This window comes from Sus scrofa, chromosome 11, assembly GCF_000003025.6.
Source record: "Sus scrofa isolate TJ Tabasco breed Duroc chromosome 11, Sscrofa11.1, whole genome shotgun sequence".
Classification (NCBI taxonomy): Eukaryota; Metazoa; Chordata; class Mammalia; order Artiodactyla; family Suidae; genus Sus; species Sus scrofa.
In genome coordinates this window covers 18,415,518-18,533,069 of record NC_010453.5, presented here as the reverse complement: position 1 = coordinate 18,533,069, position 117,552 = coordinate 18,415,518, and the positions used below count along the sequence as shown (strand labels likewise).

General features: G+C 41.8%; 2 protein-coding genes and 2 long non-coding RNA genes across 7 annotated transcripts; 2 read left to right on the top strand and 2 right to left on the bottom strand.

Moving 5' to 3' along the window:
• On the bottom strand, window positions 2,643–6,548 carry LOC110255758. The gene is made up of 2 exons (XR_002336551.1): window positions 3,112–6,548; window positions 2,643–2,947 (listed from the first exon to the last, which is right to left on the bottom strand). It is a non-coding gene; the product is annotated as an uncharacterized LOC110255758 (long non-coding RNA).
• Window positions 14,933–65,562, top strand: CDADC1 (cytidine and dCMP deaminase domain containing 1). The gene is made up of 10 exons (XM_003357836.4): window positions 14,933–15,146; window positions 15,880–15,977; window positions 27,286–27,360; window positions 30,337–30,514; window positions 36,257–36,826; window positions 42,175–42,224; window positions 45,970–46,139; window positions 48,449–48,638; window positions 53,954–54,014; window positions 61,122–65,562. Exons 1-10 carry the CDS (start codon window positions 15,065–15,067, stop codon window positions 61,217–61,219), a joined length of 1,572 nt encoding a protein of 523 aa, XP_003357884.2. The 5' UTR covers window positions 14,933–15,064; the 3' UTR covers window positions 61,220–65,562.
• LOC110255757 lies at window positions 71,379–107,287 on the top strand. The gene is made up of 3 exons (XR_002336550.1): window positions 71,379–71,752; window positions 73,626–73,746; window positions 106,968–107,287. It is a non-coding gene; the product is annotated as an uncharacterized LOC110255757 (long non-coding RNA).
• On the bottom strand, window positions 84,943–117,301 carry LOC106505288. Of its 4 annotated transcripts, none has more exons than XR_002336549.1 (3): window positions 114,477–114,806; window positions 113,078–113,161; window positions 84,943–85,411 (listed from the first exon to the last, which is right to left on the bottom strand). XR_002336549.1 is itself a non-coding variant. In XM_021065322.1 (3 exons), the coding sequence occupies exons 1-3, from the start codon at window positions 116,682–116,684 to the stop codon at window positions 85,400–85,402; spliced, it is 300 nt and encodes a 99-aa protein (XP_020920981.1). In that variant the 5' UTR covers window positions 116,685–117,301; the 3' UTR covers window positions 84,943–85,399. The 4 variants fall into 4 exon arrangements, 3 of the variants coding, with proteins under 3 accessions (XP_020920981.1, XP_020920980.1, XP_020920982.1); XM_021065322.1 differs by lacking the exon at window positions 114,477–114,806 and adding an exon at window positions 116,481–117,301; XM_021065321.1 differs by lacking the exons at window positions 84,943–85,411; window positions 114,477–114,806 and adding exons at window positions 111,417–111,770; window positions 116,481–117,301.

The window sequence follows — 117,552 nt, the reverse complement described above, 5'->3', positions numbered from 1 at the left end:
GAACTTGGAGAGCCTTTCAGTGGAGTGTTGGGGGCAGGAGCCAGAAGCTGATAAGCTACAGAGGAAACAGCCGTGGAACAGGGCTATGGTGGTCCTGCCTTGGGGCCTCCATGTACAGGGAGCCCAGCAGCTAAGTAGGGGGCTTCGCTGCTGGTCCTGCCCTGACTTGGATCCCAGCCCTAAAGCTAGCCCTTCTTGCTGTGGCTTATGCCCAAGCTCCCTACATGGGAACACTTGGCACCTGGGTGCTTGAGTATCTATCTGCGAAACACACTTATATTCTTAGGTCACAAAACTGAAGACGTGTCTGTTCAGAACCTCCTGAAACAGAGTATGTAATAAAAGTGCATTGAACTGAAAGCATTTAATTTATACACAACACATTCCTGGATGTTTACAGAGACTTAGGCCACTTTTAACGGCTTGTGTATTTTTCTTTCTGCAAAAGGTGTGGAATAGAGTAAACCTTTTAAGTGATCAATTAGTTCCAAGGTTTTCATTCTGGAAAAATGTATCTCTGTGTAACAATTGAGACCTGAGATAATGAAGTAATATTTCACTGTATATAAAGCATCTGGCACCATGCCTGGCACATAGTAGAGACTTAATAACAGTAATTATACATGCATGTGGAGGATACTACACATTTTGGGCAGGGAGAAAGATTTCTTAAAAACTATCACACTGCAATATTTTAACTGAATGTTGTTATATAATTAGTGCAATGTACCTATTCTAATAGTACAATGTACCTGTCACACTGTTTGGCACATAGTAATCCAGTAAATGCGAGCTAGCACTATTGCCCTCGATTCACATGCTATTAACTGTCTCCTGTTAGAATCAGCCTTGGAGTTCCCCTTGTGGCTCAGGAGTTAACAAACCTGACTAGTAAACATGAAGACTCCCTGGCCTTGTGCACTGGGTTAAGGATCCAGCATTGCTGTGAGCTGTGGCGTAGGTCACAGACGTGGCTCTGACACAGGCTAGGGACTGCAGCTCCGACTGAACCTAGCTTGGAAACCTCCATATGGTGTGGCCCTAAAGGACAAAAAATGAAAAAAATTAAAAATTAAAAAAAACAATCAGCCTTTCTCCCTGTCCAGAAGGCATGGTTCCTGCTATACACACACACACACACACACACACTCACACTGGAGGCTGATCGTGGAGCAGTGAGGTGGTCAGGTATAGACTGCGTCCAGTGAACTGCAAGTACACACACACACACACACACACACACACACACACAGGAGGCTGATCGTGGAGCAGTGAGGTGGTCAGGTATAGACTGCGTCCAGTGAACTGCAAGTACACACACACACACACACACAGGAGGCTGATCGTGGAGCAGTGAGGTGGTCAGGTATAGACTGCGTCCAGTGAACTGCAAGTACACACACACACACACACACACACACACACACACACACACACACACACACGAGGCTGATCGTGGAGCAGTGAGGTGGTCAGGTATAGACTGCGTCCAGTGAACTGCCTTCCAAAATGAAACTCATGTCCACCTGGCTTAGAGAAATAGTCCCAGCCATCACCACACTCTGCCCTTTGTGGAAGGTCAGGGCTTATTATGGGGTGTCTATTGCATTGAGAATACCTGAGGAAGACTGTTCTTTTTTTCCAACAGTGACGGCAACTGCTTATAGCATTTGACAGTGTAATATCTGCCCTTTTTCAGAGCATGGAAAGAGGTGTACTGATGGAAGGAAGAGGGCCTTCTTCAATAGGCAGGTGTCGGCACATGCCGGAGGGAAGAGCTTTATTGCTGGTCAGGCATCTGTGCCCTGTAGCATGTTAACAGATTTCTATTTCACTGATTTCATTTTTCCTTCTTAAAAACATCCCAGCTTAACAAGAGCCTTTGAGGGAAAAAGTCCAGCAACAAACTTCTGGCATCTCCTTGGCAACCAGCCACTCGAGCTACTAGTGTCATATTCACAAATGAAAGTGATGGAAAATAGGGAGTTTTATTACTATTTTTGGTTTGAGGAAGCCACAGTTTTGAACACTAAATGCGATATTCAAATGAAACGTTCTGGGAAGTTCTGCAGGGCTGGCCAAGGTAACCTACAATCTCAACTCACCTTTGAGGTCACTATAAACACTCCCAGTGTTCTAACAGTGGATGGCTTTACTCAGTAACTTGGGGAGAATCCCAGACCAGCACCTCAAAGCCCTGACTTTCAGACATGGATCATCGCCAGCTCAACATGTCCTAGGAGCACTGTGCCAACAAGTACAGTGACTTACCAGTCCTGACACTCTGTGGAGATTCACTGTCAGAGGCTCCAGTGGAAACAGAGGGAAAGATAAAGAGCTTCTGTCCAGAATTTATGATGCTCTACAGCTACCTGATCTTTATGTATTTTTTTCTAAGGTTTCCAAATTGCTTTAGGTCCTGTGGATTCTTCCCAGGATGAAGATGGAGAGGAAGCAAGGATGCAAACATCATAAAACACACCCCCAAACACCGCCCCAAAAGAGGTTACATCCCATAGCTTTGGGAACATAACTCTTAATGCAAAACCTGATCTGGACTTCATGAGAGACACACAGAGCAAACTCTACACAATGTGTCAGAGTTCCTAAAGTAATTCAAAAATCATTGAAAATATCTGAGAAAAGTTTAAAAGACATCTTTTATTGGTTTATTAGGAGGCAAAGCTATAAGGTGCATGCAGGCCTCTTAGTCACTGAAAGTAAATTTGCCAAAGGTCACACACCAAATCTGCCACCACTGCCCACTTACCAGCTGAACGGCCACAATCTGAACTTGCAGACTTTGGAGACTGCTGTGTTCTCTAAGAAGATGGTCTTGAAAGTGCTGCTCTGTGACTGGTTCCTGCCTATGGCGTGAGGGTCGCACTGAAGGCATTCGGGGCATGATGTTTACTATCACCGATCTAATGGTCAGGATTTATCGGTTCTTTGAAGAAATGTTAAGGAAGTAGGGAGTGAAAGGGGAAGAAAACACATTTATAAAGTACAGTGAAGCTTCTGACCTAAGTACACTGTGTCTGAAGTACGCTGTTAAAAATCTGTGATGGCGGGTTATGGAAATTACCAGAATGTGACAGAAACTGTGCTCACCTGCGGAGTTGACTTTTTCATCAAGAGAATGTAAGGGAGTTACCCTTACTGTTAAATGGCCACTGTCGCCCCACAGGCGTGGCTGCTGCTTGCACCCCTGTTTCATCTGCACCCCGACCAGGCTCAGTTTTTCAGCAGATGGACCATGAAAACCATGGTTGAGACAGAACCTGAAGCCGCAGACTCTGACAACTGATTTGTGTGGTTTTGCCCATTTTCCTCTAAGTTTTTGAAGACCATAGCTACTCCCTCATCTTGATTTATATGCATAACCGGGAAAACCCGTTTTCTTATCAAGAGTTTTGTGGTTCACCTAGGAAAAATACAGAAAACAGTGTCTTTTATTTTATTTTTATTTTTTTTGTCTTTTGAGGGCCACACATATGGAGGTTCCCAGGCTAGGGATCTAACTGGAGCTACAGCTGCCAGCCTATGCCAGAGCTACAGCAACACCAGATCCTCGCCGCGTCTGCCACCGACACCACAGCTCATGGCAACGCCAGATCCTTAACCCACTGAGCGAGGCCAGGGATCAAACCTGCAATCTCATGGTTCCTAGTTGGATTGCTTCCACTGCACCATGACAGGAACTCCGAAAACAGTATCTTTTAATTGGTGAGGACAAGCAATTTTGTGTCGTTTATTTTCATCTAATAAAACGTGAATTCTGTTTAAAAAACAAAACAAAAAAGCAGAACTGCAGGGTAACTGTCTACAGTACTCAGGTCCCTCCGAGTGAGCTGGGCAGGACGCACGCGCCAACCAAGAACGTTCAACTTCAGCCACACAAGTGATGATGTAAATCTGAGTACATTACACCTGAGTTGGTGTGTCTATCTGCTACTTCCTAAGTCTGAAGATAGCAGCATCACTTCCCCTTTGTCCTCAAAGCACAATGAACTAAAGACCCTCAAATTGAACATCCTCACCCTTGTTTTGTTTTTTGCTTTTTAGGGCCGCACCTGGGTGTGGCATATGCAGGCACCCAGGCTAGGGGTCGAATCGGAGCTGTAGTCTCTGGCCTACGCCACAGCCATAGCAACACAGGATCTGAGCTATGTCTGCGACCTATACCACAGCTCACGGCAACACCAGATCCTTAACCCACTGAGTGAGGCCAGGGATCAAACCTGCATCCTCTTGGGTACTAGTTGGGTTCTTAACCTGCTGAGCCACAACAGGAACTCCTGAACATTCTTTTTGACTTAAATAAATCTGTACTCCAGAGGAGCTCCCTAGTGGCTCAGAGGGTTAAAGATCTAGCAGTTGTCACTGCCGATCTATGGGTTCAATCCCTGGCCCAGGAGCGTCCTCATGCCATGGGCATGGCCAAAAAATAAAAAATAAATGAAATTTTAAAATTTTGTATTCCATAAAGGACAGAAAGCAATTTTTTAATAAAAATGCCCAAAATAAGATAAACATTAAAGAAATGGAGAGAGTCGAAACTAAGAAAAACCAGTGTAGGTAAAATAAGATCATACCAGAGAGAAAGTGAGGAGAAGACTCATGTCCTGGTGTTTGGTTAGGGAGGTCACATGGCTTACAGGAGATGGGAGAATTTATCCTGTGGGGACTCCAAGATGACATCCGATAAGCTAGAAAACTATGTCTTCAACAATAATCAGCACTGAGGGTTATAGGGCTTTTTCTCATAAGGCCAAGGAGAAAAGTTATCCCACACTCAGAAAATGATAAAAGGTGATTACTTGATTATTTTTTGCAATGTATTTTCTATTATTAGAAAATAATATGGCTGCTTGAGTAAAAGCAAGACCTTGTCAAATAAGATTCTTACACGATACTTGGGGTATATAAGTTTGTTGGCACAGTGTTTTTTTCTTAATTAATAACACAACTGATAAAAAGTAGTGACAATAGCCTATGAGGTGAGAAGTTACCTTACAAAAACTGAAAGTATTAGGATTTCATAGCCTGGTAGAAAAGTTATCCCAAGGTGTTACAGTGTAATCAGCCTGAAGGGAGTTAATCCTGGCATATGGTGTGGAGGGGTTCAGAACAGGCTTTTCCCGAATGTGCCACTTTGACCTATTATTTTGAACTGAAGGCTATCAAGACCCAGCAGACTCAGCTTTGAAAAGCTTTTTAACTCCTTCTTTACTGCCTAAAAAAAAAATTAGAAAGGAGGCCTGTACCAGGAAGAGCCATTAGCTGAGATCACTTTTTCTTCTGAGGCTCCTTTGCATGGTGGGCAAACATTGTTCACCAAACACCCGCTCTTCTCACCTTCCTGTGAAAGGCCTTCGGCCCGGTGAAGGCCCAGACCCCAGTCCCTTTCCTCAGCTCAGGATGGTACGTGAGCCTCAGGTGTCTGGCTGCCTTTGGAGTCTCCTTTCTTTGCGGGCTCCCCTTATGTAGTAATTACAATGGTGTGTTTTTGTCTCGTTAATCTGTTTTTTGTTGCAGAGGGGGTCTCAGCCACAAACTTAGGAGGGTCGAGGGAAAACTGCTTTTCCTCGCCTACAGTACGAGCAATGGACTCAGACAGTCCTTTCTTCCTCTCTCCGCTGAACGCCAAGAGCCCCATTCCTTAGACACACTCTGCACTGGGAGCATTGCCATCATTGGAGGTTCCCTGATTCTAAGTTAAATGAGAGGAGTTGACTGAGTTGTACTGGAAAACAGACACCCTTGTTCATTTACATATTGTCTGCTTTTGCGACATATGACAGAGGCCTAATGGCTCGCAAAGCCTAAAATATTTACTAGCTGGGCCTTTACAGAAAAAGTGTGTCAACCCCTGAAAATAAAACTCTGATTTCTGCTCTTTGAAAATGTTGGGGTTTTTTGGCTACGCCTATAGCACACGGAGGTTCCAGGCCAGGGATCAAACCTGTGCCGCAGTGGTGACCAAGCTGCTGCAGTTACAATGCTGGATCCTTAACCCGCTGCACTGTAAGAGAACTTCCAAAATGCTGCTTTTCACTATCAGCTAATGTTGGTAGATGATGTGATACCAAAAAGAACCTGAGGGATGCAACTCCACAGAGCGCCTAAGTATTGCTGCTAAATAAATACCAGGGACTTGTATTTGGGACAAGGGGTGGGACCCAGGGATGTGGGTTCTAACACAGCTTCTAGCGAACCCTCATGCATACATGAGTTTAAGACCCACAGGGCCCTCTGGTCTAGCCTGGTGGTTCTGTACAGATTCTGCCCCAGTAGGTCGGAAATGGGGCCCAAGATTTTGCATTTCTAACAAGCTCCTGAATGATGCTGATGGTGCCAGTCTAAGGGCCTTAGTTTCCTCACCTATAAAAGGGAGATCATAAAAAATCTGTATCATAGGGCTGCTGTATTAAATGAGGTAATAGGAGTTCCTGTTGTGGCGCAGTGGTTAACAAATCCGACTAGGAACCATGAGGTTGCAGGTTTGGTCCCTGTCCTTGCTCAGTGGGTTAACCATCCGGCGTTGCCGTGAGCTGTGGTGTAGGTTGCAGACGCGGCTCAGATCCTGCGTTGCTGTGGCTCTGGCATAGGCTGGTGGCTACAGCTCCGATTGGACCCCTAGCCTGGGAACCTCCATATGCCGTGGGAGCGGCCCAAGAAATACCAAAAAGACCAAAAAAAAAAAAAAATGAGGTAATAAACATTTATATTCTGCTCCTACGCCCTCAATTTGGGTCTGTTTGAGCAAGGTACTCAGTGTCTTGATTCCCATAAGTAGGCGTAATAATAAAAACATCCACAAGGTTTCTAGAAGGACGAAGTGAGATAACATATGTAAAGTAGCTAGAATGGAGCCAGAGACTTAGTAAATGCTCAACGCTGGAACATTATTATTATTGCCATTTTCACTATTACGTAAGCTGACTGATCCAAGCAGTTATGCCATCAGCATCAGTGCCGTCTCTATCTCCCTCTTACCTGTCCTCTCGTCCTCATCCCTCCCTCCAGCCCCTCGCATGTTAATTAGAGAACCTCTTCAGGATGCTGATTCAGAAATGCCCAAACCCGGTCCAGAAGGTGAACACAAACGGGGACCCAGAAGGAGCTTGGACATGGACCAAAATCACAACTAACTGCAGATCAACCATTGCTAAAAAAGACTTGGCGTTCCCACCATGGTGCAGTGGGTTAAGAATCTGAATGCAACAGTTCAGGTTGCTGCAGAGGCATGTTTTGATCCCTGGCCCAGTGCAGTGGGTTAAAGGATCCAGTGTTGCTGCAGCTGCAGCTTAGATTCAATCCCTGGCCTGGGAGCTTCCATATGCCACGGATGTGGCCATTAAAAAGGGGGGGGGAGTTTCCCTTGTGGCCTAGTGGTAACGAACACAACTAGTATCCATGAGGATGTGGGTTCAATCCCTGGTCCCGCTCAGTGGGTTAAGGATCTGGCACTGCCATGAGCAACAGTTTAGGTCACAGATGAGGCTTGGATTTGCTGTGGCTGTGGCATAGGCGGGCAGCTACAGCTCCACTTTGACCTCTAGCCTGGGAACTTCCATATGCTGCAGGTGTGGCCCTTTAAAAAAAAAAAAAAAAAAAAAAAGACTAGAAACTTATCAAAAAATATATTCTACACCCAAAAACATAAAGAAAAAACCCAATGAGATGCAAATAATCACTTGCAATATAATCAAAGCCCATACCATGTGGGTGGATGACCGACAAACAGGAGGATGATGTTATCACAGAAGTCCTCCCACAGGAGGAAGAGCTCTGAGCCCCACGTCAGGCTCCCCAGCCTGAGGGTCTGGCATTGGGAGGAGCCCCCAGAGCATTCAGCTTTGAAGGCCAGTGGGGCTTGACTGCAGAAGCTCCAGAGGACTAGGGAAAAGAGAGACTGCCCTCTTGGAGGGCACACACAAGGTCTCATGCACACCAGGGCCCAGGGCAAAAGCAGTGATTTCATAGGAATCTGGGCCAGACCTACCTGCTAATCTGGGAAGGTCTCCTATGGAGGCAGGAGGGCAGCTGTGGCTCTGGGGTCATAAAAGCTGGTGGTGGAAATATGTGGGAGTGTTCATCTACTTGAACTCTTGTTGGAGGCAAACACCTTACTGGCATAATTAGCACCAAGTCCTGGCTGCACCCAACAGCCTATAGGCTCCATGGGACGCCTCAGGCCAAACAACCAACAGGACAGGAACACAACCGCAGCCACCTGCAGACAGGCGCCTACAGGAACCTCTAGACATGGCCTTGCCCAGCAGAGGGCTGGAGACCCAGCTGCACCTACCCGTGGGGGGTGCTGGCCCTCCCACAAGGAAGCCTGCACAAGTCTCTATACCAGCCTCACCCACCAGGAGGCAGATGTCAGAAGCAATAAAGCTATGATCTAGAAGCCTGCAGAAATACAAACACAGGTCAGAACCTATCCTGGGAGTAGCTGGCCCACCGCCCCTGGGTGATGAGAGGGGAGTGTACTGCTGAGACACACAGGACATCCCCACAGGGGGCCACTTCTTCAAGGTCAAGAAACATAAACTTACACATACCTAATAATACAAATGCAAATTGAGACAAAATGGGATGGCAAATATGTTTCAGATGAAGAAACAAGATAAAAACCTGGAAGAACAACTAAGTGAAGTGGAAAAAGGCAATCCACCTGTTCAAAGCAACAGTCACAAAGATCTTAGGAAAAGAATGGATGCACAGAGAGAGAAGTTACAGGAAAGTTTTTTGTTTTTGTTTTTGGCGTGCCAGTGGCATGCAGTTCTCAGGCCAGGAGTCAAACCCCAGCCCCAGTGATGAAAATGCCAAGCCTTGAACAACTATATGCCAACAAATTTGAAAATCTGGAAGAAATGGACAATTTTCTAGAATCTTACAGCCTGCCAAAACTGAATCAAGAAGAAACAGACCAACTGAACAGACTCATCACTAGAAATGAAATTGAAGAGGTCATAAAAACACTCCCTACAAATAAAAGTCCAGGACCAGATGGTTTCACAGGTGAATTCTATCAACATATAAAGAGGAACTGATGCCCATCCTCCTTAAACTCTTTCAAAAGGTTGAAGAAGAAGGAATACTCCCAAAGACATTCTATGATGCCACCATCCCCCTAATTCCAAAACCAGACAGAGATAACACCAAAAAGAAAACTATCGGCCAATATCGTTGATGAATACAGATGCAAAAATTCTCAACAAAAGCTTAGCCAACCGAATCCAACAACATATCAAAAAAAATCACACACCATGACCAGGTAGGGTTCATCCCAGGTTCACAAGGATGGTTCAACATACAGCAAATCAATCAGCATCATACACCACATTAACAAAAAAAAAGTCAAAAATCATATATGATCATTTCAATAGATGCAGAAAAATCATTTGACAAAGTCCAACATCCATTCATGATCAAGACCCTCGCCAAAGTGGGTATAGAGGGAACATTCCTGAATATAATCAAAGCCATTTATGATAAACCCACAGCAAATATAATACTCAATGGGGAAAAACTGAAAGCCTTCTCACTCAAATCTGGAACAAGACAGGGATGCCCACTCTCACCACTGCTCTTCAACATAGTTGTGGAAGTCCTAGCCACAGCAATTAGACAAACAAAAGAAATAAAAGGTATCCATATAGGAAGAGAAGAGATCAAACTGTCACTGTATGCAGATGACATGATACCATACATAGAAAATCCTAAGGACTCAACCCCAAAACTACTTGAACTGATGAATAAATTCAGCAAAGAGCAGGCTATAAGATTAACATTCAGAAGTCAGTTGCATTTCTGTATACCAGCAATGAAATATTAGAAAAGGAATACAAAAATACGATACCTTTTAAAATTGCACCTCACAAAATCAAATACCTCGGAACACACCTGATAAAAGAGGTAAAGAACTTATATGCCGAGAACTATAAAACTTTAATCGAAGAAATCAAAGAAGATGTAAAGAAATGGAAAGATATTCCATGTTCCTGGATTGGGAAAATCAATATTGTAAAAATGGCCATACGACCCAAAGCAATCTACAGATTCAATGCAATCCCTATCAAATGACCCATGACATTTTTCACAGAACTGGAACAAACAATCCAAAAATTTATATGGAACAACAAAAGACCCAGAATCACCAAAGCAATCCTGAGAAACAAAAACCAAGCAGGAGGCATAACTCTCCCAGACTTCAAGAAACATTACAAAGCCACAGTCATCAAAAGAGTGTGGTACTGGTATCAAAACAGAGAGACAGACAGACAGACCAATGGAACAGAATAGAGAACCCGGAAATTAACCCTGACACCTATGGTCAATTAGTCTTTGACAAGGGAGGCAAGAACATAAAATGGGAAAAAGAAGGTCTATTCAGCAAACATTGCTGGGAAACCTGGACAGCTGCATACAAAGCAATGAAATTAGAACACGCCCTCACACCGTGCACAAAAATAAACTCCAAATGGCTGAAAGACTTAAATATAAGACAGGACACCATCAAACTCCTGGAAGAGAACATAGGCAAAACACTCTCTGACATCAACATCATGAATATTTTCTCAGGTCAGTCTCCCAAAGCAATAGAAATTAGAGCAAAAATAAACCAATGGGACCTAATCAAACTGAAAAGCTTTTGCACAGCAAAGGAAACCAAAAAGAAAACAAAAAGGCAGCTTACAGAATGGGAGAAAATAGTTTCAAATGATGCAACTGACAAGGGCTTAATCTCTAGAATATATAAGCAACTTATACAACTCAACAGCAAAAAAGCCAATCAACTAATGGAAAAATGGGCAGAAGACCTGAATAGACATTTCTCCAAAGAAGATATACAGATGGCCAGCAAACACATGAGAAAATGCTCAACATCGCTGATCATAAGAGAAATGCAAATCAAAACAACCATGAGATACCACCTCACACCAGTCAGAATGGCCTTCATTAATAAGTCCGCAAATAACAAGTGCTGGAGGGGTTGTGGAGAAAAAGGAACCCTCCTGCACTGTTGGTGGGAATGTAAACTGGTACAGCCACTATGGAGAACAGTTTGGAGATACCTTAGAAATCTATACATAGAACTTCCATATGACCCTGCAATCCCACTCTTGGGCATATATCCAGACAAAACTCTACTTAAAAGAGATACATGTACCCACATGTTCATTGCAGCCCTATTCACAATAGCCAGGACATGGAAACAACCCAAATGTCCATCAACAGATGATTGGATTCGGAAGATGTGGTGTATATACACAATGGAATACTACTCAGCCATAAAAAAGAATGGCATAATGCCATTTGCAGCAACATGGATGGAACTAGAGACTTTCATATTGAGTGAAATGAGTCAGAAAGACAAAGACAAATACCATATGATATCACTTATGACTGGAATCTAATATCCAGCACAAATGAACATCTCCACAGAAAAGAAAATCATGGACTTGGAGACTTGTGTCTGCCTGATGGGAGAGGGAGGGAGTGGGAGGGATCGGGAGCTTGGGCTTATCAGACACAACTTAGAATGGATTTACAAGGAGATCCTGCTGAGTAGCATTGAGAACTATGTCTAGATACTCATGTTGCAACAGAACAAAGGGTGGGGGGAAAAATGTAATGTATACATGTAAGGATAACTTGATCCCCTTGCTGTACAGTGGGAAAATAAAAAAAAAATAAAATAAAATAAAAAAAGAAAGAAAATGCCAAGCCTTTAACTGCTAGGCCACCAGGGAACTCCAGAATGACATAAAATTGTCATTATTTGTAGATAATACAGTCTCAGTCTAGAAAAAAAATAAACTAAAAATAGTATTAAAATTAGTAAGAAATTCTCTTGTGGTGCAGCAGGTTAAGAATCCAGTGTTGTCACTGCTGTGGCTCAGGTCACTGCTGTGGTGCAGGTTTAATCCCTGCCCTGGGAACTTCCACATGCCATGGGTGTGGCAAAAAAAAAAAAAATTAAGAAAATTTACAGAACTGCTCAATATAAAATTAATATATAAAAATCATTTGCATTTGTATATGTTAGCCACAATACTTACAAATGCAATTTTTTTTTTTTTTTTTTGCTTTTTAGGGCCACACTAGAGGCATATGGAAGTTCCCAGACTAGGGGTCTAATCGGAGGGGCAGCTGCCAGCCTATGCCACAGCCACAGCAATGCAGGATCCAAGCTGAGTCTGTGACCTACACCACAGCTCACAGCAACGCTGGATCCTTAACCACTGAGCAAGACTAGGGACCAAACCTGCAACCTCATGGTTCCTAGTTGGATTCGTTAACCACTGAGCCACGACGGGAACCTCCCCCAAATGTAATTTTTATTTTTATTTATCTATTTTTTGTCTTTTTGCCATTACTTGGGCCGCTCCCGCTAGGGGTCGAATCGGAGCTGAAGCCATTGTTCAGTCAACACTCCAGAGGATTTTGCGGGGGGGGGCTACCTGGGGCACGTGGAAGTCCCCAGCCAGGGATAAAATCTGTGCCCCAGCAGTGGGCTGCTGTAGTGACAACACTGGATACTTAATCTGCTACACCACAAGGAAACTCCTCCAGAGGAATTTTTTGATGAATATAACACTACAATTCTAAAATTTACATGGAAAATTAAAGGGTCAAGAATAACCAAGAGGAGTTCCTGTCGTGGCCCAGCAGAAATGAATCTGACTAGTATCCATGAAGATGCAGATTCAGTCCCTGGCCTCACTCAATGGGTTAAGCATATTGTGTTGCCGTGAGCTGTGGGGGAGGTCGCAGATGCGGCTTGGATCTGGCGCTGCTGTGGTTGTGGCTGTGACCAGCAGCTACACCTAATTTGATCCCTGGGAACCTCCATGTACCGTGGGTGCAGCCCTAAAAAGACAAAAAAAAAAAAAAGAATAACCAAGCTATTTCTGAGGAAAATAAAGTGGCTTTTTTGGGGGTAAAAAAAGGTGTTTATTACAGAGGTATAATAAAGCAATGATACACAGTATACAGCCCATAAACAGTCTCATGTGTATATGGAAATTTGATACATGACAGAGGTGACATTGCAGATCAATGAGGAAATAGTGCTGGACAACTAATTATGCAAGTGGAAAAAAAAATCAGATTCCTACCTCACATCATACACAAAAATAAGTTCTAGATGAATGAGGGTATAAATATAAAAGGAAAAATTTGTGGCTTTTAGAGGAAATAGAAAAGATATCTTTTTTTTTTTTTTTTTAACTTTTTAGGGCCACACCTGCAGCATATAAGAGTTCCCAGGCTGGGGGTCAAATCAGAGCTACAGCTGCCAGTCTACAGCTCTGATCTGACCCCTAGTCTGGGAACCTCCATGTGCCTCCTTGGCCCTAAAAAAGCCAAGGAAAAAAAGTGAAAAAGCAAGTGACAAATGGGGAGAAGATATTAACTACATACATACCCAACCAAGAAGGACTACCCAGGATGTATAAAGAATGCTTATGGGAGTTCCCGCTGTGATGAAATAGGGTGGGCGGTGTCTCTGTAGAGCTAGGACACAGGTTCGATATCCAATGGGTGCAGTGGGTTAAAGGTCCCAGCGCTGCCACCATGTAGGTCACAACTGTGGCTTGGATCTGGTCCCTGGCCCTGGGACAACCGAAAAAAAAAAAAAAAAAAAAAAGAAAGAAAGAAAGAAATGCTTACAAAATGAGTAAGAAATAGAACTACCAAAATAGAGAAATGGTTAATGGGTATTTCATAGAGAGGAAACAATCAACCCAAGAAGAAATCAGGGGACATTATAGCCATGAGAAACCATTTTATGCCAGCCAGGTAGGCAAACAATCTCTCTGGAAAACTTTTCAGCTTTAGCTGGGAAACCTGACAACCCAAGAATCCTATTCCTTAGTCCCTAAAGAAACTCTTCTACATGAACATAAGGAGACATAACAAAAATGTTTTTGGTTTTTTTGTTTTTTTGGGTTTTTTTTTTTTGTCTTTTTGCTATTTCTTGGGCCGCTCCCACGACAACAAAAATGTTTTAATCAGCATTGTCTGTAACAGCAAAAAGATGGAGAGAGTGCAAATGTCTTCTGACTCAAATATGGATAAGTAAATGGTGATCTATAGCTACAATGAATACTATTATAGTGAAAATTAATGAACCATAATCATACTCATCAACACTTTAGATTCTCTCTTGAGTCTACCACAAGATGATGTACTTTTTAACGTTGGCTTTTGCTTTCATAGTCTTTGAGCAGTTTTTCTGTCTTGCTATATTTAAGTATACCAAGTTGTGATAACAGCACAAGTTGGTGATGGAAACCAGGCTCTGAGTCACTAGGGGAAGGAAGGGCTTCATTTTGAGTCCCGTCTAGGACAATTACAAAATAATAAAAAGAAATTGCACTGGACACAAATCCACAATGCCACGTTCTTCTCAGATTTTCCAGGGGCCACTTCCTCCTACCCCCGTATTGTGCAATTCCCCACAATTACGGTTCCAACTCTCAGTTCCTCATGTGTTTAATAAGAAGCACAGCGTCCCTATGGTGGTCCCCGGCACTAAATTCCCTAGGACAGGTCGCTCTCAGAGGATAGCAATCTGGACCGCCCAGCTCACCCCTCTTCGCCCTCAAATTCTCTCAGACCACAGATGGGGCAGGTTCCCATTTCAATTCTCCTTCGCTCTCTGACCCAAACTCTCAGGCGCGCGCTGCCCTCATCAGCCTGTCAGAGCCTGCGCAACCTGGGACTTCGAGCCAAGACATCCTCAAGCAACCATACTTCAGCAAAACAACAGAGTCAAATACAAGCCTGCAACGACTTACTGCACAGCGTCTCCTATCTACCCGGTCGCCGGGAAAGGAGCGGCGCGGCGCCACGGCGGCCACGCTTCCTCGTGACGTCACACAAGGCGCCCGGAAATGGCGGCCGGGCTCCTACGTCATTGGGCTGCGCCGGGGTGGCGGTTGCTGTACAGTTGCTGGGAGGGGACGAGAGGTGGAGTAGCTGGGGCAAAGATCATGCCGAATAGCGAGAGGTTTCCTGGACAGCAGAGACAGCTAGGCTGGGGATGAAAGAAGCAGGGCAGATGCAAAATCTGGAGAGCGCGGAGGCTGGGCGGTCAGTCAGCACCCAGACTGGCAGCATGACCGGTGAGTGCCTCGAACCTTGTTCCCGCCCCCCAGCCTTTCGCTCTCCTCTGTGCGTCTCCCGCGGTTTCACTTCCAGTCCCCGCTTGCCCTTCTATTCCAGTGTGTCCTATCTCCGCCCTGGGCGCGTCTCTCTCTCAGTCACCGGGATTCCTTGGCCCCGCTGCACAGGATTTTGAAGTTGCGCTCACTGCCCCCCTTTACTCTTCCTCCAGGATCTGGAGGTGGGATCTACGGGGATCGACGAGCCTGAAAATTCCCCCAACCTTGTTTTTGACTTGGTATCAAAATTAACCGCACGGGACACTTTCCTGTATTTCAACTGCTTTACCTTCAAAGGTCACCGTATTTTTAGTTCTGTGTTCTAACTGCGGCCCTTGTTGCAACGTCTCATCACAATCCAAAGTAAAACTTGCTCCACGATGACATCAGATGCTAGGAATTTTCATAACTTCTTTTGGATTGTTTCCATAGCTACCTTGATGAGTTATACTATTTTTTTTTTTCTGCCGGGTGACAGGGTCCAACTTTTGAAAGCGCCACAGGAGATTGCTGGCAAGGCGGTTGATACCAGTCTCCTGCTAAGAAAGCACTTTGATTTTCCAGTACACAAATCCTTTTTCTCTGCCTCCTGTTAAAACAGCTGAACTAGGACTTCAGCACCCAAGTAGCATTGAGCTTAGTTCTTATTTTCATCGTTGGTAAATCTTTAAGATGTTTGCCCTTTCTTTTGTAGGTGAAATACCAAGGCTTTCTAAAGTCAACCTTTTCACTCTGCTCAGTCTCTGGATGGAGCTCTTCCCAGTAGTCGAAACCCAAAGACAAAAATCTCAGGTACAATTTGTTTCCTTAGGTAATTTTTTCTTCTTAGAAAAGCAACGGTCTAGAATTTGATTTTATTGCTCCAGTTTCTGTTATACTTAAAAACAAACTCAACAAGCCTTCAAATTTGCAAAATACCTCTGTGGTTTAGTATGATACCTGTGGTTCATAGCTGTGATAGCTTCTGTTTCCAGTCTAAAAATGGAATAATTACCCTCTCAGACTGCCCTGTTCATCAGATATTGATAGCATTTTTATGTTGGTTTGGCTAAATAGATTGCTGTCTATACCACATAATTTATCACTCAATTGAATATGGTTGGTGTTTCATCTTGGTGGTTTTTTACCCTCTTCCACCAAACTAAATTGATGAAGAGAGAGACCATGTCTCATTTCACTTGGTATACCTCTTAGCATCTACTCTTATATCCATGAATGTTAATTGGTTTTGCTTCATGTAAGGAGTCTCTTTTTTGGATCTCAAAAAAGATGATCAAAACAGATTTGGAATGTAAAATAAGGCTCATCATAAAAGCCAGTGTATTGGAAGTATGTACATTGTACATCTTTTCTTTCTTCTGTTCTTGGAGCAGCAAGGTGCTCCACTCTCATCATTTTCCTACATGCTTGGAGTTAGGTTTCTTTTATACATGGAGCTTGTTTCTCACCGTTTTGGTTTAGTAGATTTCAAAGTTTGGAAAATATTATTAGGCTAAGGTAAGTATTTCAGACATTTTTAAAAATGGGAAAAAGAGGGAAAAATTATCTGTAGCTTCTCACCATTCTGACACTACGCTTTTGACATTTGGATACTTTCCTTCAATCTTTTGTTTTAAGCACAAGATTTTTTTCTTCCACTTACAAAGTAGTAATTATATTCTGCATAGGCTTGTTGAAGTTTCCAGTTTGCCAGTAATTCTGCTAAAAGGTTGCTTTAGATTTTCCACAGACACACTTTTTGTAAATCTTTAAATTCCCCCAGTGCTCTTATGAGGTCATTCATAATAATCTTTTGTTTATTTATTTATTTATTTGCATGGAAGTTCCTGGGCCAGGGATCAAACCCACACCACAGCAGCGACTCATGCTGCTGCCGTGAAAACGCAGCTGTGCCACAAGAAAACTCTCCTTTTTTTTTTTTTTGCTATTTCTTGGGCCGCTCCCACGGCATATGGAGGTTCCCAGGGGTTGAATCGGAGCTGTAGCCACCGGCCTACGCCAGAGCCACAGCAACGTGGGATCCGAGCCGCGTCTGCAACCTACACCACAGCTCACGGAAACGCCGGATCATTAACCCACTGAGCAAGGGCAGGGACCGAACCTGCAACCTCATGGTTCCTAGTCGGATTTGTTAACCACTGCGCCACGACAGGAACTCCCTTTTTTTCTTTTTAATTTTTGATGTCTTTTTTTTTTAACTGTGGGTGAGTGAGGTTGTGTATTTGACACTGGAGATACAAAAAGAAGGATGTGGTCCTTATTTTCTAATGGGGAAAAAACTAGGCATGTAAACAATTACGATATAATAGATGATGGAGTCAAGCAGAAAGTGGAAGTAGAGATGCTACCAAGACTGAAGGCTGAGGACCAGGCTTTCCACGGGGAAGTAAGGGAGGGAGTCACAGGGGAAGTTGCATTTGCACTGAGACATGAGGAATGAGTAGGTATCTGCCAAGCCGAGACACTCCACACAAGCTTGAAGAGAGACTTTGTAGTCCTCATGTTGGAGGGTAAAATTGGGTAGAGGGAAGAGACTGGATATGCGCTTAGAAAGGGAGGCAAAAGTCAGATCAGAAAAAACCTGTGCCTTGCAAGGGATTTAGATTTTGTCCTTTTAAGTATGGGAATTGCATTGAAGAATTTTAATAGGGGATTAGGGAATTCACTTTTTTTTCATTAAGACTCTACTATTTTAGGAGTTCCCCTTGTGGCTCAACAGTAAAGAACCCGACTAGTATCCATGAGGATGTGGATTCCATCCCTGGCCCTGCTCAGTGGGTTAACGTAAGTGGCTTACATTGCCGTAAGCTGTGCTGTAGGTCTCCAGTGCAGCTCAGATCTGGCATTGCTGTGGCTGTGGCTAGGCTGGCAGCTGCAGCTCAGATTCGCCCCCTAGCCTTGGGAACCTCCATATGCCGTGGGTGTGGCCCTAAATAAACAACTTCCATATGCTGTAGATGCGGCCCTAAAAAGACAAAACAAACAACTACTATTTTAAAGCGCTTTTAGTTTCATAGCAAAATTGAGGGGAAAGAGAGTTCCTGTCATGGCTCAGTGGTTAATGAATCCAACTAGCGTCCATGGTCTTGCTCAATGGATTAAGGATCCGGCGTTGCCGTGAGCCATGGTGTAGGTCTCCAGTGAAGCTCAGATGCAGCTCGATTCCCTTGTTGCTGTAGCTGTGGTATAGGCCAGCAGCTACAGCTCTGATTCAATCCCTAGCCTTGGAAACCTCCATACGCCATGGGTGCAGCCCTAAATGGACAAAAGACAAAAAAAAAAAAAAAAAAAAATTGAGGGGAAAGAACAGAGACTTCCCATATACCCCTGCACTCATGAATAGCCTCCCCATTATCCACATCTTCCCCAAGCAGTACATTGATTCATCGTTATCACCCAAAGTCTACACTATGGTTCAGTCTTGCTGTTGTACACTCTATGGATTTGGACAAAATATGATGATATATATGCATCATCATGATATGATACAGAGTATTTTCCTTGCCCTGAAAATTTCCTGGGCTCCACTTATACGTTCCTCCCTCACCCCACCCACAGGCAACCACTCATCTTTTACTGTCTCCAGTTTTGCCTTTTCCAGAATGTTATATAGTTGGAATCATATGGTATATAGCTTTTTCAGTTAGGCTTCTTTCATTTAGTAATATGCTTTTAAGTTTCCTTCAGGTCTTTTCATGACTTGATAGTCCATTTTTAACACTAAATCAGATTGCCTTGTCTGGATATACCACAATTTATTTAATCCATTCACCTTCCAAAGAACATCTTGGTTGCTTCCAAGTTATAGCAATTATGAATAAAGCTGCTGTAAACATCTGTGTACAGATTTTTGTGTGGTGATAAGTTTTTAGCTTCTTTAGGCAAATACTAAGGAGCACAATTGTGCAAAGAGTATAGTAAGGATATGTTTAGAAATTGCCAGACTGTCTTCCAAAGTGGCTGTACCATTTTGGATTCCCACCAGCAGTGAATTCCTGTTGTTGGAGTTCCTCCTGTGGCACAGTGGGATCATTGGCATTTTGGGAGCACTGGGACTCAGGTTTGATCCCCAGCCTGGCACAGTGGGTTAAGGATCCAGCGTTGCCACAGCTGTGGTTTAGGTCACAACTTCAGCTCAGATCTGATCCTTGGCCCGAGAACTCCATATGCCCCCGATGGCTCCCCTCCCCCCCCCAAAAAAGGAAAAAACAAAAGAATTGCTGTTCTACATCCTCACCAGCATTTGGTGTTGTCAGTATTCTAAATTTTGGCCATTCTAATAGGAGCAGAGTAGTATGTCGTTGTTGTTTTACTTTGCAATTCCTTGATGACATCTGATGTGGTACGTCTTTTGTATGCTTATTTCTGTCTGTACCTTCTTTAGTCAGTTGTCTGTTAGGGTCTTTGGCCCATTTTTTAATCATGTTGTTTGTTTTCTTACTGTTGAGTTTTAAGACTTCTTTATTTATTTATTTATTTATTTTGTCTTTTTGTATTTACTAAGGCCGCACCCATGGCATATGAAGTTTCCCAGGCTAGAGGTCTAATCGGAGCTGTAGCTGCCGGGCTTCACCAGAGCCACAACAACGCCAGATCCGAGCCGAGCCGCGTCTGCAACTTACACCACAGCTTACAGCAACGCTGGATCCCAAACCCACTGAGCAAGGCCAGGGATCAAACCTGCAACCCCATGGTTCCTAGTCAGATTCGTTAACCACTGAGCCACGATGGGAACTCCTTGTTTTTGTTTTTTGTCTTTTTGTATTTTTGAGATCAATCTTTTATCAGATGTGTCTTTTACAAATATTTTCTCCTAGTCTGTGACTTGTTTTCTCGTTCTCTTGACGTTAACTTTTGCTGAGTAGTTTTTGATTTTAATAAAGTCCGGCTTATCATTGATTTCTTTCATGCATCATGCTTTTGGTGTTATACTTAAAAAATCCATCACCATACTCAAGAGCATTTAGGATTTCTCATATGTTATCTTCTGGGAGTGTTGTAGTTTTGTATTTTACATGTAGGCCTATGATTCCTTTTGAGTTAATTTTTGTGAAGGATGTAAAGTCTGTGTGTGGATAGGGAATTTACTTTTCATGATCATTTAAAGTCTTTTGGAGTGGTTTTCTCTCAATTACTGTGAGAATGTCTTATAACTAGAAAACATTATTTAAAATGTTATGCATTCGTATTCTCTATTTTTCAGCCATTCCCCTATGCGCCACCCTTGCTCCACATATTAGGGACTTTGAGAAAGCTCTTCATTTTCTTTGTGGAATTTTTACTTATTTATTTATTTTTTGGGGTCTTTTTAGGGCTGCACTTTCGTCATATGGAAGTTCCCAGGCTAGGGGTCAAATCGGAGCTGTAGCCACTGGCCTACACCACAGCCCCAGCAACACCAGATCTGAGCCATGTTTGTGACCACAGCTCACAGCCACGCCGGATCCTTAACTCTCTGAGCAGGGCCAGGGGGTCAAACCTTCATCCTCCTGGGTACTAGTCAGATTCGTTTCTGCTGAGCTACAACATAAACTCCTCTTCATGGATTTTGAAGTCTTTTATTCTTTCAACTTGTTCCTAGCTTAGTATTATTTTATGAAAGTAGAAGATTTCTAAACTGTTGGGTTTTTTGTTTGTCTTGAAGAAAGATTAGAAGCAAATGTTTAGGGATTGAAGCCTTTTAAAAGTGCATTTAAGAGTTCTCTTGTGGTTCAGCAGATTGAGGATCCAGTGTTGTCACTACTGTGGCTTAGGTTGCCGCTGTGGCATGGGTTTAGTCCCTGGCCTGGGAACTTCCATATGCCATAGGTGCAGCCAAAAAAAAGAGTGCCTTTAAAAAGCTGGGCTTAAAAAAAAATGCTGGGCTTGGAGTTCCCATTGTGGCCCAGCGGTAATAAACCCAACTAGTATACATGAGGTTGTAGGTCTGATCCCTGGCCTTGCTCAGTGTGTCGGGAATCTGGCATTGCTGTGGCTGTGGTGTAGGCCAGCAACTGTCGCTCTGATTCAACCCCTAGTCTGGGAACTTCCATGTGCTGCAAGTGCGGCCCTAATAAGCAAAAAAAATAGGACTTTCCAAAGCAATGTTATTCAACCATGAGGTGGGAGGACATCCTGCCATTCGCAACACCATAAATAGACTTTGACCACATTATGCTGAATGAGATAAGTCAGACAGAGAAAGACAAATACTGTGTGATCTCATTTTTAAGTGGAATTTGGGAAAGCCAGACTCAGAGAGAGTAAAAAGGTGTTTACCATGGGCTAGGGTACAGGGGACAGGACAGATGTTGTTTAGGGGTATAAACATGAGTAGTAAATAAGCCCTGGAGATATGCTTAGTGCCTTTGAATGTCGATAACAATATTGTATTATAATCATCACATGTGCTAAGAGACCAGGACTTAGTTATTCCAACTACTAAAAAGCAGTGAGTAGTTAAGTAACCTGTGATAGAGGTGCAAATTATTGCCACAATGGCAATCATATTAGAATATATGAATAAATTAATATGTTATACACCTTAATTTTACACAGCATTAATGTCAAATATATTTCCATTAAAAATAAATACATTAATTAAAAACTGGGCTTTTTAACAGATTGAGTAATAATTTTGAAGAACCTTTTTTAATTTTAATTTTTAATTAAAAATAATTTTTTTGGAGTTCCTGTCATGGCACAGTGGAAACAAATCCAACTAGGAACCATGAGGTTGCAGGTTTGATCCGTGGCCTCGCTCAGTGGGTTAAGGATCCAGTGTTGCCGTGGCTCTGGTGTAGGCCGGCAGCTGTAGCTCTGATTGGACCCCTAGCCTGGGAACCTCCATATGCTGCAGGTACGGCCCTGAAAAGATAAAAGACAGAAAATAAATAAATAAAATTTTTGGGGCTGCACCTGCAGCATCTGAACATTCCAGAGCCAGGGATGGCACCTGTGCCACAGCGGCAACTCAAGCTGCTGCAGCGACAATACCAGATCCTTAACCTGCTACACTACAAGAGAGCTCCTGAAGAATCATTTTTTAGTAATCAAGATTTGGTCTCATTTTAATCCATTCACACATACCACACACTCACGCACGCGCACATGCACACGCACACGCACATACATTAGAATGCATCCTGTGTTAAAATTGAATTATTTTTCAACAGATGGGTATTAAATAAATAATTCCACTACAAATTGCACATGATGCTCTTAGGGTTAAGTAAGATCTTTTTCCTATTAAGAGAAGAAAATATTCTTTAAGCTAAAGTAATAAATTTGTTTCACTTAAATTGTTTATTCTGCTTTTGCTCTACCAAGTAAGTCAGAGAAACTGTAAGGTGCAGGTTGACATGTACTTGTGTTGGGAACATTGCTCTTGACAAACCTTTGTTTTTTTAAAAGTAAAATATTTTTGGGAGTTCCCGTCGTGGCTCAGTGGTGAACGAATCTGACTAGGAACCATTGAGGTTGCGGGTTTGATTCCTGGCCTTGCTCAGTGGGTTAAGGATCCAGCATTGCCATGAGCTGTGGTGTAGGTCACAGATGCAGCTTGGATCCCGCGTTGCTATGGCTCTGGCGTAGGCTGGTGGCTACAACTTCAATTCGACCCCTAGCCTGGGAACCTCCACATGCTATGGGAGCAGCCCTAGAAAAGGCAAAAAGACAAACAAACAACAACAAAAAAGTAAAATATTTTTGTGTTTTAAGAAAGTAATATATGTTTATTATTTATGAAATATACAGAAGAAAAAAAAAATCCATTGTAATTTCACCACGTAGAGACGGCTAATGTTTTTGTGTTGTTTCTCAATCTTTTTTTCACTATTTCCTTTACTCATTTGATACCAATTAATTCTGGATCCTGCCCTTTTCACTTAAAGTAGGAAAGTGCTCATGGTGTAATACTGTTATAAACTGGGTGGCAACGTAGTCTAGTGGTTTGGGAGTAGCCAGTGGTTTTGCAGTTAGTGCCTGGGTTCCGATCTTGGCTCCACCCCTTACTAGTTGTGTAACCTTGGGTGAGTTTACTTTACCTCTGTGTCAACTTCCTCATCTGTAGAATGGAATGTTACTGGTACTTACTACATGGAGCTTTTCTGGAAAATGACAATATTTGTAAAGGTCTTATATAATGCCTCGCTTATGCTATGTACTATATGTGCTTGTTACTTTTATTTTAAAAATTCAGTTTATTTAAACATTTTTGGCGGTTGACCAGTTTCTTCCACCCCTACCCCTACCTTTGTCAGCTATAAGTTTGTTCTCTGTGTATAAGCTTGGGAGATTTGTTTGTTTGTTTGTTTTTAGACCCCACATATAAGAGAAATTGTATAGTATTTATCTTTGTCTGACTTATTTCACTTAGCATAAAGCCCTTGAGATCCCTCTGTGTTCTTGCGGATAGCAAGATTTCATTATGTTTTATGACTAAATAATATTCTGGGGGGGTGTGTGTGTGTGTACCACAGTTTCTTTATCTGTTCATCTGTTGATGGATACTTAGATTGTTTCTATGTTTTGGCTATTGTAAATAATGCTGCAGTGAACATCAGGGATGCATATAGCTCTTCAGGTTGGTTTTTTCATCTTCTTTGGATAAATGTCCAGAAGTGAAACTGCTGGATCATATTGTAGTTCTAGTTATAACTTCTAGAGGAACATCTACACTGTTTTCCATTACGCCTAAGCCCTTTTACACTCCCACCAACAGTGCACAAGGGTTCCCTTTTCGCCACATCCTCACCAACACTTGATAACTTCTGGTCTTCTTGATAATAGCCATTATAACAGGTGTGAAGTGAGACCTTATTGTGGTTTTGATTTTCATTTCTCTGATGATTAGTGATGTAGAGCATCTTTTCGGGTACCTGTGGCCCTTGTGTATATCTTCTTTGGAATATGTCCATTCAGATCTTCTGCCCATTTTTTAATTGTATTTGTTGGGTTTTTGCTATTGATCTGTGTGAGTTCTTTATGTATTTTATTTTATTTTAAAAAATTTTTGTTTTTTATTTCTTGGCTTTTTAGGGCCACACCTGCAGCATATGGAGGTTCCTAGGCAAGGGGTCAAATCAGAGCTGGAGCCACTGGCCTATGCCAAGCTGTAGTAGCACCAGATCCAAGCCGCATCTGTGACCTACACCACAGCTCATGGCAACACCAGATCCTTAACCCACTAAGCCAGGCTAGGGATCGAACCTGTGTCCTCCTGGATGCTAGTCAAATTAGTTTCCACTGAGCCTCAGTGGGAACTCCTATACATTTTAGATATTAGTCTTTTGTCAGATAGGTGATTTGCATATATTTTCTACCATTCAATAGATTGCCTTTTTTCATTTTCTTATAGTTTCTTTTGCTGTGCAAAAGCTTTTTCATTTGTTATATTCTCACTTGTTTATAAACTTTTGCTTTTGTGGCTTTTACTTTTGGTGTCAGATTAAAAAAATTGCCAAAACCTATGTCAAGGAACTTACCATCTGTTTTCTTCTGGGAGTTTTATGGTTTTTATTATCATTTTACTGTCATCTTAATGATTATATAACAGTGCATTGTATCAATGTAACACGTCCCCTTATTATTGTACATTTAGATGGTCTATAATATTTTTACCAGCCTTAGGGTATTATTAACTACAACTGCTTCTGACTATGACTGCTGTTTAGGGTTTTCTGTGTTAAATATTTACACTATATGGGTGTGCCTTGAAGATTGTTCAGGAAGGTATATACTGAGTATACGGAGTAAGAATTTTTAATAATCCAGCCTAAAACTAGATAAATGAGTGGGAGAGAAACTAATTATTAATGAGACTTCCAAGGGAAAAAACCTGCAATTAAAAGTTTTAGAAGTTGAGTACTATTGAACGTGGCTGTCATTTAAAAATAATTATCTCTCCTGTTGGCTCATAGTTTTACATTTTAGTTAAGTAAGACTTATTCAAGTTGCCCGAATATTACGTTAGTAAGATTATAATAACTGCATTGTTCCCTCATATTTCTCTATACATCATATACTCCCAGCTCTTCCCATTGTGTCTTTTGGTACCTTGTTTTTATGCTAAAAGACCTCACATGCTTTTCTAGAGCAGAATTCCTATAGCATAATGGCGAGGACAGTGGATTTGGGGCTCAGATCCATGCTTACCCCCTTATGAGCTATGTGACCATGGTTGAGCTATTTAATCTCTCTCCACAATTTCTTCATTTGGAAAAAGGGAATAACCATAGCTACTTCATAAAGGTGTGAGTATTAAATGAGCTAATTTAGGGCCTAATACGTGGTAAACACTCGGTAAAAGTGAGGTGTTACTGCTGTCACACGGGCATTCATCATCATCATCACCACTGTTACCACGGCACCCCTCACTTCACTGCCAGCATCGTTGCTTCCTCCCCTTCCTCTTCTGCCTGAACATTCCCAGAACATGGCTTTTCTTGTAAACGTCTCAAAAGTTACCCCTTTTCTAGTGTCCAGCACTTGTTTCAGAAGACTAAGAGGTCAACCTTCACCGAGTTTGCCATTCCTACTTTGAAACTTTCTCCAGTAAGGAGTTCCTGTTGTGACGCAGCAGAAACGAATCCGACTAGGTTGATTCATGAGGTTGCGGGTTCGATCCCTGGCCTCGCTCAGTGGGTTAAGGATCCAGCGTTGCCGTGGGCTGTAGTGTAGGTCGCGGACACGGTTCCGATCTGGCGTTGCTGTGGCTCTGGTGTAGGCCAGAGGCAACAGCTCCAATTAGACCCCTAGCCTGGGAACCTCCACATGCCATGGGTGTGGCCTTTTCCAAAAGAGAAGGAAAAGAGACTTTCTCCAATGTATTACATATCCCGCCTGTGGTGAGGCTCACAGAATCCTGATGTTTCACCCTGTCATCTACTTACCTTATAGTCACGTTACTGTGTTCATAAATCTTACACTCTGTAATACTTACATCCTAAGCAACGATGTTTATGGCTGGAGCATAGCAAGGGTTCAATAATTATTTATTGAATTAATAAATGAAGAATAAATCTGCTGTGAACATTGTGTTTAAAAGCTGGTTGAATGGATGGATGGATGAATGAATTTATCCTTTGTCTCAAAACTTTCTACTTCAAGTTTTACCCTGCCCCCCTTCTTTGGCTGCCCTGTGGCATATGGAGTTCCAGGCCAGAGATCAGACCCACGCTGCAGTTGTGGCCTACACTGCAGCTGCAGCAACACCAGATCCTTAACCCACTGTGCCAGGCCAGGAATTGAACCTGTGTCCCAGTGCTCCAGAAAGGACACAGTTTAAAAAAAAGTTTTACTTTTAGAGTAGACTTACGGACATTCCTGTGTTAGCGTTGACAAAGTTCATGGCTTCAAATGACACAGATTTATATTCTTAGAGTTCTGTAGGTCACAGATCCAAAATAGATCTCACAAGGCTAAAGTCAAAGTGTTGGCAGGACTGCATTCCTTCTAGGGAACAATCAGTTTCCTTAGCTTTTCCAGCTTCTAGAGGCTGCCTACATTCCTTGGCTCCCATCTTCAGTGCCAGCAATGGTGGAATAAGTCTTTGTCATGTTGCATCACTCTGACCCTCACTCTCCTGCCTCCCTCTTTTACTTATAAGGACCCTTGTGATTTACTTTGGGCCCACCCAGATCATCCAGGTCAAGCTATTCATCTCAAGATGATGAGCAGCCTTAATTCCATATGCAGCCCTGCAAGTAATAGCCACAGGCTCCAGGGGGTCTTTGGGCAGCCGTTATTCTGCCTACCACAATCCATATCTCATACCCTTGCTACAGATTTCCTTACCTTCCCAATACCAGATAATTTACCTCTGCTCCCCTTTCGTTCTTCTTACCCATAGCCACACTCAGATTTTTCCATTGCTCAAAACGGCCCCATCTCTGAAAACTTAAACTACAGAATTTTATTTTTAGTTCTGTGTTTTGGAAAAGTATGTTGGGGCCAGGTTAAGTAGTCTGAACTTGAACCTGAACAAAGCAGGAAGTCATTGCAGAGTTTCATCAAGAAAAAAAAATGAATGGCTACAGCCAAAAAAACCTTTAAATATAGGAAATATTGAATTAATCATATGTCTTGCTAATCTTTTTTTTTTCCTTAATCTTTTTATTAGGAAAAAGAGGAGGGAAAGCATGGACCCTTAGGAGATAATGAAGAGATGGCCAGAGTATCTACTGATAAAAAACAGGTAAATTTTTATGATTTTTTAAAAAGACATAAGTGCTCGTAATAACACAGCAAAAGGAATGGTATAAAGTACAATAAAAGTCCCTTTTATGCTCAAGTTCTCTGTTCCTACTTCCAAGAGAGTTTTTGTATATTCTTCTAAAAATTATGCATTTCCAAGACTGTACATGTCTCTCCAAAGGTGGGTCTGGAGGAGAGAATAGAGTATTAAGTATTGTACAATACATTCCTACAACTTGCTCTTTTTAAAAAAAATTTCAAATCTCACACTTGTCACCTTCCCCTCTAAGTTCATATAGATGTTGAGAAACACTCTTGCATGTTCTCTCAGACTCCAGCACATCCTGCTGGTCTTGCCAAGAATGCAAGGCCCTAAGTGTTCTTTGCCTAGGCCATTTCTCAGAATTGTGTTTGCCGCAAGCAACCTTGAGGGTTGAGGTACTATCTTCCCCTGAAACGGAGAACGGATTTGCTGACCCTTTGAGATAAAACACAGCCGAATTCCTCTCCTATAACACAACCCACTTCACATCCAGGAATCCGTATGAGCCCATCTGCACGACCCCTGTGGGGCTTGTAGGCGGGGAGCCGTCCCACACAGGACGCTCACATGGCTTGCTGTGCTGCGAACCACAGACCCAGGAGGTTCCTGTCTTCTGCTAGCATCCAAGAAACAATAGCAGGCTAACTACTGGCTTGGAAGTAGAGTAGATCAAAGCCCAGACCTGACAAGATGAACCTTGTTCTTTTTCATATTGCATAGTGTATCCTTGCTATTTTAATCCTTTGAGTTTTCCAGAGAGATTCTGATTCATTGGGTATGAAGTGGAGCCAAAACATGTATATTTTGATGATTCTGGTGTACATTCCTGGAGATTTTCTGATTGTTTCTGAGAACGAGTCTCTAAAATGCCCAGCAAGAATATAGAAATAATTTATTTTAAAATATTTAGATGTTTTTAATTACTAAGAAAGGCAAAAGGGAAAAAGTAGTGACTCGCCAGTTAAGTAAACGTGCTAGTGTTCACATGCCAAACACACTGTCCTCTTTTGCCTGTGTTTTCATGTAAAACTGTGACTAGGAGTACATAGCCGACTTGCCAAGATATGAGTAAAATGAAGCAAAGTCAGGATCTAGAACAGTGCTTCTCTGCAAATATTCCGTCTTCTGGGAGTTGTAGTAAGTGGAAGTACTGAAATGGAACGCAACTTAGACTTTTATTGGTTTGGTTTTATTTTAGGTTTGGGATGAATAAACCCTGGTCTCAAACTGGATATTTTGGACTTAGCCAGAAACAAAATGGGAAAAAAAAAACAAAAAAAACATGTTTTCTGAAATGAAAAGGGCTCTAGACAAAGAAAGTGATAAATTTAGCCTAAAAGATTGTTCAGTTAAAAAAATGAATTGATAGTATGCCTCCCATTCTTTAGAAATTACTTTTTAAAAAGTCTTTTGTAGCCAGGGTTTCTAGCTTTATTTCTGTCTACTTAACTACTTAGAAAATCTAAGGCTAAAATCATTTAATTGCAGCCATTTCTATTGGCCACAATTGATTCAGCTTAATAATATAAGCTCAAGTCTGCTGATTTTTTTTTTTTTTTTTTTTTGGACACCCCCATGGCATATGGAAGTTCCCAGACTAGAGGCTGAATTGGAACTACAGCTGCTGGCCTACACCACAGCCACAGCAGCTTGGATCTGAGCCTCGTCAGTGACCTGCACCACAGCTCCAGCAATGCTGGATCCCTGACCCACTGAGCGAGGCCAGGGATCCAACCCGAATCCTCATGGATATTAGTCAGATTTGTTTCCGCTGAGCCACTACAGGAACTCCCTGCTGAGATTTTTTTTTTTTTCTTTGGCTAGGCCCATGGCATGTGAAAGTTCCTGGGCCTGGGACTGAACTCAAGCCACAGCAGTGATAATGCCAAAACCTTAAGCACTAGGCCACCAGGAAACTCATGAGATCTTTTGATAAGACTGCATCATTGATAGTTTTTTTTTTTTTATTTATTGAAACTTGCTGGAGTTATTTAGAAGTAGATACTAACATACACTTTGTGTTTAAGGAACGTTAAAAATCTTAAGAAACTTTGGGGTGGGAGGTAAAAGTGTTCAAGGTAAATTTAAAGCTTATTTACGTTAAATTAATTTGATTATGTATTTATTATGTTTTGGCCACACCCCCAGCATATAGAGTTCTGGGCCAGGGACTGTATCGAAGCCGCAGCTCCGATGCGGGATGACCTCTGCTGTAGTTCTCTGCCTTGTACTGCTTCTGGGTCTTTCAGAAAATCATGCAAACTCTCTGGGGTTCGCTTACCCATGTGTAAAAATCACAGGGTTTTTCCTTTTATTTAGAAGCTTAATATTAAATAGTCTGAGACTTGGAGTTCCCATCGTGGCGCAGTGGTTAGCGAATCCGACTAGGAACCATGAGGTTGCGGGTTCGATCCCTGCCCTTGCTCAGTGGGTTAACGATCCGGCGTTGCCGTGAGCTGTGGTGTAGGTTGCAGACACGGCTCAGATCCAGCGTTGCTGTGGCCCTGGTGTAGGCCAGCGGCTTCAGCTCCGATTAGACCCCTGGCCTGGGAATCTCCATATGCCGCGGGAGCGGCCCAAGAAATGGCAAATAGACAAAAACAAAAAAATAAAATAAAATAAAATAAATAGTCTGAGACTTAATGCTAGAAGAAACAAGTCAAATTGACTTGGTTATTGCTCTTTACTAGGTTAAAATATATTATTTTTTACTGGGATAAATGTATGATAATTGAATGTTTAATTGTTTGGTTTAGAAAGCCTAGATTTTGAAAATTTCTGGTATAACATCAACAGTAAACTTTAAGAAAAATTTTGAACATTTTGAGAAATGTGTTTTGATCATTTTAGTAATAAGTATAATCCATGATATGCTCATTAAATGTTAAAACTAATCACATAAATTATAAATTATTATTTTGTATCTTAACGTAGGTGAAGAGAACTGGTCTCGTGGTCGTGAAAAACATGAAAATTGTTGGTCTCCACTGTTCTAGTGAAGATTTACATGCTGGGAAAATTGCTCTGATAAAACATGGGTCAAGGCTGAAAAACTGTGATCTTTATTTTTCCAGAAAACCATGTTCTGCTTGTTTGAAAATGATTGTAAATGGTAAGTGCAAACAAGGCCTTTGTTGGGGATTAATAGCATTTATCTTAGAACAAAGTAAGTGGGAACAAATTGCCTAAACTCCACTGAGATAATTTAGAAATGTAAATATATATCTGAAGACAGTTTGATATCCATAAGAAGGAAAGTCAGAAAATAGGGATTTTGGTCTCAGCTCTGTCACTAACTAGCTAGGTGACCATTCTTGAATTGGTAGACTAACACTAGCTGCTGTAGCAGAAAACACCGAAATTTCGGTGGCTTAAACTAGATGCTCATCACCCGTGTAATAGTCCAGTGCAGGTGTTGGTGAACAGCAGACAGCTCTTCTCCATGTGGTTGATTCATGGGCCTAGGCATTGTCTGTCTTATTGCTACTGTCATCTCTTCGAGCCTTGAGTCTTCTGCATCTAGAGATAGAAAGAGTAGAGAAGCATACCTGCTTCCTAAAAATCCTGGCCTGAAAGTCAAGCTATCATTTGTGTTCGTATCCACCGTGGAAACTGTATTTCCTGGCGGGGCAGCTATCTCCCAGTGACTTCTCTCCCCTTTGGAAGGAGGAGCACAAATTATTAATGTGCAGATCTCCATCCCTGCCACACCAGACCACTCACTAAACCTCTGTGCTTATGATTCTACTTTGTACACAGGTAAGCATTCAGACCATTCTCCGATTTAAAAAATACCGTATCTTTTCGGAACTTCCTGGTGATGCACTGCATTGAAGACCCAGCATTGTCACTGCTCTGGGGTCACTGCTGTGGTGTGAGTTTGATCCCTGACCCAGGAACTTCCACATGTGATGGACACAGCCAAAAAAACCAAAAAAAAAACCATATATATATATGATCTTTTTTACTTAGGCACTTATGAATTATATATTTGGTCTTTATTCCATTCTGAGCACAAAGCAACTAAAATCCTTTTAATTTCCTGAATGATCAGCATGATAAAGGTGTCTTTTGTTATTCATATCAAGTCCATTTCAACCACTACTGAGTTTATATCAATGAGGTAACTTTTGGGAATCCCAGAATGGTCTGGTTGCCAAGGAAACCACCCAGGTGATTAGAAGTGCCACGAATAAACTTTCAACTTTATCCCCCTAGACCTCTGAGGAGGAGGCCAAACCCAATTTAGTGTAACACATCATCTGGTAGCAAATGAGTAATACAGGCTGAAAGTGGTATATGAGCTCAGCGGAGAAATAGTGATCCCTGCAGGTTGGCGTGTCATGAAAAGCTGGGGCTTAAGCTGGATCTTCATGGATCAGATGTAGAGGAGGAAGAACATATTTCTGGTCAGGGGGACAACACATGTGGGGTCGTCAGGTTATGAGAAGCAAGGTTCTAGAGGTCAGCGTTTGAAGTGGAAATTATTCTTGCAGAGAATAGTGGCAGATAGATTATAATGATAGGTTGGGGCTTTAGTGGAGAACTTTGAAAGTCTGCCTGGCCTTTGGGCTTTATCTTATAGACCTCTTTCCTAAACTTGTTTTGAGGAAGAACTGTTTTTGTTTATATCAAAGTCTTAAGAGGAGGAGTTCCCTTGTGACTCAGGGCATTAAGGATCCAGCATCGTCTCTGCAGCAGCTCAGGACGCTGCTGTGGTGCTGGTTCATTCCCTGACCTGGGAACCTCCAGATGCCATGGGTGTGGCCAAAAAAAAGTTAAGAGTAATGATCTGATCAGTGATGAGAGCTGCCCTGAGCTACAAGTGGAAGCGATAGAGGAAACAAACGGTCACGTGGCCAGAGCCTCCTGGCCTGCAACAAGTATTTCAAGCAGGTAGGTAGCTGTCTATGATAAGTTATTAGATTCTGTAGTCTTTTCCCTGAAGAGAGAAGATAAGCGTGATAGTGGGGGGGTGCAGTTTTTTCTCCTTTTCCCAGTAAACTGAGCAGACTGGATATTCATTTTATCATTTGTGTTAATTGACTTATAATTCCTGTTACAGATAATGTGGAGCCATTGAAGGCTTTTGAACGGGATGTAACATGATTAAGACAATTGTTTTTTGTTGTTAATGAATTAGAACATGGGAAGATAAGTTAAGAGCTTGATTAATAGCCTGTTGCATTAGGTAAGGTGTAAAATAGGTCGGGAAGTTCCTGTTGTGATTCACTGGGTTAAGAACCTGACCAGCATCTGTGAGGATGTGGGTTTGATCTCTAGCCTTGCTCAGTGGGTTAAGGATGTGGCATTGCTGCAAGCTGAAGCATAGGTCACAGATGCAGCTTGGATTTAGTGTTGCTGTGGCTGTGACAAGGACCGATGGCTGTGGCTCTGATTTGACCCCCAGCCTGGGAACTTCCATATGCAGAGAGTGTGGTCCTAAAAAGAAAAAAAAAAAAAAAATAGGGTTCAGGTGGTGGCATTGATCTAGAAAGGATAAGAATGTGAAAGAACCAAACATTTTTTGACTGATCTCTTCTAGAATCAAGAGAAAAGAATGAATGAAAGTTGTGTCTTGCTCTGAGTCGCCTATGCTTGAAGTACTCTTAGTAGCCTAAGAACCAAGAATTTAAAAATAGGGGAGTGCAGATCTTTCAGCACTGCTCGATGTCTTTGAGTTCACATGTTTAAAACTGACAAGAGAGATGATGAAGTGTGGAAAATCAGAAAGGACGTGCAATGGAAATGCTTTTATGGTATTAGAACCATATATAAATAAAATTGCTATGTTTGATTAGGCTTATATATTTTCTAGTTATCTTGGAAAGGGGCATGGTTTAACCCCATGCTATAGCTAACATACTTTAGTTATGTTATGATTATAGTTACTGTTACCTCAGCTACCAAGCAAACATTTTTTTTTTCCTTAGGGCCACAGTTATGGCATATGGAAGTTCCCAGGCTAGGTGTTGATTTGGAGTTTCAGCTGCTGGCCTGTGCCACAGCCACAGCAACACCGTATCCAAGCCACATCTGCGACCTACGGCACAGATTTTGGCAGTGTGAAATCCTTAACCCACTGAGTGATGCCAAGGATCAAACCCGCATCCTCATGGATACTGGTCAGGTTCTTAACCCACTGAGCCACAATGGGAACTCCATGCCCTTTAATATAGCAGTACAAAAAGTTTGTTGATGTGTTTTTAGATTCTACATTTTAATTCACATCTGTCCCTTCTCAAAATTTTATGTAATGTGAAAGAAGAATATTCGTAATTATCTGAAATGGCTGTTAAAATACTCCTTTTTATTTTTTGTCTTTGTCTTTTTATGGCCACACCCAAGGCATATGGAGGTTCCAAGGCTAGGGGTCCATTCGGAGCTGCAGCCAGTGGCCTACACCACAGCCACAGCAACGCGGGATCCAAGCCACATCTGTGACCTACACCACAGTCCATGGAAACACCGGATCACTGACCCACTGAGCGAGGCCAGGGATCAAACCAATGTCCTCATGGATGCTAGTCAGGTTCGTTAACCACCGAGCCACGACAGGACTCCTAAAATACTCCTTTTTAAATTGCGTATAGTGTTTGGCTGGACACTTTTCAAATACTTCAGTGAAAACTTATGGTAGCAAATTGAAAGCAGCAGATTTGAGAATCCCACTGTCTTATCTTCAGCCAGAAAATAAAGAGATTTGTATAAACTTACTGTCATTCTTCTCAGCTAGTTTTTGTTATTTTGGAAAACATAGTTATTTTTTTATTGAACCCTGTTGTTTATATTAATTTATAAGTTCCTTATTGCTCTTTTTAAATGAATTAATATTTTAAAGTTTTGTTTTAATTTTATAAAACAGTATAATCCACATAAACCAAAACTCTTTGGGGTCCTCATTGATTTTTTTTTTGCTTTTTTTGCTTTTTAGGGCCACACTCTAGGCACATGGAAGTTCCCAGGATAGGGGTCAAATCAGAGCTACAGCTGCTGGCCTACACTACAACCATAGCAACACTAGATCTGAGCCATGTCTGTGACCTACACCACGGCTCACAGCAACTCCAGATCCCTGACCCACTGAGTGAGGCCAGGAATTTAACTTGAATCCTCATGGATACTAGTCGGGTTCATTTCTGCTGAGCCACAATGGGAACTCCCCCTCATTGATTTTTAAGAGTGTAACGTGGTCTGAGACCAAAACCTTTGAGAATCTTTGCTGTAGCATTTGCTACTGGTCCATGAAACGTTATTCAAACATTAGTCATCCCCTCTTCACCCTTGAATCAAGATTGCTAGAAATAACCAGAATGCTGAGATGAAGTGCTGACCATCACACTGGTTAGGAAATGGATTATGAGAACTGCATAGAGGGAACGTGAAACAGGCAGAGGAAGTATTCTGATAATAGCTTTGAGGTCTTCAAAATTACTTTACATCCCAAGCCACAGCAAGAGTCAGTAGTAGCAGGGAGTAGCTAGAAATGTGCATTTGTTTATCTTGAATTTTCTAGTTCATCTCTTACTTTGAATGCAGAAAGCCAGTGAGCTATCTGTCTATGCACTTCTGGGTACAATCATCAAAAACATAAACTCCTCTCCTGGTGGGAATTACCTGCGATACTAGCAAAGGAATTTCTTTGTTGAAAAATGCTAATTAATTGATGAACATTTGCATGCTTAATTCTGTATAAGGCATCTCATTGTTTCATCTCAAACACAAAAAACTTTTTTCATGTTATCCAGCTTTGCTTTCTCTTTTGTAAATTGTCTCTTCGTATCTTTTGTCTCTCTTGAGGCCTTATTGTTCTTGTTAATTCATATGTGCTCTTAATTAAATCTGTATATTAAAGATTACTGACATTTTCTCTGTCTTGAAAAATGTTCCTTCTGGTTTATTGCTTTGTCTTTGACTTTGTGGACTTAAAGATCATTAATACTGTCTTTTTCTCCCTCTGCTTCCCTGCTGCCCTCACATTGTAAATTCAATGTGGATGTTTTTAGATCAATGTATTTTATTATGAGGAGGACTATACTGTGTTAAACCACTCCCCTCTTTTGGCCATTTAAAATTTTCTGGTTTTTTTTACAGTTTTAAACAATGCTACACTAATATATGCATGCATGAATTTTCTTTTGTCTTTATTTCACATGTTTTCTTAGAAGAGCTTCCCAGAGAAAGAATTTAGACTACAGGTACATTTGTAATGCATGGATGAATTGTTTATTTCAGATACAAAACTCTAGCCAATATCAGTTATTTCTAAAAGCAGCCATTTGATTACTTAGAGGACTCTGGTATATAGCCCCAGCTCTGGGCTTTGGGACCACACTTAGCAAAGCCAGTGATTCCCAAATACCTTCCAAGGGCTTTACGGTTGGCAGCTTTTCCTGTATACGGCCAGATAGTAAATGTTCTAGGCTCGGCAGGCCATGTGGTATCTATACAGCTGTTCCGCTCTCAACTCAGCATCTCCATGATCGTGTGAAAGCCGTAGCCAGAGACCGTGTCAGTGATTAGGTGTGTCTGGTTCCACCAAAACTTTATGGGCACTGAAATTTGGATTTTATATACTTTTCATGTGTTGCACAGTATTTTTCCTTTTCTTTTTCCCAGTTACTTAAAACTATGAAATCCATTCTTGATCTGCTAACTGTAAGAAATAGGCAGCAGGACAGATTTGGCCTGTGGCCATAGTTTGTCAACACTTGGGCTGTGTTGTTGGTGACTTGGTAAGAGCCATTTATTGTATGGGGACCTTTCGATCTACTGCAGTGATATGGTGGGTTTGTCAAGACAACCCTTAATTTCACATGCCTCTGGTAACTACCTTTCATATTTTCTGTTGCAGCTGGAGTTAACCGAATTTCCTACTGGCCTGCTGATCCAGAAATAAGTTTGCTTACTGGGGCTTCTAGTTATGAAGATGCAAAATTAGATGCCAAAGCAGTGGAAAGATTGAAGTCAAACAGTCGGGCCCATGTGTGCGTCTTACTTCAGCCTTTGGTGTGTTATATGGTGCAGTTTGTAGAAGAGACCTCTTACAAATGTGACTTTATCCAAAAAATTTCAAGAACATTGCCGGACACTAACATTGACTTTTACTCTGAATGTAAACAAGAAAGAATAAAAGAATATGAAACGATATTTTTGGTTTCCAATGAAGAACTGCATAAGCAAATACTAATGACTATAGGTTTGGAGAACCTCTGTGAAAATCCATACTTTAGCAATCTAAGGCAAAACATGAAAGACCTTATCCTACTTTTGGCCGCAGTAGCTTCCAGTGTGCCCAACTTTAAACACTATGGATTTTATTGTGGCAGTACCGAGCAGATTAATGAAATTCACAATCAAAGTTTGCCACAAGAAATTGCAAGGCACTGCATGATTCAGGCCAGGTTATTGGCGTATCGGACTGGTGAGTTATATGCTTAGTTCATAAATTGGGGCTGATTGGGTCGTATTTGTCTCAGAGGTACAATGGTGTTCATCTCACTCTGGTAGCACTCACTGACTCTTAAAGTTTTGCTGATCATGCAGTACAGAGAAGTTAGTGAGAGTCCTGAGTAGTCAGCTCTTTCTTTGAGCTGTTTTAGGATTTCTTGTGGCCTATTGGTGCAACATTTATAAAATCAGGGTCTAACTGGGCAATTTCTTTTTTTTTTTTTTTTTTTTTTTTTATGTCTTTTTGCCATTTTTTGGTTCCCAGGCTATGGGTCCAATCAGAGCTGTAGCCACCAGCCTACGCCAGAGCCACAGCAACTCGGGATCCGAGCCGCGTCTGTGACCAATACCACAGCTCACGGCTCCCCACTGAACAAGGGCAGGGATCGAACCCGCAACCTCATGGTTCCTAGTCGGATTTGTTAACCACCGCGCTGCGATGGGAACTCCCAAATTGGGCCATTTCTGCTTCTTGCTTTAACCATTTTGCAACTCAGTGAGCCCTCTACTAGAGATAGGACAAAGAGAGAGAAGAAAGAAAACCAAAATGATTTTTTAAAACTCTTCAGTAGTCTGTATGTATTCAGTATTTAGTGAAAAAAAAAAAAACCTTTATTAAAGTATAGTTGATTTACAATGTTGAGGATAAAAACTTTAAAAATCTTTTTAGTAAATATGAATTCAAAATCACCAGTAGAATCAAAGTAATTTTGACAGATTCTTCCAGTGTCTGGTATGTCTTCAGTCAGCAAGAGGAGAAATCAGACATTTTTGCTTAAGTTGTATGTAAGCTATGTGTGAAAAAGGAAAATATTATTTGGGAATTTTCTCTATCATGATAAAAGATGGTATCTATTTCCAATTATAGGACAGTATTTTTACATCTTACCAGACATAACGTTTTTCATAGTGAATCATGATCACTTTTTAATATGCAGCTAGAAATAAGGAAAAGAAAATGCAGGTTGGAGTAGCGGTAGAGTAAAATCTGATGAGTGGCTATAGTGGAGTTTTTAAAACCTATCCCAAGAAAGAAGGAGAAGAGAGAAAATCTTCAGAAGAGGTCCACTTCAAATGCTGCTGGTCTGCAATATATGCTAAACAAATACCAAAGGTTGAAGTAATTTCAGTAAAATGGAGGTTTTCAAATGGCAGCATGTTAGAATCACCATAGACACTTTTATTAAAAGTATGAATGCTCAAATTCCAATCCAGACCTACTAAACCTAGTCCCTTAGGATGTGTCTAGGCTTATGAATCTAAGTTAAAGTTCTGCATGTGGTTCCAACTTTCATCAGGATAAAAGAAACCCCTCAGCTCTTATTAAAGAATTTGATTCTACTACAGGCGCAAATTATATGATGCCAAACAACTGTATTTTGCAAAGGTTTGACCTAATGTAATTGTCTTGTGTCCTGGCCTATACGTTAGTCTCTGCCAACACCTGTTTTATAAAGAAGTTTCCTCCAAACCATTCTGGAAGGATGGAAACATAAATAGGAACAGCTCTTATAGCTGTATTACACTGTTCACCTTGTGCTGATTAGAATTCAGCAGATTCCAGAGTGAGTGTAGGTGGGAGGTGGGAGTGTTCTGTGCCTTCACCTGATCTTAGGAACTCTTCACAGTACCTCATCATACTCTGTGTGGCTCCAGTGTTTCAAGATGCAGTGATGTAGAGATATATATTTGCATATATATTCTTTATTAGAGACTCTAGTAGTATAGTTGTATTGTAAATGTATCTTCTGTTACTGTGCACAGGTTTGTGCTTATGCACTTGATGAGCAATTTAAAAGGTTTTTCAAGGTTAATTTTTTGTCCATGTATGACTCTCTTGCCTGGAGCCCACGTCCAGGGGAGAATGTGGCTCTTTGTCACGTCTTCCTCTCCACTGTGAGCTCTTCCCAGGAAGAGACCATGTTCTCATCATCGTTTTTTCCTTATCACTGAGCACAGTGTGATAAATCTTTTCATGTCCAAAGATAAATGGTCCACAGTCCGTTATCCAAAGCCCTTGGAGCCAAATGAAAAGGAATTCAGATTTTTTTCAGATTCTAGAAAAATAATGTGTATTGTATGTATGGGCAGCAAGCTTTTTTTAAAAGCTTGATGTAAGGGGATTTTAGGTAAGGAATTCTGGACCAATATTCTTCACCGATGACAAATAAGCATCTACTGTATGTCAAGCACAAAGCTAGGTGACTTGTATATGTGCCTCATTTAACACCGAGGACAATCCAGCAAGGTCGGTATCCCGTGACTTAGTGTGTTCATAATAACTCAGAGTTTACACTTTACACTATTCCGCTTATTTAACAGCTTTATTTCACTCTACATAAGAGGTGAAGAAATCATTCTGTTAAACCATTTCATTTAACAATATACGTATGATTAAAATGAATTCTAAAACTTTTAACAACAGAGTTCTAAAACGAATTGAACGTAGGTGCTTACTAACTCATTTTTGAATGATGAGTAAATAGGATCCACAGAGATGTTGTTAAAAGTGTGTTTCTAGGATACTTTGAGGTAGCGAGAAAGTGACAAAACTTGTTAGACTCCAGGAGAAGAAACAGAGCGAGGACGGTATCACATCTTACCTACCTGGCTTAAGTGTGAGTTTCGCTGTCTTCTTCTGTCCTGTTTTCCCGTAGACTAGGTGTTTTCCAAAGCTGATGATGATGGCTTCCTCCTAAACCACATGGTTGATGATGAAAGTAGGTTGGAGTAGCCAAGAAAGTTAACTATTTCAAACCATAATACAGCTGTTCTCATCTTGCCTAGTTGCCTAGGACTCAGAGGGGTTGCTCATGAGACATACAGGTTCCTGAGTCGACCACCTCTGTTGGGGAGGTTGATTCAGGGAATTTCCATGGGAGCCAGGAACCTGCCTTTTTAACAAGCATCCGGTGATGATTCTAATGCAATTGGTCTGTGGACCACACTTGGACAAACCCTCACGTGATCACCATATGGGGAGCCAAAATAACCACGCCTGTGTTCCAGAACCATAGGATAGAGTCCTCTGACTTTCAGTGGTCAAAAAGTCTCAGGAATTTGGCTCATGATTATAAGTTGACCTCCCTTCAGAGATGTACAAAGAAAATCTTGTGGATGACCGGATCCTGAGAACAATTTATAGACATGAAAGGTTTTTTGGGAGAAATTTTACATAAAAATTAGAAATGTGAAAAGATTTTTGAGAAATTACTTCATCAGTCATCCAACCCTATGGCTGGATGAAATCTGTTCCATCGTATATGGATGCAATTTATTCTGATTTCAAAAGACACCGAATAAAAATTATTCTCTTGGTGAAACTAACTTTAGCTAAGCAGTAGAGGTTAGTTTAAAAATCACATTGTTTTTCCTCCTAACAAGATTTACTTTGTCCCTCGACTGGAAGAGAAAAAGTGGCTCCAGGACTAAAAATTAATAACATGAAAAATACCTAAAGTCAATGGTTAGAAAAGACTCTTGATATGAAGAATTTCTATTTGAGTTTTTCATTTTTTTTGTTTCAGATTTATGCATGTATTAAGTAAAATTTTACTTAAAGGTTTTGGTTTTGCAGGCAAATAGAATCTTAGGTTTATAACTTCTGCTCCTTGCCTTAGAAATGAGCATAAAGCCATCATTTTATTCTTTTCCCCTCATGTTATATTCTGAAGGTCTTGGAAGGTACAAAATTTTGTTGACCCCAAAATCTCTTTCCTGACAGTCTCCACTCTATAAAGTACATTCCTCCCAATATATATGCCCCTTGGTGTCGTGCTCCTTTCCTCCAAAGCCCAGCCTAGTGGCTGGGAACACAAATGTCTTCTTGTCACCTTCCCCACCAGACCATAAGCTTCATGAGTGCAGGGACTCAGGCGTTCATTACAGGGAGATCTTTGTTAGGAAGTTTTTCACATCTGAGAGAGGCAAGCAGGTTGGGAGTGGAGGGCTAAATTTTAGTCACTTAATTTCTTTGCCTGTTTTCTCATCTAGAAAAGGCAATGTGTTGCTTTACCTTTAGATAAAAATGAGACACTAGATAACAGGTGCTTAAAATAAATTATAAAAAGGCTTTGTAGTATAATTTTGGAAACCCAACTTGCTTAACCTGAAGATGGGTGATTTCATTATAGCATCAATAACATTAAAAAAAAATTAACTTTATCAGGCATCCCAGTTTGTCATGCATAGATGCAATAATATTTCTTTTTATTTTTATTAGAAAAGTAAGTATTTAAATAGGTTGTTATTGGAAAGATTAACTTTTAGGAAGTTCTATGAAGTCACAGTTTCATTTAATCCTCATCAGTATGAAGCTATCTCAGGGCCAGCTCAGATAGCTGTCACTTTCTCTGTGTAAATGCACCTACCTAACTACATTGGTCTCCTATTAAGATTTTGATAAGTACTATGGATTTTATAATTTGTGTATAATTGTCTTAGAAATTTTAAACTTACCCTCGTCTTAATAGAAGGAAAAGTCAATACTTATGTAGAATTTCTGTTTTGGTTTTTTCCATTTAAAGTTAATAATTTTAAGAAGTATAGCCTTGTTGCAAAGTAAATAAGTAGGTTCTGCAGAGAAATTATAACCTTATATTTCTAACTTCTAGCACTTGATTTAGAAACAAGCATCCTGTCTTTAACTTGGCATTCTTTTCCCCTCAAGGCAAACTGTGAAGGTCGAGAAAAGGCCTACATTTTGTTTAAATCACAATTCCTTTCATGTACCTTCTAGTGAAAAAAAAAATTTCAAATACATGTAATATGACAGCCCCATGAAGATTTGTTTATGTTTGTATTATGAGTTTGAACTTTTTTCATAGCAAGAATACGTCCATGAAATGTATTTTCCATGATTAGAGTACAAAAATGCTAGAAGACAGATTTGATTGTCGTGAATGGTTATTACACTAAATCCTTTAGTTCAGAAGCTTCTTCCTTAATTAGTTTCATCATCTATTAGAAATGGTCATTTAAAAACAGACGTGGCAGAAATGCCATAAAGTCACACTCAGTTCTGGTTATAGCTTTAAGGTGCCCTGAGTGTGGGCACTGTCATTGTAATGATCTCTGCATGTAGATCAGGAACCACTGGGTTGGTAGTGACACTGTCTATAGTTAGTACCTAGCTCCCCTAGTCTATGCTTGAGAGTATTTTATTTTCATATTTTTCTGTAAGTAGTGAGATTGTTGAGGATTGCTGCTACATTTATGAAGTATGTATTTCAATAAATACGTGTTTATTATTCTGAGAAAAATGTATTTCTGAAACTAACAAATCATTGATATTTACTGAGTCACATGCCATGTATCTTTCAGAGGATCATAAAACAGGAGTTGGAGCAGTCATCTGGGCAGAAGGAAAATCTGTAAGTATGAAAATAATTCTTTATTAACATTTAATCTTGATCTTGTTTAAGCATATTTCAGTCTTAAGTATCTGACATTTTGTTGACCCATTGGGATTAATATTTCTTATTGATGTATGTATTAAGTTCTATAAACATTTGTGCATTTCATCAACAGTTTTCTAGATAGATTCATTCATTTAGCAAACAGTTAGTAAACACCTTCTACAGTGTAGGCTCTGTGCCACAGTGAACAGTGAACAGAACAAAGACACATGTGCTGCCCTTCATGGCCTTATATAGTCTAGTGACGGAGACAGGTGAAAAAGACTGGCATATAACTGTACTTCTAACGTGAGACCCTGAGAACATACATAGAGGAGGCACCTTTACTCTGCTTGGAGAAATGAGTAAAATATTCTTGGAGGAAGTTAAATGCTATAAGTCTTTTTTAAATTTTTTATTAATTTTTTGTGTGTGTGGCTGCACCTGCAGCGTATGGAAATTTCCAGGCCAGGCATTGAATCTGAGCCACAGCTGTGACCTATGCCACAACTGCAGCAACACCAGATCCTTAAACCCACTGCACTGGGCTGAGGATAGAACCCGTGCCTCCGCAGTGACCTGAGCCCCTGCAGTTGGGTTCTTAACCCAGTGCTCTACAGCTGGAGCTCCACACATGCTATTAGTCTTAAAGAATGAATGGTCGGAGTTCCCGTCGTGGCGCAGTGGTTAACGAATCCGACTAGGAACCATGAGGTTGCAGGTTCGGTCCCTGCCCTTGCTTAGTGGGTTAACGATCCGGCGTTGCCCTGAGCTGTGGTGTAGGTTGCAGACGCGGCTCGGATCCCGCGTTGCTGTGGCTCTGGTGTAGGCCGGTAGCTACAGCTCCGATTCAACCCCTAGCCTGGAACCTCCATATGCCGCGGGAGCGGCCCAAGAAATAGCAACAACAACAACAAAAAGACAAAAAGACAAAAAAAAAAAAAAAAAAGAATGAATGGTCGTTTACTAGGCAGGGCAAATTAGTGGGACAGGGAGGGTAACATGCAGAGGCAGGGCATGCGAGAGAATGTCGGGAAGTGCAGACTTGGTATAGTGGAGTCCAGAGTCATAGGTAGAGTAGCGAAAAATTGGGTTGCACCATGAAGAACTTTGTATACCACATAGAGAGTTTAGACTTGATTCTTCAGACAGTGGGCTTCCCTAGCACAGCACTAACTAGCAGAAATAAAAGGCAAGCCACATACATAACTAAAAAATTTGTAGGAGCCATGTTAAAAAAATAAAAATAATATTGACAAAGCAGAAACAGATTCACAGACATGGAGAACAGACCTGTGGTTGACAAGGGTAAGGGAAGCGAGTGGGATGGGCTGGGAGTTTGGGGTTTGTAGGTGCAAGCTGTTACATTTACAGTGGATAAGCAATGAGGTCCTGCTGTCTAGCACAATCTCTTGTGATGGAACATGGTGGAAGATAATATGAGAAAAAGAATGTATGTATGTATATGTATGATTGGGTCACCTTGCTGTACAACAGAAATTGACACTGTAAATCAACTGTAATTTTAAAAAATTAAAAATTAATAAAAGAAACAAGTGAATTAATTTTAAGAATATATTTTACCTAATCTTGGAGGAAGATTAAGCACACAGCCACAGCAACGCAGGATCCAAGCCGCCTCTGCGAGCTACACCACAGCTCACGGCAACGCCAGATCCTTTAACCCACTGAGTGAGGCCAGGGATTGAACCTACATCCTAATGGATACTGGGCAGGTTTGTTACCACTGAACCATGACAGGAACTCTTGGGGGGGGCGAGTATTGAGTCTTTATAATCCTGTGTGTATTTTATACTTACAGTACCTCTCAATTTGCACTGATCACATACGCCTAGTGGACAGTGCAATCCAAGAATGTTTCAAATAGGAAAATGATTTGATCAGATTTGCATTTAAAAAATGATGTGGGGCTAGACAGGAAATAGGGAGATCCAATAAAAAGAGATGATGAGGCTTGGAATTCTGGGGATGGGTTGGGATGGCATGGAAACAAGAGATACTTAGTTAACTGTGGGACTGACTAAAAGGTGAGTAGGGGGCCTCAGTTTCCGTCAATAGACTTTACAGCAAGTAATTTGACTATTTGGCTGGATATGTCATAGGTCCCTCAAGTTCAACCTAGCCAGTTCATACAGCATCTTCCTGCTAACCTATTGCTTCTTGAGTGGTCACCCTCCCATTCCCCATTATCACCAAATGTATGATTTCCACCTTCAAATTGTCCCTCGACTCTGCTTATTCCTATGCTAATTGTGAACACCTACAAGAATAGGTTCCTCTGCTTAAAAACTCCCATAGAATTCTGTCCAACTCACCGGTGACACTCATCCCAGTTCAATTTACATGACCAGCTTCTTACCATCTCCCGATTAGAAGGCTCCTGAAAGCTGGGATTCTCTGTCTTGTTTACCACTGTATTCCTAGCACCTCGTGCACTGCCCGGCCTTTGGTTGGAACTCTCCCTCAGGTTTATATAAATGCTCAGCAGCCTTTTGGCTGAACATTAGGTTCTCAACTACTCTGTGGAGAATTTAGGTTTCCAGTGACATTATCTAGAGTGTGGACAGGATAGTAAAGTGGAAAGACATGAGTTTAGAGTCAGGCAACCCAGGCTTGAATTCTGGCTATTACCAGCTTTGAAACCCTGGACAAGTTATTTAATTTCTCTTGGCCTCAGTTTCCTTATCTGTAAGATAGAAGTAGTAACAGTATGGCGGTCTCGGATGTTGTGAGGATTAATTAAATGAAATAACACATTTAAAACTCAGCATGATGTTTGACATTTAGTAAATACTCAAAGATGATTTTTATTAATGTGATAATTTATTTGTAAGCTTTTGTTGGTTTACCGTAAGAGTGATTTTGATCAAGCTGCTGTAGTAATGAGTCTGTTGATTCTTTCACATGAGTAACTTTAATATATTGAAATTGAGTGAGGTTTATAGCATATTCCACACTATTATAAACATGTATGATTTATAAAACCTTTTACTCTTATAGTTGATAAAAGCACTCATATTAACACCTAATAGGCCACTGACCAAGTGAAATAGAAAAAGCTACTTAAGTAGGAAATTCTATAATATATATGTGTGTATACACACACACACACACACACACAGTAGAGGCTTAATAAACATGAAGATTAAAGGACAGTGCAAAATTTATTTTCCCACCATATATGATAACACTTTTTGGCCCAACAACAGAACTGGTGTATTCAAAATATTTTTAGAATTTCTGGCTTGCTAACCAGTAGCACAGCGCAGAGCAGATAAGAAATTAACAATAATTTGTTGAGTGCATGCTATGTGTGGAACACTCATAGGTGTCCTTTAAGGTATAGAAAGGAGATATAAAACATGTTCTCTGTTCTCCAGGATCTTATAACCTATTCAGGAAGAGCAGTCTGAATCAAGTGAAACGGTTTGTGAGTTCAACAAGCTAACACTGAATTCACTGCTAAAACCAAGGACTGCCTTGTAATTATATATTAAAGATGATCAGCCTGCTCGAAACTTAGCTTTGACAGGACCACACAGCAGTGGGAAGATCTAACACTGTATTTTTATGATGGTTCAGTTTGTCATGGTCAAGTGAATTCATTATACAAAGTATGATACTAGGCTTTAATGATACACTACAGGATGTCTGTTCAAAATGTTGGAAATAGCTTTGTTGGTTTGCTCACTTTTCACAGAAAAGTTGTGATGGAACGGGTGCGATGTACTTCATAGGATGTGGTTATAATGCTTTTCCTGTTGGGTCCGAGTATGCTGACTTCCCGCACATGGATGACAAACAGAAAGACAGAGAAATAAGGAAATTCAGATACATTGTACACGCGGAACAAAATGCCTTGACATTTAGGTATGAAATTTGTTTGCATGTATTTTCTATAACCTACCCTAGAAAGGGGTAGTGGAAACTAGTTTTCTTTTAGCTGTAATTTATTGTCTTTTTAAAAATTCTGAGAAATCTGCTTTTCAGAAGTATAGCTTTGGTTGTGCTTGGTCTTTGCTGCCTGACTTGAGACCATTGCCAGGGATCCTTCAGGCCTTCACATTTATCGAGCAAGTCTTTCTTTTCTTCCTTCCCTCTCCAGTATAAAACTGCTTGATGTTGTTCTCAGGTTCTTGCCTCTGTCTGGATTATAGCATCACCTTTGTTTTCTAAATATATTACATATTATATTGATATATGTTTATGAACATACAGATTTTATTATGAATGAAATTGCTTTAACATAATTTTTTGTTAGAGATTATAACTGGCATCACCTCCTCCTAATGTTTTGTTTGTTTGTTTCTTTGTTTTTTGCCTTTTTAGGGCTATACCCGTGGCGTATGGAGGTTCCCAGGTTAGGGGTTCAATCAGAGCCGCAGCCTCCGGCCTACGCCACAGCCACAGCCACTCAGGATCCAAGCTGCATCTGAGACCTAGGCCACAGCTCATGGCAATGCTGGATCCTTAGCCCACTGAGCAAGGCCAGGGATCGAACCTGCCACCCCATGGTTCCTAGGCGGCCTCACCTCCGCTGTGCCACAACGACAGGAGCTCCACCTCCTTCTAATGTTAATTAATTTATTTATTTATTTTTTTTGTCTTTTGTCTTTTGTCTTTTGTTGTTGTTGTTGTTGTTGTTGCTATTTTTGGCCGCTCCCGCGGCATATGGAGGTTCCCAGGCTAGGGGTTGAATCGGAGCTGTAGCCACCGGCCTACGCCAGAGGCACAGCAACGCATGATCCGAGCCGCGTCTGCGACCTACACCACAGCTCACGGCAACGCCAGAACCTTAACCCACTGAGCAAGGGCAGGGACCGAACCCGCAACCTCATGGTTCCTAGTCGGATTCGTTAACCACTGCGCCACGACGGGAACTCCTAATGTTAATTTAGATCATTTCCACAAACATTTCTCAGTGTTTACCATTAAGTGGGTGATTTTAGGGATTTCAAATCTGTGTAAGTCATGGTTTCTGTCTTGAGGAGTTTATAATGCAACAGGGGATATAGGGCTGTATTCAGCCTAACATGATCGGTTGTGTGGAAAAGGCCACCACAAAGTGAGCGGAAATTCAGGGGCTGCAATGAATGGAGGGGGAGAGTGAGGGAAAAGCTTTATGGAGCAACTGGCATTTGAGCTGTGCTTTAAAGATGTGCTGTGATTGTGGCAGTTCCTTGAGGTGCTTACTTGAAGGGAAACCATTCTTGCTTCAGGCAGAGCAGGGGGCGAGAAGGAGGGAAAATGCTTGTATATCGAGGAACATGGATATTCCAGTTAGGCTGGACCTTGGGGCACGTGGGAATAGGTTGGGACTGACAAGGGAGGACTTTGAGTGTAGACTTCGTTTGGTAGGTAGTGGGGAGATGGAATGGCCTTGACAGAGTCACACTGACGATTACTTAGGTTGTAGGTACATTGTTTGAACAGACTAGATGCATGAAATTCTGCTGCCCTAATACGGGGGTTACAGAATCACAGTCTGCACTAGGGACATGGATATGGAAGGGGGGAATGGCAGACAGCTGACTGAGAGCAGTGTAAACAGTGGACCCTGGAGTCCGACTCCTGTGTCCTCCAGTGAAGTACTCCTTATTCCTCAGCTGTGCCGGCATGTGAAGTCTCACCTGCTCCTCTGGCTTCTTCCTTCTGCTCTTCACTACAGATTTATTTGCTTCATCTTGTCACATCCACATATTTGTTAAGTAAAATCATCCTGTGTTAGGGAAGGTGGGAAGGGGACTATAACTCAAAACAGAATTTTAGTATAAACGTATTAATTTAGTAAGCATGTATTAAATACCTGTTAGGTACCAGATAAGAGGTAGACCTTTGGGCTCCCATAATGGCTTAATGTCTAATCACGCATGGTACATTCTTAGGGAGAGTGTTAGTTCTAGCCCCTAATTGCAGCATTATAAGAGGTTCTTACTTAAAAAGCATTGATCTGTGTGTGTGTGTTTTAATTTACTTTGTAATCTAACTGAAAATCTTGCCATTGACTCGTTTAGCAAGAATAGGGCTTTTAATCATTGCTGTACATGATGTTGCAAATCTGTTTCTGAAGCAGCTCGATTTTATATTTTTAAATTTTAGCATTTAAAGATTTTTATAAAACATAACACCCTTTCATAAACTGCCTTCCTAATATAATATATATGTATTTTTTTTTGTAGGTGTCAAGAAATAAAACCAGAAGAAAGAAGTATGATTTTTGTGACAAAGTGCCCATGTGATGAATGTGTACCTTTAATTAAAGGTGCAGGCATAAAACAAATCTATGCAGGGGATGTAGATGTTGGAAAAAAGAAGGCAGACATCTCTTACATGAGATTTGGGGAACTTGAGGGTGTTAGCAAATTTACAGTAAGTAGATACACATTTTTTTCAAATAGACTTTCTCTTATGTTCTTAGGTACTCAGCTGAATATTTTAGTGATTCTTACCCTTTTAAAGGGTTTTAAAAAATATTATCATTGAGTTTATTTTTATATGCAAGCACTTGCCTAATTATAAACATTCAGCTTAGAGTTTACCTTATGAATATGTATCTTTACAGAGTTGTATGTTGAGCTTAAAGATCTTGAATTAGTTGGTCCTTTAGTGCCATCTGGTGGCTAACAAAAGAAAATCTTTGACCCACCTCTTTCCTCACCTTTCTTTCTGATTCGAAGTGGTAGATAGAGGTGGAATTAGTTTAAGATTACCCAAAAGAAGAGGAGACACATACACACACATACATTTTTCATGGAAAAAATCAGGAAAAAATTAGAAGAAATTTAATATTTGATATTTCAAAAAAGTACCATAGTAGTTCATGGAAAACTCAGAACTTTATTTCATTATGCCTTTTTTAGGGCTGCGTCTATGGCATTTGGAAGTTCCCAGAGTAGGGGTAGAATTGGAGCTATAGCTGCCTTGCCTATGCCACAGCCACAGCAATGCCGGATCCAAGCCACATCTGCGAACTAAACCACAGCTCATGGCAACGCCAGATCCTTAACTCACTGAGCAAGGCCACGGATTGAACCTGCATCCTCATGGATCCTTCGTTACCTCTGAGCCACAACGGGAACTCCTCATTATGCTTTTTTACTACTTAGGTTTCTAAAAACAACTTTTCTTTTTAGAAACAGTCTTAAGTATACAGAAAAGTTATGAAAGCACTACAAAGAAATTTTTTTTCCAGCAATATTTGAGAGTTAAGTTGTTGCCATAATGCCAAACCACTCTCAAATACTTCTGGGGGTGGGGGAGCGAACCTGAGGCATATGAAAGTTCCCAGCCCAGCAGTCGAATCAAAGCTATAGCTGCCGGCCTATACCACAGCCACAGCAATGCCAGATCTGAGACGCATACCTAACCTACACCACAGCTTGCAGCAACACTGGATCCTTAACCCACTGAGCAAGGCTAGGGATCAAACCTGCATCCTCATGAACACTAGTCGGGTTCTTAACCCGCTAAGCCACAGTGGGAGCTCCCTTGAATACATTATTGAATATTTCCTCAAACAGGATATTATCCTCCATAACCACTGTACAACCACAAAACTCAGGAAGTTATCATTGATATGTTATTACCATTTAATCCGTAGAGTTCAGTCAGGGTTTACCAGTTGTCCCAATAAAGTTCTCTGTAGTAAAAGGGTCCTGTCCAAAACCATGTGACCTTTTTTTTAATTGGCTTCACCCACGGCATATAGAAGTTCTTGGGCCAGGGGTTGATCCTGAGCCACAGCTCTGACCTGTACTGCAGCTGTGGCAACACTAGATCCTTTAACCCACTGTGTCAGGCGGAGATTGAATCCACGCCTCTTCAGCAACCCAAGCCGCCACAGTCAGATTCTTAACCCACTACACCACAGCAGGAACGCCCAATTGCTTGTTAATAATAATTCTGGCGATTAATGTAGTACTTATAGTTTGAAGTGGGTACAAAAAGCATGTAATAGAACTATTTATAAATTTCAACTTTACATTCCTATTTGAGCCTAACTTGCCTGCAACATATAAAGCACCCAAAGAATATTTACTAAACTATATATATATGTATTTAAATTTTAAAAATAATATAGTGTCTATTTTCCTAGTTTCTGTGTGTATATGAAGGATCATAAATTTTTATCCTTTTCTTTTTTGTTATGTATTTTTACTTCTTATTTCTAGTTGTGTTACTTAAAGTTTATCATGATTTTAAAAAGAAAGAAAAGGGGGGGAGTTCCTATTGTGGCTCAGTGGAAATGAATCGGACTAGTATCTGTGAGGACAAAGGTTCGATCCCTGGCGTCACTCAGTGGGTTAAGGATCCTGCGTTGCTGTGGCTGTGGCATAGGCCAGCAGCTGCAGCTCCAATTCAATCCCTAGCATTGGAGTCTCTGTACGTCATGGGTGCAGCCCTAAAAATACAAAAAAAAAAAAAAAAAAAAAAAAAGAAGAAAGTAAGAAAAGGGGACCACTGAAAGAAGCGACAGACAGGACAGATGCTTCTTTTGTAAAACGAAACAGGAGTTCCCATCATGGCTCAGTGGTAATGAACCTGACTAGTATCCATGAGTACTCAGGTTCAATCCCTGGCTCACTCAGTGGGTTAAGGATCTGGTGTTGCTGTGAGCTGTGGTGTAGCTTGCAGACTCATGATCCCTAGCCTGAGAACTGCTCTATGCCATGGATGCAGCCCTAAAAAGACCAAAAAGAATTTTTTTTTTGTCTTTTTGTCTTTTCTAGGGCTGCACTCATGGTATATGGAGATTCCCAGGCGAGGGGTCCAATCAGAGCTGTAGCTGCCAGCCTACACCAGAGCCACAGCAATGCCAGATCCTTAACCCACTGAGTGAGACCAGAGATCAAACCTTCAACCTCATGGTTCCTAGTCAGATTTGTTAACCACTGAACCACGATGGGAACTCCCCAAAAAGAATTTTTAAAACACAGAAAGAAACAAAAGCTTGTATCTGTCAAAAGGGAAATCACTAGTTCTCTTTTTTTGTTTTCTGTTGCTTCATTCCTCCTGAAGTGTGAGAAGAAACAGGTTTCTCTAAATCTCTTCATAGAGAGTAAGTGACCTAGCTCTTTGGGACTGTGCTAGGTTAGGTGAATTCTGAGAAACCTCACCTACTGGTGGATTTTAGTGGCCTTTCCATTTTTGTGAAGAGAATGAAGAGATCAGAAGAGTGTAGGATAGGGCAAGAGAAGCGGCAGGAGAAGACAGAAAGACAGAGGGAGCAAAGGCCCTTGGGCAGAGATGGGATTCAGGAACACCTCCTGAGCCAGGACTCACCCAGGATGCTCTTACTCAGGTACCCAGGGTTTCTATCTGCACTCCTTCCAGTAAAGATTAACTCTCTGCCCTCATCTGACCTGGCTTGCAGTATCATGTAAATGATTTAAACTCCTTGGTTAGCTAAATGCCTAGTTTTATAAAATACCAGTAACTAACAAGAACTAGCATTTTTCTAAATTTCAGTTTTAATAGTGATTATATTTGCTCTTAGACTGTCAAAAGTAATATGAATGTTAATACTTTGACTTTTTAAACATTAAACCAACTGAAATTAATTCTGTTTGAAAATTTTTTTTTCTCTTTGAGGTGTTACCATATACTTGAGGCTTATCTCTCAAGCGTTAGTAACCTCTTAAGGTTCTGTTCTGTGGGGTGGATGCAAACTAGGCTAGAGCTGGGCAAGTTTTTCCAAGAATGTATTTTACCAGTGTAAGCCTTTGTCCATTTATTGAGAAACTGTTTTTTTTTTCTATTTGATACAAATGGGTTTTTCTTTACAGTATTTTTAAAAAACAACATCAATAATATATGCTCATTTTAGAGGATGTCAAAGAACAGATGTATAGAGGAAGATAAGAAAGAACAGATATTATTCTACAACTCACAGACACCACCATTAACATGTTCGTGTGCTTTTTGGGTCACTGAAAATTGTTCAGGAATAATTTTTAGTAATTACACGATTATTGGAAGTTCCCTTGTGGTGTAGCAGGTTAAGGATCCAGTGTTGCTGTAACTGTGGTGCAGGCTGCAGTGGGTTCAGTCCCTGGCCTGGGAACTTCCATGTGCCATGGGTACAGCCAAAAAATAAAAATAAACTTATGGAGTTCCCACTGTGGCTCAGCAGTAACAAATCCAACTAGTATTTATGAGGATGCAGGTTCAATCCCTGGCCTCACTCCGTGGGCTAAGGATCCTGCATTGCTGTGGCTGTGGCATAGGCCAGCAGCTACAGCTCCAATTTGACCCCTGGCCTGGGACCTTCCATATATCGTGGGTACAGCCCTAAAAAGACAAATAAAATAAAGTAAAATAAAATAAATTTATAAAACACTGGGGGTTTGGGATGGAAATGCTATAAAATTTGGTTGTGATGATCATTGTACAATTATAAATGTAATTGAGTAATAAAAAATGCTATAAAAATGAATAATTCTGAAAAAAATTATACAATATTGCAACCTGTAGATATAACTTATTTAACCATTCCCCTTTTGTTGGACACCTAGATTGCTTCTAAGTTTTCACAGTTAGAAATGATCTTTTTATGGTTATCCTTAAGTGTAAATTCAAGATTATTAGTTTTTACTTTGCTCAAATTAATAGATTTTAGTGTTTTGACATGTTTCGGATATGCCTTTTAAAATGTTTTTTCATATATATCTTCCCACTGCTTGTAAGTACCCTTTTTCCTGGTGTTAATCTTAACCATCCCATTTCTATAGGTGACTGACCTGTTCTAGATGTCTTCCCTTTCCAGTGACTTTTTTGTAGGTGATAAAATGTCCTGCATATCTCGTTGCCTCTTAAGGCCCATGATATTGATTAGTTTCTCTGATAAACTAATTGATGCTTCTGGACGAAGTTCCCAGAAACTGTACACTTCCTTGTGTCTTTCTGGAGATAGTGCCCTGGTGGGGTTTTTTCGGTTAGGTCATTAGTGATTCTGATGATGAATATTTCTAGGTAAATAAGAAAGGAAGGGGTGTGCTTTGAGACACTGATTATACCCAGTTTTTCTTATCTGCTGCTCCGGTCTTCCCTTGAATGTCTGAGAATCTGCAGGCTTCCATATTTCTTTCCAAATGGTTGAGATGGAAAACTAATCAGAGGAGATGTGATATGGTATGATGAATGCGATCCTATGATATAAATAATAGTACATATTATATGATATAACTATATTAAAAGGCAAGATAATCTTTGTCATCTTTTCATTCTTTCTATCTAGGCCCTCTCTAACTATTTTAAGATTCTTTAGGACCTGGAGACAGAATTTGAAGTGGTGGAGATTCTATAGTATTGGGCATGGTCAGACCCAGGTTCTAATGCTATTGCTGTTTTTAGTCAGTGTGTAACCTTGGGCAAGTCACCACACTTCTCTGGTCTTCTCCTTCCTTACCTGTAAAACAAAGGTAAAAGAGGATTTTTACACTCTTTCCTTCTCTGAGAATATTGACTCCCAGAAGTTATATCATTCAAGGTCATTCAAGATCATTATTAAGGGCTTGGTCGGTATGCTCTTTTTTCTTACATTGTGTTAAGCTGTTTTGACATCTGAAAGTGCAGTGCTGAAATGCTATTTATCAAATCCTTCTTAAACATATGAATAAATGTTTAAATGTATATATGTTTACATAAACATACAAATAAATATAAATGTTCGTGTCCTTTTATAGTGGCAACGGAATCCGTTAGGATCTTCTGTTCCTGAAAAAAATGAGCCTGAAAGCAGAGAGAGTAAGTATTTAAGAGTCCTTTACTGAGATTAACTTTATTGCTAAGAAGAAAAGATACACAGTGAGTTACAATGATCAGGTGTTAGAAATTTCTGTGGTTGCAGATGGAGTAGATCCTTTTTGTAGGTTAGATTTTTTGCCATTCAGTTTATTCAGATTGTGTATCTGCTCTATGCTAGGTGTAATGGAAAGTTCTGATTAACAACTAGTCCTTTGGACTCTGTAGCATAATGCAAATAATCACGCACAAATTGAATTTATAAATTAAATTTATATGAGACAGTAGACAAGAGTGTTCTTCTGTACCAAAATAAAAGCCTCTTGGACACTTAGGAAGGAAAAATACGTATAATTAGCACAGATGGCTCTAGGGCCAAATTATGAAGATAAATAGATTCTTTTTAGAGTAAAGTCACTTTTACTCAAATTGGTCAGAAAATGGAAATATTCTGGTTATTTGAATAACATAATTAACTAAGACTGAGCACAGTTACCAGAAATAGTCTTCAAAGCTTTATTGTGTGCATATTAACACAGATTTTTTTTTCTTTTTTTGCTACTTTATGACTGCTCCCGTGGCCTATGAAGGTTCCAAGGCTAGGGGTCCGCTGGCCTACACTACAGCCACAGAAACACAGGATCCGAGCTGCATCTGCAACCTACACCACAGCTCATGGCAACGCCAGATCCTTAACCCACTGAGCGAGGCCAGGGATCGAACCTGAAACCTCATGGTTCCTAGTTGGATTCGTTTCTGCTGCACCACAATGGGAACTCACCAGATATTTTCAATATAATGTCATCTTTGGGAGATTTTGCAGATCCTCAGGCACATAATTTTGAACATTAATTATTGCCGTACAATGTTATTTTTAAATTTTAGCTTTGTTATCTTTCTGTTTGGATTCAAAGTAAGTGGAAGTTTAGTATAGGTAAAATTTTTCTTTCTTTTTTTGTCTTTGTAGGCTCATAGCTGCGGCATATGGAGCTAGGGGTTGAATTGGAGGTGTAGCTGCCGGCCACAGCCACGGCTACAGCCATAGCAATGCCAGATCCAGGCTGTGTCTGTGACCAACACAATAGCTTACAGCGACCCCAGATCCTTAACCCACTGAGCAAGGCTAGGGATTGAACCCATGTCCTCATGGATGCTAGTTGGGTTTGTTACTGTTGAGCCATAATGGGAGCTCCAAAATTTTATTGGTAATAACAATGACTTGATTACGTTGAAAAATCAGGAAATATAAAAGTCTTTATGAAAATAATTTCTATGTGAACATCTTGATTTTCTGTATTCTGAGTTTATTTTACTCAAGTAGTAAATTTTTTTTTTTCAATCTGGAAAAAATGCATATCTACTCCTCCTTCCTCCTTCCTTTTTAAAAATTTATCAGAAAAAAAAAAAAAGAGGAGTTCCTGCTGTGGCACAGCAGGTTAAATATGTGGTGTTTTCTCTGTAGTGGCTTGGATTGCTGCTGAGGCACAGGTTCATTCCCCCGCCCCCTGCAGTGGATTAAAGATCCAGTATTGCTGCAGCTGTAGCTCAGATTCCATCGCTGGCCTGGGAACTTCCATATGCCCCAGGTTCTGCAAAAAAGGAAAGAAAAAAATGTGGATCTGATTTAATAGTGTTTGAAAGGATAAGTTAATAATTCCCTGTGGTGAGGGAAAGAACGCAAAAAAACGCTAACCATAAAAAATTGAATATGTTAGGAGTTCTCATCGTGGCGCAGTGGTTAACGAATCCGACTAGGAACCACGAGGTTGCGGGTTCGGTCCCTGCCCTTGCTCAGTGCGTTAACGATCTGGCGTTGCCGTGAGCTGTGGTGTAGGTTGCAGACGCGGCTCGGATCCCGCGTTGCTGTGCCTCTGGTGTAGGCCAGTGGCTACAGCTCCGATTCAACCCCTAGCCTGGGAACCTCCATATGCCGCGGGAGCGGCCCAAAGAAATAGCAAAAAGACAAAAAAGAAAAAAAAAATTGAATATGTTAAAATTAAGAGCATCAGTTTGTCAAAAGATACCATTAAAAGAATACAAAGGAAGCCATGGAGGAGGATATATTTGCCACTTATAACCAATATAGGGCTAGTGGCCAGGATTTATTGTTCCTAGATCACTAAGGAAGAGGAAGACATCTCATGGATGGAAATACTGAGCTTGGGAGGAGGAGTCATGATGGGGAGGGGGCAAAAAAAGGTTTTTGTTTTGCTGGCTATGTTTTATTTCTTGACTTAGGTGCTGGTTAAATGTGTGTTTGCTTTGTGACTGTTCATTGGACTACAAATTTATGTTTTGTATCTATTTTTAAGGAAGTGTTTTATATCAATAAGTAATATCCATTTCTCTTCAATTTTATCGGAAATTTATTGAAGTATAATTCATATCATAAATTTGCCCTTTTAATGTATAGAGTTCAGTGTGTTTTTGTTGATTCACCAAGTCGTGCAGCCATCACCATAGCCTAATTTCAGAACATTTCCATCATCTAAAAAAGAATCCTGCCCATTTGTAGTTATCCCCATTTTCCCCTACTTCCAGCCCCAGTAAGTCTTGAAGTTGGGTAATGTCCATTCTTCAACTTTTTTCTTTTCCTTCAATATTATGTTGGCTATTCTGGCCCTTTTGCTTCTCCATATAAACTTCAGAATCAGTCTGTCAGTGCCCACAAAAACTTTGCTGGGATTGGATTGGGAATGCATTGAATCTATAGATTCAATGTTGGGAAAATTGAAATCTTGACATTATTGAGAGTTCCTTTCCACAACATGAAATATCTCTCCATTTATTTATTTTTTCTTTAATTTTATTCATCGGAGTTTTGGAGTTTTCCTCTTATAGATCTTGCACATATTTCGTTAGCCTTTATACCTAAAGTATTTCATCCTTTTGAATGCTAATGTTAATGATACTATGTAACTTCAAATTCCACTTGGTCATAGCTGGTATATAGGAAAGATATTGACTTTTGTAAAATTAACCTTGAATCCTGCAACCTTGATATGATCATTTATTAGTTCTAGAAGGTTTTTTTGGTTGATTCTTTTCATTTTCTACATAGATGATCATATCACCTGAGAACAAAGACAGTTTTATTTCCTCCTTCCATATTTGAATACCTTTTATTTCCTTTTCTTGTCTTATTGCATTAGCTAGAACTGCCAGTATTATGTTGAGAAGATGTGATAAGAAGGAACATCCTTGTACCTGTTATTAGTGGGAAAGCTTTGAATGCCTCATCATTAAGTATGATGTTAGCTGTAGGGTTTTTCTGGGGTGAGGGGGCACATACCCACAACATATGGAAATTCCTGGGCCAGGTATTGAATCTGAGCTGCAGTGGTGACCAGCGCTGCAGCTGCAGCAACACCAGATTATTAACCCACTGTGCCAGGCCAGGGATTGAACCATGCCTTAGCAGTGACCCAAGCTGCTGCAGAAACAACGCTGGATCCTTAATCCACTGCACCACAACAGGAACTCCTATCTGTAGGTCTTTTAGTAGATATTCTTTATCAAGCTAAGAAAGTTTCCCTCTATTCCCAGTTTGCTGAGAATTTTTATCATGAAGGGGGGGTTGGCTTTTGTCAAAATTTTTTTTGCATCTATTGATGTGATTATGTGATTTTTCTTTTTTAACCTGTTGATGTAATGGATTACATTAATTGATTTTTGAATTTTGAACCAGCCTTGCATAGCTGGGATAAATCCAACTTGCTCATGTTGTATAATTCTTTTTATACATTGTTGGATTCAATCTGCTAATATTTTGTTGAAGATTTTTGCAATTATGTTCATGAGAAATATTGGTCTGTAGTTTTCTTGTAATGTCTTTGGTTTTGGTATTAGGGTAATGCTGCCTTCATAGAGAATGAGTTAGGAAGTATTTCCTCTGTTTCTATCTTCTGAAAGAGACTGTAGAGAAATGGCGTCATTTCTTCCTTAGATGTTTGATAGGCTTCACCTATTAAACCACTTGGGCCTGGTGCTTTTTTTGGTGGGGGGAAGGTTACTAATTATTGATTCAATTTCTTTAATAGATGTAGACCTATTCTTATTGTCTATTTCTTTTTATGTGAGTTTTAGCAAATTGTGTCTTTCAAGGAATTGGTTCATTTCATCTAGGTTATCAAACTTTTAGGTATAGAGTTATTCACAGTATTCCTTCATTATCCTCTTAATGTCTATGCATTCTGTATTGATAGCCCTCTTTTGTTTCTGATGTTGGTAATCTGTGTGTGCTCTCTCAAGTTGGCCTAGCTAGAGGTTTATCAATTTTATTGATCTTTACAAAGAACCTGCTTTTGGTTTCATTGATTTTCTCTATTTTCTGTTTTGAGTTTCATTAATTTCTGTTCTAATTCTTATCATTTTTTTATTCTCCTTATTTTGGATTTAATTTATTCTTCTTTTCTATCTTCCTAGGGTAGAAACTTAGATTATTGATTTTAGATCTTTCTTCTTTTCTAATATGTGCATTCAATACTGTAAATTCCCCTTAAAATATATCTTGAGATTTCTTCCTTGACCCATGTGTTATTTAGAAGTGTGTTGTTTAACCTCTACATATTTTGGGATTTTCCACTTATCTTTCTGTTACTGATTTCTAGTTTAATTCCATTGTAATCTAAGAGTAGACACTGTATGATTTATATTCTTTTAAATTTATTAAGGTGTGTTTTATGGCCCAAAATGTGGCCTCTTTGGTGAATGTTCTATGTGGGGTTGAGAAGAAATATATATTCTGCTGTTGTTGGATGTAATCTATCGATGTCAGTTATATAGCAGTCGATTGATGGTGCTGTTGAGTCCAGCTATGCTGTTACTGATTTTCTCTCTGTGGACCTATCCATTTTTGATAGAGTGGTATTGAAGTCTTCAGCTGTGATAGTAGTTTCGTCTGTTTCTTTGCGATTCAGGCTTTTTCCTTACATGGTTTGATGCTGTTGTTAGGTAGATACACATTAAGAATCATCATGTCTTCTTGGAAAATTGACCCCTTTATCATTATGTAATGCCTTCTTTGTTCTTGATATTAATTATCCCTGAAATTAATACAGCTATTCCCGGAGTTCCCTGGTGGCTCAGTAGGTTAACGATCCAGTGTTGTCACTGCTGTGGCACGGGATCAATCCTGGGCCCTGGAACTTCCACATGCTATGTATACAGTAAAATAAATTTATATATATATATATATATATATATATATTAGAGAGAGAGAGCTGCCTCTTCTTTCTTTCTTTTTAAAGCTTTTAAGTCTCATTTGGGGGTTTTTGTTTTTTTTTTTTTGGCTCAAACCCAATAGCAGTCATGGAAATGAAAATTAAAATCACACTGCAGCACTGTTTTACAACCACATTGCTGCACCCATTAGAGTTGCAGAATTAAAGTTTGCCAAGACCAAGTGCTAATGAGGATGTGGGTGGTTAGGAATTTTTATATATTGCTGGTTGGATTGAAAATGTGTATAACCTCTTTGGAAACAATTTAATGTTATCCTTGTAAAGCTGAACATGCCTATACTCCATGACCCAGCCATTTGACTTCTAAGCATATGCCCTAAAAAACCTCTTGCATGATATAGAGGACACAGAGACAGATAATTCCTTGCAACATTGTTCTTAAAAGCAAAAATAGAAATAACACAAAAAATTATCTCTGGAGATTGAATGAAAACATTCCAGGGTATTCCCACCACAGAATATTATATAGCAGTGAAAGTATAATGAACTACATCTACATTGTTAAGCATGGGTGGAGCTTAGAAATATAGTGTTGAATGAAAAATCAAGTTTCGAAAGACTAAATATATTATGATGCAATGTCTATATAAAGTTCAACAAGAAAACAAATAGTATATTGTTTAGTACACGTGGCAAAATTATTTTTAAGAAGTAATGGGATGAGGCATTCTCTTGTGGTGCAGTAGGTTAAGGATCCAGCATTGTCACTGCAGTGGCTCGGGTCACTGGTGTGGTGTGGGTTCAGTCCCTGGCCTGGAAACTTCCATATGCTGTGGGTGTGGCCAAAGGAAAAAAAGAGGTAATGGGGTGATAAACATAGGATTCAGGATAGTGGTTACCTCTGAATGAGGGTGAAAGAGGGATGGGATGAAACTGGGGAGCACATGGGAGGTGATAATATTCTAGTTTGGGGATTGAGTAGTAGGTTTTTGAGTGTTAATTTATGACCTGGCTTTAGAATTCCCATCTCTGTGACACATACTCTTTTTTTTTTTTTAATGTTTCCATTATTATATAACAAGAGAGAGAAAGGCTTTCCAGATCTACCTCCAGAAGCAAGCCCGCACCCTGATCCAGGTGTCCTTAAGACTAGGAACACCGTGCAGAACAGAGCACGCAGGCTTGGAAGGCAGGCAGATCCCTGGAAGGACGGAAGTGGGGATGGGGCAAGAGGAACTTTTGGGGGTGATGGATATATTCATCATATTGACTGTGGTGATGGTTCCTCAGATCTGTACTTATGTTGAAACCCATCAATTCGTGCACCTTAAACACGCAGAATTTATGCACTTGTAAAGCCGTGGAACTTAAACAAGGGGAAGAGGTTGAAGCCAGGCCCTTCTCCCACCTGACCAAGGAGATAAGTCTGTTTTCCTCCAGTCTAAATAATAATGGTAATAATACCCCCCCCCAAATTTATCATTTGTTGGCTAGACACAGAATGAATCCAGTTTTGTTTGTTTGGTTTTTTTTTGCTTTTTAGGCCTGCACCTGCAGCATAGGGAAGTTCCCAGGCTAGGGGTCAAATTGGAGCTACAGCTGCCAGCCTACACCACAGCCACAGCAACACTGGATCCCTATCCCACTGAACGAGGCCAGGGATCGAACCCAAATCCTCGTGGTTACTAGTCGGATTCATTTCTGCTGCACCACTACAGGAACTCTGAATCCAGTTTTTAAAAGGTCAGATATTATATTCCTGCGTGAATTAGCTAGAATCTTTTCTTCAACAGTTGAGAATTTTAAGATAAAACCAATACCTTTTTAACTTAAGCATTATTTTATTCTTACGACCTCTATGACTTTAACAAGTGCTCATTTATTTGAAGTGACGTTTTCCTGACATTAAATTATTCTTGAACGCCAGATGGTGTGTTGGGACTCATACCCTTGGATGAAGAACAGCACCAAAACAAGAAGCTCCGTCTTGCAAACCACTCAGAAGTCCTCTCTAAGCTGGAGTGAAGGCCTCGAGAGTTTTTATTGCACTTTTAAAATCCAGCCCTGTTAACTCAGAAAATAAGGATGGATTTTGTGAATAACTGAAAAAAAATTTTTAAGGAAGCTAATTTATTACTAGCATATGAATGATATTAATGAGAATGTTTTTATTTTAGATTTATTTGTGTGTTTTCCGAATGTAGTGGTGTGTTCTTTTATTACATGTAATGGGGTGTCAGCAATATAATGAGACCAGTTTATTTGGCAACAGGGATTGATCTCTCCTTGTCTTAGCTTTCTGTTAGCCAGCCAGAATGGGGCTGGTTTACTCAAGGTCACATCTTGGCAGAGAATTACATACATTTTCAGAAATTCCTTTGGATTATGAAGGTGATGCCTAGTAAGCTCCTCCAGAGAAATAAACGGACCGTTTTAAAGTCAGTGTGTAGCTCACCAGATTTCACATTTACACCCAAATTTTCTAATAATCAGAATTTATTTAGTTAGAATTGAGCCATAAAAATGAAGTCGGTGGGTCTGATCACCATTATAAAAAGTGTACTCCTAACAAGATTATTAGTTTTTCTCTCAATCTTTCTGTGTATAGACATCACAGTCATTTGCTGGCCCAGGGTGTTATATCACTGATTTGGGGTAGCAATAAGAAGAGATTATTATTCTGAGATACTATTTGCTGTCACCAGCTCTTGCAGTCACTAACAGTGAACCTGGAATTTGGTTGTGATGTTAACGGAGAAGAAATATTTCGGTCTTGAATATTGGAACAAGTCTTTTTCAAGTTCCACTCAGAAATTCTGCCCATTATTCCCTCCATATCGTTAACATAGCGTGTCTCATAGCTTTGAATGGAAGGCCTTTTAAAAGCATCTGCAAACTTTTAGAATACCAAAAGTCTTGAAGGTAAACATTATGGTCAGTTCACTTATATCCCAAATTTATCTTCGTGAATCCTCTCGTTTTTGTTTGCTGCGAAACTTTCAGAAAATTAGTCCAAAGATGAAGCTGCATATTTTGTACTTTCCTGGAGTTGGGGAGGGAGTTGTGTGGCCTGTGGCCCACGGGCCTAGAGTGTGGTCCTGAGGAATGACTGCCCTTGTTTCATGCAGCTGTCCAGGCTCATGCAGCTGCCCAGGCTCGCCTCTGCCATTGCCCCCTTTCTTTCCATGCCATCACTCGGCCTTCAGAGGCCTCCTACCAGTTTCTCAGAATTGTACCCAGGACAATGAATGTGTTGACCAATGCCCTGCTGGGACAGCAGCCTAATTCCCCAGGAGGTCAGTCCACACGGCAGTTGGGACAGAGGGCATGGAATAGAGAGGGAGGGGAGGAAAGAGGCCTTTAGAGATGACAGGCTAATTTGAAAACCAGTAGTTACGCTATTCTTTAACATTTATCAGTATGAAAATACTGCGATTGCTCACATTGTGCTCAAGTTCATCTTAGATGTGTTTAACTGATACGTCGATGACATCAAATATTTTGTAAATCAATCAGAAAATGTCTTATAAAGCCCCAATATCTAGTATATTGCCCGTTTTGTGGATTTATGTGTTAGACATTGAAGAGAGAGTATCAGAAGGGGAAAATAAACAACTGGGAAGAGCTATGATTAGGAAATGGAAAATTGGTATTTCTACGGCACTGTTAAAATGGTTATGATAATGCCATATTTTCTTCTGTGTATCTGGTCAGATTTCAACATTTATTGAGAAGTTGCTGTGTAGTACCAGAAGTGCAGGGAAATATGTGTATGTGTATATACATGAATGGCTGAATCTCTCGTGCCTGCAGCAGTGTCTGGCATAACAGGCATTCAGTACATATTTGTTGATTGGTTGAATGACTGCTGGACGCTGGCTAGACCCTGGAGAGGAGATGTGCAAGAAATGCCCTCTGACCTCAAGAAACTCACAGTCTGGTGGAAGATACAAGCAAAGGAATGAATCTCAGAGTGTTGTCCCTGGACTGGCAGCATTAGCGTAACCTGGAAACTTGATGGAAATGCCAAGCTCTAAGGCCCACCCAGACCTATTGAATCAGCAGCTCCGGGGGTGCAGCCCAGCGTTCCCTCCCGTGATTCTGATGACCTTCGGGATTGCGAAGCACCCTGTGGATGTAACTGTAGGAACAGTGGTGGCGCAAAAGAGAACAAGCATGCACTCTGGTGAGCCATGGAGAAAGGGCCTCTCGGACACGGAGGTCCTGAAGGGGCTTCAGTGGGGATGAGAGGAACTGAGAGGAGGCAAGGGAGATAGATGGTCACACAGGGGAGTAGGAAAGGGAAGTGACTGGGGACTCGCGCAGAGATTGCTGAGCTGTACTGAGGGCCCCCTGGGATAGCAGTATGGACTGAGAGCTGGTGCTTTCCCATCAAGAGGCTTCATCTTTGGCCTGAGAAATCAGAATTTGCACTTAAAAATACATCATCCTTAATTTCAAAGATTGAGAGGATAATAGTAAAGTCATAATTTGAAAAGCACAGCTCTGCATTTGTTTACTGCCAAGTGACAGAAGAATTTGGTGACTAGAGGTGGGCTGAGCCTGGCTCGCCTCACAGCTGTCAGAGTGCATCCAGGTTTACATGTATGTGTTGTTTTGTTGTATCACTGCCAAAGCCTTTTATTTGGCTTTTCTATGGATTTCTCTTCCTCAGTTACTTATTGAGTTTGAAAATATACTATCACTCATAAATCAAAATCTTCCTTGTTTTGCATGAACCCTTCACTTTAAGATCTGCCACAACAATCTGCCTTTTTTTTTTGAGCGGGAGTTGTTTCCACAGCATACAGAAGTTCCCTGGCCATGGATCAAACCCGAGCCACAGCAGCAATCTGAGAGGGATTCTTAACCTGCTGCATCACAAGGGAACTCCTCAACCATCTGCTTTTGACCCACTTTAGAGCAAGTGGCATTTTAAGCACCAAGTTTTTAAAGTTCTGGCATTGCCAATAGTGGCCACTTGGCATTTAGCTATTGCTTTTTAGGATTAAGCACAGTTTAAAACCTTCATTTCATGTTAGATTCTTGGAGTCTTTGTATTTTTTTTTACTATCATTTAAAATTATAAAATATTTCTGACATATAAGTTAAAAGCCCCATTAATCAGTGCCACTTAAAAATGAGGCCCATCTAAAATGGAACACCCTGGGCATAGTTTTATTTAGAAGCTTGTCCATAAAAAATGTATTTATTGTATTCAATGAACTGCATTTAAATAGATTCAGGTTTCAAAGGAACTTAGATCTCTTCTGTTTAGACTACTCCTTTTTAAATCTGGAAACAGGAGTGTCCAGAAGGTGAATGATTTCTTAAAGTCTAGTTCAGAATGTCAGAAGGTCCTAAATCATCATTCAGTGTCAAGGTTTTTTTTGTTTTGTGTTTTTCTTCCATTTTCAGGTTTGTTTTGAAGGATTTTTTTTTTTTTTTGCTTTTGTGTGTGTGTGTGTGTGTGTGTGTGTGTGTCCACACCCATGGCATGTGGAAATTCCTGGGCCAGGGATTGAACCTGCACTACAGCAGTGATCTGAGCTGCTACAGTGACAATGCCAGATCCTTAACCCACTGCACCACAAGGGAGCTCCTCAGTTTGTTTTTAATGTAAGTGCACATTTATCCTGTGCATGTTCACATGTTGGCTGATTTTAACATGTGCATTATAGTAATAAATTGAAGGACTTCCACTATTGTAAATTAAGTCATTTTTTTACTAAAATTATACCTACACATTTCAAATGAACGAACAACTTTATAAACCTTACTTTGAAATAGTAAGTCCACCCTGTCCTTTGTATCACCCCTCCCCAGAGGCCACCAGGCTCAACTATTTTAGCTGATTTATTTTTTCCTTTTTTAGCCACTCCCATGGCATATAGAAGTTCCTGGGCCAGGGATCAAATCCGAGCTGCAGCTATGGTGTACACCACAGCTGCAGCCATGAAGGATCCTTAATCAATTGCACAGGGCTGGAAGTTGAACTGGAAATGCCACAGAGACAAGCCAGATTATTAACACACTGTACCACAGTGGGAACTCATTAGCTGATTATTTTGTATTTATCTGCAGATCTCAAAATCACGTGCCTGTATTGTTCCTTAGTAGTATTTCAGTTTTAGGTATTTTGTTTTGACTTTCCATTATGGAAGAGCTTTCCTTAACCTCACTTTCCTCTCTACATACTTCCAACTTTCTATCCTCCCAATATTCTTTTATTAGATTGGTTGCATTGACAGTCATTGTTTGGTATTATGACCATGTAAATGCTATTCACAGCTTTGTCATGTTGTGTACTGCGATTAGTTCTTTCCTTATAAAACTTATTTTCCTGAATTTAAAATTTGTCTTTTTTGGAGGGGTGTTGGCTTTCTATGTTTTACTGGTAACCTATAGCCAAACTCATCGCGGTTGTTTAACCTCTCAGTATGTCCAAGCACACTTAGGTGTCCTAAAAAGCTCTTGTCAAGGAGCTCCCTCTCAGAGCCTCTGACCACCTCCAGTCTGGGTAACCAGACCCTCTGCACTGCTGTCTTCCTGGGCTCCCCCTCCACAGCTCCCCTGGAGGGGGCAGAGGGGCATCCTTCACTTTCTCCTTGAATTGGAACCCCTGTTTCCTGGAATCCAATCTTTTTCTCAGTTTGGTGGACATATCTTTCAGAAGATCCCTGAGAAAGAATACATGGCAGCAGGATGACTGTCAGACAAGACTACTGTTGGGAGTAATTTGGATACTTTTGAGTGTCTGCAAATGTCTTTATACTACCTTTAATTGAAGTGATACTTTCGTTGGGTATAGAATTCTAGATTGGGAATAACTTCCTCTCAGAATTTTGAAGGCATTGTTTGATGGTCCTAGTTACACTACTAGAATGAGTTTCAAGGTTGTCAATCAGACAAGAGTCAAAAGGGTTACTCAGCAACAGATATTTGAGAACAATGTAGAACAGAACACAGCCTCATGCACTGAAGCAGCCTCCCGAGACCTCATGTTCATAGGCACTGCTTCCAAAATGTCACCATTGGGTCTTCTGTTCTCTTTGTCCTATAAGTCTGTATTTTAAACAAAACAAAAACTCTTTAATTTTATGATTTTGGGGGAGGAAACAGAGGTGAGTTAATATGTTCATTCACTTCTCCATTTTTGGAGTCTCTATAATGTTTTGACTTTAAGCGTGAAATTCCATTCCTGCAGTCATTTTAAACATTTTTATTAATATATTCAGTATAAATAGCCACCCTTTAATATCATTATGCATCTTTTCCTTGGGGGAAGGCCCCAAAGATATTGTGTTAAAGGAGTGTATGTTCTTCTCTTAAGGACTATTTTTAAGACTTGATGGAGATGAGGAATACATGAAAAACTCCTATATATCCTGGCTCCTCCCTTTCCTCTTTGGACAGTCCTTGGAGAAATCTGAGAGGCTGTCTCCCGAGCTTGAAGTCCTCAGAATGTCCACCAAATAAAACTTTCAGGTTGTGCATTTTTTCAGTTGCTTGACCTTGGTGGTCCTCAAGGTCATGGGAGAGGATGAGATCCCTGGAGAGAGAGAAGCAAAACAAGATCAAAGAGGGCACATGGGAGGGCTCTGAGAGACCAGGAGGGAAGTGAGAAACTCAAGAAATGTCATGAAAGCCAAGGACAGGGTTTCAGTAGTTCGTAGACTAAGTGAAAGATGAGGATGTTCCTAAGGCTTTCAAGTAATGAAGGGAAAGGAAAACATGGGTGAAGGGAAGTCTTTGTTTGCTGAAGTGGGCGAACTGTATCACTTAGCAACTGCTATGAAACAAATCCCCCCAAACTCAAGAAGTTAAATAAAACTGGTTATTCGTTCTTTCAAGTGTGGTTTGGCGGGGTGTGTGGGGGGTCACTTAATCTAGGCTGAGCTGGCTGAAGTGGTTCTGCTCCTTGTGCTTGGTGATGGCAGAAATGCGAAAGAGCAAGTAGGAACACACAAGGCTTCCTGAGGCCTCACGTGCACACAGGAACACTCAGAAATACTTGTTCATGAGTTGTGGGATGTTCAAAGAATGACCACAGAGAATTACTGCTATTTACCATCTTGGTCAGCAAAGTTGGTCAGACCTTAGGCTGTGCTATACCTGAGCCCCACCACTCAAGATCTTAACTTTCTTGAGATGTGATAGCATCATGCACCCAGAGAATCTTTGAGTCTTCTGCTTTTTTCTTGCTTTTTTCCACACCCTGGGACTGGGCACATCATTCTGCACCAGGTGCTTCAAGCTGTTCAAACCTTTTCCACCCACTCTCCCTCATCAGAAGAGCCAGTTCTGTTTCCATGTGCTCCATAGGTGAGCAGCCTCCTAACTCCACCTTGTGCCCTTGGGAAACATCTTTTGTTTACTGATATGGCAGACAGCATTTTTCATTCACAGTCACAACCACTGTTTGCAGCCCCATGTCTCTTTAAGTTCCAGCTGTGTGTGCTCGTCCACCTGACCCCTCCCCCAGGGGCAGTTTTGCACTGAGGGAGATTACAGGCCCCGCGGAGGAAGGGCTGGCATGGGGAGAGACTAGTGGCCAGGGCTCTAGACAGGAAGGTACTACAAGAATCCAGCAAAAGGCTATACGGCCAGACTCAGTGCATCAGGGTCACCAGGAACCCTTGTGTGAACACCTGTGCTTCTACGTGCAGAGGTGTTTTATTTCTAGAACTGGGTGTAAGATTTTACATTTATCCTTATTAAATCTAGCCATGGTTAGATTTGGCCCAGTGTTGTAGCTTGTCACACTCCTTGCTAATTTTATTATACCCACTAATCAGGCATCCCTCCCAGCCATTTGATCAGTGTGTTAACTTTTTTTTTTTTTTCTTTAAGGGTTGCACCTGCAGCATATGGAAGTTCCCAGGCCAGGAGGTTGAATTGGAGCTGCAGCTGCTGGCCTACACCACAGCCACAGCAACGCCAGATCTGAGCCGTGTCGGTGACCTACACTGTAGCTCGAAAAAACACCAGATCCTTAATCCACTGAATGAGGCCAGAACTCAAACGTGCATCCTCATGGATACTAGTCAGATTCATTTCTGCTGAGGCTCAACGAGAACTCCTGATCAGTGTGGTACTTCTATCCCACCCACGTTGTCATGGATAACATTGAAGAGAAACAGCCTGGAAGGAAGAATACTGAAAAGACATTTCTTGTAGCCACCAGGTGGCTGCACAGTCAAGCAATGATGCAGGTACAGCTTTTTTTTATAGCAGTTTTTTTTTTTTTTTTGGTCTTTTTTTTTGCCATTTCTTGGGCCGCTCCCGCGGCATATGGAGGTTCCCAGGCTAGGGGTCGAATTGGAGCTGTAGCTGCGGCCTACACCAGAGCCACAGCAACGCAGGATCCGAGCCAAGTCTGCAACCTACACCCCAGCTCACGGCAACGCCGGATCATTAACCCACTGAGCATGGGCAGGAATCGAACCCGCAACGTCATGGTTCCTAGTCGGATTCGGTAACCACTGCACCATGACGGGAACTCCCAGGTACAGCTTTTAAGTGAAACTAGATTTGAACATTGTTGGATCTATGGGACTTGGAATTGGGGAGTGAGGGGAGCATGGAGCGGGTGTTGGGGGGGATGAGAAACTGAGAAACTGCATGTGGTTGTAGCATCAGCAGGCAAGGAGTAGGAGGTTGGCAGCAGAGAATGGAACCAAGAGGGGCCTTGGGAACCATTCTGAGGTGCAGTGAGGAGCCATAGAGGGCTTTAAGCCGAGGAATGACACGATCCTATCTGTACCCTTACACAATCCCTCCAGCCTGGATGTGGAGAACCAGTCAGTGGAGTAAGAGGGGAATGGGATTGCTGGGGTTGGTTCAAAATAAGAAAAAAATGAGGGTGTGAGCAAAGGTGACATTTATTGGGATTGAGACGAGGGGGACAAAAGAATGTTACTGAATTAAACAGAATTGCAGGCAGTTGGCAGGATCTGCAGAGCAGTGGTGCTCAGGACAGCGATAAGGGAAACTTGAGTGCAATTGATTCTTAAAGAATGAATTACTTGGAGTTTCCACTTTGGCAAAGTGGGTTAAGAATCCAGCTGCAGCACTTGGGTTGCTGTAGAGGCGCAGTTTCGATCATCAGCCCTGTGCAGTGGGTTAATGATCTTGAGTTGGCACAGCTATGGTGTAGGCTGCAGCTATGGCTTGGATTTGATCTTTGGCCTGGAAACTTCCAGATGTTCCCACTGAGGCAAAAAAAAAAAAAAAAAAGTATTACTTGTTCTTTCAAAAATATCGATTGGGCAGAGTTCCCATCGTGGCTCAGTGGAAACGAATCTGCCTAGCATCCATGAGGATGCAGGTTTGATCCCTGGCCTCACTCAGCGTTGCTGTGAGCTGTAGGTCACAGACTAGGCTCAGATCTGCCCTTGCTGTGGCTGTGAAGTAGGCCAGCGGCTACAGATCTGATTAGACCCCTGGCCTGGGAACCTCCATATGCCATGGGTGCGGCCTTAAAAAGAGAAAAACACAAAAATCTATTGGGCATTTGCTCTGTTCCAGACCCTGGGGGTATGTTTGTGAGGAACAAACACTGGCCTGCCCTTGAAGGGGGCAGCAATCTAGTGAGGAAGGCAGGCTGAACTGTGTGCTGGGCCTCCAGTGTGAAGTCCAGGAAGCCAGGAGGGGGTGTTTAAACTGAGGGGTGAAGGATGAGAACTAGAGGCAGAAAAAAAAGCATGCTGGTTAGACAGATCCGGGCAGAAGGAGTAACATGGAGGGAAGGCCCTGGGCAGGATCTGTAAGCAGCCAGCTATGTTGGGACCCCTGCGGGAAGAGGGGGCTGGAGGTGGGGAGCCGGATCCTGCACAGTGGTGCTGTAAGTGCTTTGGGTTTGAGTGTCAAGGGGAGTCTTTGGAGGGCTTGGAGCAGGGGAGAACAAGTGTTCAAGGATCCAAGGGTCAGTTCACCTTGGCCGTGTGAGGAGAGGTGTGTCGGGATGGGCAGAAGGGCTAGCAGAAAAGCACGGGGTGGGGGGTGGTTGGCCGCAGCCAGGTCAAGGTGCAGGGGGCCCTGCAAAGAAGCACTCAGATCCCAGATCCCACACAGGGAGGTACAAGTGCTAAGGGATTGGCTGTGCCTGGGCAGGGAAAAGCCTCATACACCGCTAGGATGCCGTCTGTGATTGGGATGTGGACGGCTTGGCCAGTCTGTGCAGGGGCAGGAGACTGCACTCTGCTCTGGGCTCTGTGCGTCTGCAGCTAGGGAACATGTGGCCCAGCAGGGCTTACTTCTAACCCGATGAAGGAGGGGACAGAGGAGGAAAGGGGTGGTTTACCTCCTAAGCACCCCCCCCACCCCGCTCCGGAGGTATGGGGAAAGTCTCCGAGGAGGAGATTGTCACGGATGAGGTGAAAAACACGCAAAGGAACACAGGAAAGCATGGGTGGGGCCCAAGGCTGAAATCACAGTGAGGAAGGATGGCTTCCTCCTCACTCAGACTTTGTTTGTTCCTAAATCTCAGTGCTTCATTGCATGCGCCCGCCCCCCCCACCTTGACCTGTCTGCGGCCAACCACCTCCCACCGGGCGCTTTTTGACCCCCAGATCAGTGCCTCTGCCCATCCCTGCTAGAGCTCCAGATTCATTTGTCCAGCAGCTGTCCAGATGTCTCCATGTGTGTCTCAGGCACTGGCCACTCAACTGGTGCAGAGCCGAACTCAGCATCTCTCCTGCAACTAGATCCCTCCTCCCAAGCGCCATATGAGCACTCCCCACAGCCACAGGCCCTGACATAAAGGAGGGTCACGTGTTCTAAAACAAGGTCCCAGGACAAAAAGCCTGTGGAACTGACTTAAAAAAACATCTTAGGGGAGTACCCGGCGTGGTTCAGCGGTTAACCAATCCAGCTAGTATCCACGAAGAAGCAAGTTCGATCCCTGGCCTCGCTCAGTGGGGTAAGGATGGGCGTTGCCATGAGCTGTGGTGTGGGTCGCAGAGGCACCTGGGATCCCGCGTGGCTGTGCCTCTGGTGTAGGCCTGGGACTACAACTCTGATTGGACCCTTAGCCTGGGAGCCTCCATATGCCGGGGGTGCGGCCCTAGAAGACAAAAAACCAAAAAAACGCTTTAGGGAGTGAAGTAGAATAACGCGCAGAAAGTTAAAGGGCGGGGGGAAACCTGGCATAAGACAGTCATGTGACTTAAACGGGGGGGTGGGGCTTGTGGGTTTTAAGCCAGATCTCGTGACGTAAAGCGGGTGCGACAGGGCGCAGACTCAAAGCCGGGCCAGGTGCCCTAAAGCCGTGGTACCTGACGTCAAACCAGAGCACCCGACCTCAAGCTGCGGGATGTGACGTAAGGCCGCGACCACGAGTGAGGGTCGAGCGGCCCCGGCACCGGGCCTGGAACTGAGCCCGGGCCCCACGGAGCCCAGACTCCCGGCGCGGCGTATTTCCTCCCTCGCAGAGCTGATTTGAAGCTTGAGGGGAGGGCGGAGGGGTCCCGGACCCCGTCCACGGTCGCACGGCCTGAACTCTCGGGACCGACTCCGCCGGCCAGGGCCCCCGTCTGCCCACGGGCCAGGAGCCAGGTAAGAGCAGGCGGACCATGCAGCGGGTCCCCGGGCTGCAGCGCGAGACCACCTTTTGAGGCGCACGGGTTTGCTCTTGAGCTGCTGCTCTTGTTCAGGAAAAGCTGCGAGCAGTGACTTGGTCCAGGGGAACTTTGGTTCCTCCTCTCACCCCCGCTGTCCGCCCGGCTCAGCCTGCCGGAGGTGGGAAGGGGGCTGACCTCCGGGAATCGGGGCAGCGGCCGTGCCGAGTCTCTTTTGGATTCGCAGAGCCCCTTGTCCTGACAGCGGGGGAGGCGGGGTGGAGGGTCGGGGGCTGTGCAGTGTGACTCCAGTAATAGCCATGAGCTTTCCAAAACAGTGCACCCTAACCTTCTTGTAAAGACGTAGTAGATGCTCAGTAACCGTTACATTAATGACTATATACATGTCATTTTCCAAATAGACTTACTCAGATGTTACAGCCTTTATTAGCCTTCAGTAAACTTTAAAGTGCCAGCCAAACACGTGATCCCTCAAGATGATGAAAGCGGTCTTTGTACCAACAATAGTTGTTGGTACAAAGGGCTCAGGTGTGTTGAGCCTGCCTTCTCTAGTGCTACTAAAAACGGGTCTGGGGGTGCAGCATCCTGCACAAGGAAGAAACTTAATAAAGGTGCCAGTTCATGGGTCCCACTCCAGACCTGCAGAATCACAGTTTCTTCCATGGGTCCTAGAATGCTTTGTATGCATATGGACAAGGTTTGAGAGGCAAGGTTTACACCAGGACTGATCACCCCAGGCTTACAATGAAGATAACATGGCGAGTTTTAAGACCTGTGTGACCTCCCTCTCAGGTTCTGTCTGTTGGCCTGGGTGAGAGTGCATTTTTAAAAAATGAAGTGGAGTTGACATACCATATTGTATTTGTACAACATCGTTCAGGTAAACAATATAATTTATAGACTACAAATAAATTTGCTTTTTAATGGCCACACCTGCAGCCATTAAAATATATATTATTATTTTCAAACAAATCAGTGATGTAAACAACTTGATGGTCTGGATCCTTGGTGCTGTGGAGTCTCAGCTCACCTGGGGACTCCTGTGAGTAGTCCTTTGGGTCAGATGGGCCCTGAGATGAGAAGGGCCTAAAGGACTTGAGGGCTAGTACCTGTGGGTAGATTGCTAAGGGCGACCCCTCACACAAGCCTAAACCCACCATGTGGTTCCCACCCAGCCAGCAGCATCCACCCTAGGCAACAATGAGGAGCTCAGGCCGAGGGAACTTGCACTTGTGGAAGTTCTTACCAGAGCCCTCATGGTGCTCAGTCGTCTCAGGTGTGCCATGCCTGATACTCTGAATACGGGTCTGAGGGAGTAACATCTGCACCAACAGAAAACTTGTTAAAGATGCCATTTCATTCCCCACAGGAGAATCATAATTGAAAGTGAGGCCCTGATCCCACCTCCCCCAAATGTGTATACACTTTAAAGCTTTGGAAGAAATGTCTGCTACATGGTTCCCATGCAGTTTCCCATTGATATTACATGATGCGTATTTGGAAATAACATCACCTGTGCCCTCCCCACAGACTCTGTTGATCTGGGCAGAGGGTGGGAGCATCCGTGTTAACTCCAGGTGATTCTGAGGTTGGGCCAGGTCTAAGCACAAGGGTGCTGGGTACATTGGTGAGAGTTGCTTTCAGTCTTTGGTCCATTTGCCTTTGGGGAGGTGTGGGCGTCTGCTCTACAATGGGGTGGAAGGGGCAGGGCTGCGTAGCCCACTTACTCTCTCCTGTAGCAGAATTGTTGGGCGTCTGTGTGAGCAGAGAGCACATGTAGACAGGAAATAAAAAGCTCATAGTTTGGTCTCCATGCAGGAGCTCATTGTTCTGAATCTCATTTTCAAAAGGCCGTCGAATGTTCTCAAGATACTGATGTGACTCCTCAACATACATCGGATGAGAAATGACCCAGAGCAGGAGGAAGAAGAGGGGGAAAAGGCCGCTTTTCAGGAAGCTGTCCTGTCCCAGGTCAGAGGTTGTGTCTGCTTTTTCACCTGAAATGTCATGGATTGAGAATCTGTAAACTTTTAATTTTCTCCTTCTGTTGTTTTCAACAACTATGTGTTTTTTGTTTTTGTTTTTTTCCTTCTTGTGATAGTCAAAGTCAGCTCTTTAGAATGCTTCTGCTCTGTGTTCCAGAGCCCTTTCCCATTGTCTGCATCCAGGCCCCTATAGAGCATGGAGAATTCTCACCATGAATTAATGAATTCAACTATTGAAATTATTCTTTTTGTGAAAGATGAACACGAGATGGCATTAATATCCAGTCATCCATGGGATGATTTTGGATGTTGAGTTATTAGTGAAGAAAGGGAAAGTGGAATGATTAATGTACATCTCAATGCAATATGAGCTTACCAAAACAGGATTAAGGAAATGCCCTTTTTTTGCTAAGAATTGAATTTTTTCTGTTTCAGTTGATTTACAGTGTTCTGTCAATTTCAGCTATACAGCAAAGTAACCCAGTCACACAATTCTCACATTATCCTCCATCATGTTCCATCGCAAGTGACTAGATAGAGTTCCCTGTGCTATACAGCCAGATCTCATTGCTTATCCACTCCAAATGCCATAGTTTGAGAAAATGCACTTTTAAATGGGATGTCATTAGTGGTCCAGATAACTTAAAAAGCTCTGAAAAAAAGTAATTAAGAAGGATTTACTCTGTGTATTGATAAGAAATACTATTTAAATATAGTATTAGAATCAGAATATGGGAGGTATATATGGACTGAAATTTGCATAAAACTTTTTTTCATGATAGTTTCAGGTTATAATTATGTATTTTTTCCCAGAATACCTACAGCAGTGATAATGTGTCTTGTTTGCTTCAGTCACCTGACAATCATTTGTCCCATTGCACCTGTTCACTGGTTCAGATGCTTTCTGTAATATTCCTCTGCTGTGAAGTTCATAGGTATATTTTTTTTACCTTTAGTAAGGGTTTGGTGTGATTCACTGAGAAATGCGAATAAACTATCACAGTAAATTTGGAAACTCTCATTTCTTAGTTTGCCTTTGTTCTTTATTGTGGTTGGAAAAAATTAAGATCTAGTCTCTTGTCAGGTTTGATGATTATAATACAATACCATTAGGAGTTCCTATTGTGGCTCAGCAGTAACGAACCCGACTAGCATCCATGAGGACACGGGTTTGTTTGATCCCTGGCCTCGCTCAGCAGGTTAAGGATCTGGCGTAGCTGTGACTGTGGTTGGCAGCTAGAGCTTCAATTTGACCTCTAGCCTGGGAACTTCCATATGCCACAGGTGCAGCCCTAAAAAGAAAAAAAATATTCCATTGCCTTTATTAACTATACTGTGCATCAGATCTTTAGGAATCAAAATTAGTTAAAAGTTTGTACCCTTAGGCTTCCTGATGTGGTGCAGCGGAAACGAATCTGACTAGGAACCATGAGGTTACAGGTTCAATCCCTGGCCTCGCTCAGTGGGTTAAAGATCCGGCGTTGCCTTGAGCTGTGGTGTAGATCACAGACATGGCTCAGGTCTGGCGTTGCTGTGGCTGTGGTGTAGGCCAGCAGCAACAGCCCCGATTAGACCCCTAGCCTGGGAACCTCCGCATGCAGGTGCAACCCTAAAAGGACAAAAGACAAGAGACAAAAAAAAAAAATTTGTACCCTTAAACAATATCTCTCCTATTCTCCCACACCTCAGCCCCTGGTAACCAACATTCTATTCTTTGTTTTGTGAGTTTGGCTTTTTTTTTTTTTTTTTTTGGATTTTAACTGTAAATGGTATCACATAGTATTTGTCTTTCTCTTTTTGAACTTATCTCAGCATAATGTGCCCAGGGTACATCATTTTTGAAAATGGTAAACTTTCTTTCTAACAGCTGAATAATACCCAATGTATGTATATATGTATATAGATAAATGTATAGATATCACATCTTTCTTATCCATTTATCTCTTTAATAATTATTTTTAGGGCCACACCTGCGGCATATGGAAGTTGATGGGCCTAAGGGTCAAATTGGAGCTACAGCTGCTGGCCTATACCACAGCTCACAGTAACACCAGATCGTTAACCCACTGAGCAAGGCCAGGGATCGAACCTCCATCCTCATGGATACTAGTGAGATTCTTTTCTGCTGAGCCACAATGGGAACTTCCTATTTTTACTTTTTTGATAAACCTTCATTTTGTTTTCCATAGTATCTGCAAAAATTATATCCCTACTAAAAGTTCACAAGCATTCCCTTTTGTCCACATCCTCAGCAATGCTTACTGTCTCTTGTCTCTTTGTTGATAGCCGTTCTAACAGGTGTGAGATAATATCTTACTATGGTTTTGATTTGCATTGTACTGATGATTAGTCATGTTGAGCAGATTTCCATATGGCTATTGGCCATCCGTATGTCTTTTTTGGGAAAAAAATCTATTTCCTTTGCTCATTCATACATTGCATTGTTTGGTTTCTTGTGGCATGAGTTTTTTAATTTTGATTGTATGCCCTATATCTAATATATGGTTTTCATTTTTTCCCATTTAATAGTTGGCTTTTTTGTTGTTTATTTTGTTGTACAAAAGCTTTTAGGTTTGATTTATTCTTGGTTGTTGACTTTTGCTTTTGTATTTTTGCTTTTAGTGTCATATCCAAAAATAATCATCAAAACCAACGGGGAGGAGTTTCTTACCTTTTCTTTTTCTTTTTTAAAAAATTACAGTTCATTTATAATGTTGTGCTAATTGTATAGCAAAGTGATCCAGTCATACATATATGTATACATTCTTTTTCTCATATTATCTTCCATCATTTTCTATCCTAAGAGGTGGGAATATAGTTCCCTGTGCTATATAGTAGGATCTCGTTGCTTATCCATTTTATTTATTTAATTATTTTTTTGTCTTTTTGCCTTTTCTAGGGCTGCTCCTGTGGCATATGGAGGTTCCCAGGCTGGGGTGTAATCGGAGCTGTAGCTGCCAGCCTACACCACAGTCACGGCAACACCGGATCCTTAATCCACTGAGCAAGGCTAGGGATCGAACCCGCAACCTCGTGGTTCCTAGTCGCATTCGTTAACCACTGAGCCACAGAGGGAACTCCGCTTATCCATTTTAAATGTAATAGTTTGCATCTACTAACTTCAAGCTCCCAGTGCATTCCACTTCTTCCCCTCTCGTCCATATGTTTTCTTTTAGGACTTTAAAGGTATCAAGTCTTAGATCTGTCTTCAGTTACTTCTTGTGAGTGGATTAAGATAGGCATCCAATTCTGTATTTTGCTAGTGTTTATCCAAGTTGTCCAACACCATTTATTGGAAGCATTATTTCTGTGTGGTTGTTCTTGGTTACCTTATCAAAAATCTTATATTTGGGGAGTTCCCGTCGTGGCGCAGTGGTTAACGAATCCAACTAGGAACCATGAGGTTGCGGGTTCGGTCCCTGCCCTTGCTCAGTGGGTTAACGATCCGCGTTGCCGTGAGCTGTGGTGTAGGTTGCAGACGCGGCTCGGATCCCGCGTTGCTGTGGCTCTGGCATAGGCCGGTGGCTACAGCTCCGATTCAACCCCTAGCCTGGGAACCTCCATATGCCGCGGGAGCGGCCCAAGAAATAGCAACAACAACAAAAGACAAAAAAAAAGAAAAAAAAAAATCTTATATTTGGGAGGTTTAATTCTGGGCTGTCTATTCTGTCCCATTGCTCTGGCTGTCTATTTTTATGCCACCACCATGGTGTTTTAGTAGTGTTTTATAGATTGTAGTAGAGTTTGAAATGAGGAACTCTGATGCCTCTGGTTTTGTTCTTTGTCAGGATTCTTTTGGCTATTCAGTTCTTTTCTGTTCCATAAAAAGCTTAGAATTGATTTTTCTATTTCTGTGGAGAATGCCATTGAATCTTTCAGAGAGATTTCTTTGACTCTACAGGTGGCATTAAGGACCTTTTAATCTTACAAATTCCTCTGATCTATGATCTTCCCATTTATTAGTGTTTTCAATTTATTTTATGTCTTGTAGTGTTCAATGAAGAGACTTTCCCCAACTTTGTTAAATTTATTTCAAGGTATTTTATCATTTTTGATGCTATCATAAATTAGATACTTTTTATTTTTTCAGATGTTTTGCTAGTTGTTTATAGAAATACAATTGATGTATATTGATTTTATATACTGCAATTTTACCTACTTTGGGATTCCTTGGGATATTTTAATACACTAAATAATACTATCTTCAAATAATGAAATATTTAGTTCTTCTGATTTGGATGCCTTTCTTTGTCTTGCCTAATTGCTCCAGCTAATACTTCCAGTGCTGTTTTGGAGAAGAGTGAATAAGTGGGCATCACTGTCTTGTTCATCTTAGAAGAACAGCTTTAACCTTTCTACCATTGAGTGTGATGTTAGTCATGGACTTGTTACATGTGGCCTTAATTATGTTGAGGGATCTTCCTGCCAGACTCAATCTGTTCAGAGTTTATAATCATAAGAGAACTTCCCCTTGTCCAGTGCTTTCTCTGCATCTATTGAAATGATCAGGATTTTAATTTTTTACTCTACTAATGTGGTGTATCCCACATACATGTGTGTGTTGAACCATTCTTACATCCCACTTGATCACAATGTATAATAATTCACAATGTATTGTGTAATTCGACTCGCTGATATTTTGTTTAGAATTTTTACATCTATATTAATCAGTGTTATTGGCCTGTAGTTTTTTTTGCTTGTAGAATCTTTATCTGGCTTTGGTATCCTGGAAATGCTGGCCTCATAGAACAAGTTTGAAAGTATTCCTTTCTTTTCAGTTTTTTGGAAGAGTTTGAGAATTATTGGTGTTAACTCCTCTTCATAGGATTGGTAGAATTCACCAGTAAAGTCGTCTGGTTCCTGAGTTTCCTGTGTTAGGAGTTTTTTGATTATTGATTCAATCCCTTGTTTTTGGTGTGTTCAGGTTTTCTGTTTTTTCTTGATTCAGTCTTGATAGGTAGTGAGTTTCTAGGAATTATCAGTTTCTTCTAGAGTATCTAATTTGTTGGCATATAATTGTTCCTAGTAGTCTCTTATGATGCTGTGTTTCTGTAGCATCAGGTGTAATGTCTCCTCCCTCATTTCTAATCTTGGGTCTTCTCTCTTTTTTCCTAGTCTAGCTAAAAGTTTGTGAATTTTATGGTTTTTAAAATCTAGCTTTAATTTGTTGATCCTTCCTATTGATTTTCTCGTATATATTTTATTTTACTCTATAATCTTTCTTACATCCTTCCTTTGGTAACTTTGGAGTAAATTTCTTCTTTTTCTAGTTCTTTGAGGTTGATTGCTTTGAGAACTTTCTAATTTCTTGTCATGCACTTATTGCTATAAACTTTCCTCTCTGAACTGCTTTTGCAGCATTCTTTAGGATTGAGTATGCTGTATTTCCACTTTCATTTAATGTTTTTAAAAAATTTTCTATTTAGATTTCTTTTTTGACCCACTGAATATTCAGAAGTGTACTGTTTAGTTTCTATGTATTTGTAGACTTTCCAGATACTGTCTTATTGATTTCTAGTTGTGTACCATTGTGTTCAGATAGCGGGTATAATATGGATCTCCTTAAATTTGCTAAGACGTGTTTGTGTCCTATTATATATGACCTGTTGTGGAGTATGTTCCATGTACACTTGAGAGTAAATTGTTGGATGAAGTGTTCTATATATGCCTGAAAAGTCCTTTTGTTGTAACATATAGACCAGTGTTTTCTTGTTGACTTACCATATGGGGTGATCTATCCATTGCTGCGAGTGGAGTATTGAAGTCCCCTACTGGTATTGAAGTGTCTGTTTCTCCCATCAGATCTGTTTTTGCTTATATTTGGTGCTCTGTGTTGGGTGTGTATATATTTACAATTGTTATTTCTTCTTGCTGTATTGACCCTTGTATCATCACATAATGACCTTCTTTGTGTCTTTTATTGTTTTTGGCTTAACATCTATTTCATGTACCTAGGGCTAGCCTCACATTATTTAGCTTCCACTTGCATGGAATATAATCTTCCATCTGTCATTACTTTGAGTTTATGTGTCTTTAAAGCAGAAACGAGTGTCTTATATGCAGAATATAATTGGGCCTTATTTTTTTTTTTTTATCCAGCCAGCCACTCTATGGTTTTAATTTGTGAATTAAGTCCATTTACATTTAGAGTGATTTTTGTTATGGAAGAGCTTATTACTACCACCAGTTTTTTGCTTTCTGATTTTGTATTTCCATTGTATCTTTTCCCCTTCCGTGTCTACCTTTGTAAATTGGTGGTTTACCATGTTGGTAAGCTTTTTAAATGTTTGTGATCCTACTAAAGATTTTTGCTTTGTGGTTAGCATGAGGCATACATAAAACATCTCATAGTTAAAAACAGTCCATTTTATACTGATAGAAACTTATCTTTGCATTCTTATAAATGTTCCATTCCCTTATTCTCTTCCTTTTATATTTTTTATGTCACAGTATACTTAATTTTATTCTGCATATTTGTTAAAAAGCTGTTGTAAGAGTTCCTGCTATGGCATAGTGGGTTAAGGAGTTGGCATTGTCTCTGTGGTAGCTCAGGTTGCTGCTGAGGCACAAGTTTGATCCCTGGCCCAGCAACTTCCATATGCTCTGGGTGCGGCTGAAAAATTAAAAAAAGAAAAAGAAAAAGCTATCATAGCCATAGATTTTCCTATTACATTTTTCATTCCATTCATTTGAGCTCTGGAATGTTTTTGGATCTTTTCTACAATGTTTGTCATATTTTTCTCCTCTTCATTTTTTTTTTCTGATTTTATTGAATTGTCTTTCTGTCTTTCCTTGTAGCTCACTGAGGTTTCTTATAACAGCATTTTAAAATTATTTATTTGAGGCGTTCCCGTCGTGGCGCAGCAGAAACGAATCTGACTAGGAACCATGAGGGTGCGGGTTTGATCCCTGGCCTTGCTCAGTGGGTTAAGGATCCGGCGTTGCCATGAGCTGTGGTGTGGGTCATAGACAAGGCTCGGATCTGGCGTTGCTGTGGCTGTGATGTAGGCTGGCAGCTACAGCTCTGATTGGACCCCTAGCCTGGAAACCTCCGTATGCCATGGGTGGCTCTAGAAAAGACAAAAAAAAAAGACCAAAAAAAAAATTTATTTATTGGGTAGACTGCAAATTTCCAAGTCTTTAGGATTGATAACTTGAAGACTTTTGTAATCCTCTAGTGATGTTAGGTTACTTTGATTTTTCTTTTTAATGTTCCTGGGGTTTTGTGCTACTGTCTTCACTTTTGCTCCAGCAGTTATGTCTTCAGGAGAGAAATGCCTTCTGTCATCCCTCTAGAATTAGAGATTCTGAGGTGTTCTCAGACCTTTTTGAGTAAACCTGTTTTGTGCTTCTTAATACATCTTTTGGCAGAATTCTCTCTTTTGATCTTGCAACACAACGGGCTGGGTGCTGATAGCCCCTTTTTTTCTCCTAAGGCTGGTGCTGATGCAGAAATTTATGGTCTGTCTTTGGCCTGCAGACATGAGCCAACTTTCTGTGTGTTTTCAAGCTGCCTGCCCAAGCTTGCACTCACTGCCTTGGTTGGGAGCATACATGGCTCACTGGCCACAGTGTGGGGATCTGTATTGGTAAGGTGTGCAGAGCACCGAAGGTGCTCATTGGCCAGTTGGGAGGACCTGTGGGTGAGGCATCCCTATTGCTCATGGGTGGGCTTCCTGATGGAGTCTGTGATACAGCCAGTAGAATCTGCACCATATTAATACCTTAAAAGAATCCTTTCTGCTACGTCTTCCCTCCCACCCCCTCATGAATAAGGAGGTCATGCAACTCGTAAATCAGCACTCCGGGTGAGGCAAGAAAACAGTGTGTCTTTTTGACAGCATCCCACACAGTTGCAGAAGCCACATGCTAACTCACAGGCTATCACTTGCTCTTGAAGAAATCGTGGGCCAGGAAAGTCTCTCTTGGCCCTGAGTTGTGCAGTCTGGGGGGAGGCCTGATATTGGCAGAGTGAAACTATTCCTTTTACTTTGTCCAATGCATCCACACTCATACATTTTTCCCCCCCTCCAACATTGTGCTAGTATTTCTCTACTAGAAACCCGAATATGCACAAAGATGCTTTTGTTCATGAGTGATGGATTCAAATAGTATTTTCCAGGTACCCCTGGGCTGTAGCCAGTAGGATATGGATGACCACAGATGAGCACAACGTCTGGAGCTGAGACTGAGGTCTCTATGCCTGTTACCCTGGACACGGGTGGGTGAGCCTCCTCCTGGCCCCTAGATGTATACTGCTGGTTCCCAAAGCTCCCACAGACACTTCTGTCTCTGAATGAAGCCAAGTTGTTGTTGAAGAGGAGACATGACGAGGCACATCTTATTCAACCATAATACTCATGTAACTCCTCCCTGAAATATATTCAAGTTGAGTAACTCAACCTGAACTTCTTTACTTTGCTTTTATCTTTTCCTTGGTCTTGAGGCCTCAACCAGGATGGCATCTGGAGTGTTCCTCACTAAGGGAAGACGTCCCTGAGACAGATTCTCACATGGAAAAATGATTAGGTTCTTTGCCCCTGTTAATAGAATTCCATTCTCTATAAAGCCACCCACACATTCTTGACCCAGGTCCAAGTTTCTCCTCATGCTGGACAAAGACTAGAACAAGTTAGGGAGCTGTTATCCTTGCTCTTCACGTATGGGAGTTCTCAGACGTGGCCTCATACCGTTACTTCTTGGAAAACATTTAAAAATTCCCTTGCCCAGGACTTTAAAGGATTCAGTAAATTGTATTTCCAAGCATCAATATTTTAAAAAGACTATTATGTTATTCAAATTTGCTGTCAAGTTGAGAATAAATATGCTTGTCCTACTTAATTTTAAAAAAAATGTTCAGGTTGAGTCACCTAAAAATATTGCTAAAATGTACTTTCTGATTTAGGAGACCTGAGTTATGCCTGAAAGCCTGACACCTGAACACAACTCAGGAACATAGACGACACTGAGAGTGTTAAGATCCAGTTTTACACTCAAGTAAATAAAACTTAGTGACCAAAAAACCCCAAAAACCTCACAAGACATGACTGGAAGTGAAAATATCTATATAATATATCACATTGGGAGGATCTCATTCTAAGAAACTAACCAAATATCATGTCCAGTGATTTTTTTTTTTTAATGGCTGCATCCATGGCATACCGGAAATTGCCAAACCAGGGACTGAATTTGAGCCACAACTGCAATCTTCACCGCAGCTACAGCAATGCGTATCCTTTAACCCACTGGGCCAAGCGGAGGATCAAACCTGTGCCTCTGCAGCGACCTGTGCTGCTGCAGTTGGATTCTCAACCCCCTGCACCACAGTGGGAACTCCCATTTCCATGATTTTTAATAACCAAAACGTATAACATGAAGAGAATATCCTCCATTATGGCACTGAATAGAACTCTCAGAGACAAAAATTCTAGTTTCAAGAAAGGCTCAGCTTAAAAAACAGACACTTTCATCCCTAAAGTTGTCTGCTTTATCCAGAGAGTCCCAAATTCCAGTCACTAGGACACTGAGGACAAATAAATTTTAATTAATAGCTTCTTACTGGCTATCAGTTGGCTTACTATCTTCCGGTGTGTAGACTCAAGTTTCTTACTCATTTACTAGTATTTTCCTTTATTTTTCCTGCAGTTTTATTGAGATATAATTGATGTACAGTACAATGGAGTTGGAGGTGTACAGCCTAACTTAATATATTGTAAAAGGATTAGCAAAGAATTTAAAAATTTTCTAATTTCCCAAACACCTCATAGGGCAGTTTGGTAATCTCCATTTAAAGCTCAAGTGAAATTAACGTAATTCATAACATTACATCAAATGGGCTGTGGAACCCTCTGTATTACTTGGTGTTCTGAAATGTTTACATATACCATAGTTGGGGGATGGCTAATTCATGGGACAAATTCTGCTCTTTTCTTTCACTCGAGTAGTCACCTCCAAATTGTATTAGACTGGAGCTAAGTCCTCCCTGCCATGGGGGTGAATCATTCTCCTTGGGGGGGAGACGGGAAGGCCCTCGTGGAGAACATGGACTGGGACGTGGGTCAGTATCACCGAGTCCCTAAGATGTGAAACATCTGACTTGGAGGAGGCGGCTTCTCAGGAGGATGAAATAAGTAGTTCTGAACCTGGAGCACCTCCCCCACCCCTTGTCCCACCATGAAGACAATTCTGAGGGGTTGTCTGGAATGTGCAGAGATGGGGGCGTGGGGGACAGTGCAGGCCTGGATTGGGCTCGGGTAAGGTGAGCTGGGTAGAGGCTGGGAGTTAACACTCAGCCCTGGGCAGGTGGCCGTATGGTCATGTGGTGCCCCTGTTTGTGCCCAAGTCCAGTTGTTCTGGGAAGAGGATGAAGACCATGGGCAGTAACATAGATCAGGTCCCAGAGTAGCCTCAGAAGATAAGGACCTAGTTTTTTTCTTGAGGGGGTGGGGGGTGTACTATGAAGGGGAAGGTTCTAGCAAATCTGAATGGAGACCCAGGCAGGTCTCTTGCCCGGCGCCTAGGTTTGGAGTCCAGATCGCATTTTTGTCTAATAGGCTCTGGTCTGGGCATTGAGTCCTTGGGACACTTGACTTGTGCCTCGTGGTTAAGAACATGGTCCAGACATGGTCTTGGTGGCAAGCTGGGGAACATCGTAGGAGAAGGGAGCAGGCCTGTCGTCTGTCATCTTGGCAATGTTTGGGCACTGACGGATGTGCCGGGGTGCAGATGGTGACGTAATGATGATATCCTCACCTTGTCCTTTATCTGGTCCCCAAGTTAAGAGCAAAGAGTTCTGTATAGAGCTCTTTTTTTTTTTTTTTTGTCTTTTGTCTTTGTTGTTGTTGTTGTTGTTGCTATTTCTTGGGCCGCTCCCGTGGCATATGGAGGTTCCCAGGCTAGGGGTTGAATTGGAGCTGTAGCCACCGGCCTACGCCAGAGCCACAGCAACGCGGGATCCGAGCCGCATCTGCAACCTACACCACAGCTCACGGCAACGCCGGATCCTTAACCCACTGAGCAAAGGCAGGGACCGAACCCGCAACCTCATGGTTCCTAGTTGGATTCGTTAACCACTGCGTGCAAGGCAGACGGCCCTCCTCATCAGCTGTCTTGAGTGTGGATGACCTGTGAAAATATCCTTCAGGGATTTTTTTAATTGATCACGTGGACAGCACTTGGCTTGGAAGGGTGCTGTGGAAAGACACCACAACTATAAGGTATATTTGAATTGCTTCTCCGTCACGAGAAAAAAATAGAAGCAACCAAATAAAAATATTTGGAACATAAGGAATTAAATTTCACTGTAAAATAAATAAAAACAATGATTTGACATATGAAGAGGCACCCAACTTCAGTGATGCTCAGGGGAAAGTACATTACAATGCCAATGTAATAGTTTTATTTCTATTACATTGGAAACCTGAAGTGCCTTTGTAGCATCTCTTGTCAAAATCAATGGAAATGAGCCCTTTGATAGACTCTTGCGGGGAGTATATGTGATGAATGTCCTTTTAAAGGCATTTTGTTCCTTTGCTTCTTCAGATTCTGGGCTTTAGGGGCTCTGTGGGGTTGATGTTTGTGTGATGACCTTGATATTTGCTGTGTCCCTGGGCCTCTGCTCAGTCTCCCTTAGACACCGATCATTTGATTTCCTGAAATAGAAGAAAAAAGGCCAAAAAGTCACTTAGAAATTGAATTAAGATGTTGGGATAGAGGATGTGGAACTCATCTCCTTCCACAGATACATCAAAAATAAATCCACATGTGGGGAGTTCCCACTGTGGTGCAACGGAAACGAATCTGACTAATATCCATGAGGATGCGGGTTGGATCCCTGGCCTTGCTCAGTGGGCTAAGGATCCCGTGTTGCCACAACTGTGGTGTAGGTCACAGATGTGGCTTGGATCCTGCATTGCTGTGGCTGTGGTGTAGGCTGGCAACTGTGGCTCTGATTCCACCCCTAGCCTGGGAATGTTCATATGCTGTGGATGTGGCCCTAATTAAAAAAAAAAAATCCACATATGGAACAGTCCTCACAGAATACCTACTGAATGCTAGCAGGACATCTCAGAAACCCAGAAGTGCAAGAAAGATCTCCACAGAACCAAAAGGATGAAAGAATTTTTTAAAAAGGAAAAAAAGGGGACAGGACCTGACCCTGGGAGGGAGCTGTGAAAGAGGAAAGGTTCCTTTACCCTGGGAAGAGCTTTCACCTGCAGGGAGGTCAGCTGGGGCAGAGAGGGAGCTTCAGAGGCTTGGAGGAGCTCAGTAGCCCGGTGGCAGCAGACAAAACAGACCAGCACAGAGGCTCGGCGCTGCCGCACAGCATCCCCAGCCTAAGACTGGTAGGTTCAGCGGCTGGGTGCTGAAACAGGTTTCAGAGGACAGACCAGGGGAGAGGACTGGGGTTGGCCGCATGGGGACAGCCCGAAGGGACTGGAGTGTGGTTCAGGCTGCACCCAGGGGTATACGCGGAAGCAGCCCAGGCCTGGCGCACAAGCCTGTCTCAGCATGCTCACACTGGCCCTTCAGGATTCATAGTTCAGTATGTTGTTAGCTTTGGACTTGTCATGACTTTTAGTGTATTGAGGTATATTCCTTCTGTAACTAATTTCTTGAGACTTTATCATGAAGTGAAGTTGGATTTTGTCAAATATTTCTTCCGTATCTATTAATATTTTCCCTTTATTCCCTCGATGTGGTGTATCACAATTATCGATGGCCATATGTTGAGCTACCCTTGCATCCAGGCTCCCATATGATCATGATGAATGATCTTTTTTGTGCGCTGTTGAGTTTAGTTGGCCAGTATTGTGAGTATAGTTCATCTTTGTTTTTCAGGGATGCCGACCTGTACTTTTCTCATAGTGCCCTTGCCTTGTTTTGATATTGGGGTAATAGCTTTCATCAGATGGTTTGAAAGTGTTCCTTCCTGTTTAAATTTTTGGAAGTATTTGAGAAGTTTTGGCTTTAATTTCTTCTTAAAGACTTGGTATAATTCACCAGTAAAACCATCTGTCTGGTCCTGAGATGTTATTTATTGAGAAATTTTTAAATACTGCTTCCTTCTCTTTACTCATTACTGATCTGTACATATGTTCTGTTTCTTAACTATTTAATTTCAGTAGGTTGTTTGTTTCTAGGAGTTTGTCCTTCCATTTCTTTCTAGGTAACCTAAGTTTATATAGGATTATTAATAGTAGTCTTTTATTGCATTTTCTATTTCTGAGGCATCACTGTATAATGATGTCCCTTTATCTTAGTTATTCTGCTAACTAAAGTTTGTCAATTTTAGCTTTTCCAAAAATCTCAATTTTATCTTTCTACTATTTTTGTTGTCTCAGTTATTTTTATAACTGCTCTAATCCTTATTATTTATTTCATTCCGCCAACATTGGGCATGTTCTTTTTCTAGTGCCTTTAGTTGTAAAGTTAGGTTGGGAATTTTTTTTTCTTAGAAACAAAAGATTTTTAATACTTATGGCATAAACAGGCATGAGCGTAATATTGTATTGGTTCTCCCTCCCCCCAGTTCCCACTGGGGTGACGCAGAGGGATCCAGTGGGTGCTGTGTTACTCTGAGGAACACTGAGTTCGAGGGCTCCACTGCTTTGAAAATGAGAGCTTAGCAATGTTCTTGTTTGTCTGAGAGACATTGTCTCATTCCTCAAGGCTGTTCATTACACACTCGCAACATTGGCTCAGGTAAAATGCTGTCAGGGCATGCATTCTTTTTTTAAATTGAGTAGTTGATGTACAATGTTAGTTTCAGGTGTACAACGTAATGATTCAACATTTAAGTGTATTGCAAAAGGATCATCATGATGAGTCAAGGAACCACCTGTCCCCATCCACAATTATTGTAATACCACGAACCATAGCCTCGATAATATATATTAAGTTCTTGTTACTTTTTTATGACTGGCATTTTATACTTAGGCTCCTTCACCTGTCTTGCCCAACACCCACTCATCTCCTCTCTTGCAGTTACCAAGTTTTCAGTGTCTTACTGAAGGACTGATTTTGTTGTTTTTAGAGTCCACATATAAGTAAGATCATGTGCTGTCTTTTTTTATGTGACTTATTTCACTTTGCATAATACTCTCTAGGTGCAGCCATGTTGTCAACAATGGAAAACTTCATATCTCTGTATATGACTGTATATGTACCCATGTGTATGTATGTATCTATGTATCTGTGTGTATGTATGTATATATATACATGTATACACATCTTTTTTACCCATTTATCTATCATTGCACATTTAGGCTGCTACCATATATTAGCTATTGTAAATAATGTTGCAGTGAACATAGGGGTGCATATATCTCTTATATTTTTTTGGCCATGCCCACAGCATGCAGAGGTTCCCAGGCCAGAGATCAGACCCGTGCCACACAAGTGGCAATGCCAGATCCTTAACCTGCTGAGTTACCAGGGAACTCCCTCTTTAGTTTTCTGTATTGTTTTATTTTCCTTGGATAAATAACCAAAAGTAGAATTGCTAGATCATATGGTAGTTTTATTTTTTTTATGTTTTCTTTTTTTTCTCTTTTTAGGGCCACACCTACAGCATATAGAAGCTCCCAGGCAAGGGGTCAAATCAGAGCTGCAGCTTGAGCCTACACCACAGCCAAAGCGACAACAGATCTGAAGTGCATCTGCGGCCTACACTGAACCCACTGAGCGAGGCCAGGATTAAACCCACATTCTCAGGGACACTATGTTGGGTTCCTAACCCACTGAGCCACCACGGGAACTTCTATTTTTTTATGTTTCAGGACCCTCCCTACTGTTTTCAGTAGTGGCTGCACTGATTTACAGTCTTACCAGCAGTGGAGCTAAGTTCTCTTTTCTACACATGCTCAGCAATACTGTATTGTCATTTTGATGACAGCCATTCTAACAACTGTAGGCTGCTATCTTTTTGTAGTTTTGATTTGCATTTCCTAATAATTAGTGATGTTGAGCATATTTCCCTGTGACTTTTGGTCTTCTGGGTTTTTTGTTTTTCGCAAAATGTATATTTAGCTCCTCTATCTAATTATTTTTGTTCATTTAAAAAAAATGAACTATATTGACAATATTATATTAGTTTCAGGTGTACAGCATAGTGACCCAGTATTTTTTTTACAGATTATCCTTGATTAAAAGTTATTATGGGGAGCTCCTATTGTGGCTCAGTGGTAATGAACCCAACTAGTATCCCTGAGGACATGGGTTCAATACCTAACCTTGCTCAGTGGGTTAAAGATCCTGCGTTGCTGACTGTGGCATACGCCGGCAGCTACAGCTCCAATTTGACCCCTAGCTTGGGAATTTCCAAATATCGTGGGTGTGGCCCTAAAAAAAAAAAGTTATTGCAGGATAATGGCTATAATTTCCTGTCCCATACAGTATATCTTTGTTGCTTACCTATTTTATACCTAGTAGTTTGTACCTCTTAATCTTATACTCCTAATTTGCCCCTCCCCGTTACCTCTTCCCACTGTAAACCACTAGTCTCTTTATATATCTTTGAGTCTGTTTCTGTTTTGCATATACATATATTCATCTTATTTTTAGACTCCACATACAAATGATATCACACAGTACTGGTCTCTGACTTCATTAAGTCATTCTATAGGTCCATCCACAGTGCTGCAAATGTCACAGTTTCATTCTTTTTATGGCTGTGCAATATTCCACTATCCACATATGCCATATCTTCTTTATCCATTTGTCTGTTTATAGGCATGTGGGTTGTCTTCATATTTTGGCCATTGTCCATACTGCTGCTGTGAGCACGGGTTTATGTACCTTCTTGAATTAGTGTTTTCATTTTTTTCCCTAGAAATGTACCTAGGAGACTTATTGATGAATCATATGGTAGTTCTATTTTTAGTTTTTTGTTTTTTTTTTGTCTTTTGTCTTTTGAGGGCCACACCTGCGGCATATGGAGGTTCCCAGACTAGGGGTCCAGTGGAGCTGTAGCTGCTGGCCTACACCACAGCCACGCCAGATCCAAGCCTTGTCTGCAACCTACACCACAGCTCACGGCAACGCCAGATCCTTAGCCCACTGAGCAAGGCCAGGGATCGAACCCGAAACCTCATGGTTCCCAGTTGGATTTGTTTCCACTGCACCGCAATGGGAACTCCTATTTTTAGCTTTTTTAAAGGACCCTCCATACTATTTTCCATAGTGGCTGTGACAGTTTACAGTCCTATCAGCAGTGTTCAAGGGTTCATTCTCCACATCCTCTCCAATATTTATTTGTAGACATTTCAATGATAGGCTGTTTTTTTTTTTTAAATAATGATAGGTAGTTTTAATAGGTATGAGGTTGATAGTGCATTGTTTTAATTTTTATTTAATAAAGTATAGTTGATTCATAACTGTGGTAATTTCTGCTGTACAGCAATGACTTGGTCATATGTATGCACACACACATGCACACACACATTCTAATATTGTGCTATACAATAGGGCCTTATTGTTTATCCATTCTAAATGTAATAGTTTGCATCTACTAGCCCCAAACTCCCAGTTCATCCCACTCCCCCTACATTGTTGTTTTGAATTGAACTTCTCTAATAATTAGTGATGTTCAGCATCTTTTCTGGTGCCTTTCAGCCTATGTATGACTTCTTTGGAAAGAAGTCTATTCATGTCTTCTTCCCATTATTGTGTGGTATTTTGTTATTTATTTTTAAGGCCATGCCCATGGCATGTGGCAGTTCCAAGGCCAGGGACTGAACCCATGCCACAGCTATGACCTAAGCCACTGCAGTGACAATGCCAGATCCTTAACCTGCTGCACCACAAGGGAACTCTGTGTTTGGTGTTTTTTTTTTTTTTTTTCTTTGAGATTGAGTTGTATGTACTGTTTATATATTTTTGATATTAACCCACTGTCAGTCATACTATTTGCAAATATTTTCTCCCATTTTGTGTTAGAATTTTTATTTTGTGATGATTTTCAATGCTGTGCAAAAGCTCAAGTTTATTTAGGTCCCATTTGTTTATTTTTGCTTTTATTAATTTTGCCATAGAGGACAGATCCAAAAATATATTGCTGCAATTTATGTCAGAGTCTTTCTCTCTACATTTTCTCTTAGGGGTTTTATGGTTTGGGTTATTATGCTTAGGTCCTTAATCCATTTTGAGTTTATATTTGTGTATGATGAGAGTACATGTTCTACTCTCATTATTTTACATGTAGCACTCCAGTTTTCCCAGCACCACTTACTGAAGAGACTGTCTTTTCTCCACTGTATGTTTTTGCCTCCTTTCTAGTAGATTTATTGACCGTAAGTGTGTGGCTCTCTATTCTACTCCATTGTATGTGTCTGTTCTGTGATTATTTTAGCTCTGTAGTCAGGAAGCCTGATAATTCCAGCTTTGGTCTTTTTTCTCAGGATTGCTTTGGCAATGTGGTCATTTTGTGGTCCTATATTTATTTTAGGATTATTCATTCTAGTTCTATAAAAAATGTCATGGGTATTTTGATAGGGATTGCTTTAAATCTATAGGTTGCTTTGAGAGAGGTATGGCTATCCCTTTTTTTTTTTTTTTTTTAGGGCCACACCCATGGCATGTGGAAGTTCCCAGGCTAGGGGTTGAATTGGAGCTGTAGGTTGCTTTAAATCTGTAGGTTGATTTGAGAGAGGTATGGCTATTTTTAAAATATTAATTCTTTCAATCCAAAAGCTTGGGGTGTCTTTTCATTTAATTTGTATCATCTTCAGTTTCCTTCATCAATGTCTTATACTTTTCAGTGTATTAATCTTTCACCTCTGTGGTTAAATTTATTCATACGTATTTTATTATTTTTGATACAATCAAACATTTTTCCTTATTTTCTCTGATACTTTGTTATTAGTAGAGAGCAAAATGACAGATTTCTGTACATTGTGTGTACTTCAGATTTACTGAATTTATGCTAATGTTGATGAAGTCTTTAGGGTTTTCTCTGTATTATCATGTCATCTGCAAACAGTGACATTTTTACTTCCTTTACAAACTCGATCCATTTCTTTTGTTTTTTTGTCTTTTTGCAATGGCCAGGAGTGTTGATACTGTGTTGATGAAAAGTGGTGAGAGCAAGCATCTTGCCCTGCTTTACCTTTACCCTATATTCCTGCTCGAAAAACAGGCGCAGTGCTGGCAGATGACTTAAGCTTAAGAACAAAGACCTGAAGGCATAAGTTATTCATGTGGTCAGCTGAATGAGGACATAATGCGTTGGTCTAGGCATGCTGGACCTGTGCAGATAGGCATGCTGTTTGCACAGCATGATACATCCTCTTAAGAATAAGAGGAAGATGAGCCTCATGGCCCCAAGGGGTTTATGAGAGGTCCTTAGTAGGATATGCATCAGCAAGGAGAACCGAGGTGCAAACCTAGGCACACAGGGTTGCTGCAGATAGGCATGCTGTCTGCAGAAGCACAGCGGTGATTCTCTAGATGCTATGCATAGATGGGAGGCACCTAGCTTCCTCAGTGCTAAGGACTGTTAAATGCCTAAAGGATAAAAGCTTAATCAGCAACCGGCTATGGGACTTTTAAAATAATAATAAAAAAACCTATATCCTGCATCTATCGGCCCCTCCTCACTTGCCGTCATCCTAAAGAGCACAATGAAAACAGTGTGGTTTCTTGAGGCAGCGCTCTTGGTCCCTGAGACCTTGAGTGCCCCAGTTCCCACCTTTGATTAAGATAAATGTCTCTGTGTCTTGTTTTATGTTAACTTTTTCTTAAGTTTCACAGCACCCATCCTTCAGCGCTCACCTGCTGAGCTGGTCTTGGCAGACCTGGGAAATCGGGTTCCTTCTCCAGGCTAGGAAATTCATCAGTTAGTATGTCCTCCAAATTCTCTGCCCCCTTCTCTCTTTCTCCCCTTTCTGGGACCCCTTGCTGTTAATATTCTTGATGTTGTCTAAGAGGTCCTTTTACCCATCATCTCTTGTTTACTTCTTGCTATTCAACTTTTGTGATTTTCACTATTGTCTTCCGGGTCACTGATCTAATTCTTCTGTAATATATAATGTTGCTTCCCTCCAGTGTGTGTGTGTAATCTCAGTTGTATTTTGAGCTGTTTGCTCTTTTATATTTTAATATTCTTTGTTGAAGTTCTGATTTATTACTCTTTGTTGAAGTTCTAACTATGTCCCTCTATTATTCTCCTAACTTGAGTGAGCACCTTTATAATCGTGGATGCCTTTTTTTCAGGTAGAATGCTTGTCTCAGCTTTGTCTAGTACTTTTCCTGCTGCTGTCTTGTTACTTCATTTGTAACATTTACTTTCTTGTTTCCACATTCTCTGTGCATTTCTATTCATTAGGTTTGGTTCATTGCATTTCCCAGTCACAGAGAAGTGGCCTTATCTACAGGGCCCAATAGCACATTCCCTTTTGGCCAGCAGAGCCAGACGCTCTGGGGGGGGGGGTCCCCCATGTGGAATGCCTGCACCTTTTTGCAGTGGCAGGGCCAGGTACTGTGGACTAGCTGGTAGGTGGCATTGGACCCTGGCCTAAATGGCTGAGGCCCTGCATTATGTGATTGCTGTGGGTGTGCTGGAGGGCACGCAGCCCTCTGTTACGGAGAGCTGTGTGGTGCTCAGGTAGTGGGGTGGGCCCCAAGTGTGCCTGGTTGTGAGGCCTTGTGTTGCAGAGGTGCTGTAGGCATGGTGGTGGATGGGAAAGACCCTAATGCTAATCAGTTAGATAATCATTTCATGATGTATTTTAGTCAAATTATTATGCTGTACACCTTAAACAGTGTTGTATGTCAATTATATCTCAATAAAAGTTAAAGGAAAAAATGAATAATACCTTAATAAACCTAACTTAGGAAAAAAAGTTATAGCAAGATTAAGTGAATCCCCCACCAGACTTCCATGTCTTTGTTGTTAGGAAATCTATCAATATAATTTACCACCTTATAAATTTAGGAAAGGCCTGGGATCAACTTTACAGATGCGAACAAAGTAGCATGGTAGAATTGTATAGGTAATACTTATAAAAATAAAGAAGGTATTAATGCATATGTACTCAAAGAAATGTTACATACCCCCAATACTAGTTCATCTAGAAAAGTAGTATAGATTAATAATTCTCATTCTGACAGAAAATTAATGAGAAAACACCGACCTGCATAACACTTAAGAGAAGTAAACCAAGGAGTTCCCGTTATGGCTCAGTGGTTAACAAATCCGACTAGGAACCATGAGGTTGCAGGTATGATCCCTGGCCTCGCTCCGTGGGTTAAGGATCCTACATTACTGTGGCTGTGGTGTAGGCCAAGGCCAGTGGCTACAGCTCCGATTAGACCCCTAGCCTGGGAACCTCCACATGCTTTGGGTGCAGCCCTAGAAAAGACAGACAAAAAAAAAAAAAAAAGAAAAAAGAAAGAAAAGAAAGTAAACCTAATGGAAATATACAGAACATTTCATCCAAGGACCCCAGAAAACACATTCTTCTCAAGGGGACATAAAACATTCCTTAGGATATAGCATTCCTGGGCCACAAAGCTAATCTTAACACATTTAAAATTAAAATCATATCTCAGCTTTTCAACCACAATAATAGGGACTAGAAACCAACAGGAAAAAAATCTGAAAAATTTACAAATACATAGAAAGTAAACAACACTCTCAAATAACCAGTGGGTCAAAATAGAAATTGAAAGAAATCACTAACTTGAAAAGAATAAAATAAAAATACAAAATAACACAATTTAGGGAATATATCAAAAGTAGTTCTTATGTGACTACATTTTTTTTTTTTTCCGTCTTTTTAGAGCCATACCTGTGGCATATGGAGAAGGTTCCCAGGCTAGGGGTCTAATCGGAGCTGTAGCTGCCAGCCTACACCACAGTTACAGCAATGCCAGATCCAAGTTGCATCTGAGACCTATACCACAGCTCATGGCAACACCAGATCCTTAACCCACTGAATGAGTCCAGGGATCAAAACTGCAACCTCATGGCTCCTAGTCAGATTTGTTTCTGCTAGGCCATGACGGGAACTCCTTGCATTTTTTAAAATGCAGGTTTTCAAAAACAACTTTACACATCAAGGAAGCAGGGAAAAAAAAGAACCAAGCACTAAATTAGCACAAGAGAGCAAAGATTAGAGAAGAAATAATGGACGAAGAGACTAGGGAATAAAAGAAAAAAATCAAACTAAGAGTTGGTACTTTTGGAGTTCCCGTCGTGGCGCAGTGGTTAACGAATCCGACTAGGAACCATGAGGTGGCGGGTTCGGTCCCTGCCCTTGCTCGGTGGGTTAACGATCCGGCGTTGCTGTGAGCTGTGGTGTAGGTTGCAGACTCGGCTTGGATCCCGAGTTGCTGTGGCTCTGGCGTAGGCCAATGGCTACAGCTCCTATTCAACCCCTAGCCTGGGAACCTCCCTATGTCGCAGGAGCAGCCCAAGAAATGGCAAAAAGACAAAAAAAAAAAAAAAAAAAAAAAAGAGTTGGTACTTTAAAAAATAAAGCAAATTGACAAACATTTAGCTAAACTTAGGAAAAAAAGAGAAGTAAAAAAAATCTGATGAGAGTTCCCATCGTGGCACAGTGGAAACAAATCCAACCAGGAGCCATGAGGTTGCAGGTTCGATCCCTGGCCTCGCTCAGTGGGTTAAGGATCCGTCGTTGCCATGAGCTGTGGTGTAGGTCGCAGACGTGGCTCGATCTGGCGTTGCTGTGGCTCTGGTGTTGGCCTGCAGCTACAGTTCCGATTAGACCCCTAGCTGGGAACCTCCATATGCCATGAGTGCAGCCCTAAAAGGACAAAAGACAAAAAAAAAAAAAAAAAAAAATCTGATGAATGACAGAGGAGACATCAAAGAAATACAGAAGACTGTAAGAGTATATTATTAACAATTACACACCAAATAATTAGATAGAAATTCCCAGATGCATGAAGCCTACCAAGCCTAAATCATGAATACAAAGTCTGAACAGACTAATAATAAACAAGGACATTGAAATAATAAACACAAAACTCCCAACAAAGAAAAGCCCAAGACCAAATGGTTTCACTGGTGAATTCTACCAAACATTAAAAAATAACACCAATCACTGTCAAACTCTTCCCAAAAAATTGAGGGAACAGTCCTAAGCTCTTTTTATGAGGAGAGCATTACTCTGACAACAAACCCAGATAAGGAAGCCTATACAAAAATAAATGTATAGGCTGAAATGCTTAATGAATATAAATGCAAAAATTTCTCAGCAAAAGTCTAACCAAATTCAACAGTTTATTATAAATATCATCCACTGTGATCAAGTGGAATTTATCCCTGCATGGAAGGATGGCACGATACCGCTATATATGACATGATAAGGGTGATACACAATGTTAATAGAAAGAATAATAAATATATGATCCTTTCAACAGAGGTAGAAAAAGCTATTAACAAAATTCAATACTCTTTTATGATAAATGCTCTCAGCAGATTGAGAACAAAAGGAACATACCTCAAAATAACACCATATAACACACACCCACAACTAACTGTGTACTCAGTGGTGAAGAACTCAAAGCTTTTCCTTTATAATTGGAAATAAGATAAGGGTACCCACACTCACTACTCTTACTAAAGACAGTGCCAAAATCCTAAGCAGAGCAATCCCACACAAAAATAAGAAAAAGGCATCCAAAATGAAGAGGAAAAAGTAAAGCTTCCCTATTTTCAGAAAACCTGATCTTACATATATGATTCCTCCCAAAAAAATGGTAAAACTAATAAATGAATTCAACAAAGTTGTAGGATACAGCATCAACATAACAAAAATCAATTGCATTTCTATATACTACTAATAAAACATCTGAAAGAAATAATTCCATTTACAATTGCATGAGAAAAATACCGAGGAATAAATTTAACTGAAAAATGAAAGACCTGTGTAATGAAAATTACAAGACATTAAGGAAAGAAATCGAAGACAACACAAATAAATGTTAAGATAGCCTTTGCTCATGAATTAAGAGAATATTGTTATAAATGTCCATACTTCTCGAAGCAATGTACAGGTTCAATGAAGTCCTCGTCAAAATTTCAGTAGCTTTTTTCACAGAAATAGAACAAAAGGAATTCTAAAATTTGCATGGAACCACACTGGAATCAAAATAGCAAAAGTGATGCTAAAAAAGAAAAAAACTGGAGGCTTCATGCTCTAAGATTTCAAACCGTATTACAAAGCTATGGCAATAAAAATAGTATGGCATTGACCCAAACACAAAGATCCCTGGAGAAAACACTACAGAAATAAACCTAAGCATATATAATCAATTTATGACAAAGGAGCCAAGAATATAAAATAGGGAGATATACTAATCTCTTTAATAGATGTTGTTGGTAAAACTGGGAGCTCATTCTACCACGTGTACACCGGTGCTGGCAAATGCCACTTTGGAAACCTCCTTCTAGCTTATAGCCCCAACACCCAGCCCTGTCCAGAGCAACACCCTAGAGGAGCCAGTAGTGGGATGCCTCAGGACAAGCAACCAACACAGCATGGACACAGCATCACCCACTGGCAGAAAGATTGCCTTACAACCCTGTAAGCCCACAATCACCCCAGACATGATCCTACCCATTAGAGGGCCCAGGACCTGGTCCCATGCTCTAGTGCACAGACACTCAACCCAAGACTCTCAGAGGCCTGTAGCCAGAGAACCTGGGACCCACTTCCAACCAACAGTGGGCAAGCACCATTCTCAGGATCCCATGGGCCTGAGCCACACCATCTAGTGTACCTGCCCTAACCTCAGTACCAGCTTCCCCATCTAGGGGTGGATACCAGCCATAGGAAAACCATAGCTCTGCAGTCTGTGGATATGGCCCACCTACCAGGAGACCAGATCATGCCCTGGGACTGGCTGGGCCCCAGCACTACCCACCAGTAAGTATACTCTAGTCTCAGGCTCAGCTTCACACACTAGTAGGCAGATACCAGGTACAAGAAACTGTAGCCCCACAGCCTGCAGACATAGCCCACCCATTAGCATGCCAGGATCATTTCCTGGGACCAGCTTGGCTCTGGCCCCAATCACTAGCAGTATTAAGAGAAGGTTTAAGACACCCTGGGCCTGCAGTGAGCTATGTCAGAAAGTAATGCCACCCATCAATGATCCAATACAAATTTGGGGACCTGCAATCAGACTCCAGGACCTGGCTTATTCACAGCAGGTGGCCAACAGCCCTGGGGTTTCCTGGATTAGCATTACCGGCTAACTCCACCCACACGTAATGCAGCACTAGCCTGGGTTCCCCCAGGGTTCTGCAGTAAGCCACCTCCTGCATGGTCCTAACAACCAGTAGCTAGCCAGAGGCATCTGCACAAGGCAGGAGCCAGCAGCCAACCAGACCAGGGGCCAACCATGCCTACCAGAGCACCCTCTAGTGAGCCCGCCACAACAGAAACACCCATGCTGCTCTCATAGGGAAAACTTCTAGAGCATAAAGCTCTTAATGAGAAGGGACTGTACTGCTGGGACACATAGTATGGCACCTGCAAAAGGTCACTTGTCCAACACTGGGAAACGTAACAAATCTATGAGATACTAAAACTATGAACAGCAAAATGAGGGTGACAAAGGAACATGTTCCAACCAAAGGAACAAGATAAAACCCCAAAAGAACTAGGTGGAGAACGGCAGTCTACCCAAGAATTTAGTGATCATAAAGATGATTGAAGAACTCAGGAGAAGAATGTGTGCAAAGAATAGTCAGAAATTTTTAACAAAATTTTAGAACATATAATCAGAGATGAAGAATAAAGTAAGTGAAATGAAAAACACGCTAGAAGGAATCAACAGTAGATTGAATGATACCGAGAGATGGATCTGGAAGACAGTAGTGGAAACCATGATACTGAAGAGAAAAAATAAGAAAATAAGGAAAATGAGAACAATTCAAGAGACTTCTGTAGCAACATCAAGCACACTAATATTTGCATTATAGAGGACCCAGATGAAAAGAGAGAAAAGGGGGCTGAGAACGTAATTGAAGGCATATCTGAAAACCTCCCTAACCTGTTATAGGAAACAGACATCCAAGTTCAGGAAGCACAGAATGTCCCAATCAAGGTTACCTGTAGAGAAAGGCATGAAAATACATGGTAATTAAACTGGCAAAAATTAAAGAGAGAATGTTAAAAGTAGCAAAGGAAAAGCAACACATTTCTTGCAAGGGAAGGGCCCAGAAGGCTATCAGCTGACTTTTCAGCATAAAATGTGCAGGCCAGAAGGGAGTGGCATGATATATTCAGAGTGATGAAAGGAAAAAAAACTACAACCAAGAATACTGTAACCAGCAAGCTTCTTGTTCAGATCTGGAGAGATCAAAAGCTTCATAGACAGGCAGAAACAGGGTTCAGGATAACGAAACCACCTTTATAAGAAATGTTAAAGGACATTCTCTAAGCAAAAAAAGAAGAGGCCATATCTAGAAAAGAAAAACAGCTCAGTGGCAAGGGCAAGCATGTAATAAAGGGGGGAAATCATACGTGCATGGATCTAGTAGGAAGGTTAAAAGACAAATATAGTAAAATCATCTACACTGACAATAAGCAGTTAAGGGATAAACAAAACAATTAGATGTAAAATATGTATCAAGACAGTAATCATGAGGGAGGCCAGTACAAATGCATTCAAAATGAAGAAATCAGCCACATAAAATAATTGTGTGTTGTGTGTATGCCTGATGGCAACCACAAACCAAACATCTGTAGTAGACACATACACAAAAGTAAAAGAAATCCAAACATAACACTAAAGATTGCCATCAAGGAGTTCCCTTTCTGGCTCAGTGGGTTGAGAACCTGACTAGTATTCACAAGGATGCAGATTCAATCCCTGGCCTCACAGAGTGGGTTAAGGATCTGGCATTGTTGCAAGCTGCAGCATAGGTCAAAGATGCAGCTTGGATATGGTGTTGCTATAGCTGTGGTGTAGGCTGGTAGCTGCAGCTTCAATTTGACCCCTAGCTTGGGAACTTGCATATGTTGTGAGTGCAGCCCTAAAAAGACAATAAATAAAGCCATCAAGTTACAAGAAAACAGGAGGGGGGGGGAAGACCTACAAAACAACCCCTTCACTTTCAATCTATATGTATCCCCAATGTACAAAATGGCAATAACATACATATCAATAATTACTTTAGGAGTTCCCTCATGGCTCAGCTTGTTAAGGATCCAGCATTGTCATTGCTGTGGGTCGGGTGTTGCTGTGGTGTAGGGTGGCAGCCACAGCTGCAATTTGACTCCTAGCCTGGGAACTTCCATATGTCACAGGTGTGGCCCTAAAAAGACAAGAGAAAGAAAGACAGACAGACAGAAAGGAAGGAAAAGAATGACACTATATAATGATCAAGGATTAGTCCAGGAAGAAGGTATAACAATTGTAAGTGTATGTTAGGAAATAAATAGACCCTTTTTTTTGTTTGTTTGTCTTCTTAATTTGAATACAGTAATGAAGTGTTTGAACCTACAGGACCATCAGGCTAAAACACACAATTATAGGAAGGGGTTAGCATACTTAAAAAACAGGGCAACCACAAGCCAAAACCAAACATTGCATGCACAAAAAATGAGAAACAAAAAAACAAACAAAAAAAACCCCACTCAAACAGATAATAACCGGAGACTATCCAACCAAAAAAAGAAAGGAAGAATGGAGAACCATAGAATCAACTGGAACACGAGGTTCAAAACGGCAATAAATAATCATCTATCAATTATCACTTTAAATGTCAATGGACTGAATACTCCAATTAAAAGACACAGAGTGGCTGAGTGGATAAAAAGGCAAAAACCTCCAATATGCTGCCTACAAGAAACTCACCTTAGGACAAAGGATACATATAGATTGAAAGTGAAGGGGTGGGAAAAAATATTTCAAGCCAGTAGACATGACAGGAAAGCAGGAGTTGCAATACTCATATCAGACAAAATAGACTTTAAAACAAAAGACATAAAGAAAGACAAAGAAGGACACTAATGATTAAGGGATCCATCCAAGGAGAGGATGTTACTATCATCAACATATATGCCCCAAATATAGGAGCACCCAGATACATACAACAAATATTAACAGACATAAAGGGAGAAATTGATGGGAATACAATCACAGTAGGAGACTTTAATAACCTACTCACATCAATGGACAGATCCTCTAGACAGAAAACCAATAAAGCAACAGAGATCTTGAAGGAAACAATAGAAAAGTTAGACTTAATTGACATCTTCAGGACACTACATCCAAAAAAATCAGAATACACATTCTTTTCAAATGCTCATGGAACATTCTCAAGAATCGACCACATACTGCGACACAAAGCTAACCTCAATAAATTTAGGAGCATAGAAATTATCTCAAGTATCTTCTCTGACCACAATGCCATGAAATTAGAACTCAACCATGGGAAAAGGAAAGAGAAAAAACCTACTACATGGAGACTAAACAACATGCTACTAAAAAACCAATGGGTCAATGAGGGAATCAAGAAGGAAATTAAAAACTACCTTGAAACAAATGATAATGAAGACACAACCTCTCAAAACCTATGGGATGCTGCGAAAGCAGTGCTCAGAGGGAAATTTATAGCAATCCAGGCCTTTCTCAAAAAAGAAGAAAGATCCCAAATTGACAACTTAACCCTCCACCTAAACAAATTAGAAAAAGAAGAACAAAAAAGACCTAAAGTCAGCAGAAGGAAGGAAATTATAAAGATCAAAGAAGAAATCAATAAAATAGAGATTCAAAAAACAATAGAGAAAATTAATAAAACCAAGAGCTGGTTCTTTGAAAAGGTAAACAAAATTGACAAACCCCTGGCCAGATTTACTAAAAAGAGGAGAGAAAGAACCCAAATAACCAAAATTATAAGTGAAAAAGGAGAAATAACAATGGATACAGCAGAAATACAAAAAACCATAAGAGAATACTATGAACGACTATATGGCAACAAGTTTGACAATCTGGAAGAAATGGACAATTTTCTAGAATCTTACAGCCTGCCTAAACTGAATCAAGTAGAAACAGACCAACTGAACAGACCGATCACTAGAAATGAAATTGAAGAGGTCATAAAATCACTCCCTACAAATAAAAGTCCAGGACCAGATGGCTTCACAGGCGAATTCTATCAAACATATAAAGAGGAACTGGTGCCCATCCTCCTTAAACTCTTTCAAAAGGTTGAAGAAGGAATACTCCCAAAGACATTCTATGATGCCACCATCCCCCTAATTCCAAAACCAGAGATACCACCAAAAAGAAAACTATTGGCCAATATCGTTGATGAATATAGATGCAAAAATTCTCAACAAAATCTTAGCCAACCGAATCCAACAACTTATCAAAAAAATCATACACCATGACCAGGTTTGGTTCATCCCAGGTTCACAAGGATGGTTCAGCATACACAAATCAATCAACGTCATACACCACATTAACAAAAGAAAAGTCAAAAATCATGATCATTTCAATAGACGCAGAAAAAGCATTTGACAAAGTCCAACATCCATTCATGATCAGGACCCTCGCCAAAGTGGGTACAGAGGGAACATTCCTGAGCATAATCAAAGCCATTTATGATAAACCCACAGCAAATATAATACTCAATGGGGAAAAACTGAAAGCCTTCTCACTCAAATCTGGAACACGACAGGGATGCCCACTCTCACCACTGCTCTTCAACATAGTTTTGGAAGTCCTAGCCACAGCAATTAGGCAAACAAAAGAAATAAAAGGTATCCATATAGGAAGAGAAGAGATAAAACTGTCACTGTACGCCGATGACATGATAACATACATAGAAAACCCTAAGGACTCAACCCCAAAACTACTTGAACTGATGAATAAATTCAGCAAAGAGCAGGCTATAAGATTAACATTCAGAAGTCAGTCGCATTTCTGTACACCAGCAATGAAATATTAGAAAAGGAATGCAAAAATATGATACCTTTTAAAATTGCACCTCACAAAATCAAATACCTCAGAATACACCTGACAAAAGAGGTAAAGGACTATATGCCGAGAACTATAAAACCTTAATCAAAGAAATCAAAGAAGATGTAAAGAAATGGAAAGATATTCCATGTTCCTGGATTGGGAAAATCAATATTGTAAAAATGGCCATACGACCCAAAGCAATCTACAGATTCAATGCAATCCCTATCAAATGACCCATGACATTTTTCACAGAACTGGAACAAACAATCCAAAAATTTATATGGAACAACAAAAGACCCAGAATCACCAAAGCAATCCTGAGAAACAAAAACCAAGCAGGAGGCATAACTCTCCCAGACTTCAAGAAATACTACAAAGCCACAGTCATCAAAACAGTGTGGTACTGGTATCAAAACAGACAGACAGACAGACCAATGGAACAGAATTGAGAACCCGGAAATAAACCCTGACACCTATGGTCAATTAGTCTTTGACAAGGGACAAGAACATAAAATGGGAAAAAGAAAGTCTATTCAGCAAACATTGCTGGGAAACCTGGACAGCTGCATACAAAGCAATGAAATTAGAACATGCCCTCACACCATGCACAAAAATAAACTCCAAATGGCTGAAAGACTTAAATGTAAGACAGGACACCATCAAACTCCTAGAAGAAAACATAGGCAAAACACTCTGACATCAACATCATGAATATTTTCTCAGGTCAGTCTCCCAAAGCAATAGAAATAAGAGCAAAAACAAACCAATGGGACCTAATCAAACTGAAAAGCTTTTACACAGCAAAGGAAACCAAAAAGAAAACAAAAAGGCAGCTTACAGAATGGGAGAAAATAGTTTCAAATGATGCAACGGACAAGGGCTTAATCTCTAGAATATATAAGCAACTTATACAACTCAACAGCAAAAAAGCCAATCAACTAATGGAAAAATGGGCAGAAGACCTGAACAGACATTTCTCCAAAGAAGATATACAGATGGCCAGCAAACACATGAAAAAATGCTCAACATCGCTGATCATAAGAGAAATGCAAATCAAAACTACCATGAGATACCACCTCACACCAGCCAGAATGGCCCTCATTAATAAGTCCACAAATAACAAGTGCTGGAGGGGTTGTGGAGAAAAAGGAACCCTCCTGCACTGTTGGTGGGAATGTAAACTGGTACAGCCACTATGGAGAACAGTTTGGAGATACCTTAGAAATCTGTACATAGAACTTTCATATGACCCTGCAATCCTACTCTTGGGCATCTATCCGGACAAAACTCTACTTAAAAGAGACACATGCAGGAGTTCCTGTCGTGGCGCAGTGGTTAGCGAATCCAACTAGGAACCATGAGGTTGCGGGTTCGGTCCCTGCCCTTGCTCAGTGGGTTAACGATCCGGCGTTGCTGTGAGCTGTGGTGTAGGTTGTGGACATGGCTCGGATCCCGCGTTGCTGTGGCTCTGGCATAGGCCGGTGGCTACAGCTCCAATTCGACCCCTAGCCTGGGAACCTCCATATGCCATGGGAGCGGCCCAAAGAAATAGCAAAAAAGACAAAAAAAAAAAAAAAATGCACCCGCATGTTCATTGCAGCCCTATTCACAATAGCCAGGACATGGAAACAACCCAAATGTCCATCAACAGATGATTGGATTAGGAAGATGTGGTATATATACACAATGGAATTCTACTCAGCCATAAAAAAGAATGGCACAATGTCATTTGCATCAACATGGATGGAACTAGAGACTCTCATACTGAGTGAAATGAGCCAGAAAGACAAAGACAAATACCATATGATATCACTTATAACTGGAATCTAATATCCAGCACAAATGAACATCTCCACAGAAAAAAAAAATCATGGACTTGGAAAACAGACTTGTGGCTGCCTGATGGGAGAGGGAGGGAGTGGGAGGGATCGGGAGCTTGGGCTTATCAGACACAACTTAGAATGGATTTACAAGGAGATCCTGCTGAGTAGCATTGAGAACTTTGTCTAGATACTCATGTTGCAACAGAACAAAGGGTGGGGGAAAAAAATGTATACAGTAAGGATGACTTGATCCCCTTGCTGTACAGTGGGACGGGAAAAAAAAAAAAAAGGATGTGTGTTTATATGACTGGGTCACTTTGACGTACAGCAGAAATTGACAGAACAATGTAAATCAACTATAATAGAAAAAATAAAAACCTAAAACAAAGCAAACAAAAAAATTGGAAGTGTATATGCACCCAATATAAGAGCACCTAAATACATAAATATTAACTGACATAAAGGAAGAAATTGACAATAACACAATAAGTAGGAAATTTTAAAACCCCACTTATAAGAATGGATATGTCATCCAGACAGAAAATCAACAAAGAAACATTGGCCTTGAATGACACATTAGACCAGATGGAGATAAGCAATATAAAGCACTTTCCATCCAAAAGCAACAGAATACACTTTCAAGTGCACATGGAACTTTCTCCAGCATACATCATACACTAGGCCTCAAAACAACCCTCAGTAAATTTAAGAAAACTGAAATAATTTCAAGTATCTTTTCCAAACACAATGCTATGAGACTACAAATCAACTATAAGGAAATAACTGGAAAAAACCCACAAACACGTGGATGCTAAACAATATGCTACGAAACAATCAATGTACCACTGAAGAAATCACAGAGGAAAGTAAAAAATACCTAGATGTAAACTAACGTGAAAACAATCCAAATCTATGGACACAGCAAGAACAGTTTAAAAGGGAAGTTTACAGTGCTGCAAGCTTACCATGGAAAACAAGAAAAATCTCAATGAACAGCTTAACCTTGCACCCAAAGGAGCTAGAAAAAGAACAAAACTCCAAGTTGGGAAAAAAAAAAATTTTTTTTAACCATCAAGATGAGAGTAGAAATAAATAAAATAGAGACCTAAAATCAATGGTAAGAGTAGTGAAACTAAGAGCTGGTTCTTTATTTTTCTTTCTTTCTTTCTTTTTTTTTTTTTTTCTTTTTTTTTGGTCTTTTTAGGGCCGCACCTGTGACATATGGAGATTCCCAGGCTAGGGATCGAACTGGAGCTGCAGCTGCTGGCCTACACCACAGCCACAGCAACGTGGGATCCAAGCCGCATCTGTGAGCTAGGGCACAGCTCAAGACAATGCCAGATTCTTAACCCACTGAGTGAGGCCAGGGATCAACCTGCATCCTCATGGATGCTAGTTGGGTTCATTACTGCTGAGCCATGACAGGAACTCCAGAGCTGGTTCTTTGAAAAGATAAACAAAATTGATTAATCGTTAGGCAGAATCATCAAGGGGGAAAAAAAAGAGAGGGCCCAATTCAATAAAATGAGATGTGAAAAAGGGGAAGGTGCAACAGAGGTACTACCACAGAGGTACCAACAAGCACGAGACTACTATGAATAATTACATGCTAATAAAATGAACAACCTAGAAGCAATGGACGAATCCCTAAAAATGTATACTCTCCCAAGACTGAGAAAGAAATAAAAAATCAGATGAATAACCAGTAATGAAATCAACTCGGTTATTTTTTGAAAAAATTCCAACAAAGTCCAGGAACAGATGGCTTCAGAAGTGAATTCTACTAAACATTTAGAGAAGAGTTAACACCTCTTTTTCTCAAAACATTCCCCCAAAATGCAGAGGAAATTGGCGAGTCAGGAATTACAGGGTTGGGGGAAATGTGTGAGGGGCGTGAGGACAGTCAAGACACTGGGTAACTGGTGACTGGAACACTGAGGGCATCAGACATCCAGGACATGAGAAATGGGCTGAGGTCATTGGAATGAGGGGACGACACAGGGCCTGGGAGGAGGAGGACATGGAGGCTCAAAGGTTGGGGAGGAGGGTTGGGCTGAGAGCTCGGAACCGGGGGATAGAGGTCTCATGGGGGTTGACGTCTAAAATGCACAGGATGGATATGGGAGAGCAATAGAGAGGTCTAGAATTGGTTCTAGAGATACCCAAAGGTCACGGAGATGAAGAGACTGAAGTCGCAATAAGGAATGGAGATGCTGGAGCAGAGGGATGGAGCCAGGGCGAGGGTCACTCATTTTCTCTCCTCTTCACTAATTCCATAATTTGCATTCAGGTCACAACCTAATTGTCAACAGTTTCTATTGAAACCTTGAGGTAATAACCTTACATAAAATACTTGTGATGTTCCCTTCAACTGAATGAAAGGATTAGAAAAGAAAATAAGTAAACGATGACAAACAGTATTTCGTCTCTCCTTCAGGGACACCAGATGCATGGTGTGACCACGGAGGGGCCACATGGAAACCATCACAATGCAGTGGACTCTGCCTGGCCCCTGAGTGGTCCTGGAAGTGGATTCTCCCCTGGAAGCTGCGGATAAGAACCTGTGCCGCATGAGACCTGATTTTTGACCTTGTAGGACCCTCAAGAGGAAGCCCAGCCAAGACCACTGGGATTTCTGACCTATGAACTGTTTTTTAAAATGCTCAGTGTGTGGTCATACGTTATGGCACGTTACTATGCAGAGGAACAAATTATGAAATATTTAAATAAAAGGAAGTAAAAATGCCCATTAATTAACCATTCCCAGAAGCTATAGTTTTATCTCCAGATGTTAACATCATCAGTTCCCCATATATCCTCCTTGCCGTGCCATTTCCACACGTAACTTAAACTACCTTTGAATTTATATAATACACATCCACACAAACACCAAGATATTATGTACACAGTTCAATATTTATGTACATACTGTCAAATCAAACTTCTGTCAAGTGTTTCCTTAACCAACAATATACAAAGTGGCTTTTTCACACCAGTAGACATGGATCTCCTGCATCCCAAACACACATCATCATATTCCGTGGTGATTATGAATGAAATGACTTTACCGAAACACTCCCTAGTTATGCATTTACATAGCTGCATGTGTTTTTCTCCTGCTATCACAGAATGTGGGTCTTCGATTTCTACACATGTGGCTTATCTGGGTGGTTCTGGAACATGCAATTGCTGCACTAACATGCCATTAGGTGGGCAGTTACTAAACTACCTTGTAAATGGATGAAAAGTACTGTTTTTCAAACTGCACTGCTAGTGCGAAAGTAATTAACCAAGGAGGCCCTTAGATTGAGGTGATGCTAAAGCTGGGATAGCCTATTTGAGCAAACGAAACTTAATCCAAAGTCAAGGCACTTAATTTTTTTGGCTGCACCTGCAGCAGGTGGAAGCTCCTAGGCCAGGGATCAAACCTGAGCCACGGCAGTGACCTGGGCCGCTGCAGTGACAACGCCAGATCACTAACCCGCTGTGCCCCAAGAGAACTCCCAGAGTCAAGGTAATTTAGTCAGAAAATAAATTAAGACCAACCAACCACACACAGCCAAGGAGGCTTTCCAAAACCAAAGTGACTGGTTAAGAGACAAATAGCCTTGATTTGATTGGGTGACTTCTCTAGAAAACCCTGTCCCCTGGATGGGCAGACAGTGTTCCCAAGGACCTTGGCATTGAGGCTGCGGGAACCGAATAGAGGTGTGCTCAAATCAACGCCTGAAAATTGGAACGCGCCTAACTTAATCTGCATTTCATTTTGAACCCTTTCCTCATCTAGTCCCTAAACCCCTCGCTCAGGGGCGGCGTAGCCCGAGTCATTCTCCCCACTCTGCCCTGCGCCCACCCCCGCACGCTGACGCCACCCAGCCCAGCCCTGCCCTCACCCGACCAGACTTCACCCTGAGCCACCCCACACTGCCTTCACGCTCACCGTCCCCCCCACCCCAACAATGCTGGACAGTGTCCAGAGGACTCGTGGCACAAACCAGCCCCTCCCAGGGCCCAGACATCCCGTCGCGTGCTCCTGCCTCCACCCGCCTAGGGCCGACGGTCAGCATCCTGAATCCCACCTTCATGAAGCCCACACACCTGAATGTGCAGGGCGGGCAGCCTGGTGCCACAGTCCATAGCACAGACCCGTTCTCCCTCGGACCCGTGACGTTACCCCTAGGGTTTTTGACACCCTCTTCCTCTCTTGCCTTTTCTTTAGTCCAAAACTTCACACAGGCGCACACGGGGAGGGCAGGTGAACTCACAAGGACCTGAGTCCGTACCTCTAACAATGTGCAGGACCCGAGAGCAGACTGGGAGCAGGACTGCCCCCCCCAGAATCACCCTGAGTGATACAAACGCACGCGGGGGCACCCAGCAGTCCTGCCTCTGGAGCAGCCCCTCTGACGCCGCGGGTCCCTGCCTCACACTTCGGGCTTAACATCGCGGGCACAGCTCTGCTGCTCCAGAATTTCCACCCAGAATATCGCTTCCAAAATTAGACTTACAGAGCCTAACAGGGAACATGAGTTCAGACTCCATTTAAAATGACCTCTTAACCAAAACAAACAAACAAAAGTCCTGCCATGTCTCTGCCCCCATTCCGTGGTCATCCTTTTCAGAGCAGCTCAAGAGTTTCTGGAAATTCTGCCTCCTTGGTGAGTGGATCCAGCATTGACAATTTTTGGTGCTCATACTCAGATAAAGGAGATCAAAGGACTTGAAATCTGGTGAATAGATTTTATCTTTCTGGTTAAAACAGTGCTTCCAAAGCCACACACAGCACCCCATCTTCCATTCCTGGGGGGGCGTCCACCATTAAAAGTCAAACAAAATGCATGAATACAAATGAACGACCCATCAAAGTTCCCTCAACCTCTAATCCACCTTCCTTCCCATCAAAGTTCCCTCAACCTCTAATCCACCTTCCTGTCTCCTGCTCGTCATCTTTTCCGGTGCCATCACATCCAACATTGTCTTAATCATCGGCGATAATGAAAGAGACAAAGACGCTCTGCTCTCAAGAAGGCAAGCCCAACCTCCAAATCCTCCTGGGAAAGATGAACACAGCATACCCGGTTCCCCACATGTTGGGACAATTAACTCCATAATGTGAGGAGCTTAGTACGGTGTGGGGAACACAGCGCATCCTAATGTGCCTGTCATTAAACAGTCCTGAATGAATCCTCAGTGAACAGTCATGAATGAATAAATGTTTCCGAATAACAGTCTTGCTCAAACCTCACGTGGCTGCAGGCGTGGCCATTAAAAAAAAATGTATTGGGGAGTTCCCATCGTGGCGCAGCAGAATCAAATCCGACTAGGAACCATGAGGGTGTGGGTTCAATCCCCGGCCTTGCTCAGTGGGTTAAGGATACCGCATGGCTGTGAACTGTGGTGTAGGTTGCAGACTCGGCTCAGATCTGGCATTGGCTGTGGCTCTGGCATAGGCTGGCAGCTACAGCTCTGATTGGACCCCTGGCCTGGGAACCTCCATATGCAGTGGGTACGACCCTAAAAAGACAAAAAAAAAAAAAGCATTGGTACTCGTTGTTCACCTCAACTATGTCTACACCTGAATCAAATACAATACTGCATGTCAACTCTACTTCATTCTTTAAAAATGCAGTCTCACCCAGGCCAATAGAACCTGTGAGGAAGGTCACAGGCGATAGTAGTTCTTAAAACTCCCATGTTATCTTCATTGTAAGCCTGGGGTGACCTTGCTTCTCAAACTTCCGTATGCATACAAAGCATTCCAGGACCCATGAAAGAAATTGTGATGCTACAGGTTTGGAGTGGGACCCATGAATTGGCATCTTTGTCAAGTTCGTTCGTGTGCCGATGCTGCGCGGGCACACACACACACCCCCCATCCATTTTTAGTATCACTAGAGAAAGGCACAACACACCTAACCCCCTTGTACCAACCACCTTATTTCAAAACGACTATTGCTGGTTCCACCAAAGACCACCATCACCACCTCGAAGGGTCACGTGTTTGGCTGGCACTTTAACGTTTACTGAAGGCTGATAAAGGCTGAAGCATCTGAGTAAGTCTATTTTGGAGAATGACGTCATTAGTACAACCAGGCTGGAAGTGCCCTATTGAGTACTCAGGACAGACCTCTCTTCCCCTCTCTGAAAGCGAGGCAGTTTGGACCCAAGAGACAGAGGTGCCTGGCAACTAAGCCGCCAGCCCCAGCATATCTACCTGGCGTCCATCTCCAACCCCATCTCTGAGCCTGGAGGTCGGGCTCCGCTGCTGCAGGTGGGCTTCACCCGTGCTCTGTTGCCCTCTAGTGGCCGTTCACTCTAATGCCGACACTCAGCCCTTCCTCTTTCTCTCCCCAGTTCTAGGGGTTTGTTCTGGCCTTGGGCACCTGCCTGCCTGATTTCATTCTGGTCTCCCTGCAAGTGAAATGAAGTGCCCTGGAGACGTTTAGGAAATCCTGGAGAAAGAAGGTTTTGAGAATGAATGTCAAATTCTGTATTTTTCTCCTGATGTTTCCAAGGAGAAACAGTTCTAGTTTTCTAAGTCATAAGAAATATAAAGTTTGGAGTTCCGGTCTTGGCTCAGTGGTTAACAAACCCAAGTAGGAACCATGAGGTTGTGAGTTCTATCCCTGGCCTCGCTCAGTGGGTTAAGGATCCGGTGTTGCCATGAGCTGTGGTGTAGGTCGAAGACAGGGCTTGGATCCCACATTGCTGTGGCTGTGGTGTAGGCAGCAGCTGTAGCTCCGATTAGACCCCTAGCCTGGGAACCTCCATGTGCCACAGGTGTGGCCTAAAAAGACCAAAAAAAAAAAAAGAAAGAAATATAAAGTTATAATGTTCTTAGCCAGAAATGGAAAAAAAATTTTTAGAACGGTTGCTTTTTTTTTTAAATGGACCTTTCATTGAAGACAAAAATAAAGGTTTCCCTGTGGATTCCTTGAACTGTAAACACATACAATCTCTGTTGACTTGACTCAATCAATTATGACAGTGAAAAGAGAAAACTAAGACTGTGCATGAGAGATTCTTCACAAAACATGCACATTAACAGAGATGGCTGCAGATGAGGACTTTGTACAAACTGAATCACATCCACTGGGTACATATTGCACTGGCTCTGAGAAAGAGCAAAATAATGGCTCAAGCCGGCTCCTCCCAGTGGAGGGGGGAGCCGCCCCCAGCTCAGTCAAGACCTTCAGTGCGCGTGGTGCTGCCACAGTAATTATCTCCAGGGAACCTGAGTCTGTGAGAGGAGCAATAAGAGGGTTGGTGAGTGAGTTCCCTGATCTTAAACACATCACCTCTTTGAGGCTCACTCCCCAATCTGTCTAATTAAACAACTGGAGCCATCAGATGAGCTCCAAGCTCTCTTCTACTTCTGAGCATGAGATTCAAAGGGATAAAACTGTTGTTTGCAGTTTAGGGATGAGCCCACCACAGGTCAGCTTAGATGGGCCCCCCTAGGAGAGCACCAGAATCCAAGGACAAGGATAAACCTTCCCAAATGAGTCATCCTTATCACCTCCTTATCACTTTTCAAGACTTGCCTTCAGGCCTTCCATGTTTACTGAGTGCAAAACTAGTCCTTCTCAAGAGGCTTTCCCTCGAATACAACAGCCAAATAAAGGACTTCCCAGGATTTGCTTACTAAGGGGACACGTGCTATATGTCACACCTATTTAGCAGTTCACAGACTAAACAGAACGCTCCCGTATTAATGGGATGTCTAACAAGGAAAAGACCAAGAGTGTGTGCAGGCACGAGAAGGTTCTTCTGCAGTCACAGGGTCAGCAGATACGCACTGGGTGAATGTTATGCTACTTGAGGTTCTACACGATATAGCGGCTGTTTCACAAGGCATAGAAAGGACAGCACACCTCACCCGAGCCAGTGAGTGAACGTGATCTGGGGCTTATCACCCAACCTCACTCAAAGGAAGGATGTGTAACTCCAACCCCCTGAATTTGGATAACATGCTTCCCTCAAAGGAAAAATCCTTCTAGAATTTTTAGGACATCCTAAAAAGCAAGTTGTGCAATTTGTCTTGACCATCTAATCCCATCAGGAGAAAGGCAGAGTTAGAGGCAACTCTATCATCATACGCAGGAAGGTCAGTTCTAATTCACCTGGGATGGTCTTGAACCTGGTGACATTTTATTTGAAGTGCATTTAAAATTTTCTGTCTTGCTATTTAGTGACTCCAGTGGACTAGGTACTGTTGCCAAGGCTTTGGGCTACAGCAGGGACCTAAAGGGGTGTTTGCTATTGTTGTTACTGTTTTTTTTTTGATATTAACATGAGAAAAAATGGAAAAGTGAATAGAGGACAAATTTAGCCCCTTTTTCTTCAAAATACATGAGCTACAGGTCCTCTGGTCATATCTATGATGAAAAAATACAAGGACTCATGAAGTAACTATCCCAATTGGTATAGAGGCCTCCTTGTGATTGGTGGGCTGGTACCATCAGAATCCTCCACTCACCCTCTGTTCTGGATTGAGGCCCCTCTGAAAACGTGGAACACTGACTATACACAACATTAACTACTCACCTCCATCATAGTTCCCTCCAGATGGAAAAATCCTTCACGTGAATAAAGGTGCCATCCAAGTCCAGAGTGTTCTATTTCAGGGAACTTGTGAAAAGAAAATGGATAAACACATGGTGCGAACCATATAAATACATTCAGTTGGATTCCAAAGATTCAAATGCAGATGAGAATAAAGTTTCCACCATTAACCCATTTTTTCTTCCCCCTGTGATTATTCCTTCTAGGCAGTACAATCTAAAGGTGTTCGGTCAGGATGGAGGACTCAAAGCATCTGATGACAGAAAGAGTCAAAGCCTCTATTTCCTGGAATACTACAGAAAACTTCCTTGGAAACAGATAACATCTGTGCTTTCTACTAACTGGAATGTGGCATTACAAAATCAGGAGTTCCCGTCGTGGCTTAGCGGAGACGAATCTGACTAGCATCCATAAGGACGCAGGTTGGATCTCTGGCCTTGTTCAGTGGGTTAAGGATCCAGCATTGCCGTGAGCTGTGGTGCAGGTCACAGATGCGGCTTGAATCCCAAGTTGCTGTGGCTGTGACTGTGGCAGAGGCTGGCAGGTACAGCTCTGATTCCTAGCCTAGGAACCTCCAAATGTCGTGGCTTTGGCTCTAAAAAGACCATTAAAAAAAAAAAAAAAAAAAATCAGGAGTTCCCGTCGTGGCGCAGTGGTTAACGAATCCGACTAGGAACCATGAGGTTGCGGGTTCGGTCCCTGCCCTTGCTCAGTGGGTTAACGATCCGGCGTTGCCGTGAGCTGTGGTGTAGGTTGCAGACGTGGCTCGGATCCTGCGTTGCTGTGCCTCTGGTGTAGGCCGGGGGCTATAGCTCCGATTCAACCCCTAGCCTGGGAACCTCCATATGCCGCGGGAGCGCCCAAGAAATAGCAACAACAACAACAAAAGACAAAAAGACAAAAAAAAAAAAAAAATCAGAAGTCCACATGCAGATCAAGAAACCTGTAGTACAAGGCACTTTTTAATCAAAACTTCCAACAGCAGGGTCTCCTGAAGACAAACCAGTGATCCAAGCAAAATGCCCAGTTGCTACTACAGACCCAGAGATAAATAGGAAGTCTTTGAAGTACAATTAGAAACAACTTATAGGAGTCCCTGGCCCAGCACAGTGGATTAAAGGATCCTGTGTTGCTGCAGCTGCAGCTCAGATTCAATCCCTGGCCAGGGAACTTCCATGTGCCGCAGGTGCAGCCATAAAACCACAACAGCAACAAAACCAGCCTACCAGCCTCAGAGCAACTATTTTTAAAGAAATATTTAGAAGCTCTAGGAAAGGGCTTGTCTCATGCTGGGAAGCTCGCTGGACTTCATGGGCTCCTGCTCCCAATAAATAAAGCTGGAAGCGCACCAGGAAGAATAAACGGGAGACTGAGCACTCACAGGACCGGTATAGGTTTGATGTCCACGAGCGTTTTCACATGGTAACACCACGTGAGCAGAGTTTTGGTTCCGTTCTGTGCAAGCTCTTCTCCTGGGAAGAGCACCCAGTATTCAAAACACGCAGGATTCAGCAGCTCTTCCTACCAGGGGTGGATACTTCCTTTTATGGGACGCCTGGGGGAAATCACCTGGTTTTGATGTGGTTTGAGTTTCAGCCTCTGAAACCATGAGAACTTCCCACTGGAGGTAAATGAGGAGATTCTGGCCTCTGTTCGTGTGCTCGAATTCACACAGGTGTCTCTGTTTTATTTTTTCCCGTCCCTACATGTGAGCACCTTTGACCTACCCTTGGGCTCAGACCCCTGATCTATTAGAGTGAGCTTGCCTTTCTTTAAAAATGGACAGGCAATCATATAAGCCCAACTTGCAAACAGCAGCTCAGCAAGGGAAATGAAACCATCAGAAGTCATCTAATCACAGGCCATCCAGAGCTCTGCCTTATCTGCTGGGTAATAAAGAACGGGAACTTCCTGAACCGGAAGGGCATCCAGTCAAAGAAGCCAAGTCACTGCTTGCCTCTGGCTCTTGGGGAGATTGCTATGCAGCTTAACCGGTGTCTACTAACTACAAAACATTGGCATAAGTTTGAACCACCTATGGTCTAGGAAAGGTTTTTTTGTTTGTTTTTATTTTTGGCAGGGTGTGCAGGAGGAAGATATTTGTTTTGCCATAAAGCAGAAAATAAAACAAATGTCTTTGAGGACAGGGATTGTTAAGATGGCAGTAGAAGGAAGGAAAGGGGAGAAAAGAATATCTCCTCTGAGGTGAAGGTACTTTTTCCAAAGGACTAGACTTTAGTTTAAGAGGGACACGTTTAAACAGCTTGCACAGTTCAAAACTGCTGTTTATGGAACTGAAAACCAAGAATTACTAGCCAAGAATTTTATATACATATATATATATATTTAAATCTCCACAAAGCAGCAAGTGGATGTAGAGCTGGTTTTGCATAGTTTTGAGCACAGGAGTAAAGAATTAGAGGCATCTCCCCAAAGGCACTGAAATCCTACGGCATCGATGGGGCAGTTGCAAAACGCAATGGGTGGGGAATTATTTCTCAAAACCCCCCGGGCACTCACCATCCCCCACCCCGTTGCTCCTTTCACCCTTCCTCCTTCCACCTCTTGAACCCAGGAGCAGCCCTTCTCAAGCTCAAGTCCCAGGACCAACTCTGCAGCCCCATTCCTCCCAAGCCTAGCAAGGTAGTCGGAAGGGAAGTGGGGGCCTCGGGAGTGAAGCCTTTCAAGCCCACCCATGTCCTTCAAGGCAGTGGAGGAAAGGATCTTTCTAACTGTACCTCTCAGGGGTCAGCCTGTTCCCCACCCCACGATGGTCAATACTCACGTAAAGTTGCTCAGACCACCTCCTAACTGTCCCCCCAGGATCCCACCCTAAGAATCCGCGCAGGTCCAGCCCTCTTTAATTGGCTGAGGTCAGCGTTTGAGGGTCCCTCCAGTCCCATCCCCCCTCCCCTCGCCCTCAGTACTTTATCTAATAGAGGAAAGAGCACAGTGGGATTGGCTGAATCCCTGCTGGTCTAGGGATGGGTTTTAAGCATTGTATACTATTGGAACCATGTGTGTGTGTGTTGGGGGGCCGGTTTTAGGCGGCTGAGTCCCACCCAAGCGAGTCCAGCTTCGGGACCTCGCACAGCCCCGGTGCCCCCTCGCTTCCCCGAGGTCAGGAGGAGCCCTGGGCCTCTGGCAGGAACTCTGCCCCTGCCCCTCCCCTCGGTTCCCGCAGGTCGACCCCCTCCCCACCCCAGCAGCCCGAGCAAGCCGTGGGGAGGGAAAGGGGGAGACGAAGGACCAAAGCTCCCCTAGACTAAGGCCCTGGGCGCAGCGCTGCCAAGGAGCAGCGGCGGCTCAGGGCGAACCCGTGCGCCTCAAAAGTTGGTCTCGCGCTGAGCCTGGGAGACGAGGTGCGGAGTCCGCAAAAACTGACCTGGTTCGCGGCCCCAGGACGAACAGGCTTCCAACACTGCTTCCGCAGGTTAGGTCCAACCTGGGCGGTGTTGCCGTGGGCGGGGTCAAGGGTCAGGGGTCGGAGGTCCCGCCGTCCGCCCATCAGGCTCTGGGGCAGCTCAGCGATGCGGATGGAAGAGAGGCCTAGCAGGGAGTTCGTGCTCCGCGGGGTCCTGGGCTCCATCCCCAGCGGGATTGGAGGCCAGGATGCCTGGACCTGAGTCACATGCCGGGCCTTAGGTTCCCCCAGCTCAACTTTAGGTGCCCTGGATTCAGGCCAGGTGTCCAGCTTGTAGTCAAGTGACCAGGCTCCACTGGCCACTGTCTGCCCCTCAAGGCTGCGACTTTAAAAGCTGGAGATTTCCTGATGATCCCCAAGCTTTTGGCATAAAAGCTGTGATTGGTGATTGTTCAACAAAGCAGATGGATGAGTGAGACCCTTCAGCTGAGAAGAGGGATGTAGGGACAAAGGAGGAGTCTCAGGTGCAAAGAGAAGAAGTTCAGGGAAGGCTCTCGGGAGAAAGGGCACGGGGTGAGCACCGCCCACCCACCAATACACCACCTCTTTGACACACTCCACGTTCAGGCCCCCCAGCCCCGTTTTTCCAGATACCAACACCTAGGTAGGCCTGCAGCCTGCAACTGCAAGCCCAAGTGTCAATTCAGGTATTTCTGGGTCCAGAGTCCTGACTCTGGGGAAACAAATGACACTCAGCCTCCAGGATAGAAAGTCCCCAGTGAATGCTTAGGACCGACCTCTGTGCCCTCTATGAGGCGAAGCAACGTGAGCCAGAAGGTCAAACGCACCTGGTAACCAAGCCCTCCTCTCTGGGCACATCCTTGGGGTTCTTCCAACGCCCCATCTGACCTCGGGTGGAGGTCCCAGTGAAGAGATCAATGTGGGCTCTGTTGGTGCTCCGGCGCCCTCTAGTGTCCGTCCCCTCTAACGCCAGTTCTCTGCCCTTCCTGCCTCTCTCTCCAGCCCTGAGGGCTGCACTGGCCTTGGGCACCTTCCAGCCCGATTTCCTTCCTCCTCTCGAAGGGCAATGACG

Coding starts and splice junctions, on each gene's coding strand:
- CDADC1 (XM_003357836.4), top strand. CDS start 15,065: ATGAAAGAAGCAGGGCAGATGCAAAATCTGGAGAGCGCGGAGGCTGGG. Junction 42,225..45,969: donor TCTGGGCAGAAGGAAAATCT/GTAAGTATGAAA, acceptor CACTTTTCACAG/AAAAGTTGTGATGGAACGGG. Junction 46,140..48,448: donor CAAAATGCCTTGACATTTAG/GTATGAAATTTG, acceptor TTTTTTTTGTAG/GTGTCAAGAAATAAAACCAG.
- LOC106505288 (XM_021065321.1), bottom strand. CDS start 116,684: ATGGAGCCCAGGACCCCGCGGAGCACGAACTCCCTGCTAGGCCTCTCT. Junction 113,162..116,480: donor GTCCTGGGGCCGCGAACCAG/GTCAGTTTTTGC, acceptor TCTTTTCACAAG/TTCCCTGAAATAGAACACTC. Junction 111,771..113,077: donor TGGAGGGAACTATGATGGAG/GTGAGTAGTTAA, acceptor CTCCTCTCACAG/ACTCAGGTTCCCTGGAGATA.